Genomic DNA, 118,003 nt, shown 5'->3' with positions numbered 1-118,003 from the left:
CCCGGACGGCTGTCGGGGCGGGACTTCCCGCTCGAATTTTCCCATTGGTGAATTTTTGCCATTGGCTGTCGGGCCGGCGTTGCCTGGTAGAATAGCCAAGGCAGGGACGGCGCTGCGATTGGCTGCCGCTTGTCGCGCTTGGCTCCTGACGATTGGGAAGCCAAAAGGAGAGGGGCGGGGCGGAGCAGAGAGAAGGCCAGTTCTTCCCCCCCCGACTCCGCTCGTCCTCGCCGCTTCCGCCTCTCCCATTGGCTGAGTCGCTGGCCGGGCGGATTTTCCGATTGGTCAGCGCATGCTGTTGCTAGGCAGGGCGAGGCGAGGCGGCGCGGCGCTCCCCCTTCCGATGAGTCGGCTCTGAGGTGCAGTCAGCGCGAAGCGCCCTGAACCAGTCGCCCGCCGCCGCCGCCAGCCCGAGGCCGCCCGCCCGCCGGAGACCCGCCGCGAGCCCTGAGGAGCCGCCGCCGCCCGCCTCCCCTCGCCCCTTCCCCCCCAGCGCCATGGCCTCGGGATCCGAGTAAGTGCTGGGCCCCCCGGCCGCCCGCCGGCAGGCCGCGGCCTAGGCCCCGCCGCGGCGGCGCTGGGCCCGGCCCGGCCTCACCCGCCTGACCTCGCCTCAGCGCGGCGGCGCGGGCCCGATCCGTCCCAGGATCCCGCTGTGTCATGCAGGCCCTGAAGAGGCGGAGGCGGTGTTGGGAGGGAGGATGGGCCGCTCCCGGTGCGCCGCCGCCGCACCCCCCCACCCCCCCCCACCCCCTCCGCCCCGGGCCGGGCCTCCCCGGGAAGTGTCGAGTCATTGGGGGGGGGGGGGTGGTGAGGCCTGGCCAGGCTGGGCTTCCCGTTGGGCCCTTGCCGTGCCCTCGCCCCGGGCCGCCTGCCAGCCGTGCCCCGGCATGGCCCGGGCCGTCCCGCCTGGGCTAGGCCTCGGCCAGGGAGGGCTTTGTCTTCCAGCCCGGGGGGGAGCGGGGTGTCCCGACTGCCTCCCCGCAGCGGCCCTGGGGCCGGGGCTAGCAAGTGACTTGGCATTAGCAGAGGCAGACATGTTGTACCGGGCTGGCCGCGGTGGCAGCTGAGGCGGTCGGCTGTATTTTCGTCTCTGGTGTCTTACCTCACTCTGTTTTCAGTCTCAGGCTGAGGATCATCTTTCGTGTGCCTCAAAAATGTGTCGAGTAATAGCGCTCTTTCGGCTCCCAGCCCACATGCTCAAGCCACTTTGTTGCCCCTTGAGAGGGGTAAAAATAGAACCTAAAGATAAATTTCCCAAATGCAAGAATGCTTGAAGTGACTTTCTGGCCTTGCCAGAGTCACTTTTGGTCCCTTTAGTGGCTGTTGTTTATGTTCTTCTTTTCTTTTGCAACTCCTGATATTTAGACCTGCTCAATCCTACTAAGTGAGTTCCAGCAAGGTGTGCCAAGAGTTCAGTGTCCCTGGTAGAGCTTCTAGTGGAAGTGTCTGTCCCAGAGGGGTGTTTTGCACCTGAGTGAGGTTTCTTAAAAATAAATTTCTACTTTAGTAGAGTTATTTTCACCACACAGAAATCAACAAAAGTTACTCTGCCACTGGACAACAGTTACTTTTTAGTTGCCTTTTTTGAGTCAATGCTGTTGGCAGCCATCTTGCTGAATTGAGCTTTAGTATAGTGAGTAGCATTGCAGGAGCTAAGAGAGCATGGTTTCTGAAGGAATTTGTGTTTTCGTGTGCTTACCTGTCTGGAGCAGTGTTTGAGAACTTGGCGTGTCGAGCACAGGTGTGAACTCACCACTCAGTTGTCATCTGCAGTTCCAGTAAGTGGCTGCAATCGTGAGGCACCTCACTTGTTTGCTTCAATGGACAAAATGTTCCATGGATTTTTCTTTTTTAATACCTAGCAGTTAAGTCTGTAGCATGGATGTTCAGAGTGGTAAGAAACCGCTGGCAGGTTTTATCTCAGAGGTGAGTTCACGAGGGCATTGATAAAGTCACACCAGCGTACGGAAGGCATGACTGTTTTCACTTTCACTACTGCAGCTGGAATCAGTTTGAGTCAGTGCCTATCTTTAGCGCAGACTTACAAGAACAACTTATTTCCTTAGTTTCAGTGGAGCTTTGGAAATTGGAAGTTTTCAAAAGAATTTCTAGTTGATAATTACTTGCTGCTTTCGCTCTTCGTACCATCCACCATAATGTGTCTGGGTGTTATCACATGCTGAACGAGGGAGGGGAGCTCTGACACAGGGGAAAAACAATGAAGTGATGTAAGTTGTAAAAAGTTGTGTTCCCCCCCTTCCGTGTGCCAAACGGGGCTGTTGGACTGCTTTACTGGGAGAGAAAAGGGGGCCGAGGACGGGAACGGGGAGCCCGTTATTGTTGGTCTTTAAGGCTAATACATATTTGCTTCAGTTTTATTGACGTCTTGCGCTTTGTGTGCAAGTTTGGCCATTGGCTGTGCTGGGGTTTTCATGTCCTCACTTCTGGCCTCTGTCAAGGGGCAGGCTTGATGCAGGCTTGGAATTTACTTTTAATTCCAAAACAGCTCTAAATCTACATTTTGTGTTCAGTTTATCTCTTTGTTGAGTCAGTGAAAAAAAGGAGCGAGAGGGAAAGTGGGTAAAGTGTGTGAGGGAGCTGACAAAAGGGGTGAGTAGGGGAGATGATCTAGAGGATTTGCACCAGGCTCTCTCTGATGGGGAAAATCATTGAGGAGCTTTAAAAATTAACCTAGGTTAGCTGTCTGTCACTGAAGTTTTACCGGCACGCGCAGGAAAGCTGGCAGGAGGGAGCCCTAACCCATGCCTTAGGCCTTCCTGCTTGATGTTTTCAGTTCAGGCTCTCATGCACAGATGTTGGGTATTGTCTGAGCCTGGCTGAGGTGCACAGACATATTTTGTTCCGTCATCTCTGTTAGAGGGCGAGGAGCCCCCAGGAGAGACGCAGCAAGGACAAATGGGGATGATGATGATATTTTAAATTGCTACTGGAAGATGGGTAGAGCTTGCCCTTGTCCCCAAGTTCTTGCCCTTGTTGGTAGAAGTAACAATCACTCTCCTGTGTCGCTGAGATGTAATTTCGTAGCACCTTTGTTTCTTTGTCGGAAGAACTGTCAGGTCAGATAACTGAAGCTGACCCTGCACATTTAGATGCCTGCATGCTGTTTCTTGGACACCTTCATTCCATTTTTAATGCCTCTGAGCTTTTTGATTGCTTTAAGTGCAGTAATGTACTGACAGCATTGATTCAGCCCTCCGTACTTAGGAAACTGCGGATTCAGTTCTTCAGTACTAAAACTTTTTTCTTACATTCAGCAGAACCAAGTGGACCTCTTGCTGTGCTCTTTAGCGCTGCTGTGTGTCAGGAGGTACCTGAACTTTCTTTCCAGATTTATATACAGCTGACAGTTTTGGTCCACAAGCTTCCACTTGCTGCCCAGTTCCTCTTCCATTTATTTCTGTCTTGTGTCCTCAACTGTTTTTTAGGCTGCATGGCAGTCTCTGTATCCCGAGGGACAGCCACTCAGTTTCAGTGACTCTTTATGAGGCTAAGGTCTGACAGGTTTCTTATCAAAGGCCTCTGGATTCATTCATGTCCATTTACATTCACACTTTGAACAGGCTAAATGGGTGTATTGTTCCTTTCTGCTATCCCTTAGCTCAAGTTTTAAAATCTACCTGCTAAATTTCCAGTGTCCAGGAAATGCTGAGGCAAGGTTCTTACCAAGTAAGTTGTTGGTTTTATCCACTGTTTCAATCGCAAGATCCTGTCTGTCCTGACAATATATTAGTTCAGTTTTCTTTCTGCTCTCTCGGTTTTCCTGGAAATCACAGGCTTTTTTTTTTTTTTTTTTTTTTTATTCTACCAACACCACATTTTAGGTTGAAGGTGGAATTCATCAGCTCCTTCCTGGATGTATCCAGCAGCCTTTCTTCTATCTTTTTGGGTTCAGAGAATGGATCTGTAACATCTCGTGTTGAAAGAGATGGCATGTTGATTTCTTACCTCTTGCACTCTTTAGTGGAGATAGGAAAAAGGCAACTTTCCCAGTGCTGGCAGTCCAGAAAAGACATCCTTTACAACTTCTCTTTTTGTTCACTTAAAATAATGTTGTCTGTCATTTGCAACATGTTTCCTATGTTACCAGGGCTTACGCGAAGCTTGAAAACCTCTTGGAAACAAGCTGGCTGCCCTCATAGGCTTGCATGGTATTGTTCCCCCTTTTACATGTCAGCAAAGGGAGCCAGTAGTCCATCTTGGGAAAAGCTCTATCTTGAGGGTGTGGGGGGACTTCGGGTAACATCACACTGTAGGTATGCCACTCCTCTCTGATGTACTTTTAAAAATGCAGTGAGCGTGCCAAGTGACGCACTGCAGCCACGGTCTGCATTTGTGCTGTGTAGCTCCTTGCTCTGCCACTTCCACTCAAGCGTTGATTACTTCTGGTTATTTTGTCCCTAAAAGAGCGAAATGGAGCCAAAGTGTATGGCCAACACCATTGTCCACAAGGCTTCATACTCTTTGCTGGTTCTTGTTGCTTATTTAGGACAAAGGAAGACTTTCTTTTCTTTTCTTTGTTGGAATCAAACCAAACTGTGCAAAGTTTTCTATTCCGACCTTAAACACTGTCACATCCGGAATACTTTGAGAAAGTAGTCAGGCTCCCACCAAGGGAAGTTACAACAGTCTGCCAGTGTTGTGGCTGGCTAACATACAACTTTCAAGAGGTCTGCAGGAATCCATTGGTTCAAATTCATGTTTCTTTCATGAAGTGAATTATTGGCTGTATTAGATTTTGAAGGAAATGACTTAATCTGCCTTTCTCCCATTTCCTTGCTGTTTGATTTCCTCCGTTTTATCCAGGCAAAAGAATTATCTGACATAGTTCTTGTGGTGTAGTAGGCTAGAGCTGCAGTCACTCCTGTGAAGGTATCCTGAAAAGGTGCTTGTGTCCTAAAAAGGTCCTTATATCCTAAAAAGCAAACCTCATTTTTTCATGAGCACTTGAATATTTCTATTGGCTTGCTAGATTTAACTAATAGGCCTTGACAGGCTGAACTCTTACAACTCTTCCTGTCAGGGGAGCTGCAGCATTGTCCTTTAATTCCCCTGTTTATCTGGGATTTGACACCAAATAGACTTGAACTTTTGTTACAGTGGCAGTGGTTACATGTGATTTCAGATGAGTCTGACTAATTCTTTGAGGCAAAACGTCTTACAGTCAGCAACATGTCACTGACCACTTCTTTTCATAGATAGCTTCATAGCTATTTCCATTTGAGGCTAGTAAAGTAGTTCTGTTTACTGACAGAAAACATTGTGCTTTGAACTCCTGCAATTGGTGCCTAGGAAGAATGTTCTTCTTTCTCTTACAGACAAGTATAGTTTCCAAAAGACCAGGCATCAAAGAAACCTGTAGAAGATGGAGATGGAAACAGGGGGGTGGCTGGAAAGGGGGCAGCAGTATTGCTCAGCCTTGTAACTTCTCTTTTGTTTGCCAGTTCTAAAGCGGATGACTTATCGACTGCTATTCTGAAGCAGAAGAACAGGCCCAATCGGTTAATTGTTGATGAAGCCATCAATGAAGATAACAGTGTTGTGTCACTGTCCCAGGTATGTTATCTATAAAAGCAAAGCATTTAATCTGGTAATTTGCAAGCTGTTGCCATGTGTTAACTTGAAATGGAACTTTGCAACATGAATCCAAGTATTTGTGTCAGAAGCTGCAGCTGTTTTTAGTGGGAGAGGGTTGTTTTGTCTCGTTTCCTAACACTTTTCCATGATAAAATCTATTTTGATTCTCAATTTGCAGGATTCAGTAGAACTTGTGTCTTAGTCTAGCTTCAGGACTAGCTCTTGACCAGCATAGTGGGAGCCTGTGTCCTTGTGGATTTAGTATGTCACTTCCAAGATGTAATTCTCCAAAGTCAAGTAACTCTCCTTCAAATTCTTGAGTTCTTGTTTTGTCAAAAGCTTATTCTAATGCTGTTACTTTTTACAGGCAAAAATGGACGAATTGCAGCTGTTTAGAGGAGACACTGTCCTGCTAAAAGGAAAGAAGAGGAGAGAAGCGGTCTGCATTGTTCTGTCAGATGATACCTGCTCAGATGAGAAGATTCGCATGAACAGGGTTGTTCGCAACAACCTGAGAGTGCGCCTGGGTGACGTGATCAGGTGAGCACTCGCTGACTGTTGCCTGTCTTTGGATTGCTTAAATAATTTGTGTGCTGACTCTGCGTTGATTAAGTCAGTAGCAGAGGCAGGGGCTGCAGGAAGTATTCTTATGTCTTACAAAGGAGATGACAGAAATGTTTTCAGGATCAGAGATCTCAGTTTATTTTTGCATGTGGTTCTGGCTGTATGCATAGTCAGATCAATAGTAAAAAGTTCTGCTGAAGATTCTTGTAATCTCTTCAGGACCTTGATGAGCCCAGGTCCTGTCATTAAATTGAGTGGTTCATTTATCCCACTGTTGTTAACAGTCGTCCTCCCAAATTTACATTGTCAGGTGAACTTGCAAATTTTTCTTGTCTGAATTTTTAATGTTCACAGTGTTAACTGCCGAAGGTGTTAAGCAACATTGTAACTGATCTCATAGTACCTGAGATGCCCTATGGCAAACAGAAGTTAAAAGTTGCTAGAAATGAGTGACAAAAACGTGAAGCAGTCAAACAGCAAGATTGAAAATCCCTGAAGGATGTTTATATTCCAATTTTTGTTATTTTTGTTATAAGCCAGTCTGTGGATTTAAAGTAAAGGGGAATCCTTACTTTAATCTGATGTGAGGTTACTGCTGGAGTAGTTTCTAGTGTGACAGTTCAGCATGTGCTCTTCCCTTCCCTGCCAAGACTGTGTCCCTGGTGGTTCTCAACCTTCCAAATGCATTACCAATTGTCTTACCTTTGTTGCGAGGGTCGGAGAACTTTCACACCTCTTTGCCGTCAAGCATTTTTCTTGCTGATCTTTAACTGCTTATTGTGTTACTTTCTGTGGCCTAGTTTCTGCGAAAATCCAGATTCACGCGCTAATCGCTTCCTGCTTTGCTCAGAATCAAGGTTGTCAGGAACAGGGGCTCTGGTCTCTGTAGTAAGTGAGAGAGAGGAAGGAACAAAGAGGTTCTCCCAGCTCCCATTCCCTTGCAGGTGGTTCAGCAGTAGCTCGTTGTTGAAATAAAAGTTAGCTCATGACTCTCTCAGGTCTTTAGACTGCGTTAGTAACTTGTGAATGTGCCTTGGGGATGGTGAGGGTGGCTACAGAAGAGCAGGGAGGTATGAAGAAAGTATGAAACTTCCCAGTGGTCTTGGGTAGGGCTAAGAGGAGTGAAGGAAAGTGTATGTTGTGAAGATTAGCTCTTGATGGGTGTGATTTTTTTGCCTTGTCAGCATTGAAGTGTTCATAAGCAGGTGGGAATTCTCACCAGGGCTTTGGAGGATGCTTTCTGGCCTTTGTACTGGCCTGGGAAGAGGCATCACTGTCTTTTCCAGGCTCGAGTGCAAGTCCAGCATGGTGTGGCTAACTGGAGTTTTCTTCTGTTGCAGCATCCAGCCTTGCCCAGATGTGAAATACGGCAAACGTATCCATGTGCTGCCAATTGATGACACGGTAGAAGGGATCACGGGGAATCTATTTGAGGTCTATCTCAAGCCGTACTTCCTGGAAGCATACAGACCCATCAGAAAAGGTAATAGTGCCTGTTATTGAAGTCCTGATGGCAGCAAGCGTCAGCTAGTCCTGAGGCTGAATAAAGAAAATTTCTAGAGGCTTGCACAGATCTCCACAAAGCCTTAGACTGACGTCTATAGAGTGAGATTTTGCTGGTGCTGAGAAACTTTTTCCTAATCTTCAGGTGAAAGGGTGATTGCTGCTGCTGGTTGGCAGGGCACCTTGGTAGTTCTCTTGTGGTTTTTTTTTGCTACATGAGATGGGAGACCGTCAGAAAAACTCAGGAGAAAACTTCATTAAACTACGTTACTACCACTTAATGGAATTGGGGAGTTTCCTGCATATTGATCAATTGGTTGAATATACCAGCTGGCACCTTGACTAAATTAACTTCTTCAAAGTAATTTGATTAGTAACTGGGAAAGTGCCTAGAAGACCAAAGGCACTTTTGGAGTTGTGCTAGTGGCACTTCTGCTGGAACAAATGGGTCCTAATAAACACAAACTGAAGTTGTCTAGCTTCTGTAGCCCACTTTAGTCAGGAGTTGTAGTGCAGTATTACATATTATTCTGCTTCTAGAGGCAACTGGTTGCAACTGGTAACAACTAGTTATAACTTCAAAATGAATTTTCATTAAGTTAGGGCTTTTTGCCTGTTTTAGAAATGTTAAATTGAAACTGAATGGAAAAGAAATGTGATTCCTTGCCTTTGTGTTTTGTATTTAGGCAGAGTATTCTTTTCTGTTGGTTGCTGGTTTTGTTTGCTGTTTGTTACTGGATGAAATCTGAAACTTTAACTACTGCGGATCTAAACAGTGCTCAAGTAGTCACAGTACACGCAGCTCTGGAGTTTAAAATGCAGAGCACTGTTAAAAAAGCCAGCAACTTCCTTGTCTACTGGGGCTGCTGGTAGTACAAGGGTCAGTGTTTTGCAGACCTCAGTTGCAGCAGGCTACCAAAATGTGGAATTTTACAGGTGACATTTTCTTGGTGCGTGGAGGGATGCGTGCAGTGGAGTTCAAAGTGGTGGAGACAGATCCAAGTCCGTACTGCATAGTGGCTCCAGACACGGTGATCCATTGTGAAGGAGAGCCCATCAAACGAGAGGTGAGCAGAATCCTGCCACACAGTTCTCCTGCTGAATCCCCTCTGTTAGAAATCTGTCTCTGTGACAGTCCTTGAGAGCACCAGTGCTTGAAGTTCCTGTTTTAACATTTTGTGTATTGGACATAATGGTTAGAAACCCCGAGTTCAGGAGATAAGCTACTGCTGAAGTTACTCAGGAATGTACTTCAGTGTCTTTCCTCGTATGCTTTCCTCAAAGCACTAGTTCGTAGGTTTGCTAATGAGATGCCATACTTTGGCATCAGCTGGTTTTGCATCTGCTTCCAGGTGTCTCACACTGGACTTAGATGCATCTTTTAATTCCAAAGTTTCCTTGTTCCATAGCAGGAGGGGCTTACAATGTTGCTAAATTTTATGCCACATGAAAATAAAGCAATTAGTGCTTTTTTTTAGTGAGAAATTTTAGATCTCAAAGTGGTTGATTTTTTAAATTTTTTTTTTTTTTTCCCCTCCCAGACTCTTAAGGTATCTAGCCTTGAGTATGTGAAGCTTGAGGAAGCCTGAGTGGCTTGTCTGTCAGGTCTTGGCCACCTTACTGTTACAGAGTAGGAAATGTCAGAGAAATGAGCTAAGGTGGTTGTGTACTTCATAAAGTAAGTGCCTTTTTGCTACCTGCAAATCTGGATGAGTGCCTTTTGAAAAATTCACCTCTATGACACTTGTGAGACTGTGTCTTGGCACTGGATGAGTCCAGTTTGGACTCTTCAGGACACAGCAGAGACAGTTAGGAGCAAGTTCAGCCAAGGCCACCAAAATGATGAGGAGCTGGAGGTCAGAATGAATGAGGAGGGGCTGAAGGAATGGGTTGATGCAGCCTGGAGAAGGAGAGTTGAAGGGGCAGGCTTACTGGCAACAGCTTGATAGGACGGGGTGGATGACCAGGCTCTTCTTAGAGCTGTGCCCAGGGACAGAGCTAGAGGCAGTGGCATAAACGGGCTCAAGGGGAATTCCCAGTAGATATTACAAAAAAGGGCCCAGAGAGGGCAGCAATCTCCAAACCTGGAGACCTTCAGCACTTGATAGGGCCAGACTTTGAGTGATCTGCGTGAAGTAGTATTCCTTGTGTTTTAGGGCTTGAACTGAGCTCAATCTGAGATTCCAGGTTGTGTTATTTTGTTATTTTAATGTGACCTACTGTTACAGATAACTAAGACCAGTAGAGGTTTGCACAGCCTTGAGCTGACGGATGCTGTAGAGCTATGGTGGAGGAGTTTGTTACAGGTGATCTTATTGGACTGTCTGAATCTTAGCAGTCTCTCTTAATTTGAGTCAATCCCAAAAGAAAACACATCTGAGAACTGATAGCTGGGGTATGTCAAGTAGTTAGAGATATCACTTACAGTTTAAGGAATAAGTATACTGAGCTTCGTTGTCTATTGCTGTCTTTGTTAGCCACACCAGAAGGTCACAGACCTTGTTTTGCGCTAGAGTCTGTAGGGAATCTAGCAGCACAGGCTGTCAATCAAGAGGGAGTGCTTCAGTGAGATCTAGGTAGGTGCAGGCAATTCCCTTTGTATGTCTGAGAAGACAGAGCTAAAACAATTGTAGAAGACACCAGGAAGACTTGAAAGTGGGAGTCTCAAGACAGCAAAGAAATTACTACACGCAGAAGCCCAGATTCCTGGCTTCTGTAGACTGGGAGGTGTTGTTGAACTGTTGTTTTCATTCAGATGTTTAATACATTTCCTTCGAGGTAGGATGAGGAGGAGTCGCTGAATGAAGTGGGCTATGATGATATTGGTGGCTGCCGGAAGCAGCTGGCTCAAATCAAAGAGATGGTGGAACTTCCCCTCCGACACCCTGCGCTCTTCAAAGCCATAGGGGTGAAGGTAAGTCGCCATTTGCACCAGGTGGATGAATGGGCTTGCCCTTGTGGATAACTCTTGATGTCAGAGGTTTGTGAGGCATTTGGGGGGAATAAGTAATTTGTGGTTGGTTTTTTGTTTTGGTTTGTTTTTTGTTTTTTTTTTTTTCTTAATACTGATATGAGGAAAGTATTTCCTTACATGTTTTGGACACAGATAAAAGTACTGGCAACTTGTAAAGCAGCGTGATGCTTTGAATCAGCACTGACAGTTACTGGCAAGGTTTTTATTTGTGTGTCATGCAAAGTAGTAAGGGTGTTGATGGCAATGCTGTAGTGGCAGCTGTTGAATTAGTTTGCATCACAGTTTCGGACTGGCTTTACCAAATGCTTGCAATTTCACTGTGGAGCTACTTAGGCATTCAGATACTAGCTCACCACCTGAGTCTCTTGCCTTTGTCCTCAGCCTCCACGTGGGATCCTGCTGTACGGTCCTCCTGGCACTGGTAAAACACTGATTGCCCGAGCAGTGGCCAATGAAACGGGAGCTTTCTTCTTCCTGATCAACGGTAGGTTTTGTGGCTGCTTTGGCCCCAGATCTGCTACATGGTCATTCATCCATCTTATGGTAATTAATAATGTTAATAGGGCCTGTAGAACCACATTGTTTCCCTGATATCCTTTCTTAGCTCTTTCAAGCGTGACTCTGGGGACACTTGAAGGCCCTTTGTGTGGAAGCATCTGTAGTGGCACTTCCCTTAAGCTTGATTATGTTGTAGCAGGGTGGTTGGAAGACAGCTTTGCGACACAGGGACTTGGAGTCTGGCTGGCTGTGTGTTCATTTTTGTTGGTGAGGGCAGAGCTGGGAGTGAAGTGGTGAGATTATTCTAAGTATATGGATGCAGGACACTTGTTTCTGTTGCTGCAACTGTGTTCCATTCAGAGAAGAATCTGGTCTGCTGTGGATTTCTTTTTTCCCTCAAGTAAAGTACCTGTTTGGTTTCATGTAATATTAGTTGGGAGAATCTTTCCTGAAGGCTGTAATGGTACATTGGGAGTTGGCTGCACGTGACAGAACCTCCTATTGATAACTCTCACCTGTAGCATTTGAGGTGGTTACTGATTTATGTCCAGTAGGGAACGAGATCCTGAATTTCCCTTGCTGCTTTTCTGTCCCATTTTACAGTCTGTGCTGGAGTAACTGAACGTTTGTACTTAAGGGGGGCTGCTTTGCTTCTGTGATTTCAGTCGCTTAGGCCCATGGGGGTGATAGCAGAGGGGTGCACAGGACAGCACAGCAGTAACCAGCAGCTAGGACGCGAGTTGCTTTGTGTCTCAAGATACAAGACGTAAATAGGCTGGTTTTAACCATATGCCGTCCTTGTCACATACTTCCTAAAGTGTGTGGAAGCTGTCACTGAATGCTAATGAGCCATCCGTTTCTTTAGACACTTGTAGTTCTATTGCATAACAAAAATAACATTGTCAGAAGTAGTGTTATGTTCTCTGCTCGTCCCAAGCCTGGAGCTGCAGGCAGTGTTGTGGACCGAGCTGATATGAACTGGTGTTACCTGTAGTGAAACACTCTTAGTACCTCTCGCACCAGTGACTCTGCAGCTTCAGTCAGCCAGCAGCTTTGTGCGCTTGAGGGTCGGGTTTCTTTTTCTTGGATCTTGTAGAAGCATATTTTCTCTTCGTTACCACTCCCATCAGCGTGATGGAAAAATCAGAATAAACCTGTAAGCCTGCACTAGTGTTCAGCCAGCAATTGTAGGAGATCTCAGAGGAATACTGTCCTTCCTTCTGGGATTGATTGTGCTTACACATTTTAATTTTTTTTTATTTATTCTTTGAGAGGAGATGGTTTTGGGTTTGTTTTGTTTTGTTGAGTTTATTCTAAACTCGTTTATAGGATCTTACAGAGGTAAATGTATGTCTGTGTGATGTAAGCTAAAGGCAGCTTCAGTATCTTAAAGCTTTTTCCTTTCTTACCCTGATAATTTGTCACCGTATAATTTGATTGCTTCTCTTACAAGCTAGGACTGGCATTAACAATGTGTGGTGGCACATTACAGAGAAGCTCACCAAGTGTGAAATAGGGTAAGGAAAGAGGCAGCTAAAGGTAGCTCATTGACTAGCGCTGCATTCTGTTAGAGTAAAGACCAGAATAATAGAAAGTAATTCTGCATGCTGTTCTTGCCTGTTCAGCTGCAAATCTAGTGAACTCGGTTGATAGTATTTGCTTTGGCTTGAAATACATCCTCCCATATGAATGTTGTACTAAAAAAGTTCAGCTGCATGCTTTGGGGCTAGCTGCCTCTGTTCTGGGAACCACAGTGTTGCTATTTTTCAGGTCCTGAGATCATGAGCAAGCTGGCTGGTGAGTCTGAGAGCAACCTGAGGAAAGCCTTTGAAGAAGCAGAGAAGAACGCTCCTGCCATCATCTTCATTGATGAACTGGATGCCATTGCCCCTAAGAGAGAGAAGGTGAAGAAAACCTGTAGAAAATAAAGTAGTATGTCCTTTTTGGTAGCTGCTGGTGTGAATATCTGCCTTTGACTACAGAGTAAAGCAGTATCTGACTTAATGCTTGATTTCAGTTGGACTTGAGAGGAATTGGATACAGTTCACGATATTTCTTAACAGCTTCCGGCTGTTGTATCTGTCTGCTTTGGTGCCATGCTAGCTCCTGTGCTGCGTTTTAGAGCTTTTGGTCTAACCACTGCTTTCTCTCTCCATAGACACATGGAGAGGTGGAACGTCGCATAGTGTCTCAGCTGTTGACTCTCATGGATGGCCTGAAACAGCGAGCACACGTGATTGTTATGGCAGCTACAAACAGACCTAACAGCATTGACCCAGCACTCAGGCGATTCGGTAACCATGACTGCTGTCTCTTTTTTGTGTGTCACATACTTTGTTACAGGCTATGCTTCAGGGGCCTTGGAAGTATTGAGCAGAAATTAATACTAAACATCTTCTGTGTGTTACATAAACTATTGACTTGTCTCCAGCTGCTTGTTTGAAATTAATTTCTAGTCTTCCAGCCTCTGGTATCATTTTCCTGTGCTGTGTTAGGTTAAAACTTGTAGAAATAAAAAAAGAAAATACTTCGAAGTGGGAAAGTGTGCTAGCCTGTATTAGGTGAAGTTATTTCAGGGTACACTGAAGGAGTAAATGCTTAAGGGGATGTCCATGCCTTAGGTTGTGGAAGGCTCTGAACTGTCTGATTTCTCTTTCTTCTATTGATGAGAAGTCTGGTAGTTTCTGAGATTCAGGTTTTTGAAACTTTGCAGTGTGAATAAATGTCTGGTGTATGACCAATTGGTAAAGTTTGTAATAGCAAACCAGTCAAGCGTGCAGGGGAAAACAACCTCTTAAATGTATAGGGAGGCATTTGAATGCACAGCTATGGCTAGAGGCAAATGATAGGTGTGTGTGACTTAGTTAATATTGCAGTAATACCTAGATTTCCTAGCTCTCCAGATATTGGGACAATTCATATTTTTCACCACCGGGGTACTGCTGTGAAAGTTCTGAAAAATTAGATGTCTCAATATTTGCGGGCTCTTGTACTGAGGACACAAAGGTAGAAATAAACAAAAGTGTCTCGTGTTATGCTGGTTTGGGGAAGCGTATTTTAATGAAAATGAAGTCCTGAAAAAGTTACTAACAAAGCAGTCCTCTGTGTCATATAATCTTGAACTCTAGTTAATACACTTTCCCTAAATGGCTAAAGCCTTTATTCCTTCTCTAGTCTGACTCTGCAACATCTGTCAGCACAGCAGCAGAGAAACCCAAAGCTCTGGCATTTTCTGAAATCGTATGTGTTTGTGGCTTGTCATTATGTTGTTCAGTCAGAGGAAGGCAGCAACTGCAGCTCCTCTAGTTCACAGAATCAGCAGCTCAGCATATGTTTTGTACTCCCCAGGTCGTTTTGACAGAGAGGTAGATATTGGTATCCCAGATGCCACCGGGCGCCTGGAGATCCTGCAGATCCACACAAAAAATATGAAACTGGCTGATGATGTGGATCTGGAACAGGTGAGTAATGTGCTATTAGGAAAGCTTGTCATTGCACGCAGATGTTCCCAATGCTCTGTTTTTTAGCGGAAGGATTGTTAAGGCTTGATCATGTAAGTGTAGTTGCTCATTTAGGGCAGTGTGAAACTGGATGAATGTCTGATCTGTGGGCTAGTCCTTCTGACTAGTTTACCAATGATCAAAAGTCCTCACTCACTGGTTAAGAATGGTGTGGCTAAGTGAAACAGATGTCTGTCAGTCGCCTCTGGAAGTGCCTTGGCACTGTCCTGGGTCTGTTTGCTGTGGTATTCTCTTGAAAAGTAAAGTGAGCCTGAAAACAGCACTGACAGAGCTGTTGATGTGGGACACCCCACGTCAACTGGATGGTTCCTGTAATCTCTGTCCTGAATTAAGAACTGCAGTCCTGAGGGCTATTTTTCTGCACAGCATCTGAACTCCACTTGCAGCTGTGATCTCAAGTAGGAGGTGGAACTGCAGTGTCTTTGTTCAATATGTGGTAGGACCGATGTTCCTGTCCCCCAGAGTTTTGTTGTAGCTCCCAGGGACCAGAGCATGCATTGCCCTTGCAGAGCGCGTGCTTGTATCCCTGTGAGTCATAGTCAGTGCTCTGCTTTCAGGTGGCAAACGAGACCCATGGCCATGTTGGTGCTGACTTGGCTGCTCTTTGCTCAGAAGCTGCTCTTCAGGCTATCAGAAAGAAGATGGATCTCATAGACCTAGAAGATGAAACTATTGATGCTGAAGTGATGAACTCGCTGGCTGTGACCATGGATGACTTCAGGGTAATGCAGGAGCGCCCCTCTTTCTTTTGGGTGCAATGTCTAGTTGCTTATCTGAAGTAAGTGAACATAATGTGTTTGAATTCATGTAATACCATTTCTTCTAACGATAGTGGGCTCTGAGCCAGAGCAACCCTTCTGCTCTTCGAGAGACTGTGGTGGAGGTGCCACAAGTTACCTGGGAAGATATTGGTGGTCTAGAAGATGTAAAGAGAGAACTCCAGGAGCTTGTACAGGTGAGGATTTCCAACAGATTTTTACCTAGCCAGCTTGAAAAATAATTACAATAATAAAATCCAGAACTACTTCAGATTCCAGTTTGGGCTTTGAACACGGTGAATGCAGAGGTTTTTGTGGTATTTGCTTATGATGGACTAAAAATACCATGCTGTTCCATCTTAGTGAACTTGGAGAGGAAGGTGCTGGGAAGCAGCATCGGTCTACACTGTCATCTTGGGTGGGTATTGTGCTACGTGCAGGAACAGCAGCAGTTCCACTTCTCTTAAGTGGAGACCAACAGCGGGACCACTGCTGAGAGTCCTCCTAGGTGGTGGCTTTATATGCCAGAAAGTGACAGAGAGCCTCTGAAGGGCTTCCCATCAGCGTCAAGTGAGAAGTATTTGTAAAGCCTTTTACAAAGGGAGAGACTGGGACAAAAAGTCATGAATTGGTCTGTGGATGCTCGTTGTGGCTGCATTGGGATGGTTTGAGTTTGGCATGTTCCTGCTTTCTGTTGGCACTGTAGAAACATCCTGTCTGTGAATAAAATAATCTGATTTTCAGTCTAATTTTCTGATGTTGAAATCATCACCTATCTCTGTCCTCATTGCTGAGAATAAATGCTCACATCAGACACCTTGCCTGTCTCTGGAGGGCAGAGTGAATAGGTTAGATAATGAGCTGTTCCCTTTTGCTTCTGCAGTGCAGAGTGAAGTTGGGGTCAAGTGTGCTGGAAAACTACCTGACCTGGTACTCAGTTCTTAGAGATAAATAGGTTGTTCAGGGCAGCTTTTCAATTTAGCTGTAGTGCTTTTCAAACCAGTGTCCATTTAAAAACTCCAGTGGCACTGAGCAGGCAGGATCTTGTGTTTAACCTGTCAGAAATCTTGGGTAGTGTTTCCAAGTAGGAGGAGAAAAAACTGATGTAGTAAAAGATGTCTCTGCCCATGGCAGAGGGATTCAACTAAATGATCTTTGAAGGTCCCTTCCCACCCAAAGCATTCTGTGATTCCAAGGTTCAGACATGTTCTGGCTCATCACAAGAGGTGTTTGTTTTGTTCTCCTGCAGTATCCTGTGGAGCACCCAGACAAGTTCCTCAAATTTGGTATGACCCCATCAAAAGGGGTTCTATTCTATGGGCCACCTGGTTGTGGTAAGACACTGCTGGCCAAAGCCATTGCCAACGAATGCCAGGCAAACTTCATTTCCATCAAGGGGCCGGAATTACTCACCATGTGGTTTGGTGAGTCTGAAGCCAACGTGCGCGAGATCTTTGACAAGGTGGGTGTTTCTCCTGCTGTCTGTGCTGTGTTTGTGCTGAGGTACCCCCAGAACATTATCTCCACTGCATCTGTCTTACTGGCCTGGTTCTTGTTTGTTTCTTCTGTGTTTTCCCCACTTGCACTGAGAGCAGGGGCTGCTTTCCTGATGTAAGGAAATTAATCCTCTCTGTCAATGTAGCTATTTAAACTGTTCTTCTCTGGCTGCAGTTTGCTCCTGTTGTTACAGGATGATAAAAGTGCCCCAGTGCCTTAGCAGTGACGCTAGCGTTAGGATGGCATAGATATCCTCCACATCCCTGAAAACTTACCTTGACAGCTCATTCGCCATCACCATCTCCGGGTTTTCAAATGGGTTCTTGTCCTGCAGTATACATCTCTTAGAAGGGAGCTCGTTCCTGCTGCCCAGTTGCCCTGTGGCCTTCTGTCTCAGAAGGTATCTGCATGGATTATCCTGAGAATCCTTGCTCTTATGATCAGGGAATGTGCTGAAAGAGCAAAGTTGGAAGGAGAGAGAAAAATTTATGTTGGGAGGGAACCTCAAAGGCCATCTGATCCAGAGCAGGGAGATAACTTGGAAATTTGATGAGGTTGCACAGGACCTTGTGTTCTGAGCTTGTGCTAAGGATGGAGAATCCCTGGCCTCTCTGGGCCTGTATGCTAGTGTTTGAGCTCTCTCATTGTGAATTACTTTTTTCCTTATTTTTTTTTAACTGGAATTTTATTTGCAGCAGTTGGTGCCTGTGGTCTTTCATCCTTTCACTGTACACTTTGAAAAAAGATCTGACTCCCTTTTCCCTATAACTACCCATTAGGTAGCTGAAGACAGTGACTGGATTTCCCCGTTCCATTGGTGTCGTGGTTTAGCCGCACTCGGGACCAGACTACGCAGTATCTCTCTCACTCCCCCCACCCTCTGAGGGAGCAGGGAGAGATAATGTAAGAAAAAAGGCTCGAGGTTTGAGATAAGGACAGGGAGAGATCCTTGAAGTTACCATCACGGGCAGAACAGACTCAACTTGGGGAAAACTATTTGTTTATTATTAAAACCAAAGCAGGATAATGAGACAGAGAACAAGATAACCTCCCCCCACCCCTCCCTTTTTCTGGGCTTAACGTTATCTCTACGTCCTTCCCTCCCTGAGCGGCACAGGGGGGAAGAGGGAATGGGGGTTGTGGTCACTTCATCACATGTCGCTTTCCACTGCTCCTTCCTCCTCGGGGGAAGAACTCGCATTCCTCCCCTGCTCCAGCATGGGGTCCCCCCACAGGCTGCAGTCCTTTGTGAAACTGCTCCGGCGTGGGTCATTTTTCTATGGGGTGCAGTCCCTCCAGAATGGCTGCCCCACTGCAGGCCCTTGTGGGGTCCTCCCCGGGCTGCAGGGGGATCTCTGCTCCTCCGCGGGCCTCCATGGGCTGCAGGGGCACAGCCGGCCTCACCACGGGCTGCACCACGGGCTGCAGGGGAATCTCTGCCGGGAGCAGCGTTACTGCTGTCCCTGCTTCTGCACTGACCTTGGCATCTGCAGCCGTTCCTCTCACCAGAAATTCTTCACAACCGGCTCAGGCAGACGCCTCTCAGGATCTCTTCACTTCTCATCTCCTCTCCACTTCTTGCAGCCAGGCCGGGCCAAGTTGGGCCCAGTCGGCCGCCCGGCGGGAGGCCAGAGGGTGAGGCCTGCAAGGCTCATGCCTCCCCCTCTGTGCCCCACACTCAGCTTCTTCATATCTTCTTCTGTTTTGTTTGGGTTTGGGTTTTTTTTTTTTCCCCTGTTTTTCCCCTTCTTAAATACATTATCGCAGAGGTGTTATCACGGAACATTCTGTCACAAATTGGCTTGGCCCTGGCCAGCAGCGGGTCTGCTCTAGGCCCAGCCAAGTCTTACAGAAGCTGCCACCATAGCAGCTCCTCCTCCCCCCAATAAAATTAACACAATTGGATGTATCTTGCCTACTGATAATTGAGCACCTAAATAACCGTGTGGTGTCCCTATATCTTGCAGAGAGAGTTCTAGTCCACATGAATTGGCTTCAGCTTTCCCCCTAGGCATTGGAGTTGCTACCCTTCTGCCTGGTTCACCATGCTCCAAGCTTTGGGGAAATGTAGCTGCTTGTTCAGGAGAATTTATCTGAGGGTTTGTGTGGCAGGAGACTGTTCAGGAACAGCTCCTGCCAGGCTCTCCTTGCAGCAGCAGTGCTGTTACTCATCTGAGCTGCTTTAATGGTAGGCTAGGCTTAGTGTGAAATCAGTGTGAAATCACCAGGTGGTATTAACATGGAGTAATTGTTCCTGTTTGCTTGTTGCAGGCCCGCCAAGCTGCCCCTTGTGTGCTCTTCTTTGATGAGCTAGACTCAATTGCAAAGGCTCGAGGTGGGAATATTGGCGATGGTGGTGGTGCTGCAGACCGTGTCATCAACCAGATCCTGACAGAGATGGATGGCATGTCCACCAAGAAGAACGTCTTCATCATTGGTGCCACCAATAGGCCAGACATCATTGACCCAGCCATCTTGCGCCCTGGCCGCCTGGATCAGCTCATCTACATCCCCCTGCCTGACGAGAAGTCCCGAGTTGCTATTCTTAAGGCCAACCTGAGGAAATCGCCAGTTGCCAAGGTAGGATCTGCCCCCTGACTGCATCTGACTTGGGTTTGCTGTCTGCTGCACGTGCTCATCCCAAGCTAGGGACAGAGCAGAGGGCTGCTGACTGCTCGGTGCGATACAGAGCTGGGAAACGTTCAGTCCCTGAAGGATGGAAATTAAGAGGTAGGGAGAGGCTTGAGCTCTGAGGCTAGGTATCAACGAAGGTGGCTGTCGGTGCGTAAGCACAGCAGGTCTTTGTCACATAGTGGAGTTCTGCCCACGGTGTGGGAACAGGAAAGCCTGTTATGGCAAGATGGAGAGGATTCTTGTATTCTGAAAGAAAAGTAAATGTAGAACATGGGGGTGGGAAATGGAAATTGAAGAGGAACTGTTGCAGTTAATTGTTCCTCAACTCTTATCATAGGCAAGAGCTATGTCCCTTGTCTAGGGAGCAGGCAATAATGCAACTAACTGATACTGAATCGCAGAAAAGCAGATGTCAGGTGAGAGCTCAAGCTTTTTTATGCCAAGTTTAGCATTTTAGGTACTGTTGGGAAGGAAAGCTTGCAGTACGACACCCTCAGTTGAGGGAAATGAGGAGGAGGTTGGTTGTCTTCGTCTGCCTGTGCCCTATCTTCATTTCTCATCGGAGAGTCTTTCATTTGACTCCTTGTTTACAAAACGAGTACATTTGTCCTTTTGTACAAATTTACAGCTGCTTCACGGCTTCTTACTGGATCTGTGGGAAGTGTGGCCTGCCCTAGGGTGTGGTTAACTTTTCCTAGAAACAAGAACCTTAACAGCTGATCTTCTCAAAATTGGCCAGAGTTAAGGCAACATCTTGATACCATGGGATCTAAAGACACCTCTTTGCCTCTTTGTCATCTGAGGTCTAAGGTGTTAAGGAGAGGCCTCTCTTCTTTCTTTCTTTCTTTTTTTTTTTTTTTTTTCCTTCCCCTAGGATGTTGACCTGGATTTCCTAGCTAAAATGACCAATGGCTTTTCGGGGGCAGACCTGACAGAAATTTGCCAGCGTGCCTGCAAACTGGCCATCCGTGAGTCCATCGAGAGTGAGATTAGGCGAGAACGCGAGAGGCAGACCAACCCTTCTGCCATGGTGAGTGGGGCACTCTGAGTTTTCCCTGCCCATGAGGCCGGCAGCCCACCTCTGCTTGTGACTGAGGTGTGATGTGTTCCTCTCTGTAATCCTCGGGTGGGGATGAGTGGGCTTTTGTAAAGAGTGTGGAGCTGGAGCACTTTATTCTTATCTTGTGGGAGGTTGAGGCCCTCCTGGAGTGCCTCGTGGTCAGCATTGCTCAGAAAGGCTCTGCTGCAGCCCTGACTCATGGTCTGCTGCAGCATCCTCTTCCAGTCCCCGCCTCGGTGGGTGCTGGAGGAGCCAGGCTGGAGGAGGGAGGCTGTGGGTGACCGTGGGGCTGCGGAGCTCAGGCACACAGCTCACCTGGGCCCTCTTGTCCTGCTGCAGGAGGTGGAGGAGGATGACCCAGTTCCCGAGATACGCAGGGATCATTTTGAGGAGGCTATGCGCTTTGCTCGCCGTTCTGTCAGTGACAACGACATCAGGAAATACGAGATGTTTGCACAGACTCTACAGCAGAGCCGTGGCTTTGGCAGCTTCAGGTAACCCTGGGGGAGCGGAGGGTGGGCAGCATGGCTCAGCTGGCCCCAGAGCAGAGCACCGAGGCAGCTTTCTGCTGTGTTCTGGGTAACAGACCCCTCTTCCACCACTTTCCCAGCTTGTACCGCAGCTAGCACACAACGTAGCGGGTGTAGGCTGTGCTGCAGGTCGGTTGTGGCTGCTCTGTTAGTGCTCCTGAAGTCCATTAACCATTTTTTCTCTAATATCCACCAGCCACGTGAGCATTTTCCGTGACCTGCCGTAAGGCTTCATCCCGTTTCTCCTGCCTGTCGTACTTGGCGCCAGGGCGTTGACGCAGAGGGAGGGGATGGTGCTGAGCTGCACGAAGCTTTTAAACAGTGTCTCATCTCTCCCCTTCTGCACCACTGCACACAGGTTTCCCTCGGGTAACCAGGGCGGTGCCGGTCCGAGCCAAGGCACAGGAGGCGGCAGCGGAGGCAACGTGTACAGTGAAGACAATGATGATGATCTCTACGGTTAACTCGCTGTCCTCGGTGGACCAAACTCAAATCAGGCCACGTTGTACAGGGAAAAATCCAATGTTTGATGGACTCTCGGCTTCTTCATTCCTCAGTCAGAACAGTGTAGCTGCACGTCAGACTTTGTACAGGGAATGTTTTCTGCAAACACACTTCCAGACCGTTGTTCAGTTGGGAGGCAGACAGTGAATTTAACAAGGAGGGGAATCGACTTTCTGAGAAATTTCTGTTCTAGTTTCTGTGGCAGAATCAGCAGCTTTAGCAAAGGGTACAACGCTAGCCTGTATAAAAAAAACCCCACAAAAATAATAAAAAAATTTAATAAAAATCCCACAAAACTCTAGCCAGACCCCGTCAGTTCCTTTGTGTGGTGCTGGCGTGGTCTCTCAGCCTGTCTGAGCACTCCTCGCTCTGGTGGAGTCCATCTGCGGGCACGGTTCCCTGCTGCGCACGAGGTTGCTCTTCGTTCCTAACACCTCCTAGCCCTCGTTGACAGAAGAAATCGGTTTGGCACTGTCTCTCCCCTGCCCTGGCTTGGCAGAAAGCACCGAGTAAGAGAGCCTGGCAGCAGGTATCTGGCTGTGAGCTGTCAGGTCTCCTGCTTCTTTGGTGCCTCAGCAGCAATGGACTTCTCCAGCGATCCCTGTCTCGTGCCCCCTGCGCCAAGGCAGGCACAAGGGAGCACTTGGGCTCCCTGGTGTGTGTGGTGCAGCGCAGTACCACTGTGATGAGGGAAGAGGGGAGCTTTGGCACAACTTTTCATGCGTCCCCTTGTGTACCTGATGACAGTCTTGGATCTCTGGTGCCACCTGGCACTGTGTTGTGCCCTGGACTTGGTAGTCTGGTTCTGATCATGGTTCTTCTTTTCCACATCTCCTACCTTACTGCCTTGCTCCGTGGTTTATTTTGATAGAATCATAGAATGGTTTGGGTTGAAAGGGACCTATAAAGGCCATCCAGTCCAACTCCCCTGCAAGAGCAGGGACATCTCCACCCAGGTCAGGTTGCTCAGAACCCCGTCCAACCTGGCCTCGAATGGTTCCAGGGATGGGGCATCCACCACCTCTCTGGGCAACCAGCTCCAGTGTTCCACCAGCCTCCTCATAGAAAATTTCTTCATCATATCAAGTCTGAAAGGAAAAAAAATGTACCTTCTCTGAACTGAAAAATGTGCTACTGCTGTACTTCTCTGTGTTTTTGGTAGAGAAGCCCCGAGTCTGGTTCTGTCGTGCACACAGGATCGGGGTGGGAGCCTGGATACGGCCCAGCCCTGAGGCCGGGGGGAGGCTGTTTGAGATGATGGCTGTAGGACACAGAGTGGCTGTGTGCTGGCAGCTTTTGCGAGGGGTTTCTGGAAAGAGGGTTAAATGCAGATTATTTGGCAGAAGGGTGCTCCAGGCCTTTGGGGCTGGAGAGGGTAACCTCCCTCCTGGCAGGAGTTGTGGTGGAGCTGCTGCCCCAAAGCCTGGCAGATCTTGGAGGGCTCCATCAAACCAGCCAGATTCAAGGGGAGGCTCAAAATGGCAGGAGGACGGGACTATCCATGAGAGGGTGCTTGTGCGTAGCAGTGGGGAGAAAGGCACTGAAATTGGGAACGCTGTGTTTAAATAGCACAACCTCCTGCTGGGGTAGGAGGCCACGAAGGCCCCTAGGGAGGGCGGGCAGCTCAGGTGCTCTGTCCTACTTCAGAGCGCTCTGCGGGCACAGCGCTCACCCTGTCCTCGTGCCACCTCTGAGAGAAAATGCTGCTGCTCGCTGCTGCGCGGACGCCGGCCATTACCGCCTCCTGCGGCAGCGGGGTTGAGGATGGGAGGGCTGGTGCTTCCCCTGCCACAAATCCACTTTTTTTTCTGGGGGGTTAACTGCCCCCTGGAAACTTTTACTCCGAGCCTGCTTTCCTGCCTGCACTTTTCCCCACTGCTCTGTGGGGACATGGGCACTGGCTTTGCTTTCACGTCCCGCTGCTTTACCAGCGCAAACCCCATGAAAGGCAGCGCCAGCTGGGGCGGTGGAAGAGGGAACCACCTGGTTTTGGCCAGCCAGGAAGTGGGAAAGGGCTGCTCTTTCCCCTAGGAACTCCCCAGGACTTTCCCTCAGCCCTGGCAGGGTCTGGGTTTCTTCCTCCCAGTTTGGGACTGTCCCCACCCAGCCAGCGCTGTGGGAAGATCCATCCCAGTGTCTCTGTCTGCTGTGGAGGCCGGGACAAGGAGGGTGTGGGATGGTGGGGTGCATGTTCCAGGTCCCAGCAGCCCAAATCTCCCCTGCTGCCTCTCCTAATTGCAAACACTAATGAAATCCAGGAGGAGGGCTGCCAAACCTCATCTTTCTTCCCTGCCACCTGTGGGTTGTAGCTCCTGCTGGGAAAAGCACTCATGGGAGCTCTGAGAGCGCCTGCCCCTGCCCTGGAGCAGTGTAAACCTGCTGGGGGGCTGAGGGCAAATGAGCATCTGCAGCAGCTGGGGAGTTTGTCTGGGCCCCCCTTCCACAAACCCCCAGCAACCCCAGGAGAGCCGTTGGCACGGGGGGCTGAGTTTGGCCCCAGCCTGTGCCCCTTTCCAGGGATCAGCACCCCAGCAGACACCCCTGGTAGCTGCAGGGGCAAGAGCCTTCCGGTAGCACCCTCCTCCACCACCCAGCACCTTGCTGGGGTGCTGGGCACCCCCCAAAGCTGCTGGGGAGAGGAGGGTGCTGCAGACCGGGTGGTGTGTGATTAGCGAGGGTAGCAGCTGAATGCAGCACTTTCGTTGCCACCATGGTCAACTTCTGCTTCTGCCCCCTGGGGTTCCCCCTGTGTCCCCAGAGCCACGTCCCCCCTTCCACAGCCCTGCAGCCACGCAACCTCCCAGGGGCTGCAGCCCAGCCGTGGTGGGTGCAGGATGGGGGACCCCTCCCCAGCCAAGGTGTTGGGGTTACAGGCCGGTCCCCCCCACCACAAGCATCCCTCCTGCACATGGATATCCCCTGCCCCATGGACATGCCCTCCCCATTGCCATCCCCCACCCCATGGGCATCCCTTTCCCATGGGTGTTCCTGCTCCAAGGGCATCCCTTATCCCAGGGGCATCCCCGGCAGCACTGTCAGCCTGCACGGCTGGGGGGCTGTGCTACCTCTGACCCCCCAGCCCAGGAGCTGCTCCCAGCTCTGTCTGCTGTCTGGGCCTCAGGGTCAGCACGGTGATTTTGTGGCCTGGGAGGGGGCAGTGAGCCTGGCACTGACCCCCATCCCCATCCCCGCTGCCTGTGCCAGCACAGCACAACACGCTTCGAGGATGTGTATTTTTTTTAAAATACTTTATTTCTTTTTTCTCTCAATACCGACATTACAAAAAAAAAAATTACAAAAAAAAAAAAAAACCCCACTATAAAACATTCAGGTCTTATTGAAACTGAGAAAAACAAAGCAGCTTGCATCTGCGCGCTGGCCTGTCTTCTCGCTCACGGTGTCCATCAGGTTTTCTCTACTTCAAACTCCACAGGGACCAGTGGAGGGAACCAGTGGCATCCCCAAATTGGGCGATTAATTAAGCAGGGCCTAATGGCTCTCCTCGCCCCCTATGACAGACTGTACAGCTGTACACTCAGCCCCAACGGACAGCCCACGCTCACCCCTCTGCCCCAAAAGACCCCTGTTTCAAGTCATGGATTTATCTTTAAAAAAAGGGATTCTCAGGGCAGGGGGAATTTTGTGGCAGGGGTTTTCTCAGTGGTGCTGCGGTGGAAGAGCTGTACAAAGCCATGTCGAATGCACCTCCTGCTCCGTAGGAGCCCTTTCCTGGGGGAAAAAAAAAAAAAAAAAAGTGGCACGAGGCAGAGTGGGCCGAGAAAGGTAAGAAATATAAAAATTCTCCTGATGGAAATCCAAAGGTTTTAAAAAAATACAGCATTTTAAAACAAAGCCACCAAGCAGACTGCCTCATGCGCCTCCCAGCTCCACCCTGATGTCCAGAAATACCTCCTGAATGAATCGTCCCTGTAGAAAAATATATACACATGCCTTTCTCTTCTTATTAAAAACCCTAAGGTTGAACTCAAACACTAGTGAAACCCACAGCTCTGCTCACATTTGGCTCTGCGTTTGCACCCAGACTTGTGCTACACACACACACACACACACAAAAAAAAAATCCCCTGCCCAGTGATGGGCTTGGTGTTCATGTGGCTGAACTATCCCCTCAGAAAAAAAAAGTCAGGGTGCAGCACGCCAGGAACCCCTAAATGGGCAGTGAAAAAAAAAACCCTTGCAGAGTTTATCTATTGAGCTCTATATATATATATGTATTATTTAAAAAAGGAAAGCAGCAATGCAAACTCAACACATCTGAACAAGAAAGCTCCACCCTAGGCTTTCCCCCCTCTCCTGCTGGCTGGGGCTCTGGGGGCAGCGGGTGCAGGCAGGTGCTGCCCACGGCCCCGGGGACAGCCCCCAGGATGGGACCGTCCCCACCTGCTCCGTCATTTGGCACAGCCAAGGCTCGGTTGGAGGCTTGGCACAGGAGAGTGGACCGCGGTCGGATTCGGTACCGTGGTCCCAAGGTGAGAAACAGTCCGGCTACGGGGTGATGGCCACGGCGGGTGGGAGCCGTCGGCACCATGGTACAGCCGGGACCTCGAACAGCAGCAAGTATCAAAGAGGGGAAGAGAAAAACTAACAGCGGGGATGCCAGATCCTGCGGAGTCGTATTTACACTGCGTTGGACCCCGACAAGTCCAGCCCCTCGTGGGAAAAGTGGCCTGAAAAGCAGGTGACATAAAAAAAACCCACAACGTGCTGCACCTCCCCAGGAAATGGGCCCACGCTGCTCGCTTATGCGAGGTGGAAAAGCTGGACCTTTGGGGAAAAAAATTAAAAGTTTGGCAGCCGGGAAGGTCATGATGGGCAGGAGCCTCCTCGCTGCTGGAGTAGAAAACAGGCCAAGAAGGATGGATAGGGAAAGGGATGGATGGGGTGGTGGGCTGGATGAGCTTTACGGGGAAGGAAAGTAGTGTGAGGATTTGTTTTTTTTTTTCTTTTTCTTTTTTTTTTTGCATTTGAAAGTGCTGTGGCACCTCTGCTCCGTACAGGCCAGGTGCTGTGGCACATGCTTTTGGAGTATTGCTGCTTGTAGGAGAGTCCCTGGGCTCTAGGAGCATGGGAGGTGCTGCTTGAGGATCTGTCTCGTCTGGGGAGCTATTCTGTCCGGGAAGCGGATTTTGAACTCCACGATTAAGTCTCCTCGCTGGCTGGGGGCCTTGGGGAAGGGCAGCCCCTCCCCGCGCAGTCTCTTCACTGTCCCTGGCTTGATGATGTCATTGCAGGGCAGCGGGATCACCCGCCCGTCGATGGTGGGAATGTTCACGGTGCAGCCGCACAAGGCCTGGAGGAAGAAGGGACACGCTGTCAGTTGGGGCTGACACCCCAAAGCATCCCAACAACCACATCCCATCCTCCCACTGGCTGCTCCCCAGATCAGACTGCCCAGTTCCGTTTGGATGATGCCCATGAGCAACGGTTGATGCTCACCAGTGCCAGCCCAGTCTAACCACCATGAACTGGGCTGCAGGAGCTGTGCAGGAGAGGGATGCCCCAGGAAAGGGGGTAGCCCAGCCTTATGGGGGGAAGAACCCCCTTCCCCACCTCCTGGGCTCCCCGGGAGGCCCCACCAGCAAGCACCCAGCCACTCACAGCCACAGGACAAGCTAAATTTAGCCCCTTCCTGGCCTTGCTGCCCAGCCAAAAATCCAGCTGAGATCATCGGATGCTGCCGCGGTTCATCAGCTGTCACCCTCCAGAGCCCAGCAGCTCTGCCTGGCACTGCGGGTTATCTATAGCACAGCCTGCGTACTGTCCCCCCCCAGCCAAGAGCCCCCAAAAGGTTACACCAGTGTCGGACGGCGGTGCAGCCACAGCTTTCCTAGAAGCCGGGTTCCCGGAGGGGCTGGTCCCCATCACCGGTCCCTGTTGTAAAGCCAAGAGCTGGTTTTGTGGGTGCCACCTCGTCGTACCCCAGCCCCCGGCAGCAGCGCGGGGCGGTGGGTGCCGCGGCAGCCGCAAGCCGGCCTGCATGAGCGAGCCACGTGATGCGAGAATGCAGCAAGAGAAGCCTTGTGTCCTTAAATAACTCAGACAGCTCTGGCGTACACGTGGGCAGGATCGTCTCCAGGCTTTCAGCAAGGGCTGAGGAAGAGGACTGCGGAGCGATGCTTCTGGAAGAAGCAGGGGGGAGGTTTTGCTGGGGGTACAGACTCGAGCTGTCAGGTGGGGGGGCTGTCACAGGTGTGCCCCTCTAAGCCAGATTCTGGGGGTCCTAGCCCTCCCAAAACACGCTGCAAGGGGAGAGGAGGAGGATGCCATTGCTGTTTCTGGGGTAGATGGGGGGATGTTCTGCATCCCCCTCCCTGGGAAAAGCATCCGGTGGCTCAGCAGCAACAAGCACCAGGAGAAACAGCTCTTCTTCTCATGCTGGCCACTGGCTCAGGGCCGATGGCTGTGGCTGAGCTGGGGCTTTGCACCGAGGCAAGCGCAGAGGGACCCGTGCTGGAGCCAGCTGGGGGGCTCCAGTCAGCAGAGAACAGGAGAGACAAGGCCATCTCATGGCACAGCTCCTGTGCACAGGGTCTCCTCCTGGAAAAGGTCTCCTCCAGGGATGAGCCTCTCTGGCTGCAGGAGGATGCCCATCACCAGCTCTGTGTGAGCAGTGGGTGCTCGGCCGGAGCTCCCGTAGGTTGGGGGGAAGCAAAGGATGATCTCCCTCCACCAATGCGCTCTGCCCTGCGCTTGCCCAAGGATGCTGGAGCCCTGCTCCTTGCCAGTGCCCACCACCACACGCCGCGGATGCTGCACGGGTCCACATGTGCCAAGGACAGAATATCTCCAGTCACAAAATGGGAAGGAGAATGGAAACTCCCTGCGGGAGCACAGGAATGGGGCAAGCAGAGGGATGCGAACAGGAGCGGGCGGTAACAGAGAAGGCAGACGGGATCTTAATGTTTCCTTCCTAGAGCCAAGATGCAAGAATCCGAGGCGATCGCTCCTCCGCCGTATGTCCCTGTTTTTCATTCTTGCTCAACTTCGTTGGCATTTGGGAAACCGGTTGCTGAAGTAATGCCAGTAACGGCAGGAGCTGCCCCGCATCCTAGAAAGAGGCTCGGTTTATCCCCGGGGATGAAATCACCCTGGGTTTGGTAGCTGAGCGCTGTGCTGTGCGAGCCGAGCTGTATCTGGGTCAGCGCTGTGTCCTCCTCCACTCGCAGCGAAGCCACGGGCTCAGCTGGGCGCAGACGCGCGGGTGCTTCGAGGAAGGTGACACCAGGTAAAGGGCGCAAAGCGGGCGGCTGCCGAGGGCAGGCGCTGGGCAGGCAGCTGGGCGGGCGCAAGCCGCTGCGGGCAGCGCTGCCTGAAGCTCTGCCTCCCAGGAGAGGCAGCTGCCGATGCAGCGGTGTCAATCCTCCCTCCCTCGGCCTCCTACCACGACGCACGCCTGTAATTTTAGGAAGAGACACTTCCCTACAGCCCACGAGTCCCTGGGAAAGCCCTCGTACACCTCCGGCTTCTGGAGCAGCCAGGTGGCAAACACCCCACGGACATGGCACCCAGCAGGGCTGGGTTGCTCTCTGGAGGGGCCCGTGGGATGGAGGAGGAGGATGCTGAGTGTCCCCAGCCCGAGCACCATGTGCTACCCATGGCAGCAGGGTGCTGGCGAGGGGTCTCTGGCGCAGCACCCACCGCCAGCCATCTCTGCCTGCTGGCACTGTGCTGTCCTGCTTCCACGGCAGAGGAAAAGACTAAAGCTCGGGCCAAAAAAGGCAGCCACACAAGGAGGAAAGGTGCAAGGAGAGTGCCTAAGGCTACGGCCGTAGGCTCAGGTGATGGAGAGGTTGCACCACGACGCGTTCCATCACCTGCTGAGGTGGTGGCAGATGGAGTGGGGGAGCTCCCGGCATCCGCTCGTGCTCCAGAGCACTTAAGGTGCTGCTTCTCAGGGAAGAGAAAAGCAGCGAAGTATCACCCTGCCCTGGCAAGCAGCAGGCTGGGGATGGCTGCCAGGCCAGCAGCTCCCCAAGGATGCCTAGCACGTTGGGTTTGTGGTGGGGGAGGACAGAGACCAGACAATCCAGCTCCAAGAGACAAGGAATTTGCCCAGACCAGCAATTTTCCACTTTGTGACTGCACTGTGCAAACCAAACACCAGCACGCAAGCCTTGCTCACGGTGACCACAGGCGCCCAGCACCACCACTCCTGGTGCAACAGCACGTGGGGCCGGGGCAGGTTTCTCCACCTGCTGCTCAAAGGGCAACTCCAAGATAGAGTCCCTCCAGCCTGAGCCCACCACGACTGTGGGCTAATGTAGTCTGGAGAACAGCACAGCCAGCTTGGGGTTAATTTTACAGAGAGGGGAATGCACAGAAGGAAACATCTGAGATATGGCATGCACGGCTCCATAAATAAGGCAGCCTCTCCTGAGTATTTCTGGAGAGGCCAGGGGAGCCATCCACCGCAGGAACAAACCTCTTCGCTTTGCACTGCGAAGGAAAGTCGACTCCTGAGCCTGCAGGTTAACTTGAGCTGAGTGTGCTCCAGGAGCACCGAGCTCTGCCCGACCCACGTGGCTGCCCCTGGCCCCCAGGACACGCGGTCACAGCCCCAGCCGGGACGCAGAGCCATGGCAAAGCCGACTCGCTGGCACACTAACGAGCTCACGTTCCCCTACCGCAGGTCTGGCCCATTGAGCTTATTTCTATTAAATGCATTTGAGAACATAAATCTGTCTTCAGAAGAAGAAAAAAAAAAATCAGCTCATTAAGAAGACAGACAGCGTCTACAGTCTGAAAGGAACAGCAAATGGCAGCTGCCAAAAATGTCAACGTTAAATGCAGCTGCCAGCTGGGATTTATTAAAAGGTAGTTGTACAGCAGCAGCGGCGAACGGCACATCCTGTACTGGGGTTATCTCCCCTTCCTCTCCCACCTTCGCGCTGCTCGCTGGCTCTGATGCACCCAGCCCCCCTGCGACCTCCAGGACTGGCAGCCTGGATGCACTGGGTTTCGCTCGCTGCCTGAATATTTAGTTTCTTTAGTTCTTTATGGAAGAAAGACAGAACCAACGAAGACAGCTGGTTTTGGCCAAAGCATTGCTCTGGGAGGGTAAGGTACCACCTTCCTCTGCTTGACCCTGCTCTCTGTCCGTGGGGAGAGGCTCCTCGCACTGTCCTGGATAGCAAATAAGCCACAGCAGGCTTGGCTACCAGAACAAGCAGGGATCAGACTCATGCCAGCAAAATGGGATTTTCCCATTTTCCTACGGAGTATCTGGGCTCTCTTCCACATGTGAATACCCTGTCCTAAAATAGAAGGACAAGACATGTGGGGAAGGGAGAAAACAGGTACGTACCACCTGCATTGGCTCAAGAAGCAAGGCGCGTTCAGCAGGGACCGCAGAACCCGTGTCCTACACGCAGTACAAAGGTTAAGCATCTCCACAACCAAGCATGAGTTGGCCTCTGTGCTCCTCTCTGTAGAGGTCTTTGCTCGTGTCCCTCATGACCTACCTTGTCCTTCCTCATCGGCGCAGAACAAGGACTCACTCCCGTCTTGGCCGCGACCCAGTGCCACCTCCCACCCTGCAGCATTTCCCACCCATACCCACCTCTTTAAGACTGATGTTTGCTGTGTAGACCACGTTCGTCCCGTCCCTCTTGAAGTGTGAGTGAGGCTTGTCCTTGAGGATGAAGACGATGTCGGCAGGGATGTTGTCCGGGGTGGCGTCCCCTTCTTTGGGGAATGTGATTTTGGTTCCTTCCTTCCAGCCTCGTTTGATGACAATGTTTAGGATCTTGTCCTCAGTCCGCATGGTCCGGCCATCAGCGTTGAGCCTTCTGCGGGTGATCTTCATCCTCTTGGTGGAGCCGTGGTAGATCTCTTCCAGGGACACCTTGAGCTCATGGATGACGGGTGGGTCTTGGACCTTCCTCCGCGTGTGCAGGGACTCTTGGTGCCGCCGGTGAACTCCGTTAATGCCGTTGAAGCCAAACCGGCCGAAGGCACTGAAAGGGTCGTCATCATCATCGATATCCATGTCTTCCTGGTCAAAGCCATTGAACATCCGGGAGCGGCTGCTAGCAAAGAAGATGTCGAAAGGGTTGGAGCCTCCGAAGAAGGATGCAAAGGTGGCGTGGGGGTCTCCGTGGAAGGTGTAGTGGAAAGTGTTCCCTGAGCCACCTGAAGAGCCACCTCCAGTTTTGAGACCTGGAAGAGAAAGGGAAAGAGAAGACATGAACACTCCCTGTCAGCAGATGTCATGCCAGGACCACACTTCCCGGGCGGAAGCGTGGTCTCTGCTGGCTCCAGGCAGCCTTTCCAGCATCTCCCGGGGGTGCAGGTCACACCCTTCAGCCCAGCCACCTGCGGAGAGCATGGCCCAAGAAGGCACCACCTCAACCCACGACACACAGTCCTGCCCCTACACCAGGTAAGCTCAGAATCCATTCAGGCTTTGTCCCCGCTATCCCTACTGAAGTGCTTTGGTTCTCTCCACCCAGCTCACAGCCTTTTCTTTTAAACATTTCCTGACCAGCCCATCTCCATTTCTCCCTGTGGGCAGGCTCCCTTCTGCCCGAACAGCCCTGTCTCTTGGGCTGCACCAACGGCTGTGGTCCAGGAGCATCACGCCCAGCAGGCGAGAACGGGCTTTGGGCTCATCCCTGGAAGTGTTCAAGGCCAGGCTGGATGGTGCTTGGAGCAACCTGGTCTAGTGGAAGGTATCCCAACCGGATGAGATGATCTTTGTGGTCCCTTCCAACCCAAACCACCAGAGCAGGCGGAGGTCAGCACACCCGCCGGCCGGCACACAGCTCCCTGCACACCGACTGTACACAATGCCAGGTAAGATCAGGGTTTGGATCTTTTGGCAACCATTCCCATGGGGAATTTCCCTTCCAGACCCTGGGCTGAGCCTTACGTCACTGCAACCCTCCCAAAAGTCCCAGGCAGCCAAGGCACACGACAAGTGCCCCCCCTGCCCCCCCAAGAGGTCAAACACGCTCTGCGAGGCTATTTTCGAGCAGGGGGGGCTGGGAAGGGTTAAGCCCAGCCTAGCTCAAGGACTATTTTCAGGGCATGCCAGTGACAACGCCAGTGACGGTGAAGGGCTATTTCTGCCGGGCTGTCACGGGCAAGTTTGGGGGTCTTTTCTGAGTGATGAAGATAATATTCTGGGTGGGTCAAGGGGCTTTTGCTTCACCTTGCCCACTGCAGCATGTGGGACCCAGAAGCACCTCAAAAAGCTGGTCCCCAAGCCATGTTCCTTCAAAAAGAGGCATCCAATAGGAAACAAAAGGTGTGAGGGGCCAAGGATCATGGCTGGTCTGACACTGATGGGTCAAGGACGGGGCTGCTCTTCTCTCCTTCCTTAACTGGCTCTTATTTTAGCTGCCTTCAGTGATGGGGACTTTGCAAAACCCTGGCGAGCCCCTGTCCCTAACAGACTGTACAGCCAGGAGGTTTCACTTTTAATCCCGTGACTCCAGCCTGAGCGGGGTCTGATTGCGGGTGCCTCCAGGAAAAGGCTGGTTTCGCACTTGAGACAGCCTCTTCTCATTTTACAGGGTGGCCAAATCACAGTGCCGAGTGCATCCACCGCAGCCCCGACATAACTGACGGGTCGAGAATTAACCCACCGCCCGTTAATTCTGCCGGTGAGTCGTTAGGGGATGCACCTGCCCGCTGTCCTTGTGTGAGGGGCTGCCTCTTCCACCCAGCAGCCTGCTCCTGCCAGACCTCCTGCTCTTTTAATCACCCAGGCCCTGGGCTGATTAATGCAGATGCTATTCGGCGCTCTCCTCGAATGGGGTTGCGCTCTTCCATCTTCGACTAATAAGGCCGCCTGCAGTGGAGCCGCTCTCCTCCTCCTCCTCCTCCGTGCCAACCACCAGACAACAGCGGCCGCTTGGTTTCAAAACAAGGACCTATTACTTAAATTGGGAAAAGCTTTCAATCCTGTAGGTCAGCCTGTACCGGGGGAGGACAGCGGGACCAGTGCCCAAACGCAGGGGGAATGTGGGCAAAAGCAGTACCTCCCTGCTGGGGTATTTAGGTCAATTAAAGGGTTGCTAATGAATTACCCCAGGTATGACCCAGGAGGTGAGCTCCTTACACTTCCATCCCCTCAGCTGGCTCCCAGGGGTTTGGGGTAGAGGGCAGGGAGAGCCTGGGAAGCGGGGTGGCAGCTTGGAAGAGCGGAGGAGCGGGTCAGGAGGTGATTTCTGGCATCAGCAGAACCTTCGCCCTCCCCAGTTTTGTGGCCATCAGCCGCATTTCTGGGGTAGACATGAACCACAGGAACACCTCCTTCTGAAAACGCTCCCTCACCTCTAAAAACCGATCTGGACCCCGCACCCCTGCCTCTGAGCGGGCAGTGCTGATCCCCTTACCTTCCTCCCCATACTGGTCGTAAACAGCTCGTTTCTTGGGGTCGCTCAGGACGTCGTAAGCCTCCGCAATCTCCTTGAACTTCTCCTCGGCGTTGGGGTCTTTATTCTTATCGGGGTGATACCTCAAGGCCATTTTCCGATAGGCTTTCTTGATTTCATCCTCGTTGGCACCGGATTGGATCCCCAAAATCTTGTAGTAGTCCTTCCCCATGACGGCAACGCTGCCGGGAGTTGAGTATTTGTTCCTGAAAGCAAGAAAGACGGCTCTCCGTAAAGCGAATATCGCACTGGGGCGGCCGGGGACGGGACTGGCACGCACTTATCGCGGAGCCGATGCTCCCCACGTCCCACCGGCCAGCAGCACCAGAGCCGGCTCAAGTCCACACTTCCCGCTGGAGGTCAGAGCCTCGGCGCCGGGACGTGCCCCGGCTCCGGTTTTACCCTCCCGAGCCCCAGCGCGGGGATGGGGAAACTCATCTCTGAGGCTGACGGGGAAGAGAGCCCGAGCCGGGGCACGGCGTTATTATAAGGGCCACGCCACCGATAACGTCAGGCCAGGGCCGTGTCCCTGCCCGTCCCCCCCTCGCCGAGGGCTGAGCTATGTCTAAATGTAGCCACCGGCCTGTGTCCATCCCCCTCCCTGGTTCTCTCCCAGACGGGGACCCGGGACAGGAGTCGGGGTGATGACAGCAGGTTTTTGGAGGCTGAAAGCAGGGACTGTGCTGCCGCCTTCACCTTAAAGGAACTTCAAACATTTTGTTCCTGAAAGCAATTGGCATTCAGCTGGAGATAAGCGCCTCCGGTGTGTCAGAGCTGTAATTTGTATTTAGCGAAGAGAGAACGAAGCCGTTAGACAGAAACATCTTGTGATGGTGGGAGGGCTTTTTTATTTTTTTTGTTAAAAAAAAAAAAAACCACCACTTTCTAGCCTGACTTGCACTCCCCGAGAGCTTTCAACTATATCTCACCATAAGCCAGAAACCCAGGGCTCACCCCCTCCATCGTGCGGGGGCCGAGGCCGGGGCCGTGCCTATCCTAAGGCACGGAAAACCTGTTGACCACAAACCAAAGAAGGAAAAGGACGTGCGAGTAATTCATCCCTCAGCCGCGCCGCTGGAGTCACAGAGACCCAGGGAGCAGAGACCAGGGCACAGGCTCCTCCAAGGACACCTCCCCATGCTCCTCGACCTTCGGGTATCCGATAGCGAGTCCCCGCGCCCCCTGCGCCTGGCCTGCCCACCCGGCCTCGCGCAGCGCAGCTCTGACCTTGCTCCTGGCCCTGCCCTTCTCCAGACCCGCTGCGCTCTGCTAAGTCTTTGTCCTCACGTCCCGCTCCCCACTATGGTCCAGATTTGACCCCATCCTTGCTCCTAACACCACTGAACAGCCCCAGCTGCAGATTTCTGGACAAGGTGTGAGCCTTGGCCCTTTCCTTCACCATCAAACAAGTTACCAGAAGCTCCATCCGTAAGCTCCCAGGGGAGGTCACGGAGGGACCCCTCCCACCCACAGCAGCTCAGATGAGGGTGGCCGAGCATCCTCAGGGTGCAAATCCGCAGCACTGCCCCGAGCCCCTGGCACCCATCCCAAGCATCCAAGGCTTCCTGGGGTCATGGCTTGGGCATTAACCCCTCTACAGATGGGCAGCTGCTACAGGGGGGCTTGGAAATCGGCCACCTCGACTCCGACCACCAACTTCTCTTTTTGGCCCCAGCTACGGAGCAGGTCCTCTGCTGTAGGTTGGGAGGGGGGCTAAGGCACCCCAGGCACCCCATCTGAAGAAGATGGCGAGGGGAGGTGGGGGCACCCACGGAGATGCGAAGCATCCCGGGAGGGGACACAGAAGAGGTGGGAGAAGATCCCCGAGGGTGTAAAGAGCATTAGGCAGCGTCTCCGGTGGCAGCTCCGGGATGCCAGCACGTTTACCAGCTCCTGCACGCAGAGCCGCCGCCGGCACCCAGCCCACGCAGGCGCTGGGGGATGCTCTACCCCCTGCCTGCCTCCACCTCCCCATCTGCCCGCCATGTGGGGCCGGGGGGCTGTGGACACCTCGGGGTGAGCGATGGCGAGGGGGTTTGAGAGGTAACCTCCCAATCCCCGCTGCCAAAGGTCACTCCAATACCTCCCTTCCCCACGGCAGCCTGTGGTGGGGGCTCCCTGCAACAAGAACCAGGATCTGGACCAGGATTTGGCCCCGGTCTGGATGACACCGACCCTCTCACAGCGAGGGCAAGTCAGGCAGCGCTGAACACGACCCCATCACAACTCGGCTTGAGAAACACAGAAGTGGCAAACCTTTAATTGTCCCGCCCAGGGACCACAGCACACGCCTCTGACCCCAATCTGATGGCACCACCGGCACCCCCTCACCCAGCCGAAACTGCACGGCGCTTTCCACAAAAATACATCCTGTCCCAGCAAAATGCTGCTGCTCCCCCCGAGATCTCCGGTCTTGACCTCCGAGGGGCCTTTGGCCAGAGTGGGGATGCCTGACTAGGATGCTGTCCCGGCCAGGGACCCCTTTGTCCGGCTGGGATTGAGGAGGGGGGAATTTCTGTACCAAAACCCATCCCCGCGCCGCGGTTTACCGTGCCGGTGAGGACCAGCCGCCGTCGGGTGACCCGGTGGGTTAAGGCACGCTCCGGAGGCGAGGCTCACATGCGCGATGATGGTAAAATGGTAAAACACGACTCTGTCCCCGCAGAGCCTCCTTCCCTCCCTCCCTCCCACCTCCCCGGGATCAGCTGCGCCTTGCCACTGCTCCTCTCCCCCTTCTGCTCAGTCATCCTCTCCTGCCTTCCCATTTAACCCCCTCGGGAGCGGGGGGGGGAGAGGTGCGGCGGGGGGTGGGGTTCGGAGGGTGGGGAGGGCAAAGCCATTCCTATGTCGCCAGCCCAGCCGGGATGCTTTCGGACAAGCCACGGCCTTGGAGAAAAACCACAAGCATCGCCCAGCCCCGCCGAGCCAGCCCAGCCTCCGTCCTCCTCTCGCAACCACACGCACAAACAGAAAAAAAAAAAAATAAAAAAAATTTAAATCTTTGTTCCGGCCCCGCACATGACATCAGCCAGTGTAACCGCTGGATGAGCGCGCCAGCTGAATAGCGATCGTTTGACATAATCCCTCAGCTCGGCAGTCATCTAAGGGAACAAACCCACACCGGCAGCGGCACCGGGGAGAATTATTTTTTTTTTCCCCTATCTCGAGGTGCAAGGTCACTGCAGGACGCGGGGGACGGGCATCGACGGTTTAACAAGGATGCAAGGTCAAGAGGCAGAAACCCACTTACCGAAACTTTACGAACACATTCAGAGTCCAAGCCGTCATTTTTAAAGGCTCTAGCTTTATTTTAAACATCGTGGCTGTCCGCAGGCGCCGGCAGGTGCTCTGTGCCCGGCCGGGAGGCACCGGCGGGTGGCAGGGGGACGGCGGAGCGGAAGGTGCCGGCTGGTGCCGGGGATGCTGCCACCGCCTCCACGGGATGCTCTGGTGTCGAGCCTCCCGCTCCGGCTCCTCCGGCACACTGGAATGGCAGCTCCTCGCCAGCCTGGCCGCCACGGTTGGCTCTGACCTCCGCTCCCAGGACGGCTCCGAAAGGGCTTTGGTGGCGGGCGAGCGGGCGTCGACGCGGTGCTGCCGGGGAGCTGCCGTCCTTTGTGCGCTTCCCCGCCGCGCGCGGCGGGGGGACCCTTCAATGGAGTCGCTTGCCGAGCCGTAATTTTCCTTTTAATTGGTTTCTTGACGCTTTCTGGCTAAGCCGACGGATTAAGACACTTCTGCCGTCAGCTCCGGCATCCTCCCTCCCCGCTGCCGCACGGCGCCTGGCCGCCCCGTTACCGTCACGTCCCCCACGCAGCCCCCGCCGAGGAGCAGGGAGGGCGGCCAGGAGCCCCCCAGCGTCCCCAAAAACGACTTTGCTGTCACCCAGGGCTGTGCACCCGCCGGGCGAATCGGGGAAGGAGAAAAGTAGGGCAGCGGTGATGTGGGAAAAAAGTCACGTTAACCAGTTTGCACCTCCCCGGCTTTCCCCTTCGGATGCGCGGGGGTCCCAGTATCCCCCTCCCCGGGCACCAGCACCGGTCCCCCCAGCGGAAGGGGTCCGTCAGGGGCTCTCCCGGCGCAGTGAGGCACCCAGACAGTGCTTCCTCCGAGTCCGGCGGCACAAAACCTACTTCTGAGAAGTCACCTTCAGGCACCCCAAGGAAATCCAATGCCACCGTGTCCCCCCCTCGTTCCGTCACTGTCACTCGCGGGAAACGGAGAGCCGTCCTCTCCGGATGCCACTGCGCCAAAATTGGGCAACCGTACCAGCACATCACCGGGCGGCTCCCGTATCCCACCCTTGGCGAGCCCAGCGCCGGGGCAGGCGACAGCCCCCAACCCGTGGCATCCCAAAGGGTCGAGGGTCCGGTGGCTTGTTCGCCGGGGCGGGTGAGCCCGGGGGGTAGCCGGTTTGGGTGCCGGGATAGGTGCGTACCTCTCGGCGCGGCTCCAGAAGAGCAGGATGGCCGGCATGGCAGCGTATCCCGGGTTTGGTCAGGGAGCCGGAGGGGATCTCGTCGCGTCGGGGCAAGCAGAGCCACCCGTGCCCGTGCCGGTTGGCAGCCGCAGGCAACCAGGCAGCAATGTCATGACTACCCGCAATGAATCATCCCCTCCCCGGGCCCCCACACGCACCGCCCGCCTCCCCCTCCCCACCGACAGCCCCACTGGGGTGCCGGCACCTGCGTGGGGAGGGGGTTAACCCTCCCCTCGCTGCCTCTGCCAGCCCCGCCGGCTGCTGCCTCCCGCGTGGGGAGGGGTCAAGGCCCCCCCTCCATGTCTTCCCCACAGAGGGTCCCACATTTCCGTGCCCACGGGGTGCTGGCTCCGGCGTGGGGAGGGGGTCAAGCCCCCACTCGCCATCCCCTCCAGACCAGGTCCCCAATTTTCAGCTCTACTGGGGGCTGCCTCTTGCGTGGGGACGCATCAAGATCCCCTCAAGGTCTCCCCAAATGGGGTCCCACATTTCCGCGCCCACAGGGTGCTGCCTCCTGCGTGGGGACAGGTCAAGCCCTCCACCACCATCTCCCCGCAGAGGATTCCCCCCTTTCCAGCCCCACCGTGGAGCTCACAGTGGTGTGGGGACGGGGTCCAGCCCCCTCAATGTCTCCCCATGTGGGGTCCCTCCTCTCCAGCCCCACTGGGGAGCTCACACTGCCGTGGGGATGGGGTTAAGCCCCCCCATAGGCAGTGCCCCATTTAGGGGTGCCCCATTTAGGGGCTGTCACCTGCATGGGGAGGGTGTCACCCCCTTGCTGTGCCCCAGTGTACGGCCCCACAGAGGTGCTGGCCTCTGCCAGGGGTGACCCTTCACCACCCCTCTAGCCCCACCGTTTCCCCTCGGGGCAGACAGTGGGTCCCAGTTAACCCTTTCCTCCCCGCCGCCAGCTCTCCCGGTGGAACACTGTCACCTCGATTGGGGACAGGGGTTAACCCCTTCCTTGCTGGCCGCTCTGACCCCATTACCGTTACCTGGGGGGAATTGTTACCCATTCCCTCACCACCCAGTTCAGCCTCACTGGGATACGATGGTGACCCCAATGTGGGGGGCGAAGGGGGTGTTAACCCCTTCCTGGCCACACCACACAGCTCCAACCGGGCACATGATTCCCTCCAAAGCTAGATGGGAGAGAGGAGTTACCCCTCACCTCACCACCCTCTCCAGCCCCACAGGAATGTACTACAGCCCCACGGAGGAGGAGGTTAACCCCTTCCTCCCAGCCCCACTTGGATGCACTGTCACTGTTATGGGGCAAGGGGATTAACTCCTTCCTTCCACCTCCTTCAGACCCCAGGAGACACGCTGTCACTAGGTAGGGCAGAGCAGTGAGCCCTGACCCACAGCCCTGTAGAGATGCTCTGTCACCCCACAGGGGCAACGGGACCAGTGGCTAGCCTCCGTCCCCACCCACAAAGGCACAGAGGGGCTAACATCCCCTTCCCAGCCCCACAGCAAAACCTTGCCACCCCACGGGCAGGGGGGCCGATCCTGCCAGCCCCACAGGGACACTGTGTCACTTCCTAAGGCAGAGGTTTAACTCCTCCATTGGGACAGCATTCGCACCCCATGGGTGCAGAGGGGCTAGCCTCCCTTCCCAGCCCCACAGGGGCATGCTGTCACCCCACGGGGCAGGGAGAGTGACCTCCCAGCCCCACAGCAACGCCCTGTCACTCCATGGGGCAGTGGGACTGACTCCTCCAGCCCAACAGTGATGTCCTGTCACCCCACTGGGCAAGGGGACTGACCCCTCCAGCCCCATAGCAACATCCTGTCACCCCACAGGGTGACACCCTGGCACCCCATGGGGTAGAGAGACTGATCCGCCCAGCCCCATAGTGACGTCCTGACATCCCACAGGGGACGGGGACTGACCCCCCCGTCCCATAGCGACGCTGTGACCCCATGGGGCAGAGGAATTGATCCTCCCAGCCCCACAGCAATGCCCTGTCACCTCATGGCGGATGGGGACGGACGCCCCCCAGCCCCATAGCGATGCCCTGTCACCTCACAGGGCAGAGGGACCGATCCCCCCCCGCCCCATAGCGACGCTTTGTCACCTCATGGGGGATAGGGACTGACCCCCCCAGCCCCACAGCAACGCTCTGTCACCCCACGGGGCAGAGGGACTGACCCCCCCAGCCCCACAGCAACGCTCTGTCACCCCACGGGGCAGAGGGACTGACCCCCCAGCCCCACAGCAACGCTCTGTCACCCCACGGGGCAGAGGGGCTGCCCCCCCCCAGCCCCACAGAAGACGCTGTCACGGCAGGGGGCGGAGGGGCCGCGCCCCCGTCCCCACCGGGAGGCCGGCACCGGCGCCGCGGGGGGGGGGTCTGTGGGGCGGCGGTGTGGGGCAGCGCGGTGGGGCAGGGCCGCCGCCGCCCCCGGCACTCACCGCTCGCGCTGTCCCGGGGCGCCGCGCGCTCGCTGAGCCGCCCCCGCCCCCGCCCCCCGGCCGACACGTCAGGGGGAGTCCCGCCCGCGCGCGCCCCGCCCCGTTGGGCCGGCAAGGGTGTCCATCGCCCCGCCGCGCCGCGCTCATTGGCTCCCCGCTGGGGGAAAGGCGGGGCGAGGCTGGAAAGGGCGGAGGCGAGACCCACCCTCCTCTCCCCGCCTTCCTGTGACCGCCTCCCATTGGCCAATTCAAGTCGGCACCGCCCTCTGCGGGCGCTCTCATTGGTCGGGCCCGTCTGTGTGGCGGCGGGATCCCCCTGGGGGGAACCTTCTGGAAGGCTCTGACGTTAGCGCGGCGCCGTGCCTCAGGCTTTTCCGGGTGCGGGGGCCGAGGGCAGCGGGGAGCGGGGGCCAGGGCCGGCGCGTCCCCCGTGCCCCCCACAGCCCGGTGTGCAGGCCCCGAGGCCTCCGGAGGGCCCGTCCCGAGGAACCGAGCTGGGCTTGTGCCCCTGCCGCAGGGCGGTGACCCCCCCCTGGGGACGGGGCCCTGCCTGCGGGCCCCTCCGCGGGTGCTGCGGCACGGTTGGGGCTGTTGCTGTGCGGTGCCTGTCGTGATTTAGAGGGTGTTTCTGTAACCTCTGCACGCCACCCCTCGCTGCTGGAGTGCTTGGGTGGAGCGTTTTACAGTACTTTCCGGGTTCACGGCTTGTCGGTCACATGTGGTTCGGTCACCGCACCGGTCTCCCTGCGCTGGGTCTCTGGCGCTCTGGGGCAGGGTGCGAGCAGCCCCCCGGGCTCTTCCGTTGCCCCTGTGAACTGTTTGTGGAGCCCCCTCTAAGCTGGGACAGTTGGTGTTAAATTCCACTCCCCGCGCGGTGGCTGAGTCATCGTGATATTAAACCAGCACTTACTGTTCCCCCTCTTATTTTGCTGTCTGTTTGTTCAGCCAGCCATGTCCCGTGCCACGCTGATGCCCTGGCCTTGCAAATGCTTTTTGTTGCCTTTCATTGCCCGGGGCAGTGGAGGCCCCGGGGTGGGGCAGCCAGCGCCAGCCGACCCCGTGCTCACAAATGATCTGCTTGGTGTGCAGCCTGCCCAGGCACAAACAAGGGCTTTGGTCCAGAGGCTGGATGCAGCCCGTCTGTCGCTGAGAGCTGGGCAGGAGTGGGGTCAGGGCAGACCACAGCTGGCCTCCCCGGGGCGCAGCAGGTGTCTTGACCAAAACTGCTCCTCCTTCACAGCCTGTCTGCCTGCTGGCATATCCGCAGCCTTTTAAAGACACGCCGGGAAAAGTGCAGGGAGGGGTGGCAGAAATAATTAAAGGTACGAAGCTGTTTCCATAGAAGGAACAATTACATAAACCGGCTCTCTTCCGTCTGGGGGAAGAGATGACTGAGGGAGGCGTGACGGGGAATAATAAAATCCTGTGTGGCTTTGTAGCGGGGGGAAGGTGAGCAGGGAAGGGTTGCTGGAGCTCCCTGCCCATAACAGGGCATCAGTGTGGGAAGAGGCAGTGGCACCTCGGGGCGCGAGCCCATTTTGTGAAGCAGTTTGGGATTAACCTGTGGAAATGGTGGCCTTGGGTGGAGGGAAAATGTGAAAAACTTGTCTGGGGTCAAAAGGCAATTAAGGAAATTCCTGGAAAGATAAATCCACAGAGGGATGGTGAGCTCAGTGCTTCTGGAGCTTCAGCTCTTCCCAGGGCTTTGGCTGTGGGTCTCTGCCCCAGAGAGGATGGGGAGGTGCGGGACCGGGCTCTTTTTCTGTTGAAGCATCATTCCTTGCTGTCTGAAGATCAGAGCAGTGGACAAGGCCACCGAGCTCTGCAACCTCCTACCCGAGTGCTGGCTGCGAAGCGCGTTCCTGGCGGGTGCTGTACCACTGCGAGAGACCTTTCCCCCATCACTGCCACCTCCTCTGAGCTGGGTCTGGGTCTCAACGCAGCCGAACAGACGGGGCAGGAGCGAGGGCGCGATCTCATGCACAGGAGACTGCCGGCTCCTGGCTGCAGTGATCCCCCTGGCCCGCCCAGACTCCCCCGCTCAGTGTGGCGCAGGGAAGTCTCCGGCGGCTGAGGCTGGGTGAGCTGGGGAGATGCATCTGAGGACACTGGGCTTGGCAGCAGTGGGGTTTGTACTCTGTTCTCCGCGGCGAGAGCAGCACCCACGCATTCGGTGCTGTCTCTCCTTCCTGCCTGTTCCCATCCTTGGAGGTGCTGCCCGCCTTTTCCAGCACCCTGAGCTGCAAGATGGGGGAAAGGCTGCAAGAAAAAATTCCATACCCAGGGTTTTTTTTTTTTTTTCTCTTGGATCAGTGCTGTGTACCCCGCCTGCTGCTGGCCTGGCTGCAGTCTGAGGTTGATGCATCTCTGAGGAGATGCTGGTGGGTCACCTTCCAGGTCAGGCTTGAGTCTTGGTTTGTGAACCTGCTGCTTGTGCAGATGAGCCCTGTCCTGCGGATGTGGCGACCTCAGGGCTCATCCAGCCCCCAGCATGTCCCCCAAGGAAACCACCAATCCCCAGTGGCTCTCACCAGCTCCCAGTTACCCCGACTTTGTCGATAGCCCCAGCATGCAGTGACCTTGTGTGTGCCCAGCTCTGAGTACAGGATAATCGCTATGGGAATGGTGCCCAGGAGGTCCCGTGCTCCAAGGAGGGTCAGCCGCAAGGTCAGAGTGGGTTGCTCGGGGCTTTATCGAGGCTGGCCTTGGAAAACTTCCGAGGACGGCGGCAGCACTGGAAGACCTTGTTCTGGCTGCATCTCCCACGTCACCATGGCTCTGTGTCTCGCCAGGGCGCTGCCTGGCACCCAAGGGTGTGCGGGAGGAAGGGGGTGGATGCTGCTCTCAGCCATAACGATGGTGTTCCGTTTGTCCTCCCTGGCTGGGGCTGAGGATGCTGGCCGCTGCCTCCCCCTGCCAGCACGGTGCGGCCGCTCTGCTCAGCGCTCCGCACCTCCGGGGGTGGCATAATGAGCCGTGTCCTTGTCTCAACCTGCCGCTTCCTCTCCCGGCAGCGTCTGTGCTGCCAGCTGGGTTATTTTTTCTTTTTTTTTTTTTTTTTTTTTTCCCCCTTCCTGCCTCTATTCTTGAGCGGTTCCCAGCCGGTGCTGGCACGCAGCCCTCGCCGGAGACCTCCTCCTGAGCTGACCTTTGCAAACCCCCTCGGATGAGCGTGCCAGGGCTCTCCTGCCTCCCACACTGGGCGTGCGGGGGAGATGCAAGCGGCTCTGCATGGCAGTGGGTAGCAGGGTGTGGGAGGACTCAATCCTCTCCAGTCCCCTGCTGTCCTCACCTCTGCTTGGGTTCTGCTGGAGTGGCCAAAACATAAGGGCAAGAGCGAGTGGGAGGATCCTTTGCCTTCATTTGTCCTCCTGGAAGGGAGGCCAGCCATGCTCGAGAGCCCAAATAGCATCAGTCACCCCTGGGGACCTGCCTGCACGTGGAGGGCGTGTGCTGACATTTGTCTTGGCTCCGTTTCAGCCTCCAGCCTTTGCTCTGCTTTCCCCAGCAAAGGCGTCCTGTGGTACTTGATGGTTTCTCATGGGGATGGCGCTCTCCAAGTTACATGTCAGCCAAGCTATTTCTAGTCTTCATTTGGATGCCAAGTGCACTGAGCTCTTCTAGTCTCTCCAGCCACGCCATCACTTGGGGAATCCGGGCCTTGAAATGCATCCCGAGTCCCTGCTTTCCAGGGCAAGGGCATCCAGGAGTGTTCCCAGTAGGGATGCTAGCCCTGAGGGTTGCAGCTGGAGGTGGGAAGTGTCCGGGCTGGAGGCAAACGCTGCTGTACCTGTTGGATGTCTGTTCATCTGATGCCCTACCTGGCATCTAATCCTTAATTTACTAAGTGAGCTGATAGTGACAAGTTCCAATGGGTTCGTTAGGACACAAAGTGGTACCCAGTGGTACCCAGTTTGCTGTGGGAAGCTTAATACCTCTGTGATGCTACCAAATCTGTGTCCTTTTAAAAAAAAAAAATAAAAAGACCCATGTGTTTTCTGGCGAGGAAGGTTTTATGAAATAAAAGTCTGTCTTGTCTTTATTCTGCTCTTGCTTTTTCTCTGTTGCCTCCCAAACTGCCTTCCTTGTGAGTGCCCTGGCCTGACGGCAGGACGTGCTCAGAGGGATGCAGGCGATGTTACGCTGAGGACAGAAGACGCCGCTGGTGCCACAGCAGTGCTGGGTAGCTTCCCTCCCTACGCGGAACTGCCAGCCCCTCTGATTTTGCTGCATCCTGAGCATCACATCTCTTTGGTCCAGCGGGATTGTGGATGTTGGGTGGGAAAAGTCATGAAGTTTCCCTATACAGAAGGAGAAGGGAAGGGAAGATTTCCAAGCACCTCCTCCGGAATGTTGGAGGGTGCTGAGGTGCCCCAGTCTCATCTTTGTGAGCAAATGGAGACACGTGGGGCTGCCTGGGCATCGGAGCTTCATCTCGTGAGGCTCTGTGCTTGCCAGCCCCTGGCCCTGCCGTGTGGCAGCGTGCCAGCCCTGTGGTGGCTCTGCGGATCTCCAGGTCGCTGCCCATTTCTTGCTCGGAAGCAGAGCGTGGCGAGATGGGGCAGGAGGTGGTGGTGTTGTACGAAGTTGCTGCTCTCTGCATGGGATCTTGCTGGATGCGTTGCCCTCCTCCTTGCGAAAAGATGGGTCTTGCTGAGGTGGCCTCAAAGACATCCACCAGCCTGCTGCCCTGGCATGCCGTGCCCAGAGCTGCTGCACAGGGCCCAGATAAAGCCGGCTGCAGTTGTCTCTGGCGGAACCATTGCAGAGGAAATACATCAGAGCCTGGTCGGGGATGGCGATGGGTTAAGGTCAAAGCGAGACTTGGCAAACGGCACCCTCGAATGTGCTGGAACAGAGCAAGCACAGAGGGAAAAGTTACAATGCTGTGTAATTAGGGAGCAAATGAGGAGAGCAGCAGTGTCTCCATATGAGAAGGAGCTGGAAAAATTAATGCTTAAGAAAATACAGCCCCAAACTAATTCCCCAATTTACTTCAACCATCAGTAAGGGCAGCAGCACTGAACGTACAGCCCGAAGTAGGGTGAGGAGTGGGAGGGAGGCGGGAAGGAGAAATTGCTGCTGCTGAAGGGGAACAAAAACACAAGAGCGTTCGATGTGCTGGGCTTGGGGAGGAAAGCTGAGCTGAGCTGAGCTGCGGGCCCTGGGATTGCTGCCGCGCGCTGTGATGGTGGCAGGGCTCCTCTTCGGCACACCACCGTCTTTGTAAAGCATTGCTCAGGCTGGAGTGACCTGTGTTCGTGAAGGAGGAAAAGCAGTCTGGGCGGACACAAGCCCCTGTGTCTGGTCTCAAATTCTAGATAAGGCTGAGGAAAAATAAGAATATTCAAAGTCAAATGGGAAGAGCAGCCGTTGGGGCAAGTGGGGAGGGGGCACAGGCTCTCCACTGCAGACGCTGATGCTTTTGCTTCCTCCTGTGTGGTCCAGTGCCTGCATCCCTGGGTCATGCCAGCGTGAGCAGCAGTCCCCACTGCAACAAACCTTCCCTGACCAATGCAGACGTCGGCACATGTCTGCAGCAGTGATTATAGGGGAGAACAGAGCTGGGCACCCGTCCTGCATGTCCTGAGATACCTGCGGGTACAGCAGAGTTTCCCTCCTGTACAAGGGGTAGGAGAAGAGGACCCGGGATGTGCCATGCCAGCTGACCAGCCTGGGTTCCAGGACCCATGACCTGCCTGTGGGGTTGGGAAAGGTGTCCCGGCCAGGGTGCGATGCCATGCTGGTGGGTGCTGTATGTGCCATGCTGGCTGCTGCACCGCGGCTTGGTGCTGCTGGGAGGCTGCTGGGTGAGGGGGCGAGGGGTGGAGATGGGATGTTTTCTCAGGCGCCTCGCGAGGCTTAGAAAAATAAGTTATTCTAGGAAAAGAAATGCGCTGAATCCATTCCATCTCCCTGCTCGGTGCGGAGGCTTGTCCCGCACTCAGCTGGAGTTACTTGGCAGAGCAGGGTCATGCTGGCAAGCAGGCAGACATCGCTCTGCCCTGCTACTGCCTGGCCATGGCTGTGTGTACCCTGCGTGCGCCAAACCCCTAAATGGGATCTGCGGAGCCATGCACCATGTAGCGTGCCAGACATGTGCACACGTGTGTGGGACAGTGCTGCATCAGCCCAGGGTAGCGTGCAGGCATGTGCTGAGAGCCTGCATCTCCCAGGGGCACGTTTGCCAGGTGGCAACCCCACTTGGACCTTCCAGCTTAGAAAAGGTGGTTTCTGTCCATGCACATGCCACATGGATGTGTCATTATATGCATGCACACATTACATGCCATGCACATACATGTCTGCCATGCCATGCGTGTGCTGTGCCCTGGACAGCCCCTGCCAGGTCCTGCTCAAGCTTTTTGGGTGGAGGGACCTGTCTGGTCATGGTGAGGAGTTTTTGCTACGGCAGCATCCCCTGCAGAGAGGTCTCCTCCGAGCTGTGGGGGGCAAACATGTCTGGGAGTGCTTATATGCGTGCTAAGGGGGCGTGTCCCACGTGAGAGTCTCTGGATTTGGGATAAAAAAGTGTCAGGGGGCCTTCCCCCCACCACAGAAACTGCACGTCACCCCACCATGCCATGAATGGGGTCGCACGCCAGATTTGCTCCAACCAGGATTCCCCACCTGCAGAGGTGGGGTTGGGTGCAGACTGTGCTTGCATTTTGGAGGGAGTGGTGAAGAAGGTGGCTGTGTGGTGGGGGGGGGGGGAGATTCCTGGAGGCCGTGCGGGTGGGCGCACGCGTCTGCCGCACATGCCTTGCTGCGCGTATGTTTGCATGTACGGGCAGAGCTTCCGGAGAGGCTGAATGAATGAGGCAATTCACTATTTCAGCGCTGTCTCTGGCGAGGCTTTTCCTTTAGAGGCAGGCGTGGGCTCCTGCCTGCGTATGCATGTGGGCTCCTGCCTGCGTGTGCAGGTGGGCGTCGAGGGGGCTTCGGGAGATGTTTGCCACGTCAGGGAATTCACTCTGGGGGCTGGCGTGTGTGCCCCCGCTGTGCTCGCTGCCCTTGTCTGCTTGGCGCAGCATTGTGTAACTTCCGATGCCCCCACCGGATCTCCTTCCTTGGCAGAGAGGGATGCTCTGGCTGCCCTCCCCGACATCCCCCCGGCCAAATGGGGTGAGGAGGGCAGCCCCAATGTACTCCTGCTACCTGAGGATGCCAGTGCCTTTCCTCCCAGCAGGGAGGGCTGACCGCAAGCAGCAGACCTGCTGTGGCAGACAGAGGGACTGGCAGTGAGAAAAAAGCCCTTGGCAGCCAGAAACCAGGGGAACTGTTTTCCTCCCTCTCGCAAATTTATGCCCCTCAAACGAGGTGTTTGCTCTGGGACAGGTAAGGGGGGTATGTGTCTCCCTCTGCAGGGGACCTACAAGGGACATTCACATGCTGCTGTGGCTGCCTGGATACCAGGACCTCTGAGACCTGGGCTGAGACCCAGCAACTCATCTCATGCAATGCCAGGAAATGGGGAAAGAAGGCAGCAAGGCTGGCGCAGCCTGTTGTGCCCAGCACCCACAGCCCATTGGAGGTACCCGAGGGAGATGGGACAGCTTTGCTCCTCCAGGAAGCAGAGAGGCGGCCAGGGCAAGGGGGGATCCACCTGACATTTTTGTCTCTTCAGTGGCAGCCGTGTTACTATGCTGGTACTGCCGTTGCCATGGCAGTACAGCTGTTTCCATGCCGGTACTGCCGTTGCCAGGCTACGCTAAGGGTGTTGGAAGAGGATGTCAGGCTGCTTTTAGGATGAGAAGACAGAAGATGGGAGATGAAGCCAGGGTGATGCTGCGGCCTCTGAATCCCAACTCGCTGCTAGCCCAGGGACCTGCCGGGCATGGTCCGGTTTGAAGGGTGCCAGGTGGTGACGGATGTGTTGCTGCTCGTGGGAGCCGGTGTGATGGGTGGAGGACCCCAGGGCTGGCATTGCTCAGTGCTCCCCCAGGATTTCTTGGTGCTCAGGGTGCTGGAGGGATGACCTCAGAGCAGCCTGGTATGTCCATGGTGGTGTTTTGGCAACCAGATTTATAAAGTCATCAATTAAAGAAGCCAGGATTATTTGACAAGCCCTGTTGAACATGGGGGCATGAAATCAGGCTGGGTTATAGCCCCTTCCTTAATTTCCTCTCCTGCACTATCCTGGACCGTGGTCCTGCTCCCGTAGCCTATAGATGTTCAACTAATTGGGCTCATACCCAGCCTCACCCCCACTCCCTGACCGTAACGCACACACATTTAAATTCTGCACCATTTCAGTGAGCCAGAGAGCCTTGAGACACCCCTGGCTGCAAATTTCGGGGGCTTTTTGGGTTAGAAATGATGCAAACATCCTCCTGGACTGGAAGGTCTGGAGGGCACGCAGGTTCTTTGGCTCTGCTCCCCGTGTGTGGAGAAGCCTCCCGGCTCCCACAGCTTCACATGCCCACTGGGTTGGGATGTTTGTGCCCCAGTTACGCTGCAAAGATCTTTGCAGAATGGGGAGAAGAGTTGCAACCTGCAGGTCAATGAGGCAGAGTGGCCCAGCTGAAGTATCAGCAGGACTTCTGGCTGCGTGTGCTTGGCTTGCTCTTCTCCATCGTGCTGCCAGCCCCTAAAGCACAGGGCAACCTCAGGAGTTAGGTTTGGTACCTGTTGGCTATGGGAACGGCTTATGTGGTGGGGTCCCATCCTTCCCAGGAGAAGGGATTTGTCCCAAAGGATGCTGAGCCCCTGGGTCTTGGCATCCCCTCCTCCTGCTTTTGATTTTTGTTGTGTGCTGGGTGCTTATCTGAGAGCACTGCTGTGCTCAGGAGAGATGCCACATAGTGGGGTCATTTTTCTGCCTTCCTCTCCCTACCATTAAAAATTGACCTTGTGGACACCAAGGCGAATTTTTGCAAGGCCAAGGCCTGCCCATTTCCCAGCAGCTGGCCCGGCGCAGCGCGGGGCTCATCCCATCGTGGGAGTAGCATGGCCCTGAGACCAGCAGAAATAGCTCCCACGCATCTCCTGCTGCCCAGCTGCCTGTGTGTCGCGGGAGGGCAGGGATGGGGCTGCAGATGCCTGGGGACCTGCCCCGTGCAGGCAGCTGCCGGCTGTTATTCCATGCATCCGAGATGCCGGCTGTGCTGCCGTGCTAATGGCAGGTCTCCCAGCCAGCGCCTGGCTGTGGGGTTGGAGCCAGGGCAGGATGCACCCTTGGCTGCAGGTATTTTTTTCCCCAAAAGTGAGCCGGCAGCTCTTAGTCCTCCAGCTGTTGTGCTGTTTCTCCCCAGCCCCGTGTCTCTCCAGCGAAGAGGGGGAGTGCTTCCAGAGCATCCCACCCAGCCTCCACCTTCCCTCCACCCAGCTCCTTCCAGCACCCCCTCCCTCCGCCCCCGTGCTCCAGCCTAAATAATTCCTCCTCTGCCTGGTGGTGTGCAGACTGCTCTCCTGTCCCTCCCTTAGTCATCGCTCAGCCGAGCGAGACAGATATAGTTGCATGCGGCTCCTCACGGATCAGTCACTCCAGCCCCCGGATCCTTTTGCTGCCAGGTCGCAGGGTGCCCCATGCCGAATACAAGGTGCCTCCCCTGTTACTACCCCCGTTGTCTCTACCAGAGCCCCTAACACCCGCCGTGTCGAGCGAGCAGCCCCACTGGTGCTGGGTGGGCTGGCGGATGATGCAGATGGGGCTTCGTGTCCCCGTCCGGCTGCAGGCTGGGTGCCTCTGCCTGTGCCAAGCACAGTGCTGGCTTTCTGAGGTGGCTCGGATCCAAATCCCTGCTTTCCAGGTACCCTGGCTGCCTTCCTCCTTCCCTGGCCAGCCAGGGTATGCCTTGGCCCTGTGGGGCTTCCAGACTTGGCCTGGACTGATGCCTGGTTACTGGTGTCACCATCGTGTGCTGTGACACATGGGCATGGGGGTGGGCAGAGGGGACCGCTTGTGCTGGCTTTGGAGTCCAGGGGGTCATCCCAGATGGAGAGAGGATGCTGGGGTGCGCAGCACATGCGGGGTGCGAGAAAGGGATGCTGGGTGTGTGGGGCCATGCATGGCACCGTGCAGCTGCCCACTGTGCTGTCCGGAGGGACCGGCAGGATCCGCCCCGATGCCAGCCGCGGGGCTTGGATCTACACAACTGAAATGGGAAGGCAGGTCCTGCCCTTCGCCGTACCCCAAACCATTTCCCTTCCCACTTTACTCGGCAGCTAACGGCCCCCACCATGCCAGTCCTGGTGCTCAACAGCAGCTGCTTAGGGGCCAGTGGGATGCAGGTAGTTGTGGAGAGGGGAACAACGGGACATGGGAACCCAGGACCAGGTGCTGGTGTCCCTGGTGACACCTCCTGGTCCCCCTGCCAGGCCAGGGCAATAGGCGCAGGACGGTGTGGAGGGAGGCACTCGGGACTCGGGGGGTTAATGCGTGGCCTTGGCAGGAGGCAGGAGAGGACCTGGACACCCTGCTCAGGTGCTGTGTGGGTTGCCAGGATGAGTCACACCAAATCTGCTGCGGGGAGAAAGATGCTCACCGTGCCTGACACCACACCATGGCCCCCACCTTGTCTTGGAGCCACCTCTGCACCCCTCGCACCACGCAGACACCCTGCATCCCCGTGCGCAGCGGGAGCGAGTGCGCTGGGGACAGGAGGAAGCGTCTGACAGCCCCGCGCCGTGTCAGGGCCACCGAGCCAGCAATGCGGGGGTGGCGGGAGCCGGTGGCACAGCGTGCCGGTGGGAAGCTGTGCACAGCCCCCTGAGTGGGCTCCCATGGGGGACCCAGGCCATGTGCATCCTCCTGGGAGAGGAGCACACCACCTCCATGCCAGGGGGCCCACAGGGTTGTGTCCTGTCGAGGCAGCTCGTCTTGCTGCTCCTAGCACTGTGCTAGGGAAGATGCTGGGGAGGGGACCCCATTTCCCAAAACTCAGGTCCCGTGCTGTTCCCCTCCAGGCTGCCCTGTGGACCCAAGCAGCATGTGGCTGGTCCCAGCAGGTGCTGGTGGGCATCACTGTCCCTACCCCTGTCACCATGCCCAGTGCCTGGCTGCGTTTCCATCTCCTGAGCATCCCTCCCAGCCCTGCGGCAGGGTCAGGTGCAGACAGACCCTGTGGCTGTCTCGGGGGTGTGGTGGCTCTGTGCAGAGGAGGAGGTGCCCAGGGCTCCTGCCAGGTGATAGGTAGAGGATGGAGCTCCAGATCCCCGTGCTTCTCATGGGGAAGGGGTGCTGGACCCAAGGGAGCCCTGGGCTGGTCCCTCTTCCCCAAGGCCCAGAGTCTCCTGACTCCTAGGTACTACAAAGGATGGAGCCCACCACAGACTGTGGGAGCTGCTGGGGTTGAGCCCTGGCTCCTGACCTGGGGTGCGTGGCCCAGCACTCACCTGCCGTGGGCAGATAATTGCGGACCTGGAGGAGGATGCTCTGGGGCAGAACTGGGGTCAGGGCTGGGTTTGGAGCAGGAGGAGAAGGAGGAGGGTCACAAACCACCCTACACACTTGTTACGGCCCATCGCACCCCTCCTCAGCTCCCTTGCCCTCCGGTCTGCCCAGAGGACCCTGGTCCCTCTAGGGACCCTGACTCAGGGTGGGAGTCACTTCTGTGTGCTCCATCTTCCTCATCTCACCTCTGTGCCCCACAACCCCTGGGCTTCTCCCCTCAGTCCTTGCCCTGCTCGCATCTGGGAGGGTGTTACTAAACGGGGACATTTGTGCCCGCCCTGCCTGGTCACTCCTGCTCTGGCCTGGTGGGAAAAAGGCAGCTGGGGCCACCAGGAGCTGTGGCTGTGGCTGTCACTGTCACATGCTGCCCAGAGGACCCCCTTTTCCCGCTGGTGGTCCCTGGCTGGCTCTGTGGCTTCAATGCGATGGGGCTCCAACATCTCACCCCAGTGATGGCCTGCTGCCACGGCTCATGGTGACACGGTCTCAGCCCAGTGGGTCACCCATGTCCCCACCTCTGCGTGTCAGCACAGCTCCCCACACGCCCTAGGGGTCGTCTGGATCTGGTGGGGGGGGGGTACCCCCGGTCACCTCCCCTCTGGGGCACACCAGACCAAGGTGCAAGGCCAAGCACCCATCTTCTCCTCAAGCGGAGGGGTTTGGTTTTTTTTTTTGGGAGGTGGCAGCCCGGTGCAATGGCCCTGCATCCCAGCAGAGGGTGCAACCTCCCCGCAGATCGAGCACCGCTGCTCCCTGCATCCCCGTGGGACATCGGGGACACCCTCAGCCGGGCAGGGTGGGCAGGATGAGGTGGCCCGGGTCCCTTGCAGATGGCAGGGCCACCTGGGTGAAGGGTCGGCGATGCTTTGACCGCTGCCTGCTGAAAAACTTTACACACGAGGTAGAGTCGCCTCCCCAGGACCCCGTGATGCTGCCCTCAGCCCCCCTGGTGCTGGGCTGGAGCCCCAGGGCTGGGAAACCCCACTGGGGACCAGCCCCACGGGGAGCATAGCACCCACGGCGTGGCAGCCGGCGGTGGGTGATAGACCTGGCGCAACGGGGACGTGGGCTGCGCAGACGCTACCACCGCAGAATGCGCTTACCACACTGGGATTTCCCTCCTCGCCAGACCTGGCGGGGTGGGCTGCACTGCTGGTTCCTGCCCCAGCCTTAAACCCCACAGGAGTATCCCCATCCTTTGGTTTGGGGCCTCTGGGACTTTCACCGGGGAGGTTTGCACCAGCATTCAGTGGTAGCTTTGCACCAGCATTTAGGAGGGAGGTTTGCAGGCCATGGAGGCTTTCTGAGGATAGGGTCTGAGGTCACCAGTCCTGGGGGAGCAGGTGACAGCTAAGAGATGCCATGACATCACCTTGGCCGTCCCCCCACCACGTCCTCCTGCTTTTGCCCAGACCTCCAGGCTGTCCATGCAGAGGCGCAGCTGGCTGGGGCATGCTCTGCCCCGTGCTGGGGACCTGCAGCCACAGCAGAGCTGGTGTCGTGGTGGTGACAGCACAGCCCTGCGGGATGTGGGCCAGCTGGGCCACCTGCAGCCCTTGTTAGCCAGCTCCCTGGGGACACCAGCCAGCTGCATGCCCTGGCAGGGGAGCCAGGATGGTGCTGGGGCTGGGTGCCTTGTCCCCAGGGGAAGGGGTGGGTGCAGAGTGGGGCTGCATCAGGGTCTCTCCCAGCTTGGATCCCACGAGGTGCTCAGAGCATGGGGTTGGGGTGCTGGCAACAAGTGCTTCAGCCCCAGGGTCCTCAGGACCCCTGCTCTGCCCCAGCTCACTCCGGCTCCAGCAGCTGGAGCAATAACGCAGCAATCAACGTATCTGCCCAGGCAAGAGCTTCGCTCCACGAGCATCACCCACCCAGGGCATCCCAGCTTCAGGCACAAAAACCACCGCCAGCTGCTTCTTCCTCCAAGTGCCCATCCTCTCCCTCAAGGTGATGGCTGCCTCGCCTTGGAGCTTCTGCACCTAATCTGGCTTCCAGGGCCTGAAACCTTGGCTGGATTTTTCTCTGAGGGGCAGCTGGACACCACTGCCGTGGTCTGGACGTGATGGCAATCCCACTGCAGCTGTGGGAATGGGGTGAAATATCCAAGTCCAGCTTTTAACAACAAGCTCTATCCTCCCACAGACCCTATGGATACTGCCAGCACAGGGTCCGCCTCCTAATTCCCTCTTGGATCCACTTTCTCAAGCCCTGTTCCCCTCCCAGCTGTGGCACAGGCACTCTGCAAGTAAAGCCCCCCATGGCAGGTGAGCTCCCTTTACTAGCAGCCCGGTTCCCACAGACCCCGTGCCATCAGTGACAGCTGCAGTGTTCCCTGGGAGCTCCGTGGATGTAGCACTGGAGGAGCCTCCAGTCATGGAGGCCACTCTCCAAACACCTCCTCCCAGTGACCCTTGGTGTCTCTGAAGGGTTATTTCCAGTTTCCCAGCACTGCTGCAAACAGCAGGTTCCCAGCATCCCGCCGTGCCCAGTGCTCTGTTCCCAGCCTCCGGTGCCTCTGTGGGGAAGGAGCACCCTCATCCAAATGGAAAGGTGTCCCTCCTGCTGCAGGGGTCGGGGTGGTTGTGGGGCCAGCTGAGCACTGTCCCCGCTGTCTGCTCTCCTGGCAAGGTGTGAGGCACCCTGAGTTTGTGGGGTCCTGGGTGCACCCCCACTGCTGCTGTGGGACGCTCTGGGTACACAAGGCCAAGCCTAGGCAGGCTTGGGACAGGGACCCAAAGCTGGGGTAGAGTGTTAAACCTGCCGTGGGGTCCCCAGAAATCCCTGGGGAGAAGCCAGGAGCCCCGTAAGTGCACCGGCCAGAGACTAGTTGGACACAGCTGTTTAATGGACGCTTCTCAGTACAGATCGGGCGTTGCGACCCACACACCCATGGCCGCCTCCTCACCACGGCCTTGGCTCTGGCATCCGAAATATCCCCATTGGCCTGGTATGCCAGGGTGGTAGAGGAGGGTGTCACGGCACCGGTGTGCCTCCCGGTCTTGCAGTGGGGGCAGTTCCTGGAGAGGGTCCCTGTGCCCTGTCTGAGGGGCAGGGGGGCTGAGCGGGACGATATCCCCATCAAATCGGAGGGTAGAAGTGAGGGAGCGACTGGGCTGCCGTGGGCGCGCCCCGGATGTGTGCATGCCCCGGGGCAACCTGGCTGAGCCAGGGCAGGTCAGGCGGGGAGAGGCTAAGGGTGTAATTAGGAAGGGGTTGGAAGGGTTGGGGGCAGCAGCTGGGCGTCCCCCCGTAACGAGCATCTGTGGGGTGAAGTTTCCAGGGGTCCCTGCTTCTTCGCCTGTGGGTTGAGCGCATCCATCCGTGCACCTTAGGGCTGCTGGGCATCAACCCTGCCCGGTGAGTGCCTCATCCCTGTGGCACCCCGGGGGGTTCTGGGCTCTGCCTCCTCCTCATCCTCATCTCCAGCACTAATGCTAATTACCAGCCCCCACTAATGAGGTGGGGATGCCCACTCACTATGCTGGGGAGGGAGCAGGGGTGAACGGGGCTGGTGTGGGACCGGAATGCTGAGTGGGGGGAGGGCATCCCGCAGGACCAGGGGGACAGGAGGGCCGAGAGATGCAGGGGAGTGCTCCTGTTTATCCAAACTTGCCCTCTGGCCGCCCTGGTGCTGTCTGTTCCCAGTGCCCCTTCCCGCACTGTCACTGTTGGCATTAATGGTTGGTGCCCAGCAGGGCAGGGTCGAGCTGTGCTGGGAAACTTCCAGATGCAGCCATGAGCTGTGGGTGCAAGGATGGACCTACCGGGCTCCAACTTCCGTTGGGGGAGGGATGGGAAAGAAGCCAGGTGGGGGTCAGCCACATCCTGCCCCCCGGGAGTCACCGTGCCGATGAGCTGAGCCGGTGCTTGTGGCTGACCCCTGGGTGTTGGTGCCAGTGTCGGGCAGAGGCTCAGCCGTGCTGCCCCATGGCTCTGGGTCTGCCCCCCTGGGCTCCACTCCCACCCCATAACTACCCAGACCCAGCTCTAGGACCAGGGCAAGCCCCACTTCTCCTGATGGGCAGACCCTGCTCTGTCTGTGGGTCCCTGGGGAACGAGTCCCTGCTGGCTCCAGGTGCTGGTGAGGGTGAGGGGCTGCTGTGGGGCTGGAGGTCATGGGGGCAACAGATTCCCTGCTCCCTATGGCATCCCTGGGCCTGGACCACTCCCCACAGCGGGATCTGTGGAGCTCCCCTTGTACCCCATGGTTTCCCTGGGATGGACCCCTCCCCACAGTGGGGTCTGTGGGAGCTCCCTCTGTGCCCCATGATGTCTCCGGGCCTGGACCCCTCCCCACAGCGGGGTCTCTAGGGGCTCCCCCTGCGCCCCACAGCATCCCCAGGCCTGGACCCCTCCCCACAGCGGGGTCTGCGGGGGCTCCCCCTGCGCCCCACAGCATCCCCAGGCCTGGACCCCTCCCCACAGCGGGGTCTGTAGGGGCTCCCCCTGCGCCCCACAGCATCCCCAGGCCTGGACCCCTCCCCACAGTGGGGTCTATGGGATGAAGGGGGGCACCAGTGCCAAGCCCCACCCCTCCCCACTTCCCCAACCAATCAGAGACCCCCGATGGCTACGCCCACTCCCTCAGCCAATCAGAGCCCGGCACCCATCCTCTTCACAACCAATCCGAAGCGGAGGCGAGGGGAGAGGGCAGGGCTGCTGCTCCCCCACCAGCCAATCGTGGCGGGGGGAAGGAGGGCGGGGCGGGTCTCCGCGGCGGGAGAGCGGCCTCGCCGCCCAAGATGGCGTGGCTGGGGTCTAGGCGGGGGGCTGCAGGTGGAGGGCGGCGCTGTTGGGGCGGGCAGCCAGGATGTAGGCGACGTTCTCCCGCAGGAAGCTGGGCCAGTCGACGGGCCTGCGGGCAGACACGGGCTCACCAGCCGCCCCGGGTGCCGCTGCTCCCATGGCGTCTCCTCCAAAATGGAGGGGGGTGTGTCCCCTGCCCCAAACCACCCCCTCGCCTCACCTGGCCTCCTCCTGCTCCGTGGCTGGCGGGGGCTTCTCCTGGCTCTTGCTGCTGGCGCTGCTGGCGGGGCTGCTCTCCGACATGGGCCCGACGTGGCTGATGCTGTGGGGAGGAGGAGGAGGAGGGTGCTCTTCATCCCCCCTCCTTGTACCCCAAATGGCGGCGGTGGCGGGGGGAAGAGGGTGCGGGGGCTGTGCAAGGGCCCGTACCTGACGTTGCAGGACGGCATCTCCTTTTGGTGCTTGCGGAACCAGGCATGCCGGGCCCGGCGGCACTCGCCGTCCGCGATGAAGCCATCTCTGTCCTGGTCCAGGGCCAGAAAGGCAGCCCGTGCCCGCTCCCGCTCCTTGGCCGTCAGCAGCCGCAGCAGGGCGTTCTGGGGGGGCAGAGAGGGGGAGGGGGAGCGCTCGCCCCGTGGGAAACCCTCTGGTCCCATGCCCAGCGCTGTGGGGGTCTCCCACCCTGGGTGCCACGGCCGTGGGTACTTGCCAGCGGAGCCAGCCCCAGGTGCCACAGCCGTACCTGCGGCCGTAGCTTCTGCAGCAGCTGGATGGACTCGTGGGAGAGGAAGTCGTGCCACTCGATGTGCCCCTTCTTCTCAGGGTCCAAGGCGGAGAACTGCAGGGCTGCCTGCTCCTCCTGCGCCTCAGCCATGGGCCGCTCGAACTGCTGCTTGTGCACCAGGTGCTTGTAGTGCAGGAAGTCATCCAGGGTCAGGCAGGTCTCTGCGGGGGACAGATCAGCTGTGCGGCGCCTGTGGAGGGGGCCTCCCACCTTCCCCAACCGTCTGGGACCCGACGCAGGGAGGGTCCGCACCTGGAATAATCTTGCCGTGCTGCAGGGTCTCCATCAGGCTGTACATCTCCTCCTCCGTCAGCAGGAGATTGAGGTTGTCCTGGGGTGGGGGGCAGAGAGGAGCCGTGGGGTAAAGGCATGGGGTGGGGGGAGCGGAAGATGTGCAGGTGTGGGCACACAGAGAGGGACGGTGCGCTGTGTCACCCAGGGTGGCTTTACACCCCTGGGCTTTCGGCGTCATGTCAGCTCCACCATGGCTCCTCGTGCCCCCAGTGTCACGTCCCCTGCCGAGGTGCTCAGGCTACTGGGGCAGGGAGGTGGCAAGGGGCCACTGTCTCTTTCCCTCCAGTGCCTCCGTGGGCAGTGGAAGCTGGGAAGCAGCAGGTTCCCCATCACCCCAGAGCAGGCTGTGACATGGGACCCTGTTCACCTCTGTGTGGGACGTGGACAGAAGCTGGATGTCCCCCACCCCAGGCACTCACGCAGTAGTAGCAGCTCCAGCCCGTCTCGGTGTGCGCCGTCTCCGTCACCTCCACGGCACTGTCGTTCTGCAGGTAGCCCATGCGGCGCAGGCAGCCGTCGTGGTACACACGGCTGCAGACGCGGCAGGGGAAGAGGCTCTCGGCCGTCCACACCTCGCAGATCTCGCACATCTCGTCGTTGATCACCTGGGGAGAGATGGGCAGCTGCTCAGTGGGACGGCGTGGGCAAGGGGCTGGCTTTGCGAGGTGGGGGGTCAGGGTGGGATGGGTGTTGGGGGGCAGCATATTGGATTGCGTGGGGCTGGAGTAGGCAATAGGTGGGTGGTGGGATCATAGCAGGCATGGCTGGTGGGGTTAGAGGAGGGTGAATGGGTTTGCGGGTGTGTGGGTCGGGCTGGAGGGCTGGAGGGGCTGTAGGTTCTCTGGGGTGCAGCGTTGCAGGTGTGGATGGCCGGGCTGAGGAGTTGTAGGTTGGCAGGTCTGTAGGGATGTGGTGTGGGCGGGTGGAAGTGCTGGTCTGTGGGATGGCTGGTGGTAGCTGCAGATGGATAAGCTGTAAGGCTGTAGGTGGGCTGGGGTGTAGGCTTGTTGGGGTGGGTGGGTGGGTGGACAGGGTCACGGGTGTGGATGGGTGGGCTGTGGGATTGTGGACACGGGCAGGTAAGATATTGGGTGGTGGATGGGCTGGGCTGTAAGGGTCGCAGGTGTGGATGGGCAGGTTGAGCTGTATGCTGGCTGGCAGCAGGCTGACAAACACGTAGATCGGATGATCCTTCTTTCTTCCCCATGGCTGGAGCTGTCTGTGCCCACTTCCCTCCAAAAAACCCCTGGGTCCCGTCTGGGCACATCTGACCAGTCACCCCATCCTCCCTGCATGGCACCTCGGGCTGCTCAGCCCCACCCCTGCCCCCCTGCCCCACTGAGCCACCTCCGTGGGGCTTTGCCATGCCCGGAGAAGATGTCACTGGGCACCAGGAATGCTTGCAAATCCCCTGGTTTTGTCCCCCTTGCATCTCCAGCCCTGTCCCCATCTCTCCCGCCCCATCCCCGTGCTCTGGCCACTCGCCTGCTCCCGCTGCTCCAGGCTGATGTCTAGGGGCTCGTCATCGTGGAGCTCCCGCTTGGGACGGATGAAAGCGGGTGGTGTGAACCTGTTGGCTCGGTCAAACTCCTCCGGCTCCACGCCCCGGCCGTCCCGCAGCCGTTCCCAGGCTGCCTTGCTGGTGCTGCTCTCCTCCGGCTGGGAAGGTCCTGCCGATGCCTCCTCCTCTCCCTCCTGCACCTCCTGTTCCAGCGTCCCCCGGCGTGTGCCCCCTGCCTCTGCCCGCTGCCGCGCTGCCGGCTGCTCCCGCAGCCCGTCCTTAAAGGCGGACACGGCCAAGCTGACCTTCTGCACCTTCTCCACAGTCTGACGCCTGGACATCAGCACCCCCATGGTTCTGCGGGGTGGGGAGGAAGGTCTCAGTGATAAGACCTCAGGGTGCAATGCTGCTCCCCACCCTTGCACCATGTCCCTGGCCCCAAAAATGTGTCCCAGTGGCTGTCCCCTGGCTGTGGAGCTTGGGGCAGGGAGAAATGGGGGCTCCTTGGCAAACTGGCGCTGGGGTCTTCTTGGCAGGCGAGTGAGACAGCAAGCAGGGAGCTGGTTTGGGGGCACCTTGCCTCATCCACCAAGACTTTGGCTTAACAAGAAACGCATCCAGGTCCTTCCCACACCAGGCTGGTAAATCCCAGAGGGATTGGGACCTGACCCTTGGATGCATCCCTTTCTGCTTTTGAGAAAGCCTCTTTGGCCAGCCAAAGGTGAGAGGTGTCCTCCTTGCTGCTCTGCCCAGCTCTGGGGCAGGGCAGAATAGAGCTGGCGCTGGGTCTCCTGCCTTCCCTAAATTTCCGTTTCCCCCCTAGACACTCTTGGGCTCACACACTTGTGCTTCTGCCCTGCTCACTGGGCATCCTGCACCCTGCAAGGAGCCATGTGGAGAGGCTGGGCCAGCCATGGGAGAGGGTGCAGGAGGGAAGAGGCGCATGGGTCCCAGGAGATGGATTTGGCTGCAGGATGGAGGGAAGATCATCTTAGGGTAGAATGGGGAGGGCAATGTCACCAGCTGTAGCAGGTTGAGCTGGGGAGAAGCAGGATTTGGTCTCCAGCAGCATGGGGCACAGCATCACCCCACATGGGTCCCGGCACTTCCCCCGTGCCTTGCTGGGGTTGCGTTATGGAAGATGCTGCAGCCAAAAGGAGCTCCCAGCTGGTATCCAGGAACCGGCAAGCAGCACACGCTGCCTGTGCAAGCGGGGGGACATCGGAGCAGCCATCTCCATCCCCTCCAGCCTCAGCAGGGACGTCCCCAGGTAGCGGGATAATTAGCCGCACGCTCGCAGACACCAGGATCTCGTAGCTGCAGGAGGACACGGCGCTGCGGGCACTGCTGTGGCAGGGAGCCTGGGCAAGGTAATTACAGCTGCCCCACATCAGCGGTGCCGAGCAGAGCGTGCTGGCAGGCGGCAGCTCGGTGCCCTTTGCTGGTCCCTACGCCCGCAGACGCTCGGCCCCGCATCCTCGCCCCGTGACACCCCCACCCCAGCCGCCTGGGCTCTGTTCACGCACACGCGTGGGCGTGCAAACCCAAACACCGCCACGCGCACACGCATGTGATTTCCCAGCCTCCCCGTCACCACCGCGGGACCATCTGCGTGGCAGATTCCCACGCACAGATCTGGGTGTGCGACACATGCGGGCCCCGTCCCGCTGGGGCAGCAGGCACGTGCGAATGGGGCGGGTATTTGCACCCGTCGCCCCCCCCCATATCCTCCATGCCTGGGGCTGGTGCCTGGCGTGCTGCAGCTCCCAGGGCTTTGCAAAGATGGGAGTGGGGAAGAGCTGGAGGCACGTGTCCAAGCCACCACAACAGCATCCCTGCGGCTGTGCCGGTTGCGGGCAAGACACCTGGGTGTCTCTGCCTCCTCGCTGGGCTGTCACCCCCTGTCCCGCTGACTCGGGATCCCATCGGCTGTGGACAGGATCAGCTCTGCTCCTGGGCAGCGTTGCCGGGGGCGCTGTGGGGAGATCCCCCCCTCAAGGGCTGCCTTTGCAGGTCCCTGCATCACCGAGCACGGACCAGATCCCAGCATCGTCCTGCCCAAGGCTTGGGTAGAAGCAGGGAGGAGAGGGTGCAGAGGGGCAGGGCTCATGGAGAAGAGGCAAAAGGCGGTATGGGCCCCCTGCCCTCGGCACGCCAGTTCCCCCAGCATAGCTGCGGTGGTGCTCCTGCTGCCCAGCATGCTGGAAGCATCTCCCTGCAGTGCTGTGGGGCTCCGGGTGGCCCATCTCCAGCCACTCAGCCACACAGCAGGGCAGCCCAGGAAGCAGAGGGGTGGCTGGTGTAAGGGCCTGCTGTAATCTCCCAAAAATGAGGTCTCCCTGCATGTTCATGGCATGGTCACACCCCTGCCCTGCGCTGCTAACAAAGGATCCCAGCTCATCTCCTTGTCTGCAGTCCTCTCCCAAGACCACCTTGAGTCGCTCCTTCCACTGGCTGCTGCATGCCTGGAATCTGGAGGCTGTCACTCCTGTCACAGCCCGTGTCAGTTCTCAGCCCTGTTGGCTTCCCTTTCCCTGCTAGAGCTGGGAGAGACCCTGCCTGCACACCCAGACGCTGAACGGCTTCACCCTGAGCTCCCTCTCCAGCCTCTGCTGCCTTTCCACAGGCCCCAAAGCTCCTCACATACCCCAACCTGCTCGACTCTCTACAGGACCCCCTTTCCCCCATGCCCTGCCTGACCCACTGGCAGACACAGAGTGTGGCCCAGCTCAGGGTCCTGCCAGGCTCGTGGGGTGTCCCTCTCCTGGGGACCCTTGGACATGGGGAGGCAGAACCAGAGGCACCCTTGCCCCGTAGCCCAGCTACCCGAGCAGTGTCTGGGTCCCCAGGTGTCCCTGGAGGAAAGTGTCTCCACTGCTATTTTTGGGCACCCCGATGTGCCCAGTGATCAGGGACCCGATGTCACTGCTTGTTTCACCTTGGGCTGAAGCGCCGGGGCCTCGACGTTGCTGCCAGGTGCCAAAGTGGGGACTATTTTTAGGTTGCCCTCATGAAAGAGCTAAATCTGGGCATGGGCCAGAGTTACCTGCAAACGCCCAGCTTCGCCAAGCCCTGCCGGCACCAGGGGCTGTCACAGTGGGTGGTGGGCACCTTCCCACTCTCTTCCCCTGCCCTGTCCCCTGGGCAGCACCTGTTCCCTGTGCTGTTCTGATGGGGATTTGCTCCTTACTGTTTCATCCCTGCAGCAAAACGCTGAGCCAGAGAGCACTTCATCCCCCTAGCACTCATGGACTTATCTTTCCCAGCCCCATGCAATTCTCTGTGTGGGGAAACTGAGGCACAGAGGCAAGGCTGGTGCAGCTGGAGTGGGGATAAGGCTGTCTTAGAGAGGAGGATGGGGGCACTGGTGGGATGGAGCTGGTGGCCGGGCAGAAGGAAGCAGGGCAGAGCATCCCGATGCAAACAGAGCCAATGATCCCTGCCTGGCTCCAAAATCTCATCTCCCCCATGGCAGCAGGAGTGGGGAGCACCCATGGCTCGTGCTGGTATTATGGGAAGCCAGGTTTGGCTGTGAGGATGGCGGTGGGTGCGGTGCGACGGGTGATGCGTGGGTGGGTGTATCGCAGCGCAGCGGGGATGTTGTGGTGGCTGGGAGCGCGGGATGCATACGGTGGGGAGACGCGCAGGATGGATGTGTCAGAGGAGGATGTGTCAGGGGTGGATGTGTCAGGGATTGATGTGCTAGGGCACGGCTGGCAGTGTGGGGTGGGTGTTACGGCCGGGTGAGGGGTGTGTGGGCTGGGGGTATTGCAGTGGCTATGGGCACGGCGTGGGTGGTGGCTTTGGGTGCAGGGATGTTGCGGCAGCCGTGGGTCTGGAGTGGTGGTTGTGGTGGGTAGGGGTGCAGGATGGGTGTGTTTTAGGGGCCATGGGTGCAGGGCGGGCTGTTGCAGTGCCCAGTGGTGGCACGGAGAGCCGGGGGTGCGGAGAGCTGGGGCAGGACCGTGGGTCCATAGGGCTGGCTGTTGCCTCCTTGCCTGCCCCCTACTCAGCCATGATTGCCTGCCCCACGGTGCATCCTCGATGCAAAGCCCCACGAGGAAACCAAGGGCCCATGGGTGCTTGGGCTGATGCATGGCATGAGGAAGGTCTGTGCAACCCCTGCACCCACCCTCAAGGGGATGCAGCAGCGGTGCACCCAGGACCCGCTCCCGAACTCCCTGGCTGGTGGGGAAGGATGTGCCTGGTCCCCACAGGCTCCCCATGGGCCAGGCCTCCTCCCTACCATCGCCAGGCTCCCGGTGTTTTCACACCCACAGTACTGCGCCTTCCTGGGAGCAAAATAAGGGACCTGGGAGCAGAGGGATGGGGTACCCATGGGGGGGAGACCCTGGGGACTGGAGGGCCCGTGGCAGCCTGGCCGCAGGGCTGGGTCCGAAGGGTACTGAGCAGGGCTGGGAGGACCTGCCATGGCTCTGGCACAGCCTGGCACAGCCCTGCACGCCCTGCATGCCGCTGCCTGCCTGGGGCGAGGGGGTCCAGGCAGCGCAGGCAGCAGGCTCTGCTTGGGGGTCTCCACATCCCACCTCCTTGAACTGGCTGGGGATGCCCAGAGGGGTCCAGTAGCACTCCCCTTGTCTCCAATCCTTGGCAGATGGCATGTGCTGGGACTGTAGCACTGCTGCTGCAGGGTGACCCGGTTGCCACTGGGCAGGGGGGTCTGTGGCTGGTGGTACCCTCCCCAGCCTCTACAGGGCTGCGGTGGCCTGGCATGGAGGTCTGGGGGGTGGTCGGAGCCCCATCTGGGCTGTGTCCCCTTCCTTGGGACACCGAGCCAGTGGCTGCTCTCCCTGCCAGATCAGGCTGTCTGTCCTGCCGCGCAATGGCAGATTTTATAGGTGTGTCGCACGTTTCCATCTCCCAGAGGGGGATGAAAATGCCACGACAGCAGAGTCCCTTCCCCTGTAGCAGACACAGCTCCTGCCCAGCTCCCCACTTCTCCTCCTCATCTCCCTCCCCATCTCCTCTCCCCAGCACCCACATCAGGACCTCAATGCCTGGACAGGAACCTGCCACCCCATCTGCATCCCCACTCCCAGGCACCCCATCCCAGGACCCCCACTCACCATCCCTGGACCAGGACCCCAGGGGCAGGGGGGGGACCCACCCATGGATGTCATGGTGTGTGGCCAGCCCACACCATGCACTGGTGAAGTGCCAACGATGTCAAAAAAAAAGCCACTTACCAGGGTCAGGGTCCGTCTGGGGAGCGCGAGCCCTAGAGAGCAGTCCACACGATGCCCATCGCCGCTGCCTCTGGCCACAACCCCCTCTCCACCCACGGGTGCTCACCGCATCCCTGTGCCCCGCATGCAAATCCTTGCTGGGCGGATGGAGCAGTGAGGCTGGTACCCGGAGAGCCAGAGCCCTGCGCTTGCTGCCGGAGGATGCAGAGACAGCGAGATGCTGAGAGCGGATGCCTGTGTCTAGCGTGCGCGCACACACACACACCACACACACGCACACGCACTCGCACGGAGGAAGCAGGGAGCTTGTGAAGGCTGAGCAGATGCAGCCTGGTTTGCTGTCCCTGTACCAATTGCTGCCTGAGCTGTGTTAAACAGCTCTCTGAGACACGGAGCATTTTTTTTTTTTTTTTAACCAGGCTGACGTTTGCTGGGAGATACCAATAAAAGCTTTCACTGCACCTCCTCTGGCCCCCAGGGCCGAACCGCCTTTCTTCAAGACAACCTCAAGGACTACAAGAGATAGGGCTGCATCTGCAGAGAAGCGAAGGTCTCCCCTGCCCACAGGCCAAGGTCTTCCCTGGACCCACAGCCAGGGGTAGCCACGGGCTACCTGCGACCTCTTTAACCCGTTGCTTGCCGGTCAGCGTCGCAGGCAGGCTGTCCTCCCCATGCTGCGGTGCAGCGGGGGCGACGTGACTCCTGCCTACGTGCAGCCCCGTGTGCACGGTGCAATGCAGCACCAGGGGTTTCGGTTCTCCTGATCCTCAGGACTGGATATCACCCGGGTGCACACTGCGGGGCTGGGGACTGGCAGAGGGCGTGCGGGAGGTGATGGGGCAGGATGGAGGATGCTGGGCTGGAGAGGAGGGCGCAGCCCTAAAATAGGGCTTCTGAAGGTGAGATATCTGCTCTGCATGCACCCCCAGCTGCCCCATGCTAGCCTGGCTGAGATGGTCACTCAGCCCCACAACATCCCTGTGGGTTTCTGCCAGGCCTGGGATTAACACTGAAGGTTAAAGGATGAAGCTTGCTGGCTCCCAGGGGATGGGCACCACCCACCCCTGATGTCTTCTCCACCTCTGCACAAGCCTGTGCTGGACCCAGCCTCCGGTGCCCGTGCAGTGCCCTGCTTCTCCACGAGCACGCGGCCGAGGCAGGGCAGCGCCGAGGGTGCTCCCAGCACTGTATTCGGCAGAGGTTCACTCCAGCCTGTGCCACACGCTGATGCCAGGCTGGTCCCTGGCCCCTGGCCAGGCTGGGGTGACTACCAGCAGTCCTGGAGCTGGTGGCCCAGTCATTCCTCGCCTCACAGTAGCCCCCCCCTTAGACCTGTGGATGCTGATACTGGTCCCACAATAGCAATACCTCTGTTACAGATCCTTCCCACTCTGCCACGTCTCAGCCAGGAGTGAGCTGAGCCCACCCGCAGCTCGTGTCACCCATAAGCAGAGCCAAGGGCTGGGAAAGGCAGCTTCTTGGCACTGCGCTGGGACCTGAGCTGGTCTGCAGCTCCCTTCCCTGCTGGGTGGAGATGTGTGAAGCTGAGCTGCAGACAGAATTTATCTGCTTTCTGCTTGTGGCTGTCAGGTCCTGTCTTGTTTCACTCCATCGGCTACGGGAGCCTTGCAGGGAGCCTCCAATCGCCCTGCCCTAGCCCAGGGTACCTCTCTGTGCTGCGTCCTTCCCCACGGATGCTTCCTTTAGGCTGAATCACATTTTGCATTATTTGGCCTGAGGACCATGGTGGAAAGGTGCTGGGATGCTTGTGGGGTGGAAAAAGTGGAGGCTAACTGTAAATGAGGCCAGAGGAAAACATCTCCACGGATCAACCCTGACGGGGAAAGGGGGGGTCGGTGGAAGAGGAGCGTGCTGGCAGGCTGCGAAAGCTTTAATTGCCTCTGTGGGGAGAGCCCTGCGCCGAAGGGCCCACGGCTGAACACAGCGGTTCCTGGAAAAGCAAAGGCGAGGAGAAGCCCCAGCCCTGCTCCCACTCAAACTGCCAAGGGGCCTGGGGGTCTCGCTGTTGTCTGCCCTGGCGCTCTGCAGTTCCTTCTGTACCATGGCCAGGCTGTACCCCTGCAGCAAGGCTCCGTGGATGGCACTGGCTGAGCCTGGGGGATGGCAGCTCCTCGCCAGCCCTGGGGTGCACCAAGGCCCTGCAGACGTAAGCCGTGGCCCACCGAAGGAGAGCTGCAGCCCAAATCCATTTCTGTGAGGGGCACCTGCCAACCTCTGCAGCGTGCAGGATGCTCTCGCACCCCCCCGGAGAGAGGGAAGACATGGTCCCGTGCCCTGACACCCCTCTCTGAAAAGTCGCAACGTGGCTGGGCACTCGTTGGAGCGGCCGTGATGGCAACAGGCTGGCAAAGCTCTTGGCGGAGCCGGCAGCGCAGGGCTGCTGGAGGAGGGCTGCAGGGGCGGAGGTGAGAGCTGAGCCGCAGCGGGAATGTGCATTTTCATCAGCTCTCTCCCCCACCCTCCAAAATCTCGCACGACGCCCGCGTGTAGGTCACTGGCTGCTGCAGCGACACGGCGTGTGGGCTCACCATCTGCGGCTGCTTCTGGAGCCCGCCGCCTGGGAACGCCGCCCCGTGCCACCCCATGCCGCCCCGGCTCGTCCCGGCTCCCGCCCGGTCCCCAGCCCTGAAACCGCCAGCACCTTGGCGGGGTCTGCAGGATGAAGGGTTTGCTCTTTGATGGGGGCGACCCAAACTTTCGGCTCCTGCCAAGAAGCAGGAGCAGCAGTGGAGGAGCGCCTGCACAAGCCAGCGTTCCTGCCAGTCAGTGGGGGGTGATGGAGAAGAGAACTTGTCAAAATAGCAATATTTTTCTTTTTCTTTTCTTTTTTTTTTTTCCAGGAGAGTACAAGCTTGGCTGATGAAGATAATAGTGTTGACACGCTGCAGGGAGAGTTCAGAGAGGCATCGGCACACCTCATGGCAGCTGGTTCAGGAGGGGAGGATGATGCCAAAATCAGCATGAAATGGGATAAAAACGGGCTGCCTGATGGGCTGCCGTGTAAGACTGCAGGGAGGGAATGGCAATGCATTTCCCATCACAGGGAACAAGTGGCACAGGAGCGAGCCCGTGAGCGAGGAAGACCATGCCTGGTTCCCTCTGACTGCCCCAGCCTGTGCCCTCAGGTGCTGGGGAAGGGGCTCAGGACCCCACCCGTGGATGGACCTGATCCCAGCTGCAGACATGATCCCTCTCTCCACCCACACCCACGCAGGACATCTCCTGATGCTGGCTGCAGGCAGTGTCTCCCAAGGCCACCTGCCGACAGCTGTCCTTCACCTCCACTGGCAGCTGTCCGTCATGCCCACAGATGGCTGTCCATTTCTGCCCCTTGACGTTCATACTGGCTCATCTGTGGCTGGCTGTCCATCACACCCCTGGTCATCACCGCCGGCGCTATGCATGATGCTGATGGCTGTCTGTCACGCTCCCACCATCGAGGACAGCTCATTGACACTACCTGTCACGCCCCCGGCCATCGATGCAGCAGTCCTCTGCTGCTCCCACACCCTGACAGCTCAGCCATCGGTCCCCATAGCCTCCATCTCCCCGCAGCCCACGCCTGATGGTGGAGGGGGGCTGTGGCCCTGTTCCCCCCAACCCACAGGATTCAAACTGTTTCCCTTGAGGGGCCAGTTCCCTGGATCAGCCCCTCACCCTAGGCTGCTCTGACATTCCCTCTCCCACTCCTGTCCCCACTGACGATCCCCCTCCAGGGACGTGTGCGGGGCGGCAGCATCAATGCCATTGCAAACTGCTCACGGGGTGGCAGCTGCTCTGTGGCTCCTGTTCTCCACATTTGCACCGCTATGGTCTTGGGTATAGGGACAGGGATGGGGTGGCAGGTTCTGGCTTTTCCCCTGCCCTAGGTGACCAGGGTGCCCTGTGCAGGAGCTGCCAGATGGTGCCCGGGATGGATGCGGTCCCTCCTTTGGTCCCTGTCAACAGCCACGTGGTGACAAACCTGAAGTAGGTTAAGACGCTGCGGATGCTGGCTGCATGCCTCGCGGCCGTGGCACCGTGTTTGTTTGCTCTGAGTGCTTCCCTCCCAACCTGGGGCCGGAGTGCAGAGCTTTTGCGGTGCATAATTACCGAGCAGCCTTGTGCTGCAAGGGCTGGCTCTGCCCCCTCCACAGCAGCTTTCCCTGCACCCAAAAATCCCCCAGAACAAAAGCCCAGTGCAGAATTTGCCTAGCAAATCTATCTTCAGCCCTGCAGCTCCGCAGGACCCAGGAGTCTGCATTAGAAGGCTGTCTGGATGGTGTGGCGGCCGAAATCCCAGCTGGAGCAGGGCCAAGGACTGGTCCTTGCCGGGAGGAGGCACCTCTCCTTTGCCCAGCTGCAAATTTGGGGTGAGCTCCCACTCCAGCCCAACCCAACCTCCCCTCCTGGGGCATGATCACGTCGTGCTGCCCAGGGCAGTTTTAGTTCCATCCAGAGTCCATGCTTGGTGCAGAGCTGAGTGCTGCTTCCTCCTCCTCGCTGGTGGCTGATGCTGCCCTATCTCATTGCTGCGTCCCCACATCTGCTGGGCTGAGCCGTGGCAGCCCCAGATCTGCTGGATGTGCTGCCCGGAGTGGAAAACAGACTCCAACAACTTCTCCAGCTGCTGGAAGGAGGAGGTTCAGCCTGCATCCAGCCCACCCATCCTCTGGCACATCCACCTCCAGGTGAGCCCCTGGCTGCATGCCGGTTCCTGCAGCCACAGCTTAGCTGTTCCCTTTTCCTTGTACAAGACTGGGATCTGGGGAGCCTCAGAGAAAGTGTGAGGGGCTCAGGACCGTGCTGCCTCATGCAGCCATTTACCCACGCTACTCCTCGATGAGCGGCCTCCATCCCCATGATAAGGGGGAAAAGCTGGTGGGGACCAGTGTTAGGACCTGGGGAGGGGGTGCTGAGAAAGGACATGATCTAACAGTGTCAGTGGGTGCCGAAATGCCCCAAGAGGAGCTGGGGAGAAGGTGCAGGGATGAGGGAAGCTGGGAGAGCATGCAGGAGGAAGCCAACAACCCATCCTGCCCCAGGGGCTGTACCCTGGGGTCCGGGGTCTGCAGGAAGGTGTTCCCCAAGGGTGGCTGCCTGGGCTTACCCTGGTCTGCCCTTCCCGGGGGTGGCACAACCCTGCAGAGCAGAGCAGCTGGGTCATGGAGCTGTGGGTCTCTCCTGACCCCAGTCCCTGCCAAGCCCTGATGAGACAAGGATGCTCCCTCCGGACAGATAATTGCTGAGCACTTTAGAGCTCTCTAATCTAGGAGCACTCTTGCAGGCATTAGCTAAATGATCCTTTTCACAGGGCTGCTCCAGCCAGCTCTCAGCAAGCAGAAGTCCCCTCCAGCCCATCCTCTTCCCATCACCTGCAAGCCCCCAGAAAGTGTTGAACCCATGGCTCTCCAGGGACTGGTACCCACTTTCTCTAAGCAGGGACATGGGTGTACCAAAATAGTGGAGCCTGGTACAGGGACTTGTGCCTCAGGACACTGCAGAGCTCTGGAGAGCGGGATGAGCCCTAGGGCTGCGGAGACGGGTCGAGGCTGGGGTGAGAGGGGCAGTGCTGTGTCAGGATGGTGGATGGGCACAGGGTATGGGTTTACAACTGCAGTTTCCTCATGCCAGCCCCACAGCACCTTGCAAGGGATGCACTCATCCCCATGGTATGGGCAGGGATGCCAGCTCTCCCTGCTGCCCACTCTGCCAGCCTGGGTCCCCTCCTGCAGCATCACCCATCCCCGCACCCTCCCATAGCGAGACCATCCCTGCCGGAGGCCGGTCGAGCATCTTCACAGAGGAGCTTTTCAAGTGGAACGGAAACGCCTAATGAAGGCCGACTTCATTAACCAGGGCTGTCATGGGGATGATTGCTGCCTTCCTGAGCTGTTTTGTGAGCAATAAAGCTGTGCGAGAGGAGAGGAGAGGAGAGGAGAGGGAGAGGGAGAGGAAGAGGAAGAGGAAGAGGGAGAGGGAGATGGAGAGGGAGAGGGAGAGCCTGCCAAATACCTCTGCCCTGCCAGTGAGGGCACCACTGTGGCCTGTTTTGGGGATTGGGGGCAAGCAGATGGCCCCTGGGGCTGGAGGCAGAGGTGAAGTCCAGCTGACCTCAGGGGAGCTTGACTCAGTGGAGCTGAGAGCTGGGAGTCCTGGATCTGAGCATTGCGTCCCTCAGGGACATGGCTGGGTCACGTCCCGCTGTGGAGGTGGGACGTGGTGTGACTGGCACCCAAGCTGGGGGCTACACGAGGCTCCTGGGTGCTGCTATCCGGACAGGGATGTGGTGCTTGCAAGTGAGTCCAGCAGCCTCCATGTTGCTTTTGATGCCTCCATCAGCCCTGATCCCATGCTGCAGCATCCTATGGACAGGCTTTGTAAAGAGACTCATCCCCAGCCTCTCCAAGCCTGGAAACCTGGTCCTTTACCCACATGAAGAGCTGTGCATGCTCCCTGGGCTACCTCACAGCACCTGATGCCTCTCACCCTACTTGGAGACCCCCAAGCACCGCCAGTGGGGTGAACGGAGACAGTCCCATGGAGCGGCAGAGCCCTGGCATGCCACCACCGCCCTGTGCTCGCCTCTTAATCAGCTAATTGTGTGTTTGGGGTTTCAGGCGAGGGCCCCAGCCTGGCGTTGCCATACCAACCACATCAGCATCGCTTTCAAACATTTACCAAGCAGGCTTGAGATGCGGGGCAGGGGGGCGGATTAAAAAAAGGAGAGGAGGCCAAACAGAGGGATGATGGGAGGGGAGAGTAAAAGGGCTCTCTGCGCCTCTTTCATTATACCGCGTGGAGTCCCGCAGGGCAGAAAGCTCTGATTAAAATGGCTCTTGCTGGGATTCAGAGGCTTTTTGGGGAAAAAGAAAATGCCCCTGCCTGCTGGAGTCTGAGGCACTGTTGGTGGTGGGATCGTTTCAGTTTCTTCAACAGGGTGAGGGGAGGGCTGTGAGATGAGGGGGGCCCAAGTTGTGTTCCTGGGCAGAGGGCATGGGGATGGGCGGTGGCTGCTGGCCTGGAGGTGTCATGGTCCCCGGAGCTGGATGGGCCCGTGGTGCAGCCAGCTGATGTGGCAGCTTGGTGGAGGAGGGAGAAAAGACGGCTGGGAGGTGATGTGAGGCAGATCTTACAGCTCAGAGGGTCTGACCCATGTTTGTCCTCAACGGCAGCTGCTGACACGTGCATGCCCTGCTTTCTGCAGCCAGGTTGTGTCTTTCCCCTACTCCTCGGCTTTGCCCCAGTCCTTCCTCTGTCCTCCTTCCAAATCCACCTCTTTGCCACCCTTGGCCCTTCTGCCAGCTGGATCAGGCCTCTCCAGCACCTCCTGCCCAGCCAGACAGGTTCTGGGCTGCTTTTCCTTCCCAGCACCAGCATGGCATCAGCCCTCCCTGGCCTCCCAGCCCTGCTCCATCCTCTCTGTCAGTGACCAGCCTGGTGCAGGAGAGGGAGTTGCGGGCAGGAGACATAAAGGCGAGTGTGTGTTCCCCCGCCTGCTCACCCAGCTTCCCCTGCAAACACATTTAATAGATCAAAATTTTATATGCTGAGCCATGCTGGACCCCAGAGCACAGCATGGTTTTGCAGATTTTAGTCAAAAGAGGGCTACGTCATGGGCAGGAGGCATCGGCTGCTGCAGAGACACAGGAGAGAGGGGAGGGCAGGTCAGAGGAAGGATGGTACACAAGGAAACCCAGTTTTTGAGGGTGACACATGGGCTTTTTAGCATCCTGTCTCTTGGGATGGCCCTTCCTGTGGCATCCAAGTGCTTCTGCCCAGCTCATCTCCGTGCTCTCATCCCCCATCTGGGCTCTGGCACCCACCTGAGCAGCACGTGAGCTTGATGGCACGGGGCTATCGCCCTGGCTTTGGAGGAGATGCAGCCAGTCCCTTCTGCCTGCTCATTGCCAAGGCTTCAACATATAGGGCTGTTTCCCCTCAAACCCCCGCTCCTCCTCCTCCGCGCTGAGCGAATCGCTCCATCCCTTGCACGCTGGCAGTGCGGCTCAGCCATGAATCACCGTGGGCAAGGCTGCTCCTTGGGCGTTTCTTGGTCTCCAGAGAAGAGCCCATGCACCATGCTCCCGCCTGGCCATGCAGCTCCTCCTTGGCCACCCCCTCAGAGCCCCCCGCTCTCCGGAGACCAGCCCTTGCTGAGGGAGGGGGCTAAAGGGAGGCAGAGGGATGTTTCTCTTGCGTGGGCTCTCTTCTTCCCCTCCCAGGTGTTTATGCCTTGGTTCCCATCGTGATCAATGAGCAAACATCAACCAGCACCATGGAGGGTTGCAGGGACACGTGCTGTGTCTCGTGCCATGGGGGACCCTGCCCACCCCTCAACTCCTTCCAGCAGCACATGGATCCCCTGGGAGTCCCGTGTCCCACCTGTCATTTCTATGGTGCTGAGAGCTGATGGAGGTGGCCGTGGGCTGTGGGGTGGCTGCTCTGAGCCTCAGACTGGTGAGAGATGCAGAGGTCATTGCAGGAGTGTGGCTCAGGCTTTGCTGGGGAAACTCCGGGATCATCTGTGCTGCCCGGGGCTTTGCAAGCAGCCGTGAGACGGCTCGACGGGGGCAGTTAGCATGGTGCCAGGCCCCAGCTTATCAGCCTTGCTGAGAATCTCTGAGTGGTCCAGATGGCTTTCTGCTGGCAGAGCACGGCCCTGGCAGCTCGTGTCTGGCGCAGACGGTGTGCACCCCCATGCACGCCCAGGGGCTGGTGTGCTCAGTGTCTGGTACCGGGGCTCACCCAGAGCTTCCCACAGTGCAAACCAGGGCATCAACAGGGCAGGAAGGTAAATCCTCTCCCTCCAGGCTGTGTGCCTGCTCCCAGCTGCTGGCGATCCTGCTTTGATGGAGCCATTTGGCAGGTCTTAGTGGGATGCCCTGTGCCAAGGGTGAGCACCCTGCGGTGTCCCCCCTGGATCCTGCACCCTCCCTGTGGCTTCCCAGCTAAGGACCAAGCATCAGCCAGGAGGTGGGACAAGCAAGAGCATCCTGTGTCACAGCCACCAGGACAGGCTGCATCCTCCTGGCTGCTGCCTGCTTTGCCTTGCTCAGCTGTGAACATCACGGTTTGTTCTCTCTCCTCAGCGGGTGTCCTTTTGACGGGGAGAAACCTCCAAGCTGTTATCCCTCGGCTGTTTCTCCCCTGCGGCTTCAGGAGACTGCCAGTGTGAGCCTGTGCAGGTGGTGGTGACAGGGGATGTGGTATCTCAGGATCTTGCATTCCACCCTGGGAGGGCTCAAGCTCCCATGTGCACTTTTGGGCCTCCGAGGGCTGAGTGCGAGGCTCGTTTCCAGGCAGCTCCATCCATGACTTTTATGGCTTCCTGGAACATCTCCAAAGGACTGATTTACTGTAATTCCTCTGGAAACCAACTTTTGTGATTGTTAGCCTGGAGATCTCAAGCTGGACTTAAACAACAGGATCCTAAAGAGGCCATGAATAATTGAGCCTAATAAATATTAATAACTCGCCCGCATGGTGGCAGGGCATGTAATTGCAAGGAGCGTTCTGGAAACACAGCTCTGCAGGCAAGCTTGTCCTCCCGGTAGGGTGGGGGCAGAGCCCAGTTAACACTGATGCTGCCGGGCCATGCAGAGCCGTGCGTGGCCACCAGCCCTGCCAGCCACCCCTGGGGTTAGCAGTGGCCAGGGACAAGGGGTGCTGGTCACCCCGAGGGTATTTAGCTGTCCTCAGTGGGCCTCTATCCCATGAGCTGGTCTCCTATGGAACCTGAGTAGACTTGCAGCATCCACTGCATCTTTTGGCAGAGATGTTCTGCATCTTTGAGCCATCCTCATCCCTCGGGGCACCCTGAAGGACACCCATTTCAGAAGGTCCTGCCTGCTCTCATGTACAAGCCGGATGGAGGGATGCCCCAAATTGGAGTCGGTCTGTGGATGCTCCCTGCTCTTTGTCCCCAAGGACTAGGTGGCCTATCTGCATCCAGACACACAGGACTGTCCCATGCATCGCAAAAAACGATGCACTGCAAAATCCAGATCCCAGGGCCAAGTGATACCAAGAGGACACAGTGTGAGCTTTCTATGAGCCAATGAGTCCTCCGAAGTTTGGGTGTAGGGGGGTTTGAGTGAGTGGAGACATGAAGGAGGAATGGGGTATGAATGGATTTTCTATTTGTGAAAAGACAGTGATGGGGAGTGCATGTGGCCACCTCTCTAGGCTGAGGGATGTCCGGCAGGGAAAGGCTGAACTTCTCACATGAACCCTTGTCTGAGCATCTCTGAGCCATTGATCAGACCTTGTGCAGGTGTAGGATCCTGCCCAAAGTTGCTGACTGTTTTGGATGAAATGTAGCCACAAAGCTCAGGACAAAACCCACCCGTTCCCCTCCTGGAGTGCTCTTGTCCCTCGCTGAATCGTGTACCTGAAATAACACTCACGCCTGTGGCTTTGCCAATGCCTGATCAAACCCAGCATTCCCCAGGCTTCTGCTTTTCAAGGCAGATGAGGAAAAGGAGTCTAGAAGGGATCACAAGCGCGTGCATGGGAGGAAGGGCACAGTCTGCTCGTCTGCAGACTCAGCAGTGCTGTGAGCAGGGTAGAAACGGGTACCTGCAGGCCTTGCCAGAGCTCTCTGGATGTCGCAGTTTGGGATAGGGAGCTCGTAGACCTGCCCCTTTGCAAGCCACTGGTGGCTTTGCTACCTGATGCTGATGGTGTGACAAAGGTACTTACACGGCTGTACAGAGAAATGGGACAGAGAAACCCCGAGCTAACTGCAAGGGGAGGGATGAGTTTGGGTAGGACGCTGCTGACAGATTTCTGCATGGAAACTGTGGTGCTTGGGCAGCTGAGAAGACCTGTGAATGTTTGGCAAGGGTACTGCGAGGCTGAATCCTCTGCAGGAGCTTCTCCCACACCGAGCAAGTGTTTCTTTTCCCCAAACTGCCTGTCTGTTGAGATTGCATCTTGCAAACGCGGTTTCAGACAATAACAGCTTGCAATTATGCAGTGCTTTCAAAACCAAGATATCCTGAATTTTGTTAACGTCTTTGTATAAAACTAGCTGAGCCTGCTGCTGGGATGCAAAGCTCCAGCCTTTGCATAAAGAAACATCGCAGCTGGGATCACCCAGCTTTCCTCTGCACCACGCTGGAGGTGGTTCATCCTGCAGGAGATTTTAGGGCACTGCTGGCTGGCTAGGACACAGTACCTGGGCTGGCAAGCCAGAGGAAAGGGGACACAGGGACATCTCATGGTCTCTGACCCCTGCTTTCTGTGTTTTCTGTTGCCACATGGTTGCAGGAGGAGGACTGGCTGGTGGCGGGGATTATCCGTTCAGCAGCCAAAGGGCTCTGCGCTCTCTGGGAATGGGCAGGCGTGAGTTGGCGTGGATCAGTGAAGGGAGCCGTAAGACCCATTATGGAGTACAGCCTCTCAGAAGCCATTTCTGAGCATGTAAAGGGCAAGCAAGGATTTCCTAAGGGAAAAACGTGCTGGACTCCGAGAGTGGCTACTAACAGCCAGCAGGTGGCCAGTAATGGCTGAAGCACCTGGGGGCTGACACAGGGCTTGCCATCAGCAGCTGGGGTGCTGACAGAAGGTGACCCTTCAGCAAAGCCTCAGGTGCCACTGGATGAGGGTGGCTAACACCTGACACAGCCTTGGTCCAGGAGGGATTAGATGAACGTGAGCACTGACCCCCTGAAATTCAGCAAAGGGGGTGCGAAGTGCAGCACCGAGGCACAGCAAGCCAGGGCTGGGAGCTGAGCACCGAGCGGCAGGGCTGAAGGGAAGGACCCGGGGTTACCGCGGGCACCGGGCTGAATATGAGCCAGGAGAGCACTCTCATTGTGAAAAAGGCAAACCACATCCTGGGCTACATTAGGAGGAGCGTGGCCAGCAGATCGAGGGAAGTTATTATCACTTCTCCTTGGCCCTGGCGAGGATGCACAGATAGTGGAAGTGATTCTCAAATACCTCCTAATAGCAGCTCTCCTCCAGCTTCCTCTGTTGACAAAGAGATGTGAAAATACAGATGATACGTGGTTTGCTGCTGGAGCAATAAAAGTGAGCTGTAGAGTTCTCCCAAGGCACCTGGAGCACTTGCTTGGAAAATAGATGGTCTTTCTTGAGAGTACCATGTAGTTCAAATGAGACATTTGGGGAAGCAAGGAGCTTTAGACTTAGATATTAGCTTCTCTTTTGGATAAAAAATTAATGAAATGCTTGGCTGAAAAGAGTCTTTTTTTTTTCCCTGTGGTCACAGATACCCCAAAATATAAGAATATCAGAATGCTTCCAGCTGCTCTGTGCTGCTGTGCAGCTGCTCCCCAGCTGAAAGGCAGTAACACTTGGTCTGCTGGACTTGGCTAGCGATGAACCTGCTTCGGCAGTACCTGAAAATGTGGAAAAGGGGATGGTCAGTATCTTGGCTGGTTGTTGCAACGTGCAGCTGACAGTGCCGGGGAGTAACTCTGCGAGGTCTCGCTGTGTCTGCAAGGGAGTGGGCAGCAGAAATGAGTATTTGTCTGGGGCTGATGGCCCAGCCTCTGTGTTGCACAGACCCTGCTAACATCAGTGCTTTCTCAGACCTTTTTTCTTGCTAGCTACATCTGATCCAGAGTTTCAGATGAGACCTGTCTGTTGTGGATGGGTACAAGCATGTTTTTTCCCCAGGGTTAATTTCATACCCTGCAGTTGAGAGGAACCTGAATCGTTTTGGGGGCTCTCACAGTGGTCTATGCTCTGGGTGAAAACCACTGAGCTGCGTTTTGAGACCTCTCTAAGGCTGGTGACACCTGAGAGCGGTCTCATCGCTTGGTGAAGCAACGACCACCCCATCGTCACTTCAGAGAGAGCCAGCGTTGTGTGGTGAGGCTTGCAAGGAGGCACGCACTGGAGAGTCGGTGGCATGGCCAGGCTGGTGACAAGCGGCTGGGGCAGACCTTCAAGCCGGTGGCATGGCCAGGCTGGTGGCAAGTGGCTCAAGAAAGCCTCGTTCAACAGGTGAACCAAGGTGGGACTGCATGCCCCCAGCTCCTGCCTTCATGGGTGATGGCAGAGCATCGATGCCCACATTGCCTCCACTGCGCAAAGCTTTTAAGCTCCCTGGGCTCCACTATGCACAAAGGCAGCTGCATGAAAGAATATTTTCCCTTTGTAAACAGATGCAGCGACCTGCTTAGCATCGATCCTCTGAGGCTGGGCCTCCAATTCAATTTGTTTCCATCCTACCTGTGAAGAGTTTGGTAAATTGATTTTTAAGAATGGGAATGTATTGAGAGTGATTACAGCTGACAAATGTAATTTTAAATAATAAGATGAGGCTTATGATCACTGACTTGTTCACATGAGGGGTGCAAATGTGTACAGTAAAGAAAACACTGTGTTTCTAAGTCATCACTTAAAGCATTGACCTTTATTTTTCCTGGGATGACTCCATTTACATGTCTTTTTCAGGGGAGGGAGCCCTGGGAAAGTCACAGAGCAAAGCTGACGATCCCTAAACCTGCAATTTATGCGACTGTTGTAATCTCCGCACAACCGTAGCTGATGAATATGCATCATATCATTTCTATGCACAGCAGAAAGTAACCTACTTCTGGCCCCTAGCAAATTGCAGTAGGTCTGGCTGCATCTTCCTGTGGCTCTGTGCCCGCGGCAGGGATGTGGGATTTTGGGCAAGGCAGGGACGCCATGGGCAATCCCTGAGTTCAAACCCAATCTGTGGTTTAAGATCAGTTCCATCCATCCACTCATCCATCCCATGGATGCCGGTCATGCTGCTCTGTGCCTGCCTCCTCTTAAGACCCATTTAACGTGGGGTTGGTGGACAGCCTGCTGCGGGGAGGGGGATGTCAACCACTTCAGAGGCAGCCCCGAATTAACATCTTGAAGCTGGAGCGGCAGAGATGTGATAGACACAGAAGAATCGACAAGTGACACTCTAATGAGTGTTAATGGGAAGCGGGAATTAAATCCTGCCGGCTCATTAGCATAGGAAGAGGTGCCATCTGCCATGGCTGGCAGGTTCTCTGCTGCCGTTTTGGAGGGGGGTGACTGCTTCTGCAGGGATGTGGGGGGAAGAGATCAGTGCCCAGGATGGTCCATGCTGCTTTGCCTCTGACAGCCAGGAGCTGGTGCTGGGGAGCATCATGCACGAGAGCCTCCCTCACCCAGATGTGGGGCTGCCTCAGAGGGAGGAGGAGTCCCTGTGCACTCACATTTTGTCCATGGACCCCCCCAGCCCTTTCCAGTCCAGCCAACAAAGCAGCTGAACTGGGAGAAGAACTGGCAGAAGGATGAGCTTTGATCCTGCCAGAGGAAGATGACGGCCTCTCTACGACCAACCCTACCTGGACTCTTCGCTGCCAATCTGCTGGCAGCGGCATGGGGACACCGGTTGGGGTCCCCATGCACAGTCACTGGCTGCAGGTCCTGATCGCCCAAAGACCACCACAACTGAGAGATTTGGAGCTGCAAGCCAGGCAGTGGAGCTGAAGAGATGCCTGCTAGGATCTACTCCTCCATCCAGCCATCACTGGGGAACATTTTGTGCCAGATACTCCTTCTCCTGGACTAAGGAGGAGTTGCTACGGTTTCCTAGTTTGTCTGTGGTCCTCCTAGACCTTCCCAATGCAGCCTGCAAGGCAGTAGGACCTGCAGCAGGACCAGCTTTGATCCTGCCAAAGGAAGGTGAAGGCTGTCAGAGCCACTTTGCCACCCCATGCTTGTGGATGGTTGAGGACGGGAGCCAGCTTCATGCTGCAATTCCTGTTGTCGTTTCAAAGACGGAGCTGAGGCAGGAGGCGTGCAGCAAGATCTGGTCACACACAGCAAGAAAATCATAGAATCATAGAATGGTTAGAGTTGGAAGGGACCTTCAAAGGTCATCTAGTCCAACCCCCCCTGCCAGGAGCAAGGACATCCCCGACTAGATCAGGTTGCTCAGAGCCTCATCCAGCCTGGCCTTGAACGTTTCCAGGGATGGGACCTCCACCACCTCTCTGGGCAACCTGTTCCAATGTTCTACAGCCCTCATTGTAAAAATTTTTTTTCCTAATATCCAATTTAAATCTACCTCCCTCTATTTTAAAACCATTACCCCTCATCCTGTCACAATAGGCCCTGCTGAACAGCCTCTCCCCATATTTCCTGTAGGTCCTCTTGAGGTACTGGAAGACCGCTATCAGGTCTCCCCGGAGCCTTCTCTTCTCCAGGCTGAACAGCCCTAATGCTCTCAGCCTGTCCTCATAGGAGAGGTGCTCCAGCCCTCTGTCTGGAGATAAAGCTGTGAAGCTTCCTGGGGCAGTGCAGTGGTCCGTGGAAAGGCTGCATCAGCTGCTGACAAAATTCCTGCAGGTGGTGGCTGGTCCCCTGCGGCCACACTGCACCTGAGTCCCTTTGCTGAAGTCTAAGCGCTTCTTTGACGTGGAACAGGACATACATCAGCAGCCTGGGCCATCCCTGTGGGGCCAACACATACCCTGCACTGTGCTGCATCCCTTGCCCATGGACTATCGTGCCAGCAGGGAGGAACCCATATGCAGTGGGGCTGCTGCCTCAGCCCAGGGGACCAGGCACTGCTGTTCCTCCTTCTCCAAAATTCCTCCTTCTGCTACCCCTAGCCTAACTACTCCTGTGGGGCAGAACTGAACCTCAGTCCCCCTGAGAGCCTGAGGAACATGGACGTGACCTGGAGAGAGAAGGCCCTGCAGAGCTGGGATCTGCCTGCCCCCCTGGATCTCTGATGGCTGCAAAGCCCCTTAAGCCCTGGTGATGTAAGTGGCACAGAGGGACTGGCACTGTGGCTGGGGGCCATGTCTGTGCTGGTGCAGGGTCCCGGCAGCGAGCAGTGCCGTGGCAAGGCTCCCCCATGCTGCCAAGGCTGCTCTGGCCAGCAAAGACCCAGCCCAAGGTGTGGTGCAGGCTGTGCCCCTTGTTGCATCCACTGTAGAATCATAGAATGGTCTGAGTTGAAGTGACCTTAATGATCATCTGGTTCAAAAGCCCTGCCGTGGCCAGGGACAGCTTCTGCTAGACAAGGTCACTCAAAGCCCTATCCAACATGGCCTTGAACACTTCCAGGGATGGGGCATCCACAGCTTCTCTGGGCAACCTGTTCTGGTGCCTCACAGTGAAGAATTTCTTCCTTATGTCCAATCTAAATCTATCTTCTTTCAGCTTAAAGCCATTACCCCTTGTCCTATCACTACCCTTGTCAAAAGTCCCTCTCCAACTTTCTTGTAGGCCCCTTTTATGTCTCCCTGACCCTCCTCTGTGGGATCCCTCCTATGAATCTAAGGCTGGAGCTGCAGCAAGGAGCGCATGTCACAAGTGCACCATGGATGCTTTGGAGGACCAGGAGCACCCCTCAAGAAGAGGGACTTGCAAGGGAGATGGGCACATGGTGGCCTCCCACATTGGGCAACTGTGCCACAGTGCTACCTGTGCCAAGCTAACGGCACCCAGGGTACTCCGGCGGTGCTGACCAGCTGTAATCTCTGCTTGGTCAGGGAAAAGTGATGGGTAAGGAACTGGCTGGATGGCTGCGTCCAAGGAGTGTCAATGGCTCAATGTCCAAGTGTAAACTAGTAGTGAGTGGTGTCCCTTAAGGGTCCATACTGGGACCACTACTATTTAATATCTTCATCAGTGACATAGAGAGTGGATTGAGTTCGCCCTGAGCAAGTTTTGCTGCAAGGAAAGCAGTGGGGGCTGAAAAAAAAAAAAGTGAAAAAGCATGTGCTTTAGAAATGCGTTACTAGAGACTGAAGCTTGAAGTGTGCTGTGAGGAAGGGGATTTCACTGTTGGGCTCAGCAGAGAAGGGGGAGCAGCTATCCAAAATGAGCTGGGTCGGCATGAGCAGACGCAAACGGGAAGTTGGGAAGCATATAAGTCTGTGAACGCTCCTGGGAGATATGCATGGCTGACCACAGCGATGAGGAGGAGGAGGAGACCTTTTCCTACCAAAACAACTTCTAAATCTGTTTCCAAAAAGAATGAAAGTACTGTTACGCAAGATGCAGAAAAGAAGGACATATCTGTATTCAGTGTTTGGGAAGTAGCAAGGAAGGCTGTGAAATACTTTCCAGTTTATCGGGCACTAGAGAGGATGCTAGAAGACATACACTGAGGGCAAATATTTCAAAAGTAGCTGCCCACATAAATTGTACCCAAAAGCCCTGAAAGAATGGACTGAGGGATCTTAGCTGCAATTATATTTATTTCTCATACAACTGGAATTTCCCTGGTGTTCCCAGGAAATGCTGGGGCAGGCAGGCATCTGCCGAGTATCTCCCTGCTCAGGCATTCACGTTCCCTGGAGCACAGAGCATCCTTCATGTGAGTCAGGCACACAGGAATGGCATGGCTGTTACTACAAGTATCTCAAAAGAGGAATGACTGCTTGCTTTTTCTGGGAAAATCCTAAGCAGATTAAGGCAAAGCCGATGCAACTGCCACATGAGGTTTTAAAGGGGATTGGAAGCACATCCCATGGGAAGGGGCCTCTTTTGCCCAGATCTCCACCTCTGCCCCCTCCTTCACCGAGATGGTGAAGAAATGTGAGCAGTTTGTGGAGGGAGATCACTTCTGCCCAGACATGGGGGCACTCTGTGAGCTTGCTGCTAGAAGATAGCATCTCTTTGTGGTGTGTGCATGGGTTTGATGTTAAAGGCTCTCCTCTTGTCTGCAGCCCTTCAGAGGTATGATCATCAGTCTGCCAAATTGTCCTCCACAAAGAAAATATCCCAACTTTGCTTAGACATTGCTTCTTGCCAACCTACCTCACAAAACAAAGTCTCCAGAATAGCTTTCATCTTACTTTGTCCATTCTGCAGCTTTTCGCAGATTCTGTGATGTTTGCACAATTTAAACTTGGAAATCTCTTGTAACATCAGAGTAGCCTCTCATAATCTCATAATCCCCTGCTTGTAATCTCTACCCAGCAGGAGCTGGGAAGCGATTGTCCCCCTGTACTTGGCACTGGTGAGGCTGCACCTCGAATACTGTGTGCAGTTTTAGGCCCCTCTTTTCACCCCCTTTTGGTGAAGGGTCTGGAGCACCAGTCTTATGAGGAGCGGCTGAGGGAACTGGGGTTGTTTACTCTGGCGAAGAGGAGGCTGAGGGGAGACCTCATCACTCTCTACAGCTACCTGAGAGGAGGCTGCAGGGAGGCAGGTGTTGGTCTCTTCTCCCAAGTAACTAGCGATAGGATGAGAAGAAATAGCCTCAAGTTGTGCCAGGAGAGGTTTAGATTGGACATTAGGAAAAATTTCTTCACCGAAAGGGTTGCCAAGCACTGGAACAGGCTTCTGAGGGAGGTGGTGGAGTCACCATCCCTGGAGGTGTTCAAGGAACGTGTAGATGTGGCACTTCAGGACATGGTTTAGTAGGCATGGTGGTGTTGGGTTGATGGTTGAACTTGATGATCTTAGAGGTGTCTTCCAACCTTAATGATCCTATCCTATCCTATCCTATCCTATCCTATCCTATCCTATCCTATCCTATCCTATCCTATCCTATCCTATCCTATCCTATCCTATCCTAATCTTGTTTGCAAGCTGCACTGCCATTTCTTGTCCTTCCCTGTGCTATGAAGGATATTACAGGTACCGTAGGAAGTGTAGCGGAGGTGGGAGTCCCTGTGGCATTTTGGGGACTCCAGATTGCCCTGAGCTCAGGAGGGGCAGGAGGTGATTCAGGACAGCGTGTGTGACCCGGGGCACTGGTATCCATCCATGGGGAAACAGCACCAGCCACTGGCAGCCCATTCCTCTGGTACCAGTTCTGGAGTTGATAATGTTCCACATGATGGGAAATGAACATTAAATGAGTGTAGATGGAACCTGCAGGCTTGAGGAGACAAGCAAGGAGCTAAAACATTGCAAGGACTGTGCAGCTATGCAGCCACCAACGAGGCTCGGGGCTGTGCGAAGCTGATCCGATGGCTCCCTCTGGCCGTAGGCTCTGAGTCTGTGCAAAATGCATCCTACAGCTGCTCCATTCTCAAAGATGTCCAAAGAGCGAGGGAATCTGTTCCTTTTCCAGATCTGTTTTCTGTAAAAGACCTCCTACATTGCCTTGTCCTGGGAGGTTTCGGCCAGTGCAGAAACACAGGGCTGGTGCTGGTGTTGGGCTGGGCATCAACCGCAGGTTCCTGGTGCGCGCAGGAGCTGGTCATCATTTCAAGGCAGCTGGAGCAATAGTTTTGGCAATGCACTTGGGTTACTGAAAGGCAGAAGGGCTCAGATCTTTTGTGCTGGCCTCGGGAAGTGCTCTGCTGACCATTCATTACACCACATCTGGGTACTGTGTCCAGGTTTTGGCCCCCTTCAATGCAAGAAAGACATTGATAAAAAAGAGTGATTTCAGTGAAAGCCACTGAAATTGTGAGGCCTGGAGCTCCTACCCTGTGAGGAGATGCTGATGGAGCAAGACTTGTCCAACCTTGAGAAGGGATGGCTTTGGGGAGACCTACAAGTGGCCCACCCCAACCTGTGGGGAGTTTTTTGAGAAGATGGAGCCGGGCTTTTAAAGGAAGTGCATTACAGGAGGATGAGAGAGAGTGCTCTAGCTTGTAAGATGGGGAAGTTTTTCCCCACCAGGACAGTCATGTGTTTGAAGAGGGGACTGGAGAGGTGGTAGGATCTCCAGCCTTGGAGGTTTTGAAGAGGCAGATGGGCAAAGCCATGTGCAACTTGGTCTGATCCCACTGCTGCCCCTGCTTTGGATGGGAGATTGGACTTGAGACCTAGTTTGGTTTGTGAGTCCATGAGATGGATATGTGAGTCTGTGAAGGTAGTGAGGGGAGACTGGGGAGATCAGCAGCTGAAAATGGTCTTGGGCAGAGCCTGAAGGAGGGATGGGGGAAGGCTGGAGAAAATGACTGCCTGATGCCTGGTAGGGGGAAAACCTGTCTCTGGTGCCCTATTTGAGCCTGGAGGCAAGTTGCTCTTGGCAAGGACCTGCTTGGAGCACAAGGCTCTTGGAGCTGGTGAAGAGCAGGACCAAACAGCCTGAGGAGCTGGACAAGCTCAGATAAGAACTGAGGCCAATTTCTAGCATTTCCTTCTGGATTCAAACTCATCCCAATGTGCTCTTTTGCCAGCTCCAGAGGAGACAGGAGAGGGGAAAACAATGGAGCTCCTTGGAAAGCGTTTGTAAATGCTTTGGCCTCATGCAGCGGGATGCGGGACAAGGGTCCGAGAGAGGCGTGGGGTCCCAGGCAGGACATGCCCTGGGGCTGGGGGCCAAGCTGCTAGGTGATGAGGGAGCAGAGCTGCCTTCCAGGGGAGAAAGTAATGGGGTGCTGATGTCTGCATTGGGAATGGTGTGGGGCATGGTGCTGTGTTTCAGAGGTGGAAGGTTGTAAATCAGGGAACACACGAGGCGCACAGGGGAAGGAAGCTGACTGGGCTGTCTTAGTCCCTGGTGGGACCCGCGTCTGTTGGTGATTAATGAGGCCACCGCTGAGTCTGGATGAGCTGATTAAGTGTGCGCGGGAAGGCTACCAGGCACCTCGGCCAGCTGGCAGGGAGCAGCCCGAGGCCAAGCTCTCTCGCCTCCAGACGGAGCGGCCGCATCCCCCGTCCCTCGAGGATGGTCCGTGACCCCGCTCACCCCCATACACTTAGCTCGGCGCTAGCTGGCCTGGCTCGAAAGCATGCGAGGGAGTGTGCGCACAATTTATCAGCACATGTGGTGATGTTCCCACGTTGCCACTACAGTCCGAGCATCGCTTCAGGAGAACAACGTCGCTCCAGGGACGCTGCAGTAATGAATCAGGAGGTACCAATGCAAGAGACTTTTCTGAAGTTATAGGCCACCCCTGGTTTCATAGGTTAGGTGCTGAGAGACCAGGGGCTGTGGCTGTGAAGAAGCCAGCAGGGAAAAGGAAAACTCTATGGCTACGGCAGTTTCCCTCTGCTCAACAGCCATTGCCGCTACGTCATAAAGTTGAGAAATCGGGTCTAAGTGCTCTTCTTTTGCTCTTTTTATCCTCCCTTGCCCCTCATCCATAGACAGTTAGTCACTCAAAAAGCTTCTCTATCTGGTCATGTCCCTGTAATTTTCTGTGATGCTTTTGTCCTCCCGACTAATGAGAAAGAGTCGCCTCTCTCACCACGCTTCACGGTGAGGACATTTGTCAGTACCGTGGGTTCCCATGGTTCCCTGATCAGCACAGGGTCCCCAGTGCTCCTCTGGCAGCTCCCCTGGCTGGAAACCCACGTGCCTTTCAAGAACATGCTTGTTTTTAACTTAAAAAAAAAAGGAGAATTGAAAGTACTTTTCCTGTTTCTTCCTCCGATTGTGCTCCTCACTAAATTAATTAAACTGTTTGTCTCAAAATCTCCCCTCTGTAAATCTGAGCAATGTTTCTGGTTTAATTGACTAGGTTTTGGATCCAAGTCATCCTATTTCTATTCTCAGCAAAAGCTTTGGGCTGTCATGCCTGGAAGACATCAACCTGGAATCAGCCAGCTGTGCCAAGAAGGGGATAGGATCTTCTCTATCCAAGACACTGCAGATGGGACACTCGGTGGGCTCCCTGCACTTGGGTCATCCAGATCTCTGCTCCCAGGGCCATCGCAGGTCCTGCTCAACTTGTGCCCTGCCAAAATCCAACTGTGCTTAGCCCGAGCTTTGTGTTTGCAGCAGGGTGGGCATTGCCTGTCGCCTGCCTTCAAAATCACTCACCGGCAGGCAGAGGAGGTCCTGGCATGGGCTGCCAGCGAGGCCAAATCTCTACCTCTGAATCCTCCACCCTGTGTTGTGCTGGCCCTGGGGAGGATGAAGGGGCTAGTGGTGAGGAGGAGAAGGAGAGGACAGACCTCCTCATTCCATGTGGCTGAAGCTCGTGTCCCTGCGTTGCCAGGGAAATGGGCTGTGTGCTCTGCTCCTGCCTTGGTGTTGGCACATCAGCCACTCTGTGTCCCCAGAGCAGATGGGCATCAGGGCAGTGCATCTTAGCCCGCTGTCAGGCTCTTGCAGGCAAACCGCCCGAGGAAATATCTTTGTCATCTCAAAAGCAGCAGTGCTGGGGGACCTTCTCCAACACACAGGGGGAAATGGCACATTTTAGCCATGAGCTCCTCTTATGGGAGCATCTGGCTTCTTTCTCCTCCCCAGCTCACCCTCACGTCCATCCCTCGGGATGCAGTGCTGAACGGCTGGGAATGGTCATGTTTGTCAGCCCCCCATCATATACTGCAGTCTATCAGGACCCCCAGATGGTTGCACCTTTTTTTTTCCCTGTGCGGTCACAGCAAGGCCAGCTGCAAGTTGCTTGCTTTGTACAGTGGCAGACACGGAGCTACAGATGGGCTGGGGGTTCAAAGCGATCCCTCGAGCTTGTTAGTAGAGGGAGGACAACCTATTTACTTTGAGAGGGGCAGTGGCTTGCTCGGTGGGTGGCTGCAGAAACTTCAGCACACAGCTGGACAGATGCAGGATGGCTTCTCTGTCCTGTTGGCTTGGAGTCACCTGGCCATAAGAGTGTGAAAACTGCAAAACGTGGAGGCAATCTGGTCATGAGCCACTGCCTGCAGCCATGGGGCAGCACGTGGACAAGGGACTCTGACTGGGAGCACTGGGCTGGAGGTTTCCCTCTGCCCTGGGCTGACTCCTCAGCTCCACTGTGCCTGGCTGGGATAGTGGGGTCCCCGCTCCCTGAGCAGGTCAGTGTTTTAGTGTGCTTGGGAGGATGGAGGTGACAGCTGGGCAGACTTCTTGCTGGGACAGGGGATATTGGGACCCATGTTCTGTGGTGAGATGGTAATGGACACGAGTCCTTTCTGACAGCTCTGGGCATCTTTTCTTCAGCCTTGCTGCCTCCCTTCGCTTCCCCTGGGAAGGGCCTGTGCCCAGTGGCCCCACGGTTTGCAATGTCCCAGAGCTGGTGGATGGCTCCTAGCTGGGCTGGATTAGTGCTGAGCCCTGCTTGGGAATTCCCTGCACAGATGCCACGGGGTTTATTAGCCCGTGTGCTTTTGTGCAGGAGTGCGACTGCGAAAGCTGTTTGCAGAAACAGGCTGGAGCTGTTTGCAGACCTTCCAGGCTGGGTCTTTGCCTTAATCTCTGTGATTAGGAAATGGAAAGGAACAGCTGGGCAGCTGGGAAGCCTGGGAAGTGGGACAAACACATGTGAGATCCAAAGCTTCCCAGAAATTGCACTGTGTTGAGTTTAGTGCTGAGGGACTGGAAGGACATCTCTTTATGGGGGCACCCTCAGTGGGAGCAGGAGAAGGGAGCAGGCAGCATGCGGGGCACTGGTGGCTTTGGCTAGCAGACTGCCTGGCAACCAGGGATGGGCCAGAGAGCCCTGGCTGTGCCATGAGGACAGAGGAAGCTGTGGGTACCACATCTCCCCTTGTTTCTTCTTCCTCTGGGCTTCTGCTTACATGGTTTGGTGTCTTAGGCTAGAGGACACCACTGGGTTGCCCTGCCTGCTAAGACCACAGTCTTAGCCCTGCCCAGTCCAAACCACAGAGAACCGTGAGATTGCCCTGGGGCAGGCAGGCATTGCTGCCTGCATGGAGACCCATGAGGGATGCTGCCCATCCCTTGGCAGATTTGGTGGGGGACTTGGGCTGCAGGTCTTCCAGCTGCAGCTTTCTGCACCCAGCTCTTCTTGGGCGGCTTGGGGCCAGCACGCTGTGGTCTCTCACGGTCAAGAGTCTACGGCGGAGGTGGATGCACTCAGCGCACTGTTTCAGGGAGGTCCGTCCTCAAAGGGCGATCTGAGAGTACAATATTAGATGGGCTGCGCCCACCCCAGAAGAGCTCTTCTAATGTTCTGCGTCATTCGCTTTAGCATATATAAAATGCCTATTCCAGCAAAGCGTGCCGAACACAGGCACCGGCCAAGTCTCTGGACAGCGGGGATTTCCAGAAGATTTAGAAGAAAATGTTATGCCAATTTTTGACAGGGGTACAGGGGTGACCAGAAAGATGGTGCATATGCACTTAGCTCCTAGCTGGAGGACATCTCTGGCAATCAAAAGTTTTAAAGTAAGACAGTATTTTTTCCTGAAATATCTGTGTGACCCAGGACATCCCAAGGCAGATAACATCAAGTGGGAAGGGAGGGCGGCTTGACCTCCAAGAGCAGCTTGGATGTTTGGAGCGCTCTCCTTATCTTTGCAGTGCGTTAGCCAAAGCGGCTGTGTGTGATCTCAGCTGGACGCTCAGCTCGGGTTCGGCAGCCTGGAGATACGCTTAATCTCTTCTGTCCCTGGGACACATGAGCAATTGCAAATTTCAACAGGTTCTGGGAAGATCTATTGTCCTGGGCAAAGAGGCTAATATCACGAGGTCAGAATATGAAAAAGCACTCAATGAGAGGCAGGAACGAGATGGTGTTAGTGTGGTAGGCCTGGTGACGGCAGGTGGGAGTCCCCTGAGCCAAGGTTGCTTGCATGAGAAGATGGAGCTGTGCAGAGGTGCAAGGTCGGCCGTCCACCCTGGCTGTTACAGCCTCCCATTTTTGGAGAGCAGACAGTTTTGCATGCTTTCTAGTTGTGAATGTGCTACCTGACCTTTGCGTTTATGCTCCAGACCCTCTCCCCCAACCTGCTCAGACCAATCTTTATGTGTGCTAGTGCCGCCCTGGCACAGGGAGAGCCAGACAGACGGGAACACGCAACGTCCCTGGAGCAGCAGGGCCATTGCAGACAGGAGCAGAGGAAGATGAAGGAGTCCTGCATCCCAGGGAGGCTCAGGGCATCCTGCCTGACTCTGGTGGGGCTGTGCTGAGGCTTGTGCCCTCATTCCCAGCCCCTGAGCACCGTCGCCCTCCTGGCAAAAGGAGCAGTGAGGCTAGCGGGGTCCTACGGTTTGGAAGAGAAAATACAGATGGTGCTTCAGAGGAAATCCTACTTTGTCAAAAAAGCACATGGTGCCCCTTTCTATGACACCAGCGGCATCAGAAAAACAGAGGGTGTGGGGTCTGAAGGCCCTTATCTGCAGCTCTGAACCCTGCAGCAGTGCCAGAATCATGGATAGTCCTGCCCTCTGCCCATGCCCACCTGGGAAGCGGCAGGAGATGCTCTGAACTCTGCTCCCTGGCTCTCCTGCTCTGGGTTTTAGCTCCAACTTTGAGTTTCTGTCTCTGGCCACAAAGCTTTTGCTGTCGGATCATGAAGGGACGCTACATTGTGCAGCGAGGAGGGGAGACGCTTTAGCCTTTGGTTTTCCAGGCTTAGTGCCAAGGTCCTTTCGCTGGGCGGCTGGCACGCAGCTTGTGGGGAAAGCTGGGCTCTGGGCTTGCAGACCCTCGGTGGTCCTGCTCCCAGGGGTGGGAGCACAAGGCGAATAGAGGGAGCAGGAACATCCCCAGAGCTTTCGGCACTGAAACAGCACACAATGCTCTGCTGCTGGTTTGTGTATCTTCTCCCTCCAGTGACGCCGTTGTTTTGCAATGTTGGCAACTCTCACAGAGACCTTCGGTACTGGAGCAGAGCCCTGTGCAGATGGGAATTAAGGCCATGGCCCTTGTGGTCTTCCTGGGGGTGCAAAATCCCCTTCCTGATTGCAACCACAATTACTGTTGGGATACACGGGGCACAATCTGGGCTGAATCTCATCTTGGCAGCCTTGGATTCCTCCAGACTTCTGCAACATGTAGGGTCTGCTCTGCTGACAAGGTGTCAGGACAGGACCCGTTAGGGGAGGAAGAGATGGGACCTCTGGTCCTAAAATGAGGAGTTGGACCTTCAGAGCGTGCACGCGGTGCAGGGTCCCATGGATGTGTGCACCCAGTAGCTGGGCCACCAAAGGTAGATCTGCTTTGATTGCACAGGGATGTCCTTCTATCCGGTGTCTACATGCCACAACATCCCCATCTGCGTTAAGACCATCTTACTGTCCATCACCCTCTGCCAAGGGGAAAGGGCCTCCTGTGTCATACTGAACTGGTCTCTAAGGGGAGGCAGAAGAGAAGATGCACCCATCAGACAACAAGGAAAACAATGTTTGGAGCCGGAACTCTGCTTGAGATGCTGCAGCCGGCCGGCAAGCATCCCAGCTCCTTGGTTGAGCGGGTGGCTGCAGGTGGCGTGTGATGACGGGCTGGGAGCCGAGCGAGGGGCTGGAAATTCCCTTTGGGTCTGGGGATCAAGCGAGACGGCTGTTTACAGCAAGGGAAATGCTGCATGGCCAGAAGCTGGGAGACCTCCCCGCAGCATCTGCCTGCCAAGGCTCTGGAGACACATTGCAAGGATGGAGACAGGACACATAAGCCCGTTGCGACCAAGGAACTCTGGGCTCTGGGAAGTACCAGATGGGCCAAGGCAGATTACTCGTTCATCTCCCCAGGTCACAGAGGAAGTGTTTGGGCTCCTTGCCAGAGGAGACGCCAGCTTCCTCACTGTTTTCCAGCCAAGATCCTTTTTACAGGCAACTCAGTCTTGTGGAGTAAGAATCAACTCAAGATTTGGGAGCGCAGGAGCACCATGGACATTTGGGTCAGGTTCATTCTGAACCCTGACCTATGACACCTTTGGAGCAGCCTGGGGCTTTGGAACTGCTCCACAGCCTCCACAAGTGCCACCAGTTCTCCATCCCTGTGAAGGCCAGGGGTCCCTCCCGCCCATTGTAGGATTTCCTTGTGATACATTGAGCAGAGGGTGTATCTGACGTTTCCTGTTTTGTGGAGTGTTCCTCATGGAAACTGGGTGTTGTAGCCATGAGAGAGCTCATCATCATGGTTACTGCGGGGAACAAACTGTTGGCCATGGCCAACCAAAGTGGTAGAGAACTGCTTGCTGTTCTCTTGTCCAGCCCTGCAGCTTTGAATCAGTATATGTGTCCGATGAGTACTGTTGTGGGGCAAATCTGGTGGGACACTATGTGTTTGGGTGCCTGTGAAGGCTGCACACCAGTCTCCTGCCCCATTAGGGACATCTATTAAAACTTCCCCAGTGCCATAAATGGAGGTTCTGGCTTGGATATCTGGAGCCATATCCATCCTCATCCTTTTTTCAAAGCCTTACTTGGTTTTTTTTTTGGTTTTTTTTTTGTTTGTTTGGATTTTTTTTTTTGGTTTTTTTTGGTTTTTTTTTTTTTCTGAAAGTCTGACTCTAGAATTGAATAGCGTCAGCAGTGGTTTGCTGATGTACATGTGCACAAGGGTACACGCCCTGTTTGTGATGCCCTGGTGTCTGTGCCAGCCACAAATTTTGTAAGTACAGGTTATTTTGGCTGTCAAAACTATTGAGACTGGACATACTGATGGACAGCAGGGCTATCTAGGTTGTATTTACAGAAGAGGAATTGACCTGATCGATCCTGACAGTGGGCTCAGTTGATGATAACTCCTGGCCTGTGGTCAGACAGGATGAACATAAACATTGCTTCTGTCCTTCATGTCTGTCAAAATAAAGCTCTGTGACTATTGTATTTTGGCCTCAAGCGGTAGAAGGAGGTTGGCTCTTTCACTTTGTGCTTGCAGTGATCCCACCTAGGACTTCTACAGCATCGTGGGCAGAGTTGGAGTGGGATGGTGAAGCTCCAGCTGGGGAATAGGAAGGTGTTTATGTGGGATATGGCAGACGGACTGGTTTTGGCTGGGATAGAGTCCTTTTTGGCACCCAGCCTGGTGCTTGAATGGTTCAAGATAATGACAGATTTGATAGGAGTGTGCTAGATCGAATTTGTAGCTGTTATAGCTGTTTAGCTACTAATTGGCAAGCTCCTGTGCTTGCCATGAGGCTTGCTTGCCTTACTCTATATTAGAGTCTAGTGCTTGTTAGTGGCTGATTTGGTTTTTGCTCTTGCCATAACACTTATCATCTGACTCTGCTGTGCCTGGGAACATTCTGGCAACAGCAACGGCGAACACACTGAAGCATCTGTGGCCATGGATAGGGCCATACCAGAACACCTCAAAATGTCTATGTCCATGGGTAAGTCCATTCCACAGCAGGTACAACCCTGAAGAGGCTGTGGTTCATGGATAAGGTCACACTGGAGCAAGAACACCCCTAAGAGATTGTGGCCCACAGATAAGGCCATGCTAGAGCAGGTTCTCCCCTGAAGGGACTGTGGCCCATGGATAAGTCTATGGCAGAGCAGGGGCAAGAAGAGTTCATTGAAATGTTAAACCCTACGTTCTGGTCCATATGGTCCAGGAGTGGAGATTGTAATGGAAACACCTTTATATCGTTGTAACCCATGATATTTGAGTTGCATGGTGTAGGAATAACTCCAGCAGAAACCACCGGAGGACAAGCCTTACAAGAAACAGTGCAAGTGCAGCAGTGACCCAACCTGAGCTGGCTTTGGTGCCCAGTAACTCCACACAACACACCACTTCTCCTGTCCTGAGTGACCACCGTAACAGATGGAGCCCAAAGTCATGGACTAAATGAACCCAATGGACATTTTGTGGGCATTTTACAGGGGTAGCAAATAGACTAAGGGAATGATGTCTGTGTATTGTATCAAAGGATGGGAAGCTGGGGGGAGGTGGTTAATGAGGATGTATCGGATGGTGTGGGACCGGAGCATGATGTAAATAGTATTAAATAAGGGGTGGAGATTACACTTTTTTGTCTAGGATAGACTTAATTTTCTTCATGGTGGTTCATACCACGCTGTCTTTTGAATTAGTGACCAAAGTAGTGTTGATAACACAGGGATGTTTTAATTATTGCTGAATGCTGTTTGCACAGTCTAAAGGCCTTTTCTGTAAGCTCAAGGTGCATGAGAAGTTGGGAGGGGACACAGCCGGGACAACTGACCCCAACGGACCAGAGGGATATCCCATACCGTATGGTGCCATGCTCTGCAATAAAAGCTGGGGAAAGGAGGAAGGGGGGACATTCAAATTACAGCATTTGTCTTTCCACATAGCTGCTACATGTGATGAAGGTATTTATTTCCTTTCTAAGAATTAATTCCTTATTTTAGAATCATAGAATCATAGAATCATAGAATGGTTAGGGTTGGAAGGGACCTTCAAAGGTCATCTAGTCCAACCCCCCTCCAAGGAGCAGGGACATCCCTGACTAGGTCAGGTTGCTCAGAGCCTCATCCAGCCTGGCCTTGAACGCTTCCAGAGATGGGGCCTCCACCACCTCTCTGGGCAACCTGTTCCAGTGTTCTATAACCCGCATCGTAAAAAATTTTTTCCTAATTTCTAATCTAAATCTACCCCCCTCTATTTTAAAACCATTACCTCTTGTCCTATCGCAACAGGCCCTACTAAACAGCCTATCCCCATCTTTCTTGTAGGCCCCATCTTTCTTGTAGGCTCTGCTTGTTCATGCAGCTTTTGCTTTGCCTATTAAATTGTATTTTATCTCAAGCCATGAGTTTTCTCACTTTTACTGATTCTCTCCCTCATCCCTCTTGCAGGGGAGTGAGCAAGCTGTAGGTTTAGATGCTTACTGGGGTCAACCCACAACAGCAGGTCAGACTATTTTTAAGTTAAAGCTGTGCTACCCCTGGGCTGTGATGGGAGGGTGAAACCGCTGATGTGAGTTGTTGGTGAGACACGTCCTGCCCAACTCAGCACTGAGCCTGAGTCTAATAAAGCTCTGGAGAGAGTGGGAAGAAAGGGGAACAGGCAGAGGAAGATTTGTATCTGGAAACCCATGCGAAGAGTTGGATCTGGCCTCGTCTCCCTGCTGAGTGGAGAAAGAAACCCGTGGGGCATGGGATAGACCATATCTGTCAGAGCTGTGTTCCGAGGGGCTTCAGGGGCTGTGGTATTTCTCTGTGGTTCACCATCCAGTGGGAGGTAGCTGTCGGCAGCGGAGACAGCAGTGTGTCCCGAGGATGCTCTCCCTGCCTGTCGAGTAATGTCAACCACATCAACTGGTCTCCTAAACCTCTTTCTTGCCTCTGTAACCTTGCCTTGGTGCAGCCAAGTGGGGTTTGCAATCCTGGCAACTGTCACATGGACCTTCAGGCTTTGAGTGGAGCACAGATAGAAACTGGGGCTGCAGCCCTTGTGGTGTTCTTAGTTCCCCTTTGTGACTGCGACCACCATCACTCATTTCTGGGGGACATGGGACAGGGCCTGGGCTCAGTCTCGTCTTGGCACCCCTGAGCTCCTCCAGACCTCTGCGACATGCAGGGTCTGCTCTGCTGCCGAGGTGTTGGAACAGGACCCATCGAGGGGGTATGGTGGTGTATCTCCCCTTCCTCCTGATGCCCCAGCAAGGCACCCTCCAGGAGGGGCTTGCAAACTGCCTGGGTGACATTCCCAGAGCTGCCATTGCAGGGTCTGCGAGGCCTTGGCAGGCGGATGCTGCCGGGAGGTCTCCCGGCTTCTGGCCATGCAGCATTTCCCTTGCTGTAAACAGCCGTCTCGCTTGATCCCCAGACCCAAAGGGAATTTCCAGCCCCTCGCGCGGCTCCCAGCCCATCATCGCACACCGCCTGCAGCCACCCGCTCAACCAAGGAGCTGGGATGCTTGCCGGCCGGCTGCGGCATCTCAAGCAGAGTCTGGGCTCCAAACACTGTTTTTTCCCATGTTCAGGCGTGTGCCCTTTGACTCCTCTTGGAGACACCAGTTTGAAGGCCAGGTCAAATGGCCAGTCTTGAGTCCTTGAGTCTTTGGTGTGGGTTAGCCCCTGCTCCGTGTGTGCCTGGGAAGAGGTTGCTCTGCAATGTGCTGGTGTCCTTGGTGGCACAGAGCGTCCCCTCTGCATTGCTCCTGTTCGCCTGGGTGCCAAAATGAGCCTCAGGTCATTCCTGAAGTGCTGGCCCCACATTGGAGTCACCTATTGCCAGTTTTTGACAGCTCTACCGCTCTGACCTGCTGCTCTGAATTACCGTTAATGACCAGTAATATTTAGGTATGGAGTATATAACTTCTTCCTATCTTTTAATTATATCCGGGCAGGATGAGACCTGACCATTGTGGAGCTGGGTCATTGTGGAGCCCCCCAGCCATTTCCGTCCTTTCCAGCAGCCGTTTCCTCTGCATGCAGGCTGCTGGGAAGGACTCCGCCGGCTGCTATTCGGATATCCTCCTGGCAGTGGTGCTTTCTCCAATGCCAAATCCAGATGCTTGTGGCCCACGGAGCTGGCAGGCAATGCAGCTGGTCTCTGTCTGGGGTTGGGTGGCTGCTTCCCTGCTTGAGGTGGCCAGCTGAGCCGTCACCAGGAGCAGAGCTCTTCTCTGGTGTTTTGCAGCCTTGGCTGAAGCATATCCAGTTCCAAGCTTACATGTTGCTCTAACGTCTTCTGCAACCTCTCCTCCATGTTTTGCTTCATTTCCCTTCAGCTGTCTTTAATTTATCTGTCTCCGTTTCCCCCCTCCAGATGAACTTGCCGCGTGTGCCAGCTGCTGTTTGGTTGGGAGGCCGGGTCCAGGCTCTCCAACCCACGAGGCTGAGCTCGTGCCAGAAGCGCGGGGCAGAGCGGGCCACTGGGCGGTGGCCGGGCATCTGCTGCAGGGCTCTGCTGGGTGACAAGTACAAAACACAACATCCCGAGAGTGAGAAGGAGCAGTTTCCTCTCCGAGAATGCTTGGCTGGTGTTTTTTTCCCAGAAGCTTCTTGAGTCTCTCCAAATTCACACACCAGGACGATGTCTTTGCACGAAGCGTACGTGTGTGTGCACGGCAGTCCGCACAGGGCCCAGCCAACCCGCCCACTTCCAACTGCGCCACGCTGCCGGCTTGGCTGGCACGTGTGCTGTGCCATGCCTTGCTTTGGGGGCTGCTGCTCACTTTGCTGTAGAGAGGATTTACGACTTGTTACATCTCCGCTTTCAGCGAAGGCTGGGCTGGTGCCAGCACTTTCCACTGAGTTTTACACTGCCGTATGAGGGACCGTGGGGTTTCTGGATGGAGGATTGATGTGCTCTTTGCTGGAAGAGGGAGTGCTGGGCCTGTGGTTGGCAGAAGGGCCGGGGACTGGCTGAGAGGGGCACAGTTTTTGGATAGTTATGCACAGTTGAACCTCTCTTTGCTGCAGTGTCTCCTGCTCTCTAGCCTGTCACCGTGTCCCCTTTCCACCAAGAACCTCGGCCACCCCATGTATGTCTTCACTTTGCCATGGAGGGACAGGCTCTGTTCCCTCACTCCTTTCAGCACTGAATATATTTCCTGGTGATGCAGTGACAAATGTTCACGCTCACAACAGCCCGAGCCCAAAGGGTCCTGTGTGTTGAGCAATGCCTGGATCAGGACGACAGAGAGCTGAGCCACCATGATCATGTGCTTTCCGTGTGAGACAAAATACAGATCCTGCCCAATCCCCTGACTTTGGGTCTGGGGGAGCGCTACGGGAAGCACTGCATGCCAGGCAGAGGATGCTGTGGGAAAAGGGCATCTTTCTGTGGCACAGGACCTGCTCGGGTCCCTCTCAGCATGCTCGCTACCCCCCTGCACATTTTCCAGCAGCAAGCCTGTCCAGCCTCAAAGCAACTGAGCTGCTCTGCAGGCATGCTGGCAATCAAAGGGTTAACTCCTTGCACCCACAGCTGGCTGGGAACCCCAATTTCCACCTGGGGCATGTTGGAGGGGGGCAAACTTCTGGCCAAAGATCCTCTCTAAGCCCAGCTAGCTCCGGCGCCTGTGCATGGGGAGGGGACGCGCAGGGAGCTGGCTTCCCTGCTCTTCTCAGCATGTTGTGCTCATCCCGCTCTTCCCATCAGCCTCATGGAACGCCTGGGGACGGATGGCTCGGCAGCCGGCAGGGAGCCCGCTTAGCTCGTGCGCTGCCGGCTTCCAGCAATTCTTCCCCGCTTCCCGAGGATCGTTTGGCCATACAGTATTTCTATACGGTGTGCCTGGCAGGCAGCCCGCTCCCCTTCCCAGCCATGGGGGTTTTCCACCATGGGCTTTGCAAGCTACCTCTGTGCTGCGCCCTGGGAATCGGGGCCTCTGCAGGAAGGAATTTGCTGGTCAGAGGGTTGAGCGGAGCTGCGTGACCCTGTTCCTGTTAGCAGTGATGTTAATTCGGACGCAGCATCCAGAAGGATTTGGAAATTCCCAGTCCCCTCTGGTTGGCTCCCCTCAATGCCTTTGGTTGGTGCGTGCACCCAAGGAGCCACTCAGGGAGCCGGCCCCACCATCCGATTAAGTGGGACAGAGCTTGCGGGGGGCTTTTAACAGGGCTAAAGGGCAGCCCAGAGCTGGATGAGATCTGGGGCTGTGGGATCAGGAGAAAGCATTTTCTGGCATTACAGGGTGAGATGCCAGGACTGCAACGCTGGCAGCCAGGGAAGTAATTCGTAGGCGAACTTGAGGCTCTGGTGCTGGGATGCAGGAGGTCAATATGGGAAGCATTTGGGATGGAGGTTTAAGCGAGTCCCTACAAGCTCCCACAGTGGTTTCACTGCCTGGGAAAGGCTCCCAAGCAAGGTGGTTTGGTGATCTTTGCTATGTCCCCATTGTTTTTGCACAGTCGGTGTGCGGCGACACTGTGGTGTCTGCCCAGGACACCCTCTCCTCTTCCTGCATCCTGGAGGTCCCTTCCACCACAGGGATGCACAGAGGGCAGGAGCTGGACTGCCCAAGCATGGGGGTAGCTGGAGGCACCATTCCCAGTTGCAAAGGCTCTGTGCAGTGTCTGACACAGACCCTGAGGCCAGGAGGGTGTTCCCTGTAGCTGAGACACTGCAGAGGGGTACTCTGCCTGGTTATGTCCTCCTCCCTGTCTGCCTCCACCCTGCACCTCCGAGCTCTGGGAAAAGGCTGGAAGCTGCAAGAGCCCAAGCTGGTGAGAAATGGGTTTTTGCAGCTGCGTGCAAGGCGTTTTGCCTGGCTGAATGGCTGCTGGAGGCTGCTGGTGTTGGAGAGTCCTAAAAAGCCTTACCTGCACTCCTCACCCCCAGCAGCCCCTCTGTATCCCAAAAATTTGTTCTGCCTCATGACACCCCTGCAAACAGGGATGCTCGCCGCTCTCTCATTGCCAGAAGGTCCCTGCTTTCTTCTCTGGGCTGGGGGCACAGGTGACAGAGCAAGGCATCTGGGGAGGAAGGAGTAAACTGGGGGTTCTGAGGGAAGGGAGGCAGGAAGGGAGGTGGGGCTCGGTGTTTCTATGGGGTCCTGCTGCTCAGGCATGCAGATGCATGTTGCTCAGCCTGAGCAACGGCCAAGTGCCCTTCCCCTCGGTTTGTTCCCTCCTGGGTCCTCTCCAGCCCACCTTCCCTGGAGGGGTTGGAGTGAGGGTCTGCTCAGCCGGCTGTTTTCTTCAGGGTGCAAACTGGAGCAGCCAGAGACTTTCCAAGGATTGATGCCTGTGAAGGGAACACGTGCCCTGACCATCCTCAGCAGCTCAGACCGTATTTGGGGCTGGCCTCTGGCCAGAGGATGCTGCTGCTGTATCTTGAAAAAAACACACAGAAAGGCAGGGACTTTCCAGGCGCCTGCTGCTGTGGTTGGGGCTGGGACTGGGCAAAGAAGGTGAGTGGGCTCCATGATGGGACTGTAGAGCTCTCCTGAGCTCCTTAGGAGTGGAGGGAGCCTGGGGCTGGACCAGTCCATGCTGGGGAGAACCTGTGCTTCCCCTCCCTCTACATCCCTTGTCCTCGTACCACATAGGCTCCGAGGAGACACCTCACCAGGGTGGATGGACATGGGATCAGTACTCTCCCAGCTTCGCCAGCACATGGATTTGCAGTGGGACAATGTCCCAGATGTGCCCAGGGCAAGGGTCTGTTCAGGTGCTCAGTTGAATGCTACTGCCTGGAGAGGCTGCACAAACGAAGGCTGGAAAGGCAGCAAGAGCCCGTGTAGCTCTTCTTCTTCTGCCCTGTCCTGATGCCACTGGTACTTTGGGTTGGAGAGATGGGTGCCAGCACATAAGACTCCTCCAGGCACCAGGTGCTGCCAGGCACCCCGGGGATTTGTACCTGCACGCAATGTGCTGCTGCCCATGGCCAGTGCCTGCTGAATGCCCAAGGGGCTGCTTCCTGAGACCACTTCAACCTTGGCACTGCACGAATGCGTGGGGAGCTGCCTCCCCCAGTTTGGGTGCTGGGCACATGGGTACCCCCCATGTATGGGACCTCCCTTTTCTCTTCTGCACTGGTGATGGGGGAAGCCACAGGAGTGCAGCCCTGGATCCCATGCTGCCCCAGACACCCAACTTGTCTGCGAGGAAGATAGCAAGCCGCTGCAACTTGCCGGTCTCCTTGCCCAAGAGAGAGCTGCAGGGCAGTTGTTGGTGAGACTCGCCCACCATGATGCCAGCATTGCCCCCTCCCCACTGAGGGGGGCGAGAGCCTGGGCATCTTATTACGGCTCTGCTTTCTACAGGAGTTGGGACTTTGATCTCCCCCTGAGTTACTCATTGCCCATGATATCTGTTTATGAGGGTCCTTATCACGAACCGGTAAAAAGTCCTGGGGCTGCACCCCAGGGTGCAGGCAGTGGAGCTGGAGAAGTGGCTCAGCCCCCACTGGCATTGAGGAGACCCCATCACAACTCTGCATCCCACTGGGGCTCCTGGGACACAAGGAACTGGTAGCTGTGCTGGCCAAGGAGCTGGAGGCCACAGCAGGCAAAGAGGGGCTGGGAGCGGTGGGGTGGTGAAGATGGGGATAGAGCAGCAAAGTGGGGGTCTTTGCTGGTGGGGACTGCCCGGGGGAACTGGAGAGATGCTGGGACCTGAATCTTCTCAGAGGAGCCCTGGGGCAGGGTGAGAGGCAGTGGCAAGAGATGCATCAAGGAAAATCCCAATTAAATAGTGGGGAAAAGGTTTTCAACATCAGAACATTCCAAGCACTGGAACGTGTTGCCTGAAGCAGTTCTTGGTCTCTTCCAGACCGTGCCCTGGCGATTACATGAAAATATGAAGGTCTCTGGCCATCCCCTGCTCAGAGCAGAACTGGTGTTGCACCAGGTTGCTCAGGGCTTGGTCCAGCCACGTGACCATCTCTCTGGGTGGCCTTTGCCACCCCAAGGGTGCCTCGTGGGCTCCTGCTCAGCTCCCTCTGGTACATTTCTGCATAGCTTCCATCTCGCCAGCCATGCCCAGCCTATCCAGCTGCACAGGACCACACCATCCCGCCCATATGACTTTGCATCTCATTTGTGTTGAATCTCAGGAGATTCCTGTCAGCGTATTCCTCCAGCTGGTTGAGGTCCTTGACCATCCTCAGCTCCCCACAATTCGCTATCAGCAGCAACGCAGGGTGGGCTGTGCTCTCCCCGCCAGCCCCATTTGCAGCCCGACCCCTGCACATCCCAACCCTACAGATGTGTTCAGGAGGTCCCCGAGACAGTCGGACAGGTATGGGGGCTCAGGGGCTGGGATATGGGGGTCACCCTGAGCCCCTTTTGAGTTACGTGAGGTGGGACGCTTGGCTCAGGAGCAAAGCAGGAGCTGGGGGAACAAAACAGATTGAATCCTTGGTTTCCCTAACGGATTGGCCACCTGCCAGGGTCTCTACCTGGGCAACAAACAGGCACGCAGCAACACTAGACCCTCCAAGAGCAGGCAGTGGCAGGTTGCGAGACTGGGTAGGAACAGGAGCCCACGAACTCATCTATCCGTGAGGGGGGCCGTGTCTCCGGTGTGCCCCCACCTGGCACCCTGCGCCGTGATGGGCAGCTGGGAACAAGACGGGACGCGTCTGTCAAGGGGGGGCTCGCTGCTTACAGGAATCCCCCCACCCTCCCGCTTCTCCATCACCCAGCCCTCATCCGGCTGGTGGGCTGCCTGCCAGGCTGGCCGGCCGGCCGAAAATGAAAGCAAAGCATCCAGAGATAAATAGGAGCAGCTTCGGCGCAAGGCAAGCAGCGTGCGTCCAGCTCCCCAGCTTTGCCCAGCTCATCGCCCGCAGCACCCACCATGGCTCCACGCCTCCTCCTGCCGCTGCTGCTGCTGGCTGCCGCCCTCCTCATAGCCCAGGCTCAAGGTGAGGGGAGCAAAGACCCCCTGCCTGCCTGCGGGTGGGACGGGGCAGGGGATACGGGGGCTCGGTGGGGTCTGTGCAGGGTTGCAGTGCATGGTGGGGGGGGTTTGCGGTGCATTTCGGTGCACGCATGGCGGGGGGCATGGGGGTCTGTGGGGCAGTTGTGTATGGGGGGGTGCGTGTCTGTGTGTGCACGTGGCTGGTGTGCGGCATTGGCTTGGGAGCGTGTGTGTGCACGTGGCTGGTGGTGCAGCACAGCTCCTCGTTGAAAGGCACAGACTGAACAAGGTTCAGTCCCTCTGCAAGGAGCACATCTTGTGCCTCAGTTTCCCCTCTGCTGGCAATGAAATTGGTGTCACATATCCCCGGAGCAGAGTCCAATCTGCAACTAGCTGCTGGGGTTGAGAGCTCCCATCCTCAGGTGCTGCCCCAGCATCTCTCCCATGTACGGTCAGCCAGCCGTACTGTGCTCCCCCTGGGCTGGGAAGTGGTCTGGCTCGGTGAGGGTCCGAAATCCCACTTTCCCCTCTTTGCTCCCAGGCATCGGCAGCTCAGCCTCAGACTGCTGCCTGAAGTACAGCCAGAAAGCCATTCCCAGCAGCCTGGTGAAGTCCTACAGCCTCCAAGGACCCGAGTCGGGATGTTTGCTACGTGCTGTTGTGTGAGTACCCTGCTGCGGTCGGGACTGTCCGGAGCAGTTTGGCTCCAGCCAAGCCCTCCCTCCCTGTGTCCTCCCCACTGCCCAGCCCCCAGCAAACCTTTCTGCCTGCACTCCCAGGTTTACCACCAAAAAGAACAAGAAAATCTGCGCCTCTCCCACCGACCCCGCCGTCCAGAAGCTGATGCAGAACTTGGACAAGAAGGTGAAAAATGACAAGAAGAACAAGAAGAAGGGACAGTCCCCGCGTCCCGCAGGCAAACCCAGGCGGCAGAAGCGGCAGCGGGTCTAAGCCAGGCCTGAAGAGGTAGGCATGGGGGGGAGCGGGGAACAGCAGGAAGATGGGGTGAGGGTGTTGCCCCACATCCCAAATCATTCCCTGTGGCAGGGTGGGCATCTGGCTATGGGGGTTGAGCCTGGGAAGGGCTGACACCGCCGTGGCTGGAGGTGCTTAGGACACAGCTCCCTCCTGGTCAGTGCTTGCCTTAAAACCCGATTTATTTCTGGAGCTGCTGAGGCACGGCTGTGCTTGTGGACGGGCAAGGCAACAGCCCCCTAGCTGGGGTGGGCACTCTCACCAAGATCCTCTTCACCTCACCACCCCTTGCCTTCTTCTCTCTTAGGACGGATGCTTTCCCCACCGATGACCGACCCACCGCCCGGCAATGGATATCCGCAGACCAGCCACCCACCAGCCCGCCGGCCCCGGGGTGAGGACAGAGCTGGCTCAGGGGGTTGCCCTCTGCCTTGCAGCCCCCTTGCTGCTGCCGTGCCTGCCGCAGAGATCCCCCCAGCCGGGACCCCCTGCGCCGGCTGGGTGCTCTCTGCGGCAGCGGGGGGCATACAGGTCCTCGCTCACTCCACGGCCATGACAGCAGACCTGGACCTGCATGGGAGCTGAGCCACGGCCCTGAGGGGGAGGTGGGCAGCCTTCCCACCAGAGGGGATTTCTGTAGCCTAGCAGGATGGCAGCTTTTCCTATGACTTTTTGGGGGATTTTATACATTTGTATTTATATTTAAAGACTGTGCTTTCATTCAGACTTCCTGGAAGGCTCTACTTCTGGCTCCTTGTGCTTCACAGAGCACCCTTTGTGCTGCAGGCTGGCTTTTCTGGAAGATTGCTTTTATTTTTCTACAGAATAAATGATGACTGCTTTTCATTTCCCTCTCACCTGTTTGCTCCTTTTCGGCTTGCAGGGCTGTGGGGAGCAAGGCAGGTCCCAAGTCCCCGTGGTCCTGCCCGGGCTGCTTGCTGGGCGCTTCCTCGCAGGGCAATTAATAGTGGCTGTGACCGGGAATTGGGCGACAGCGGGGGGCGGGCAGTGTGGCTGTATGTATGGGCTGCTCTAGGCTTTCCCTTCAGCTTCTATAACATGCTGTTGCAGTGTAGTTTGCAGGAAGACAGTCAGGATTTGTCCCTTTGAGTTTTAATTTTTTTTTAGGAACAAAATTGCAATGAAATCAGAATTAATTGTTCATTTTATGGAATTTTATGGAATTTTACCCTTTTACTCCCTTGATTTTGCTGTCATCACAGATTCAGACATTATTAAGCCAAATACTTACTTTTCGGGGGGCCGGGGGGAAAAGAAACTCACATATACTTTCTTCCCAAATCTGAAAAGAAAACTGCACATGAGGCTGTGCACATGGGGCGATAGAAGACTTTGCAAAAAGTATTGTAGATGCGCTGCAGCCATTTGAGAGCAGCTCTATCCCAAACCTTTAGTAAAAGGAAAAGTCACTATCCCAAGGACACCATAAGGTGAGACTGCAAGTGGAGGGGGGACGGACCTCCCGGATGGGGCTGGTGGGAAAGTGGCATCTCTGCTGTGCTTGCAAACCCCCTCCAGCGCGCCGAGAAGGTGCGAGTGGAAGGACTGTTCTGCAGCCGCAGTGCTAACTGCTTACAGAGACTTCAGACGTGGACTTTGGTCAGTAAAGGTCTATTAAGTCATATAATTGCAATAATAGGATTTGCAGGGCTTAACAGTATCAGCAAAGGCTGCATGTCAGCTGGAGTAAAGCTTGTAGCTGAGCGTTTCTACCAAGCACATTTATCTGGCTTGATTGCTTTATTAGGCGGGCACTTAGATCTATTATTTTAAGGCTGTAAAAAGAAACTGTGAAGTCTAAGATACCGGCTCTGAGTACGGGACAGGCGCTGGGCTGGCTCCGTGCTGCCCTTTCCTCCACGTGGGAGGAGCGACCGCCTGCCAGACCGGCTTTTGGACAGGATGCGAGGCAATAAAATATATCCTTTACAACACAACTCACTCGTTCTGGCTGTTGTGACGGGCTTCGGCAGGGTGGGGAGGGCTGCATGGGGGGCTCCTCTCCTGCCCCGCACACTATCATCCTCCAGGTCCCAGCTTTTGCAGCCCTCGCTTTGGCCCCGCATCCCTGGGGTACAGGAGCTGGGAGATGCTGGAACTGGGGAGGGGACTGCAGGAGTCCCTTCTCTTGTGGCTGCATTGCCCAGCAAGACAAAGCTGACCTGTTTGCTCAGCCGTCCCTGCTGAGAGGTCTCGAGATGCCAGCAAACACAGGGACACAAACTGGATTGCCTTTTGCCTGTGTCCAAGTCTGTCCCTCCGACTCCCACCCTCCCTGGACAAGCACCGCTTGCTCAAAGCAGGCTCTCTGTGCTCCCACCTGCTTTGGGAAAACAGCATTAAACCAAGTTATTTCTGAGGTTATGCTCCAGCCTGGGCTTTGCTGGGATCCTGGGAACTGACCCCCATGGGCTGGGCGTCAGCTGAGGCTGCGATGGGAGCAGCCCTGGGTTTGCTGGGGATGCGGTGCATCCAGCCCTGTGAGGCTGGCCCTGCCTTCGGCGGGACTCCTTGCTGTGCCGGTAACCGAGTCAGGGGATTGTGAAATGATTGCAAAAACCCCCTAGAAATGAGGTCCAGCCGATTACGTCTACGACCACAAAAAGCAAAACAGGAGCAGATGGCAGGAGCGAGCCAGCACGTGAAATGTGTCCTGACGTCTCTGTGGCTGCAGATGTAAACACTGCACCGGTAGTGTTTTCCCTTCAAACGCTAGGTGAGCATTAGGTTAAAATTGGGTAAAAAGACATGTCCATGGGGGTGCTCTAATTTACCCTAAATTTTACCTGAGGAGGAGGGCTGGGATGTGGAGCATGCAGCAGGGGTCAAAACCCCTGCCCCAGGGAGGGGATGAATCCACGGACCCCAGCTGAGACAGGCGACGTAAAGAAGATGCTCTGTGGTGATGTGGCAGCGTCGATGTAGCGTGTGCCGGGGCACTGGGCGTGCAAGAAAGGCAGATGCCTCCCCAGGCCTTCTGCATGAAGGTGAGAATGTTGCAGCTGTGTCAAGCAGAGGAAAAAGTCAGGAGAGCTCGGCCACCCCAGAGCAGAAAGGCTTCAGCAACAGCAGAAAGTAGCCAGGCAAGACAGAAAGCACAGGGTGCAGCCAAGAAAAGGGAAGTTTTGAACCCCGGCCAAATGATTAGCTCAAGTCTTTAGCTGGCACAGACAGTGGTCTGGGCTTGCGCTGGCAGCGGAGCGCGCTGGGCTGCAGCACCGGGCTGAGCTCCAGCGAGATTCACCTGGAGTCACGTGTGCCTGGTCCGTCCTGCCGTCCTGCGCCGTTCCTGAAAAGTGGAAGCCGGCTAAGCTGCAGCAGCCCCGTGGGTGCCCAGGGCTGTTTCCGGGGCCACCTGGGTGCTAGAGAGGCTGTGATTTCCAACTGAAGCTTCCAGGTGGTTTTTTTTGGTGCTCTCCCCACCCACACGATTGTCCAGTGGTCTGCCGTGGTTTTGAGAGCAGAGAAAAGGTGGGGAAGCGGGACTCCCACTTTTCCTGCTCCAAGGTATTTTCCCAGTCTTAGCCATCCCTTGGCACCTGTCCTGTGCCCAGCCCAAAGCCTCCACTCAGCCGCTTTCTTGTCCTACATGTAGCTCCCAAGTGCCTTCCTTCCCCTGTCCTTTGTTGTCCTGGCTGGAGCTCCTCAGCTTTGGGGAGTCCTCACGCTGTCAGTTCTCCTTCCACTTCCCCAAACCCCCAAGTCCCTCTGATATCCCTCCCATCCCCCTGGAGATTGCAGACCTGCTCCTGGGTCGCAGCTGGCGTGGTGGAAAAGCATCTGCTGTCCACTGAGGTTGTCCTGCAGTGGGGCCACCATGAGCTGTGTCCCAGAGCTGCACCAGACCAAGAACCCCTCAGCCTCCTCTGCCCAATATCAACGAGTCAACAGAGCAGTGAAAAAGCGCAGCGTCCAAGGGTTTTGGTCCACTCCATGTGCTTTTAGGTCTGTCCACAGGTGAGTTTGGTATGCAGCCTCACCGGGAATCCTTCCTGCCGAGCCACGCGAAGGTGACAAGGAAATGGTTGATGGGCTGCTTTTTGCACGGATCTCGGAGCTGTTCCCCAGCCATCCCCTCCTGAAACCCCTGGAGAAGTTGCAGAGAGGAGGACAGGCAGTGACAGCAGGGAGCCAGGGCTGAGGGCATGCCACCTGGCCTCTGCCATCTCAGTGCCATCACTGCATGCCTGAGAACGTTTGCAGGAGCTGGGAGATGGTGCAGCCCAAAGATGATGCCAAGGGAGGCGTGTGTTCTGGGGACCCAGGGAGATGCGTGCTCACCTTGGAAGGTCAAGCAGGACCCAGCTGAAGGGTCTTGGCCCTGCTGCCCATGGCCCTCAGTGAGGTCAGTATCAGTGGCACTGGGGGCAATGAGTGTTAGGGACAGATGGGCTCTAACAGAGCAGGAATTGGTACCTTCTGCATCCCTTGTAGCCAGACCCTCAGGACCATCTTTGCTCCCTTTGGCAAAGTCATGGCTTGCTTCTTTCTTTTCCGTAGCTCCATTTAAATCAGATTGACCAGGTTCCCTCAGCTAGACCAGATCCAGTGGGTCCCCAAACCCCATGGGCTGGCGGTGGCCCCAGTCCGTGTTCTGCACTGGGACTGGGGCCACAATGGGAGCAGCGAGGAAAGCGCCCTCATGCTGGGAGTTGCAAGGGAAGTAGAAACAGCTGCAATGTCTGCCCAGTATTTCCCAATGAGGTGAATGCAGCCAGGCCAGATCCTGCCCCAGGGACTGGCTGAGCCTGGAATTTGCTAAAATTCCCCCTTTGCCCTTTCCAGCTCTGTAATGTGGAGGTAGAAAGCAGAGCACCGCAAGTCATCGCAGAGAGCATGCCAGAGCCCATGAGCCCATCCGGGAGCAGCAGCTCCAAGGGCTTCCACAGCCAGTAGGTCTCTGGGAGGGTGGCAGCATGGCTGGTGCTCCACGAGGAGAGCCCACGGATGGAGGGGATGCTCACATGGCCCGTTTATGTTTTGATAGGTTGGATTTTCCTTGAGGATCCCCACTCCCTGCCCCTCATTTCCACTTTAATTAACAACCGTATTATCAAGGCTTGCGCAGGGGTGAGTGCTCAGGGATGCTTCGCATTGTGTTGGGGCTGGAGCTCCAGCGCTCCCAAATTACTCTGGAAGAGGCTTAAATGAGTCCATGCATGCAATGCTTTTCCCTCTTCCCACATCGCACTGGATCCCTCCGCATTCCCTGCCTGTGTGCGCCTCTGTGTGCACAGACCCCAAAACATCCCCCTTTCCTTATCTGCGCTGTCTCATTTGGTCCCCAAGGCTCAGCCCTGTGAGGGGGATGAGGGTCACCTTCCCGCATGTCCCATGGATGCACTTCAGAGATGACCACTCTCTTCTTAGAAATCCCACTGACCCCAGTTGAGTGGGCTGGGCGGGGGGGGGAAACCCACCACATTCCCCTTTCACAACGCGAGTGGAAAGCCCCTTTTCTCACTCTCCGATGCCCCTCCTGTGGAATAGAGGTGACTGGAGCGGCTGTGCTTTCACCCACTTGGCACCCAGACAGCAGCTGGGAGGAGGCAGACCGTCGCTTTCCTGCCTCTGTGTCCACAGGGACCGCCGGCAGCATGAGGGAAGGGGATCCCCTGCAGCCAGAGGCGATTGAGTGGTTTGCCCTCAGAAGGATGCATTCTCAACACCGGACACACTTGCTCTCAGTGTGTGGCCAACTGGGAGCCAGCAGTGGGTGGGAGCCCCTTGTGCCAGGCAAGTGTCAGGGGACCACACCACTTGCTGTGGGGATCAGGACCTCTCCAGTGCCTGGAGAGGGGTTCCACAGGACAGGACCCCCAGCACCCCTCAGCACTCCTTGCCAGTCCTTGGCAGCTGCCAAATTCCCCCAAATGTGCAAGAAAGTGAGGGTTTGCCCCAGGGCAGCATCCCCAGCATCCCTCACCAGTGAGTCAGGGCTCTGCTTTTTGGTCCCCCTCTTCTCAGGGGGCTTCGCATTGTCAGTCTAGCCCCCTGGGAGGAGCCAGCTCTGGGTTGGGAACCATTGCTCCTAGAGCTCTGGCCACCAGTAGCCAGGAGCCGTCATCCTCCCTGCTATGCCATCTCTGGCAGCATCCTGGGGAGAACAAGTGGAGACCAGCTACCAGAACCAGCCTGCACCCCCAGACCTGAAGGGAGGCTAGGGCTGATGACAGACACTAATCCTCTGCCACCCAAATTCTCCTGCCAGCCAAGATTTCAATAGCTTGTGAGTACTAGAAGGTGGCAGGTGCTGAGTGAAGTTAAGCTGGTACATCCTGTTTGTGTTCCTCATCCGGTGCCCTGGCTAATCCCTTCGGCACAGTGCTGGCTTGCCGGGGCACAGGAGCGGCCGGAGGTGATGCCCTCCTGATGGAGCACACCACCCCACGTGTGATGCTGGTGCCAGTGCCCGTGCAGGGATGGAGCACCTTGGCTGGTGGCACAGCTGGAGTCTCCTCTTGCTCCTTACCGTGGAGCAGGGAAAAGGGCAGATCTCGCTGTCTCCTACTGCTGAGAAGGGCAGAAGGACCCACTAAGGTCCCCTGGTCCCAGCCCCGTGTCTTGTCCCCAGGTAGATATTTGTCCCAGCTTTCCACTGAGGCACCAGGACAGGCTGAGGCTGGGGCAAGGGAGAGAGTTGAGGTATGGAAATCCTGCTCCAGGATTTGCTCACACATGTGTGGAAATATTTTTCCTACTATCAATGGGAATTCCCCTGGGTGCAACTGGTACCATTGCCTCTCATCCTGTTCCTGGGCCCCTCTAAGAGGAGCCTGACTCTGGCATCTCTGCAAACCCCTACAAGGCAGCTGCCGGCAGCAGTGAGACCCCCTTCACCGCTCTTCCTGGGGCTGTGCAACCCCACTGCTCTCAGCATCCCGCACGGGGCACATCAGGGCTGAAGCAGCTTCATTAAGGGACACCATGACCCGGTGGTAAGTCACTGTCCCGAGGAGGAGCAGCCCCTGTCCCTGTGCTCCTGTGCAGGTTTGCAGCAGGACCACTGGTCTTCACTCCGTGCAGTGCTCACGCGGCTGCTGGCACCCTGGTCCATGCACACAGCCTCTGTGGGGGATTTCTACTCTTGTACTGAGAAAACCTGTTTCCAGGAAGATCTGTAACTGCTTTTGGCCATGATCCCATTTGCTAGGACACCTGGAAACCAGGTTGTCTTTTGGCATGTGAGCTCGCAACTGCGGAGCAGAGCATGCTGATGGGGCTCCCCTCCATCCACTGGCTTCGGATGTGCCCCCCATGCAGGCACTGGGGAGGGCAGGGGGAGCCAGCCAGGCTTCTGCAACCAGATAGGGGGGCACAGAGGGAGCCAGGCATCATCCCACTACCAATATATACCCCAAAAACGCGGTTGAGACAAGGTCTCCCCTCCAGCATCAGTGGGTTGAGCTGATGTGACAGCTAATGGGAATATCCTAGAGATGTCTTAGGGGAAGGACTGGGAAATGTACAGGGTGAGACGCCCCCATGTGCTTGCCCAGGGCCCCACGGTGCTTTCGAAGGGTGAAGGGACCCTGGTGCTGCTCTGGCCCTAATCAGCAGCCCCTGTGGGGCAGGTGTTGGCAGCGGAAAGGGCAGGAGGGCATTTGGCTCTGGGACCACAGAGCAGCTGGCTGCAGGGAAAGCAGCCGAGATATACGGGAACTGCCCAGAGATTAAAATCCAGCCTGTGGCAAGACTTGCTGCAACTTCCCACTCCTCTTCTCCAAGAAAGTGAAAGCCACGGGCTGGAAGCATAAATAGGCAGTGGAGAGCACCAGCAGCAGAGCGCAGGGAAGCTGTGCAGAGCTCACATCTCCCGCCCGGAGCATCGTGGCCTCCAGCCCATCCCCTGCCAGACTCAGCAGCAAAATGCAGCGGCTTCATCTCCTCTGCCTCAGTCTCCTGGTGCTGGGATGTATCCTGGATGGTAAGAGGGATCTCTTGGGCTGCCTTTCTTGCAGAAGGGAGATGATCCAGTTTCTTGCTTCCTTGTGTATTTCCAGCAGACTTTTAAAGGGACTCAGCTGGGGCTTGGTCACAGCCGTCCTGCATCCTCTGCTTGTAATCTGTCCCAGAGGAACTCTGCCCTGCCGTCCAGGCAGGAGCCAGTAGGGCAGTGGGGCTGGAAAGCTGCGCTTGGGAAAAGCCGTGGAGCAATCTTGCCTCCCAGTGCTCCAGCCCAGCTTGTGCGCACTGGGTTGGGATCGCCTTGGTCTCATTCTCCTTAGAACACCAGGCAAGCATCCCTGGTACCCTTTGGTGTGGAACAGCCTGGGGGCAAGTAGCAGGGCTGGGAGTGGGAGGGAAGGCATGCGTTAGAGCAGAGCCCGTGTTTGAGGGGCTGCTGGTGTTGGACATGGCTTTGCACAGGTCACAGCTGCATGGGTGGGTGACACCAGGTCCTCAGACACCTTAGGGCATTGCACCACACCTTGCTGCCTTGGATTACTGGCATCCCTGGGCACCACCAGCATTGACAGGCATCGGGAGTGAATATAGCATTTGCTTGGAGGGTGATCGAGGTCCCCTAGTCCGCAGTGAAGGACAGACAGCTGTGTCCCTCAGCTGTCATAGGATTGATCAGTGTGGGATGGGCTGGTGATAGAGTAGCTGCAAAACCTATGATTGCTTCAGCAAATACAGCTGAGGCCACATCTAGCATCTTGGGAATGGGCATCTTCAGTATCACAGCACCCTGAAGTGGAGTGGGGACCCCCATCCTGCCCTGCTTGCCGGACAGCACTGGTCCCGGGGGGGCAGGAGGGACCCAGGTGTGCAGAAGGGCTGCCCTCCACCAACCTGCTGCTTCTCGCCTCCTTTCCTTTCTGTCAAAAGGAGGCAAAGGGCTCCTGGCACTGGGATGTAGGGGCAATAAATCTCCTGCCTGCATGTGCACCTGGGGCAGTGTGCAAGCGAATCACTGTGGGGAAACCACCCTGCCCTGCTCCACTGGGGCTTCCCTGCAGCCCCCGCACCCTCTGTGGGGGCTGGGTGAAGGTGCTGGACCCAGAGAGAGCAACCTCAGCCTGCATGGCATGTTCCTTCTCCAGTGCACGGCGGGAACAACGTCCTCGACTGCTGCCTGCGGACGAGCGAGACGCCCATCCCGCGGTGGATAGTGCAGGATTATCGGCTCCAGCTGGTGCAGGATGGCTGCGACATCCCGGCTGCTGTGTAAGAGCCCCAGGGTGGTGGTGGCTGAGGGACAAGAGCTGGTGATGGCCAAGAAATGGACCCCGCGGGGAGGCAGGGAGGGAGGGATAACAAGGTGGAGGAGGGATGCTGAGCTCAGCTTGAGGGTGAAGGAATAGGGAGATTTAGGGAAGAGACCCTGGAGATCAGAGGCTCAATCAGACCAGGACCTGTCAGGAGGGGAAAAGCTGGGAAAAAAGAAGCCATCCCAAGGTAGAGATGGAGGAGGGCAGTGAGGGAGGCAGTGGGTGGGAGCTTGAGCTGTGCTTAAGCATTTGAGGGGTGTCCCGCTCACTTCATCTCGGTTTTTTTTTCCACATGGACCTGTTAGGTTCATCACCACAAAGGGCAAGCGCCTCTGTGCCCCGCTCCAAGCCCTGTGGGTTGTTCGCCTCCAAGAGAAGCTGGATGCCAGCTTTGCCAGGAGGGTAAGAGCCATCCCTGTTCTCAGCCAGGAATAGAGTCAGCCTGGACGTGGGTTCATCCACCACCAAAAAGGCTTTTCCCAGTGTGACAGGGCTGCTGGGAAGAGCTGGGACATGCTCTACTGACGCATGAATATTTTATCTGTCTCCATCCCTCCAACTGGGACTAGTCTGGCTCCTCTGCCATCCCTCTTCCAGCTCTGGGGCCGTTGCCCACCCAGTGCCACCCTGATTTTAGCCCAGTGGGTGCCACAGCAAACGGCACCAGGAGCAAACCTCCTCCCACTTCTGCCCTGCAAGCTTGGAGTTTGCAGCTTGTGCTTCTTCACAGGGAGGGCTTCCAACGAGTTTGGTGGGTGCTTTGTAAGCCCTGCCAGGTTCCTGCTTTGCCACCATAGCTTGGCTAGGGGATCTCACTGCCTAGCGACCACCCTGACCATGGGGAAGGGACCCTGGGGATGCTCCTGCCCCGAGGATCACACTCATCACAACTGGGTTTTTTACTTCCACAGGCTAAATTCCAGGGCAAGTAGGCTCTCAAGAAGCCAGCAACTGGAGTGGGGCCAGTTCCCAGCTGTGAATCTGAAGCTAATGGAGCCAACCTGCTTCCACCTCCAGCCTTAGGGCCGACCCTCTTCAAGACTTGTGCCAGTACTCGGGGCTGGGCACAGCCCTGCCTGCTCTCTCTTCTTCCCTCTTTCTCTGGTGTGACCCGGCAACCTGCCTCAGGCTGAGCCAGGGGATGCTGGACCAGAGACTCTGCCACCTTCACAGCCTGGAAGCTGGTTGATGGACTGTTCTGCGAGATGAGTTTGGGAGGTCTCAACCTTCCCTTCAGCGCAGCAGCTGTGACCTCCAGCACCAGTCTGATCCCTTTGGTTCCCACTGTCAGCCCCAAGCCTGAGTCCTTCTGCATCCCCGGGAAGAGCTGCCAGGATGGGACAGTGTGGGGATGGAAGGGAGGGATGGAGATGTTCCTCACTGGGCATGGCACTGGTTGTGCTGCTCCCTCACTGAGCACAACCTAGATGCCCTCAGGCAGAGTGTGGTCAGTGCCTTTCCTCTCCCACACCCCGATTTCCCTGTACCATTTCCCCTCCTGCCCTTTCTTGCATGGGTAGAAACAGAGCCAGTAATGTGGCAGGAGGTCGGGCAGCAATGTTGCTCTCAGCCCCTGCTCTCCTCAGGGACATTGCCCTCCTTCTCGGTCCCCGAGCCTGTCCCATCATGTTCAAATCCTACTCCGTGCTCCTGTCTGGGCAGGGATGCGCTCACACTGTGCTCAGGTATTTGCTGCTAGATCTGTTTGACGCAACAATTACAGGTGTAAGTTGCTTCTTTTCTCTCTTTTTTATTGTGCTGTGATTTTGTTAAATAAAAAGAAAACCCAGTGGGTGCTTCTCCTGCCTCGTGTTTGAGCCTGGAGGCCAGCGCGGACCGTGAGGCATGCAGACAGTGATGCCTGTGATGCTGCAGCAGCAAGGGGACTGCGCTGGAGTGCAAGGGGGGACAAAGTGTCTTTCATAGGGTTGAAGGAAACTTTTGACAGCAGCTGGGCTGCAGGGCTCTCCTGGGAGTCTCTCAGCACCATGGCGAGGCAGGTGGCCCGCTCAGCCCTGCTCGGCCAGGCTGGCGGAGCGGGTCCCCAGGAGATTGCATTGCAGAGATGGGGTGGGAGGGAGCAGCCAGTATTGCACCATTCAGCCCAAACTGCTTCAGTTTCACTGGCACGGCCACCAGGTTGGAGCTCCCCGGCTCTCAGCTTTTGCTGGAGTGCGGGACACGGTGGAAGAGCTGCAAGGAGAAGAAGCTTTGTCCCTGCGGTGAAGGGAAACGGAAGCACAGCATGGCTGATCGGGTCTACCGATGACCCTGGCCAGTGCTCGCTAGTAGCTGGGGTGTAGGCAAGGAGAAGGAGCTTTTGGGCAAACAGACGCAGGTGAAGACACCTGCTCCTGGGCATATCCATGGACAAGGCACGGAGGGCAGCCCACCAGCTCCTGCCCCTTATCACCGATGAACTGGAAGTCCCTGGTCATTTTCTTCCTGAGCCTTGGGTCTCCTGGGTCTGTGCACTGGAACTACAGTCTTGCTGCCCCGAAGTGGCCTTAATGTCCCCTTGGGAACCGCCCTTTTGCTCTGGCATGCGGTGTTTGAACAAAGCTGCTCCATTCAGCCAAAGCATGGGCTGAATGTGCACAAGTGGGATTCGCGTGGCCAGGCACCATGCTCTCCTCCTGAAGACCACGGTATCATACATGACTGTCTACATCATTAAACTCTTGACACGGTCCCTGGCAGGGTTTTCATGCCAGCCAGCAAGCCTGGGCACAGACTGGGAATGTGACAGCCCAGGGGCTGTTACTGAAGGCAGGGGGGACGTGGCCACCAGCCCCTCTGGGGAACAGCATCCACGGTGGTGCAGCGGCTGGGCTGTCCAAGCCAGGGGATGTCCAGGCATCTGATGGCTTTTGTTAAGACCTGTTGAATGCAAGCTTAGCCTTGGCCTTTTTCCTCCCCTGGTCTTCTGGCTTTCTTGGTTGGTGGCTGGGGTTTTCTTTTTCAGGTGTTCTCCGCTTGTGGGTCCTCCTCCCTGGTATCTGTGCACATGCAATGCCCTGGGCTTGGCTGTCTCTTAGCGTGACTTTCCCAGAGCACCAGCTCTGTTCCAGCTCATTAACTATAGCGACAGCCCCAGCAATACAATCCTGAGGAGGAGGAGGCAGAGGGGGAAGGCTGGTATGGGAAGAGGAGCCAAGACAAACAGCGTGAGTGGGAAAGGAGGATAACGGGTGCCTGCTTGGGCAGAAGCCTTCCTGCTGCTCACTCAGTGACCCACGAGGGGCCACGGCTGGGTAGGAGGAGGAGGATGCTCAGTGTGGGTCTGCATGGGGGCTGAGCTGCTGCAGCTGGTGCAGGTCCCTGCGCAGGACACGGGCTGCAGGAGGTGCTCAGCCTGAAGTGTGTCAGGTTCATCCTTGGCCAGAGCCTGACCTGACAGAGAGCATGGTGTCCTGGCCCAATTCCTTGGAAAGCTGGGAGAGAGGGGGGTTGCACCCATCTCTTGGATGCTGGAAGCAGGTTCATCTGCTTCCATCAGGGTCTGCGGCACTGCTTGGCCAAGCTACCAATAAGAGTGTGGCTGCAAAGCCAGTGGCTTCCATCTCTTCTGGGAGCACTGAACGCGCACTCCTCAGAGTAACGCAGACGTTCATCACAGATCCCTGCCGTGTTCTTGTCTTTCATGGCTCTCAAAGGAGCGGTGAGCCTTACACCCCGGTGAAGGACAGGAGGAGACGCTGTCCTGGGCCGGGTACGTGGTCCTGGATGCCTGTCCCTCCTCCAGCCCTGCAGCAGCTGTCCCTACTCCAGAGCCCAACTTTTGGAAACCTGTCAAAAACCAGCAACAGTCAGTACTTTGTAAACTATGGAGTGAGGTTTTCTGATACAAAATGTCAACAATGCTTTTTAGAGGAAAGCAGACACTTTACATAGAGAAAGCAGATAAGTCACTGCCAGGTCAAAAAAAACCTCAAGTCCCAGCCAAGAGCTAGTTTCAGTAAAAGATGTTCAAGATCCTCTTGTTTCTCCCTCCTCAACCATGTTTCTCCTGCTCTTAACCCTACCCTCACTGCATCCTCAAGGGCTGATGGGGCAGGACCAGGACCCGTTGTAGTATGATGCAGACATGCTCTCAGTAGGCCTGGGGCCATGTGCAGGGATCGCTTTGGTGTGAGATGTTCTGGAGCATCAGTTGAAACTCACCTGCAGTCCTTTATCTGTGCCTTAGCCCTCTATTTCACATGTTGTGGAGTAACAAGAGGTTACAAGTGAAAAGCTTTCCCAGGGAGCTGACAAAACAGCCGCTCTCTTGGTGACTGTGCACGAGTCCAGGAAAGAAAGACAAGGCTGCATCTATACAAGCAAACTGAGCATCCTTTGGCTTGTTCTCTGTCTGCGAGGTCTCGTAGCCGGGATCATGAGAGCACTCTTGTCTCTCCCAGGCACAGTGAAAGCTGTCTTGGATGCTTCCCAGGCTGCGTTCGAAGGGCACCAGACACAACAGACACAACCTGCTGTGATCTCAGGGTCAGGCCTAGCATGGGCAGTCCCAGCCAGGAGGTAGGATTGAAGGTCCATAGCAAAAACACCCGTCTGCTTCTCTGCAGCAAGAGCAGGCACCAAAGAGAAATGCTATGCTGGTCTCACTTGGTGCCATAATACCCCTTCCAGGGGCTTTACTGGAACTGGTTTTGTCCCTTGCCTACAAAGAGGTGGTGTACAGGAGCTTTTCTGTCACCAGCATCCCTCATGTGTTGCACATGTTGCTCTTGGAGCATCTGGGGAGGAACCAGCAGCACTGTCCCTCTGTACATGCCCCAGGCATGTTTACCAGTGCCAGGGTCAGTTGTCCCCCACGGTGGTGGTCTCCTCTGCTTGGTGCCAAGGCAAGGGACTGCTCCCCATGGGCACAGCTCCCTTAGCACCAGTGCTAGACCCGGCTGGCAGAGGCTCAGGGACCTGCCTGGGTTTTCGTGAGGAGGTGGGGCATGTGGACAGTTGGGAAGGGTGGGAAGCCAGGTGAGGAAAAGCCCCTTTTGTCTCATCCTGTTGTGCTGTTTGCTCTTGCCTGAACAGTAATGTGTGTGGGTGATGTGCCAGCATCCAGGCCTGGCATGTCTTTTCCTTAGGCCCTTGCTTGCTCCCCTCTCATTCCCAGCATGTCATCACCGGCACTGCTTGTCCAGACACCTTCTGCTGAGATTTGTCCTGTGGGAAGATGCCAGCAGCCTTGGCCAGGCTGTGGGGCTCCGAGCAGGAACTGGTGCCATCCCTGCCACTCTCCTCCTGCAGCTGGACTCTTCCTGGTGGTATCGCCCAGTCTGCACCTTCCTGGTCCAGCTTTTTGGGTCTGATCCCCAGGACCGCAGCATGAGACCAGGGTGCTTTTCCTAGCCCAGGTCCCTGGAGTCAAACTGGGCCCAGAAGTTTTCTGATACGGGGACCCTTGTGCCCACGCAGGGCTCAGCTCTCTGCTTCCACAAGTTGCAGGTACCACAGCCTGTTGCAGTGCTGGCTCAGCCACGGACCGGGCGCACTCTTGCCCAGACCCCAGAGTTCAGAGCACCCTTTGGAAAGGGAGTGGGGATCCATCCTTTCTGCCCTCAGAATGCACTCATCTTCTCTTTATACACAGTAGCAGTAAAAACTGGAGATTAAAGAGAAAAGCAGGAGGGCAAGCAAATAGGAGACTTGTCATGCTGCCAAAGGTCTCTGGAAAGTACCTTTCCCGTTACCCATCCCTCCCAGTGAACAGGTAGGCAGTGATGGGAGGCTTAGTGCCATTTCTGTGGCACTCCCCATGTCTCTCTCCTGTTTTCTTGCTTAGCTGTGCCTCTAGGTAAGTTTTTCTCTGCTCCCTGTCATGTGTCCCTGGCCAGGAGGCTCGGGGGAAACCTGCCCTCCCTCCTTTTCTCTGTTTCTCTGCAATCCCAGCAAAATGGCACAGCTGCACGGCATAACAGAGCTGGGTCTGTAGGAGATTGAGGTGAGGTGGCACCACCCGGCTCAGACTACAGGGACGGGGCTTGGAGGTGATCATTGGAAGTCTGGGAGCTCCCTTAACTCTGCTTGGGAGGAACAGCCATGGGCTGTCCAAGAACCAGGCAAGGACAGCAGAGAAGAAGAGAAGATTTTTGTGCATCTCATGAATCTGGGAAATTGAT

General features: G+C 55.9%; 5 protein-coding genes across 11 annotated transcripts; 3 read left to right on the top strand and 2 right to left on the bottom strand.

Moving 5' to 3' along the window:
* Positions 1-338: 338 nt before the first annotated feature.
* On the top strand, positions 339-21,942 carry VCP (valosin containing protein). Of its 2 annotated transcripts, XM_086770086.1 has the most exons (17): positions 346-514; positions 5,466-5,577; positions 5,966-6,138; positions 7,503-7,645; positions 8,602-8,732; positions 10,448-10,579; positions 11,021-11,123; positions 12,908-13,041; positions 13,296-13,431; positions 14,486-14,598; positions 15,216-15,380; positions 15,491-15,613; positions 16,666-16,878; positions 19,185-19,493; positions 20,422-20,577; positions 20,947-21,101; positions 21,496-21,942. In XM_086770086.1, the coding sequence occupies exons 1-17, from the start codon at positions 498-500 to the stop codon at positions 21,599-21,601; spliced, it is 2,421 nt and encodes an 806-aa protein (XP_086626212.1). In that variant the 5' UTR covers positions 346-497; the 3' UTR covers positions 21,602-21,942. The 2 variants fall into 2 exon arrangements, with proteins under 2 accessions (XP_086626213.1, XP_086626212.1); XM_086770087.1 differs by lacking the exons at positions 20,422-20,577; positions 20,947-21,101; positions 21,496-21,942 and adding an exon at positions 20,176-20,359 and having other exon boundaries at positions 339-514.
* Positions 21,943-26,589: 4,647 nt separating this feature from the next.
* Positions 26,590-40,956, bottom strand: DNAJB5 (DnaJ heat shock protein family (Hsp40) member B5). Of its 5 annotated transcripts, none has more exons than XM_086770756.1 (4): positions 40,942-40,956; positions 34,004-34,248; positions 31,222-31,820; positions 26,590-26,952 (listed from the first exon to the last, which is right to left on the bottom strand). In XM_086770756.1, the coding sequence occupies exons 2-4, from the start codon at positions 34,212-34,214 to the stop codon at positions 26,719-26,721; spliced, it is 1,044 nt and encodes a 347-aa protein (XP_086626882.1). In that variant the 5' UTR covers positions 34,215-34,248; positions 40,942-40,956; the 3' UTR covers positions 26,590-26,718. The 5 variants fall into 5 exon arrangements, with proteins under 5 accessions (XP_086626882.1, XP_086626879.1, XP_086626883.1 ...); XM_086770753.1 differs by lacking the exon at positions 40,942-40,956 and adding an exon at positions 38,481-38,601; XM_086770757.1 differs by lacking the exon at positions 40,942-40,956 and adding an exon at positions 37,293-37,837.
* Positions 40,957-55,160: 14,204 nt separating this feature from the next.
* PHF24 (PHD finger protein 24) lies at positions 55,161-65,199 on the bottom strand. 2 transcript variants are annotated; one of them, XM_086771256.1, is made up of 8 exons: positions 64,869-65,199; positions 59,646-60,018; positions 58,580-58,765; positions 58,119-58,197; positions 57,825-58,027; positions 57,512-57,678; positions 57,303-57,404; positions 55,161-57,191 (listed from the first exon to the last, which is right to left on the bottom strand). In XM_086771256.1, exons 2-8 carry the CDS (start codon positions 60,012-60,014, stop codon positions 57,095-57,097), a joined length of 1,203 nt encoding a protein of 400 aa, XP_086627382.1. In that variant the 5' UTR covers positions 60,015-60,018; positions 64,869-65,199; the 3' UTR covers positions 55,161-57,094. The 2 variants fall into 2 exon arrangements, with proteins under 2 accessions (XP_086627382.1, XP_086627381.1); XM_086771255.1 differs by lacking the exon at positions 59,646-60,018 and having other exon boundaries at positions 64,869-65,196.
* A 36,357-nt stretch (positions 65,200-101,556) lies between these two features.
* On the top strand, positions 101,557-104,597 carry LOC104480486 (C-C motif chemokine 21). The gene is made up of 4 exons (XM_086770811.1): positions 101,557-101,668; positions 102,206-102,326; positions 102,444-102,630; positions 102,947-104,597. The coding sequence occupies exons 1-3, from the start codon at positions 101,602-101,604 to the stop codon at positions 102,613-102,615; spliced, it is 360 nt and encodes a 119-aa protein (XP_086626937.1). The 5' UTR covers positions 101,557-101,601; the 3' UTR covers positions 102,616-102,630; positions 102,947-104,597.
* A 5,932-nt stretch (positions 104,598-110,529) lies between these two features.
* Positions 110,530-113,668, top strand: CCL19 (C-C motif chemokine ligand 19). Its single transcript, XM_010121432.2, has 4 exons — positions 110,530-110,587; positions 111,711-111,834; positions 112,184-112,280; positions 112,790-113,668. The coding sequence occupies exons 1-4, from the start codon at positions 110,530-110,532 to the stop codon at positions 112,808-112,810; spliced, it is 300 nt and encodes a 99-aa protein (XP_010119734.1). The 3' UTR covers positions 112,811-113,668.
* The last annotated feature ends 4,335 nt before the right edge of the window (positions 113,669-118,003 follow it).

The sequence above is a fragment of the Chlamydotis macqueenii genome, chromosome Z (genome assembly GCF_036417535.1).
Source record: "Chlamydotis macqueenii isolate bChlMac1 chromosome Z, bChlMac1.mat, whole genome shotgun sequence".
Classification (NCBI taxonomy): Eukaryota; Metazoa; Chordata; class Aves; order Otidiformes; family Otididae; genus Chlamydotis; species Chlamydotis macqueenii.
This window is presented reverse-complemented; position numbering and strand designations above follow the sequence as displayed.

Excerpts from the sequence above, each read along its gene's own strand:
- LOC104480486 (XM_086770811.1), top strand. The coding sequence starts at position 101,602 with ATGGCTCCACGCCTCCTCCTGCCGCTGCTGCTGCTGGCTGCCGCCCTC. Across the intron at positions 101,669-102,205 it reads CCTCATAGCCCAGGCTCAAG|GCATCGGCAGCTCAGCCTCA; the intron begins GTGAGGGGAGCA and ends CTTTGCTCCCAG. Across the intron at positions 102,327-102,443 it reads TGTTTGCTACGTGCTGTTGT|GTTTACCACCAAAAAGAACA; the intron begins GTGAGTACCCTG and ends CTGCACTCCCAG.
- VCP (XM_086770086.1), top strand. Across the intron at positions 13,042-13,295 it reads TTGCCCCTAAGAGAGAGAAG|ACACATGGAGAGGTGGAACG; the intron begins GTGAAGAAAACC and ends CTCTCTCCATAG. Across the intron at positions 20,578-20,946 it reads AGACCAACCCTTCTGCCATG|GAGGTGGAGGAGGATGACCC; the intron begins GTGAGTGGGGCA and ends GTCCTGCTGCAG.
- PHF24 (XM_086771256.1), bottom strand. The coding sequence starts at position 60,014 with ATGGGGGTGCTGATGTCCAGGCGTCAGACTGTGGAGAAGGTGCAGAAG. Across the intron at positions 57,679-57,824 it reads TGCAGAAGCTACGGCCGCAG|AACGCCCTGCTGCGGCTGCT; the intron begins GTACGGCTGTGG and ends CTGCCCCCCCAG. Across the intron at positions 57,405-57,511 it reads ATGCCGTCCTGCAACGTCAG|CATCAGCCACGTCGGGCCCA; the intron begins GTACGGGCCCTT and ends TCCTCCCCACAG.
- CCL19 (XM_010121432.2), top strand. The coding sequence starts at position 110,530 with ATGCAGCGGCTTCATCTCCTCTGCCTCAGTCTCCTGGTGCTGGGATGT. Across the intron at positions 110,588-111,710 it reads GCTGGGATGTATCCTGGATG|TGCACGGCGGGAACAACGTC; the intron begins GTAAGAGGGATC and ends TTCCTTCTCCAG. Across the intron at positions 112,281-112,789 it reads ATGCCAGCTTTGCCAGGAGG|GCTAAATTCCAGGGCAAGTA; the intron begins GTAAGAGCCATC and ends TTACTTCCACAG.
- DNAJB5 (XM_086770757.1), bottom strand. The coding sequence starts at position 37,360 with ATGTTTAAAATAAAGCTAGAGCCTTTAAAAATGACGGCTTGGACTCTG. Across the intron at positions 31,821-34,003 it reads CGACCAGTATGGGGAGGAAG|GTCTCAAAACTGGAGGTGGC; the intron begins GTAAGGGGATCA and ends TTTCTCTTCCAG. Across the intron at positions 26,953-31,221 it reads CAAACATCAGTCTTAAAGAG|GCCTTGTGCGGCTGCACCGT; the intron begins GTGGGTATGGGT and ends TTCTTCCTCCAG.